General features: G+C 50.2%; 3 protein-coding genes across 5 annotated transcripts; all 3 read left to right on the top strand.

The window, feature by feature from the left end:
• Positions 1-1881: 1881 nt before the first annotated feature.
• LOC142302091 (basic phospholipase A2 homolog APC-K49-like) lies at positions 1882-32765 on the top strand. The gene is made up of 4 exons (XM_075343172.1): positions 1882-2056; positions 2202-2346; positions 12276-12382; positions 30717-32765. The coding sequence occupies exons 1-4, from the start codon at positions 2023-2025 to the stop codon at positions 30935-30937; spliced, it is 507 nt and encodes a 168-aa protein (XP_075199287.1). The 5' UTR covers positions 1882-2022; the 3' UTR covers positions 30938-32765.
• Positions 32766-51841: 19076 nt separating this feature from the next.
• LOC142304361 (uncharacterized) lies at positions 51842-57264 on the top strand. Its single transcript, XM_075346665.1, has 2 exons — positions 51842-51947; positions 52143-57264. The coding sequence occupies exon 2, from the start codon at positions 52347-52349 to the stop codon at positions 56808-56810; it is 4464 nt and encodes a 1487-aa protein (XP_075202780.1). The 5' UTR covers positions 51842-51947; positions 52143-52346; the 3' UTR covers positions 56811-57264.
• Positions 57265-73084: 15820 nt separating this feature from the next.
• On the top strand, positions 73085-130937 carry LOC142302089 (basic phospholipase A2 homolog APC-K49-like). Of its 3 annotated transcripts, XM_075343169.1 has the most exons (5): positions 73085-73135; positions 73304-73379; positions 73525-73669; positions 92690-92796; positions 130709-130937. In XM_075343169.1, the coding sequence occupies exons 2-5, from the start codon at positions 73346-73348 to the stop codon at positions 130924-130926; spliced, it is 504 nt and encodes a 167-aa protein (XP_075199284.1). In that variant the 5' UTR covers positions 73085-73135; positions 73304-73345; the 3' UTR covers positions 130927-130937. The 3 variants fall into 3 exon arrangements, with proteins under 3 accessions (XP_075199284.1, XP_075199285.1, XP_075199283.1); XM_075343170.1 differs by lacking the exon at positions 73304-73379 and having other exon boundaries at positions 73088-73135; XM_075343168.1 differs by lacking the exon at positions 73085-73135 and having other exon boundaries at positions 73213-73379.
• The last annotated feature ends 13242 nt before the right edge of the window (positions 130938-144179 follow it).

The following is a 144179-nucleotide window of genomic DNA, read 5'->3' as shown; positions in this document are numbered from 1 at the left end:
ATAGTGTGGTCCGTGGGACATCAGTGATGCCAGAAAAAAAACGGACATGTTTCTGTGTGGCAATCATGGATACGTCGCCGCATGTACGCCGCACGGAGGCACGGTCAGTGAAAAATCACTGATGTGTGTGCAGATCCATTGATTATAATGGGTCTCCATAGGTCAGTGATTCTGGTACGTATAAAAACTAGCACACACATACCAGAATCACTGACATCTGAAACAGGCCTAATATGTATGCCCCTCAAGTACTGTCTATGTCCCCAGCCCCTCCTGTGCTGAATATACTATAACCCCAGCCCCTCCTGTGCTGTATATACTGTAGCCCCCAGCCCCTCCTGTGCTGTATATACTGTAGCCCCCAGCCCCTACTGTGCTGTATATATACAGTGTGTAATAATATATATATATATATATATATATATATATATATATATATATATATATTAAATATATATATAAAAAAAACCCATCCTCCCTTGTGATACATACACAGCGGTGTCAGTGTGCACTGTGCGTGGCTAGGTCTGTTTAAGTGATGCCAAGTGATCACATGCCGAGGAGGAGCTGGACAGAGACAAGCGGGGCAGGTGAGTGCGGCTGCTGCCGGCTTCCCCATATTATTACCTCCAATATGTGTATATGTATGATGTATATATCTATGTATGTCAGTGCAGATGACTGTGTATAGATTTGTCTGTTTATATGTATTTTAGGGAATTTGTCTTCAAATATGTACCGTATATGTGCGTATGCCTGTGCCCACGATCAGGACTCACTGTGTCCTGGAGGCAGCGGGTCCTGACCTGCGGGGCTGCACGTCTCCTCCGCAGGAGAACGCAGGAGACCGCAGCTGCCTATGCCCACGATCAGGACTCGCTGTGTCCTGGAGGCATCGGGTCCTGACCTGCGGGGCTGCACGTCTCCTCTGCAGGAGACCACAGCTGCCTGTGCCCATAATCAGGACTCGCTGTGTCTTGGAGGCAGCGGGTCCTGACCTGCGGGGCTGCTTGTCTCCTCTACAGGAGAGCGCAGCTGCCTGTGCCCACAATCAGGGTTCAGCGCGCTGCGGTCTGCTGCTGTGTTCTCCCTACGGAGGACGCATGCAACTGCAGCAAACAATTGATATGCTGCAGTCTGGAAAGACGCTCTGCAGGTCAGTGTTTGCTGCAGAAAAAACAAGCACAGTGAGCACAGGATTTCTAGAAACCCTCCACTGTGCTTGTACTGTACAATGCAGCGTTTTAGACACAGCAAAAACACGCTACATCCAAAATGCTGCAAACACTGATCATGGGCATGCAGCCTTAAACAATGTGATCAGCAGTGCTGAAAAGGATTAGCTGTGGGCGTGACAGATTGCAAAATGGGTGTGGTTAGGGGGCGTGGCTTAAAATTGCCACGGCGCGCTAAGCGCGCCGCATACTTTGTCCCTCTTTCTCATCTTTAAATGTTGGGAGGTATGCATATCTAGGGTGGTGACGAAAGCCAGGGGCCAACAGTAGGTTCAGTGAAGAGTAACCATCTCTCCCTTCCTCAGACACAAGGTTTCACTTCCCTTCCACCGTTCGCTTGGTACTTCCCTGTACCTAACATGACATGTATCTGGAATTGCTGTAGAAGTTGAGTTTTATTTTGCTGCCACTTTGAGCAGATAAACATTTTGTTATATATAATTCTGCCAATGTTTGGTGGGTTTTATTTTCACACTGTGGTTATTATGGTAATGAAGATACTTCATATGAGCATGTGTATTGTGGGACCATCAGGATCAGCGATCTCCCCGTCAGCCACACCTGATCACATGTAAAGGTGAGAGTTAATATTTCCCTACACCATCACCCGATGATCATATGATGCTGTTAGTAGGTAATAAGGCCCCGGGCAACCAGGAGCAGATATCGCTCTACAGAGTGGTGGGAATATGCAGTGCAGGATCAGGAGGATATAAGCCCCTGGTGGTATCTGCTGCTCTTACAGATTGTCTTCTCCTGGATCTTCTCCATCGGTCTCCTGGGCACAATGATCACCCGTCTGCTGCTCCTCCTTAGTCTCGGTAAGTCCTGATATTATCCGGTAGAGACTGATCTCCAGGAAGATCCCTGATCCAGAAGAGGAAGATTCCCTGAAACACCCATCATTCCTGGTGACTGCACCGCTCAGCGTCACACAACAAGGTGATGGTGGGTTTTATCTTTCAGCCTCAGCATATGTCATCAGAATTGAGACTAAAAATTTCCAGATGATGATTCAAGAAACATTGGACAAAGAGATTGCAGATTCTCTTCCTTATGGCTGCTCCTGTACGACTCCTCCAAATGAGAAGATAGCAAATATAATAGACAGGTAAGTGAGTGTATAAGAAGTAAAAGTCACCTGCAGTCCTATGTAACACCACAGATCACACAGTGATATCTCTCTGAGTACAGATAATGTAGTAGATGTCACCTGCAGTCCTATGTAACACCACACATAACACAAGTTGTCTCTTCAGGGAGGAAGGAGACAAACTCTAGCGCCACGTATTGGAACTAGCAGTGCCTTTTCACATGACTTAAGCAGGCTTTTCACGCTGCGACATCGCTAGCCGATGCTAGCGATGTGCCACGGCCACCGTGACTAGGGCTCTGTACCTCTCTCTTGTGCTCAGTCCCATTCTCTGGCGACTACTCTCTTCTGGTCCACGATTACAGGTACCGGGTCCCGTCTCTATAGATGTTACTGGCCCTCAGCTTGGTGGTGCTGTCTGCTCGGTGTTACATCCAGACAGCTCTGTTCTGCCTCCCTGAAGGCCTGACAGTCTTCAGGGAGCTGCACACGTCTGCTCTGTCTCGTGTCTAAGCTTTTTCTGCCTGGCTAAAAGTGAAACTGTCTCTTTTCTATTCCTGACTGCTCACCCCCACCACTTTCCCAAGTTGCTATGGCAACCTGGGGCAGCTAGAAGCTGAATGAGTCCCTTACTGTGTTTGTAGAAACTTTGTTAACTCTTTCCTAGTGACTGCTTCTCCCTGCTGTATGGTGGTGTGTGTAAAACTTACCGGATTAACAGCTTCACCTGCCCAGGGAAGGATATAATGATATACCCTGTAGCGACCAGTCTCACGGGCGCTACACACCCCTCTGGTGTGTCTGGCAGTGATAGCACCCTCCCCTATCGTTATGCCGATCGTTATGCCAATATGTGAAGATCACTGATGTGTCTGGCACTGATAGCACCCGCCCCTATTGTTATGCCGATCATTATGCCAATATGTGAAGATCACTGCCGTAGCGAACATTATCGCTACGGCAGCGTCACACGTACTTACCTGGTTGGCGACGTCGCTGTGACCGGCGAACCACTTCCTTTCTAATGGGGCGGTTCGCTCGGCGTCACAGCGACGTCACTAAGCGGCCGCCCAATCAAAGCGGAGGGGCGGAGATGAGCGGGACGAACATCCCGCCCACCTCCTTCCTTCCTCATTACTGGCGTGTGGCAGGTAAGGAGAGGTTCCTCGTTCCTGCGGCGTCACACGTAGCGATGTGTGCTGCCGCAGGAACGAGGAACAACTTCGCCCAAGCGACAGCAGCGATAATTGGGAGAGGACCCCCATGTCAACGAGGAGTGATTTTGGATGTTTTTGCAACGATACAAAATCGCTCCTAGGAGTCACACGCAACGACATCGCTACAGCAGCCGGATGTGCGTCACAAAATACGTGACCCCAACGAGATCGCTGTAGCGATCTCGTAGCGTGTAAAGCCACCCTTAGGCTTTTTATGCCAGATCAGAGCCTCAGTTTGCAGACACGGTGTTTCAGGATGATTGCCGCTCGTCAGTGCAAAGTATGAGATCTAATCTGGCTGTATGAGAAGCTAAAGTGGGGTTTAAGGTGAGAACTTTTCTCCTTGCCATTCAGATTGGTTTGTCAGTCTCCACAAGGAGAAACGTTTTCCCTTTAGACCACAGATAACACAGTGATATCTCTGAGTACAGATAATGTAGTAGATGTCACCTGCAGTCCTATGTAACACCACAGATAACACAGTGATATCTCTCTGAGTACATATAATGTAGATGTCACCTGCAGTCTTAGGGTACCTTCACACTTTAGCGATGCAGCAGCGATCCGACCAGCGATCTGACCTGGTCAGGATCGCTGCTGCATTGCTACATGGTCGCGGGTGAGCTTCAAACAGGCAGATCTCACCAGCGACCAGTGACCAGCCCCCAGCCAGCAGCGACGTGCAAGCGACGCTGCGCTTGCACAGAGCCGGCGTCTGGAAGCTGCGGACACTGGTAACTAAGGTAAACATCGGGTATGGTTACCCGATGTTTACCTTAGTTACCAGCGCACACCGCTTAACTTAGCGTGTGCAGGGAGCAGGAGCCGGCACTGGCAGCGTGAGAGCGGCAGAGGCTCGTAACGAAGGTAAATATCGGGTAACCACCTTGGTTACCCGATGTTTACCTTGGTTACAGCTTACCGCAGGCTGTCAGACGCCGGCTCCTGCTCCCTGCACATTCAGGATTGTTGCTCTCTCGCTGTCACACACAGCAATGTGTGCTTATCAGCGGGAGAGCAACAATAAAAAAACGAACCAGGGCTGTGTGTAACGAGCAGCGATCTCACAGCAGGGGCCAGATCGCTGCTCAGTGTCACACACAGCGAGATCGCTAATGAGGTCACAAAAAACGTGACTCAGCAGCGATCTCAGTAGCGATCTCGCTGTGTGTGAAGTACCCCTTATGTAACACTACAGATTACACAGTGATATCTCTGAGTACAGATAATGTAGTAGATGTCATCTGCAGTCCTATGTAACACCACAGATAACAGTGATACCTCTCTGAGTACAGATAATGTAATAGATGTCACCTGCAGTCCTATGTAACACCACAGATTACACAGTGATATCTCTCTTTGCACAGATAATGTAGTAGATGTCATCTGCAGTCCTATGTAACACCACAGATAACACAGTGATACCTCTGAGTACAGATAATGTAGTAGATGTCACCTGCAGTCCTATGTAACTGTGGCGGCCTGGACAAACCAGGTCGTCACAGAACAACACCAACACACCCCAAACCCCGGTTAGGCACACCAAAGCCAAACACAAAATCCTTGTTGCCTTCCTCCAGGGGCTGATGTCCACACCAGGGGGTGGAGCCAGGCGGTTGGTCCCGCCCACCGAGGAGTTCACAGTCCTGGAGGCGGGAAAAGCAGTTGAGTTTAGTTTGAGGAGTGGAGAGTCAGAGTTTTGAAGTGAAAGTGAGAGGAGTGAAGTGGTGGAGGAGCAGACAGAAAGCGGTCCGGGTGTGTGGCCCGGACGGTACAGCAAGGTTGGCAGACGGTGGTGACCGTCTGCAGGAGAGGCCGATTCGAGTGAGCCGTAAGGACCGTGGACGGGCGGTGGCCTGGCGGTACCGGACCGGTGAACAAAGAGAAGCCAGCACCATCCGGCAGGGCTTACGGACCCCGACAAGTCTAGGAGTCGCCGTTGAATTTGTCAAATCCGTTAGCGAAGGGAACCTCCTGGGTTTCCCAGCAGCCAAGACCCGATAGAAGGCGACAGCTCAAACCGTGAAGGGAAACACAGTCACCGCCAAGGCTAAAGTTCCCAGGGCCAGAGCCTGCGGGCAAAAGGGGCTCCTTCAGCACCCATCTAAGCTGGGGAGCGGGTTACCGGTGGGAACCCATTGAAACCGTACACACTACACAGGTGCAGGGAAAGGCAGTCACCATCAACCTACCGGGAGCAGAAACCACCGCAGCCGTCAGTGGGCCCTGTCCATCCAGCCGTGTGTTTTACCAAGGACTGTGTCTTCGTGATTGGCTGAGTGGGCGCTGCCCCCGCGACCCTGCACCTCACCAGGCCCCGTAACCCGCCTGCCATCCATCCCTACCTCCCTCACCAGGCCCCGGGACAACCAACCCCCTACTCACGGAGGGGAGAACCAACATCCAAGCTGCTCCCTGTCATCGCTCCCAGGATCCCCGTCCAGAGCAGCGGTGGTGTCACCAATCTCACCACAACCGTGGGTGGCGTCACAGACAATATCCCTAAACCAAACCACCCCCTTTCACTCACGGGCGAGGAGCGCCGCTCGAGTCCCCGGGATCCGGCCCACCGCTCGAGCCACCACCGAGCAGCAGCAGCGGCCAGACCCGAGCAGTGGGTGAGCGCAGCGTCCCCTCCTCCGCCCGCGACATAACAGCACAGATAACACAGTGATACCTCTGAGTACAGATAATGTAGTTACTATGTGTCATGTATCAATGTCATGTATGTGAGACCTCCACACACGCATGGTGGCAGGGATTGCCATTTCGGGTGGAATAGTTGTGACGGGGTGTACATCAGAGCAAAGAGAGACAACAGGCCGAGGATGATCCAACAGGTTTACTAACAGGAATACAGGAACAGCACACGACAAGTCCAAATAAAACAGATTCAGGGGCACCTCCCGATAATCCAAAGTGCCAGATCACAACGTAATAGTCCTTTTCAGAGTCCCAGAAATCCCACACAATCCACTGGACGGCGAGGTCTGTCCGCAGATTCAGATCTCGCTCCCTTCCTCTTCAAAAACTCAACTCCCAACTGCATTTAGAAACAGGAGTGAATTGTTTGAGCTCGTGGGCCCGCCCCTCAAGGGTAGGGGTCTATGCAATGGTTGGGCCCACTAGAAGATTCTAGAAGGTTGGCTCCGAGATGTCTACAGGTTTGTGTAGTTGGCGTTATCCACTGCTTACGAAACAATGAGAAGTTCCCCTGGCTGTGTGGACAAGAGATAATTGCATTATGGGCCCAGAGACACAGGAGATGGGGGGAAGGTATGGTTACTTACATCCCAAGACATTTCAAAGTGTTCAGTAAGTACAACCAAAGGAAAGTGACATCACATCCTGACATAGTATTACAGCAAATACAGTGAGAAGGTAAAATACATCATGACAATTCCTTCCCCTCCCAACTTGTGTACGTACTAGGGACCTCTACAGGTCGCTGGTTAAGTACACGCAGGCATGGCTGACAGGACTCAAGGCTCCTCTTGCCTGGACAGTCCATCTGCATTTTGGTGTTGGCTGCCCCTTCTATATTGTATGGTAAAGTTATAGGGCTGCAGAGCCAGGCTCCATCGCAGTAAGCGTCCATTGTCCCCAGAGACTCTGTTCAGCCAGGTGAGGGGATTGTGATCAGTAACCACAGTGAATTCCCGTCCATACAGATACGGCCGTAGTTTCTTAAGGGCCCACACTACAGCCAGACATTCCTTCTCAACAGTTGCATAGGCCACTTCTCGGTCCAGCAGTTTCCGGCTGAGATAGGCGATGGGGTGCTCGTCCCCAGCTGCATTCACCTGGCTGAGGACAGCTCCCAGTCCATAAGCAGAGGCATCCGTTTGCACAATGAATCTCCTCTTGTAGTCTGGAGCAGCCAGGACAGGATCGCAGATCAAAGCATCCTTCAGCCGGTTAAAAGCCTCATCACAGGCTGGAGTCCAGATCACCAGCCGGGGCATTGTTTTCTTGGTCAGGTCGGTAAGAGGCTTGGCCACAGTACTGAAATGAGAAACAAATTTTCGGTAATAACTGGCAGTGCCCAGAAAAGCCATAACTTGTTTCTTAGTTTGGGGTACAGGCCAGTCTCTAATAGCCTGGATTTTGGCAGGCTCAGGTCGGAGCTTCCCTCCTCCCACTCTATGTCCTAGGTACTGGACTTCCCCCATCCCCAATTGGCATTTATCGGGTCGAATAGTTAGGCCGGCTGCAAGAATCAGGTCCAAAATAATGGCTACTTGATTCAGATGTTCCTCCCATGTGTGGCTGAAGACGGCGATATCATCCAAGTAGGCACAAGCAAAGTCATCACATCCCCGGAGGATCTGATCCACCATTCTCTGGAAGGTGGCCGGGGCATTTTTCATTCCAAAAGGCATGCTTAGAAATTCATACAGACCAAAGGGGGTTATAAAAGCGGACCGTTCTCTCCCTTCGTCCGTTAGAGGGATCTGCCAGTATCCCTTACTGAGATCCAAGGTAGTGACATATCGGGACCCAGCCAGTCGGTCTAGAAGTTCGTCAATACGAGGCTTTGGGTAAGGATCGCTGACGGTATGGTCGTTTAGTCGCCGATAGTCCACACAAAATCGAGTACTCCCATCCTTCTTGGGTACTAACACCACAGGGGAGGCCCAAGGGCTATGGGAGGCCTGGATTACCCCAAGCTGTAACATCTCCTCCAGTTCGTGCTGCATGGTGTTTCGAACTGATTCAGGTACCCGGTAAGGAGCCAGTTGTATGGGACGGATGCCCTGAGTGTCCACATGATGTTGGGTGACGGTGGTTCGACCTGGTTGGGATGAGAAAGCAGCCCGTCTCTGTTGAAGCACTTCCAGCATCTGGATTTTCTGTAAGGAGTCCAGGTAATCTCCCAGGGGAACCTGTTCCACAGTGGATGGGGCTCTCGCTGCTTCCACGAGATCAGGTAGAGAGTCCTCATCCTCTTGACCATCTTCTGAAGCCAACCGACAGCTTGCTATCATTGGAATGTTCCGGTCATGGTACTCCTTAATCATATTCACATGGACAGTCTTTTGCCTTAGCCCCTGATCATCTAAAGCAAGAAGGTAATTGGTATCATTCAGTTTTCTGAGAACCCGGAAGGGACCCTCCCATGTGGTCTGCAGTTTATTCTGCCGATGGGGAACAATCATTAAGACTTGTTGTCCTTCTACAAACTCCCGATAGCGTGCGTTACGATCATACCATGTCTTCTGTCTGGTTTGAGCCATACGCAAATGACTCTGTGCAAAACTAGCAAGTTGGGCCAAGGTTTCTCGCAGCTTTAGGACATAAGGGACAACAGGGGTTCCTGTATCTTCAACTTGCCCCTCCCAGTATTCCTTGAGCAGGGTTAAGGGTCCTCGGACCTTTCTTCCATAGAGTAGTTCAAAGGGGGAGAACCCAGTGGACTCCTGGGGAACTTCCCGATAGGCAAACAAGAGATGGGGTAGGTACTTCTCCCAGTCTGAATCTCGGTCCGTGAAGGCCCTCAGCATATTCTTCAGAGTGCCGTTGAATCGTTCACAAAGTCCATTTGTTTGGGGATGATACGGGGTCGTTCGGATCGCTCGTACTCCACAGGTGCGCCACAGACACTGGACCAACTCTGACATAAACTGGGAGCCTTGGTCCGACAAGATCTCACTGGGGAATCCTACTCTGGTAAAAATAATAACCAAGGCCTCGGCCACCTTGGCTGCAGAGATACTTGACAAGGCCACGGCTTCTGGATATCGGGTGGCGTAGTCCACAACAGTGAGAATGTACTGCTTTCCAGATTTACTTGGTTTAGCCAGAGGTCCAATGACATCAACAGCTACTCTTTGAAAGGGTTCTTCTATTATAGGGAGCGGTTGCAGGGGTGCCTTTGGGTGATCTCCGGGTCGCCCTCTACGCTGACATATGTCACAAGTTCGGCAGAAATGCGCCACTGCTTGGGAAATCCCCGGCCAATAAAAAGTTTGAGTCAATCGTCTCTCGGTGCGGGTTTTGCCTTGATGGCCAGCCGTAGGAATGTCATGAGCCAGGTGTAATAGGGGAATTCTGTACTTCTGAGGAACAATCAGCTGTTTGCTATAAGTCCAGGGCTTATCTAGGGAGTCGGCATTGGCAACCCGATACAGAAGTCCATTTTCTCTGATAATTCTTTCTCCGTTTTCCCCTAGCTGCCCTATTTCAGCCCGAGTTCTAAAACTAGCAAGGGTGGGGTCAGTCTCTACTTCTTGTCTAAACTGAACTTTATCCCAAGTAACATTCATATTATCCCCACAAGAAGAATCACTCACCGGCTGTAATGGCAGTTCTGGTGGCCTCAGTTCCATGGATGGGTTGTACACGTCCACATGGGCTGCTCTCTTGGCTTGACTTCTGGTTACCGCACCGACAAAGTGGCAATGAAGATTCCCCACATCATTTCCTAGAAGAACGTCTGCAGGGAGGCCGCTCATCACACCGACCACACATTGTTTTGCCCCAAAGCCATAATCCAGGGTCACACTCGCTCTTGGAATATATCTCTGGGTACCTCCTGCCAGTTCAATGGCAATTCCTGGTCCCTTTTGAATTGCTTGTGGTTGAATTACTCGGGGATCGGCTATGGTGAGGAAAGCCCCAGTGTCACGGAAGCCAACAACTTTTTGGCCATCCAGCACGACCTCCTGTAGATGTTTGTCCTGAAGATCAGAAGAACAGGTGGCTGGAGCTCGCACCCCATAGACTCCGGGTAGGGGAGCCAGGATATCTGAGTCACTTGGCAAGTCATCAGGCACAGAATCCAGCTCTTCTCCTGGTGAAGGTGTCTGTAGGTAATGAACAGGCAAAGGCGGTCTGTAGCTGTTCTGTCTACGAACACCTGGACATTGGAATTGCATGTGCCCAGGCTGCCCACATCCATAACATCTGCGCTCTGGGATTCTTCCTCCGCGTCGTATTCCCAAAGGTGGAGCATGAGTAATGCGAGGCACAGTCACACGAAGGTCCCCATGAGTTGACTGTCTAGGGTGATGGTGAACATTGGGGCCAGAAGGACCAGGGGCCACCAGCGTTGGGGGGTTGGTGTTTTTTTTCTCACTGGGTAGTAGTTTTTTCCACTGAGGCTTGATGGTGAGAGCCTCATCAGCTAGAGCTGCAGCTTCCTCCACAGTGGCTGGTCTCCTTTCACGCACCCATTCCCGGATCTCAGCGGGGCACTTGAAGTAAAACTGCTCTTTTAGGAGGACCTGGAGGACGGTCTCCAAGGTTAAGGCCTCCTCTGCCTCCAACCAACGATGCCACAGATGTTTGAGTTTGTGGGCATACATCTTGAAGGACACTTCCTCATCACATGCTAGAGTACGGAACTGAGTCCTGTAAGTGTCTGGCGTTACAGCATAATGTTCTAGAATAGTCTGTTTAATATCCGCGTACTCACAGTTCCACCGAGGGTCCATAGCTCTATAGGCTGCAGCAGCTCCACCCTCTAAGAGCCCAACCAGATGCCGGACGCGCTCCCTTTCTGGGACTTCCATTAATCGACACTGATGCTCAAAGTCCTGGAAGAAGCCCTCAATGTCACCAGCAGCCTCATTAAACTGCTTGAAGTCTTTGCGGGACACTCTGGGAAGTTCCCTCATGATGGGTGCTGGGGTTACAGTCTGTCTGGAACCTCTCGCGGCTTCCACAGCGAGCTGCTTATCCAGCAATGCCATCTCCTCCATCCTGCGCTCCTTCTCTTCAGCTCCACGCATGGCCTCCCTCTTATCTTCTATGGTGGCCTCATCTCCAAGCAGTGCCATCTTTTCCTTGTACCACACAACCCATTGACTTTTTTGGGTATTCACCTCCGGCTCCCGTCTTTGCTCCCCTTGCTGTGTAAATTGTTCCTCGGTGCCATCTTGCAGGCAAGCGTGTTCCAATGCCTCAATTAGTTGCTCCTTAGAGAGTCCTTTGTAGCCGACACCTAATTCACGGGCCTTTGTTTGTAGACTCGCCACAGTCCAGTTCCTGTATCCTGAGGTTCTGGTTTCAGACGTCGATTGGCTGTTGTCCTCCATTTCTTCTGCTCTGATCCCGCCGCTGCCACCAGTTTGTGACGGGGTGTACATCAGAGCAAAGAGAGACAACAGGCCGAGGATGATCCAACAGGTTTACTAACAGGAATACAGGAACAGCACACGACAAGTCCAAATAAAACAGATTCGGGGGCACCTCCCGATAATCCAAAGTGCCAGATCACAACGTAATAGTCCTTTTCAGAGTCCCAGAAATCCCACACAATCCACTGGACGGCGAGGTCTGTCCGCAGATTCAGATCTCGCTCCCTTCCTCTTCAAAAACTCAACTCCCAACTGCATTTAGAAACAGGAGTGAATTGTTTGAGCTCGTGGGCCCGCCCCTCAAGGGTAGGGGTCTATGCAATGGTTGGGCCCACTAGAAGATTCTAGAAGGTTGGCTCCGAGATGTCTACAGGTTTGTGTAGTTGGCGTTATCCACTGCTTACGAAACAATGAGAAGTTCCCCTGGCTGTGTGGACAAGAGATAATTGCATTATGGGCCCAGAGACACAGGAGATGGGGGGAAGGTATGGTTACTTACATCCCAAGACATTTCAAAGTGTTCAGTAAGTACAACCAAAGGAAAGTGACATCACATCCTGACATAGTATTACAGCAAATACAGTGAGAAGGTAAAATACATCATGACAATAGTTTCATCTCTGGTGACAGTTTCTCTCTTCCTCCTCAGGTGCTGTCGTGTTCATCGTTGCTGCCATCGAGCGCTCATATCTGGCCACTGTTATCATGATTCATCGCGTTACTCTTACAGCTACAGTAATGGCATCATCACTTGTAGTAAGTCCGGGGTCTCCTCGGGGGCGGGACGCTCAGGAGATTGTAAAGTGTAATAGGGGGAAGAGAGCTAAACATTTCAGGTTGTCGGTCCATCACACATGTAATGATAATGTCTGGCCACTAGGTGTCAGTAACACTCACTATTGGTCTGAATTTAGTAAATGTTGAAGAACAAAGTTTGAATAACCTTACATAAACCGTGATTATACGTATAACAGGAGAGCTGCGCAGTGAAAACGTAACTTTGCTGCGGGTTATGTAAAATACTTGTAATGCATCATTGCTGTGTCAGTGAGGCTGCGTGCCCACCAGCACTGTTTCCAGTGTTTTGCACGCAGCATATGTCAGCTGCGTATAAAATGCTGCGTTGTACAGTACAAGCACAGTGCATGGATTTCTAGAAATCCCGTACCCACTGTACTTGTTTTTTCCACAGCAAACACTGACCTGTGGTCCATCTTTCCAGACCGCAGCATGGCAATTGTTTGCTGCAGACCACAGCGCACCAAACCCTGATTCCCTGATTTTGGGCAAAGTCAGCAACGGTCTCTTGCGGAGGAGACGCGCAGTCCCTCAGGTCCTGATCATGGGCACATACCCTTAAGCTGATGTAAGGCCGGTTTCAGACGTCCGTGTTTCAGGTACGTGTGATATCTGTTTTTAGCACGGATGCCACACATACCCATGTTATTTGCTGTTACTCATACGGTCGTGTTTTCACATGGACCGTGTGACCTCTCATGACTCCGCACGCACACACGCAGACATGTCCGTTTTTTCTCCGGCAGCACGGGTGTCATACGGATTGCACACTGATGTGATCCGTGTGACATCAGTGTGACACACACCGGAGAAAACACAGGTCTGTGAAATGTGTGTAATGACTATATAATATATAATAAAGACTTGAAAATAGATCTCTCTGTGTGTAATGACTCTATATAATACATAGGAATAGATCCCTCTGTGTGTAATGACTCTATATAATACATAGGAATAGATCCCTCTGTGTGTAATGACTCTATATAGTATATAGGAATAGATCCCTCTGTGTGTAATGACTCTATATAATATATAGGAATAGATCCCTCTGTGTGTAATTGTACCGCCCTGGGGTCGGCTGCTGGCCGCCGAGCCGCTCGGATCCGGGCTCGCTGGGTCGGTGGCTCGAGCACCTCCGGACCGGGGGCCACGTCGCTCTGTTAAGGGGGTTAGTCTTTGGGTGATCGGGTGGGTGCGCGGCCAGGGCCGCAATGGAGATTGTTCGTGACGCCACCCACGGGATGTGGTGATTATTGGCACCACCGCTGCTGGTGATGGTGGGGGCTCCCGGGTGCGGTGTTGCGGTGCAGCTAGGTGTTGACCCCTCCGTGGGTAGGGGGACGTATTTCCCGGGGCCCGCTGTGAGGGGAGAGGATGCAGGTGGGATGTCGTAGGGCACTGGTGTACTCACTTAGAGGAAGACACACTGGAGTCAATGGTAAACCAAAAATGGGATGATGGTCGGTGCCCGCAGCCGGCTGCGTTGTTCCCCCTACTCGGATTGATGATGTCAGTCTTTCTCCTGCACCTCTTTTGACTGTTTGACTACTATGCCTGAACAACGGTAGTCCGCTCCCCGACTTGTAGCTGCCGGAGGAGCCCTTTTGCCCGCAGGCGCTGGCCCGTGGGATTGTGGTGCCTTGGCGGTGGCTTCCTATCCCCCTCAGTGGGCTGTTGCCGTCTATCGGGACTTGGGGTGGGAATGGACCTAGAGTCCAGACCACAATCAGTTAATTTGACTTGGTCCAGTTGGTTCTGGGCCTCGTACGGGGTCTGAGTATCCTTTCCTGTTGCTCCGGTTTCGGTTTGACTCCCCGATTCGGTATTGGCGGGCTCCAACCCTGGCCCGGTGCCTTGACGGTTCCGCCGGTTCTACTCCCGGCCTCCTACAGATGGCCACCACCACCTGTCTCCTGGCCACAGGTTCCCTAGGCTCCAACCTAGCCCCTGACAGATATACTCAAGCACTTCTACCGCCTCTCCTTTCCCTAACACTGCTCGAATCAACTCTGTTTGTTTTTTCCTGCCCCTGACCTTTCATCCTCTTCGGTGGGCGTGGCCAACTGCCTGACCACGCCCCCGGGTGTGGACGTCCGGCTCAGATGGGGGTGGATCAGGGTTTTGGGTGACTGATGGTTCCTTTTTAGGGGATGGGTGTAATGCAAGGGCCTATCTGTGACTCCCTGGCTAATCCAGGGCGTCACATTCCCCCTTGGTTTAACACAGACCGTCCGCGGGCTGCCGGGCCACCAACACCGGGTTTATTTTTATTTTTGCAAACTGTAAGATAGAAAAATCAGGTAAACTGGCAACATTTTACATCTATAATAACATATTTAAAACAAGCATTCTTTTTGTTCATCCCTTAACGGGAGGCAATCACTTAAACGTTACGGGAACATTTTAATACAACGGGAACAGGTCCATGTCCTTCCGTTTTCCCACCCAAATAACCTAGGAAACAGGCAGCACCCCTTTTCCCCAGTCCGGAAAAGGGAACTGGGTTAAGCCACCCAAGCAGGAACGGGTACGGTGCTCCGCACCCGGCAGTCACTCAGAGGCCCCACGTCCAGGGGACCCCTGACCCTGGAGGATCGCCACCGGTTGCGGTAGTGGCGGGCCTGGGCCATCAACTTCCCACAGACCCATCCTCCAAATCAGCGAACTGACGGTAGCGGGAAGGTGTCAAAGGGATTATTTACAAGCCCAAAAGTTTTTGGGTGGCCTGCAAATTCTCGGCCTTGTTCATGTATAACGGGCATAATGGGCGTAAACAAGTCCCAACGGGGACGGGCAGTTCTGTAGCTTTGAACACCACTACCTTAATCTTCTTCGTACTCAGCCTCCTCGATCACATCGGGGCTGTACAGGGGGGGAGGGGACTGGGGCCGCTCCGAAACAAGGCGACCTTCTCTCCTGCGGACATTCAGGGCAAACCAGCCCCTCTCCCCACAATGCCGGGTATAGTGCATCAGGTCACCGGGCAACAGGTCACGGTCCGGGTGACCATAAGGCAAGTGGAAATTTACATCCCTCCGAGAGAAGAAGACTTCGACCTCCAGGCCGGGCTCTTAGAGGAATCCCCATCCTTTGTCACGGTGGAACCGGCGGACCTGGCCCTGATACTTGGGGCCTCGCACCCGGTAGGTGGCACTCCGTAAGTTCTCTTTTTCCCAGATGGAACGGGCAAGGACCTCCGCTCTCTGTTTTTTCCGGGCTTCAATCTCCTGGCCCAGCTGGCATGGCCGCCGCTCCCAATACGGGGTGTCAGCATGTCCGCGGTCTCAACTGGTGGGGGTCTGGCCCAGCAGGTGCTCCCCAGTGGCGGCTACGACCGTCACTCTCTGAGGGGAGCCCCACTGTGTCGCGGCCAGCTCTGCTGCCTTGCAGCTGCCTCCCCGTGGGACCTCAGCCGAGGCCCGAGACCCAGGAGCGGCCTGCCTCTCCTTTGGGGCCTTCTTCCGGGTAGCGCCCTCCTCCCTCTTGGCCGGGCGGACTGCCGGGGCCGGAGCGGTGGGTGCGGTCCCTTCTGGGACAATTGGGTCCTTTTCGGGAATGGGTGCCGGTTCTTGTTGGTCCTTCTGGGGCAACCGGTTTGGTGCTTGCTGATCTTGGGGCCGTTCACAGCCGGCCTCCTCACCTTGCTCCTCACGGGCAGCTGGGACGGGCTTCGCCACCGGTGACGGGGATGGGGATCTGGGTGGAGAGGTAGCGGCGACCGCTACGGGCAGTGGAGCAGGCGGCATGGATGGCGGGAGCAGATCGGGTCCCTCAGCCGCAGCGGCCGATTCCTGGGGGACATAGTTGCGTGGGTCGCATTCCCGCTTCTCCAAAACCGCCATCCTTTCACGGGCCCACACGGCGGCAGCTATCCCCTCCATCTCCGCCGCCCAGTGCTCCATTAGAAAGCGCATCTGTGTTTGGAGGCGACAGCACATCTCTGCAGTCTGGGCTTCCACCCACGCCGCTGTTCTGGGTGCGGGGGTCGGGATCTCGTGCTGCTCGGATGGGGCAGACATGCTGCTGCACTTTCGGGGTCCAGGAACACAACGGGTGAGAGAGTCCTGGAGTCCCTGCTCTCTATCTCTTCGATTACATGAGGCAAGATCTGCGTCCGCCCCCCTTGGTTTCTTCCAAGCACTCTGCTCGTTTTCTTTTGCAGCGCCGCTCTGTTCCCAGGGGGCGGGGCCTCGCTTTGCGCTCTTTTTGGGGAAGAAGGTTGCTGAGGCGGGAAACTTCGTGCCCAAAGATGGCGACTTCTTTGATTTTTCAGAGGGACGCCACTGACGGTAACTTCAAGGCGCACTTCCACGGGTAAGTGGACTGGTTCAATCCTGTTCGTGACGCCAGAAGAGTCTATGTGTACCGCCCTGGGGGCTCGGCTGCTGGCCGCCGAGCTGCTTGGATCCAGGCTTGCTGGGTCGGTGGCTCGAGCACCTCTGGACCGGGGGCCACATCGCTCTGTTAAGGGGGTTAGTCTTTGGGTGATCGGGTGGGTGCGCGGCTAGGGCCGCAATGGAGATTGTTCGTGACACCACCCATGGGATGTGGTGATTATTGGCACCACCACTGCTGGTGATGATGGGGGCTCCCTGGTGCGGTGTTGCGGCGCAGCTAGGTGTTGACCCCTCCGTGGGTAGGGAGATGTGGGTCCCGGAGCCCGCTGTGAGGGGAGAGGATGCAGGTGGGATGCAGGGCCGGGCAGCGTAGCGCAGTGTGGTGTCGGAGGACACTGGTGTACTCACTTAGAGGAAGGCACACTGGAGTCAATGGTAAACCAAAAACGGGATGATGGTCGGTGCCCGCAGCCGGCTGCGTTGTTCCCCATACTCGGGTTGATGATGTCAGTCTTTCTCCTGCACCTCTTTTGACTGTTTGACTACTATGCCTGAACAACAGTAGTCCGCTCCCCGACTTGTAGCTGCCGGAGGAGCTCTTTTGCCCGCAGGCGCTGGCCCGTGGGATTGTGGTGCCTGGGCGGTGGCTTCCTATCCCCCTCGGTGGGCTGTTGCCGTCTATCGGGACTTGGGGTGGGAATGGACCTAGAGTCCAGACCGCAATCAGTTAATTTGACATGGTCCAGTTAGTTCTGGGCCTTTTACGGGGTCTGAGTACCCTTTCCTGGTGCTCCGGTTTCGGTTTGACTCCCCGATTCGGTACCGGTGAGCTCCAACCCTGGCCCGGTGCCTTGACGGTTCCGCCGGTTCTACTCCTGGCCTCCTACAGACGGCCACCACCACCTGTCTCCTGGCCACAGGGTCCGTAGGCTCCAACCTAGGCCCCTGACAGATGTACTCCAGCACTTCTACCGCCTCTCCTTTCCCTAACACTGCTCGAATCAACTCTGTTTGTTTTTCCCCGCCCCTGACCTTTCATCCTCTTCGGTGGGCGTGGCCAACCGCCTGACCACGCCCCCGTGTGTGGACGTCGGGCTCAGATGGGGGTGACTCAGGGTTTTGGGTGACTGATGGTTCCTTTTTAGGGGACGGGTGTAATGCAAGGGCCTATCTGTGACCCCCTGGCTAGTCCAGGGCGTCACATAATGACTCTATATAATATATAGAATTAGATCTGTGGCGCTCTGGACTAGCCAGGTCGTCACAGGTAAGACACCAACACACCCCACACCCCCAGACAGGTCCATTAGCCATACACAAACCCTTGTTGCCTCCCTCCAGGGGCTGATGTCCACACCAGGGGGGGGTGGAGCCAAGCGGTTGGCCCCACCCACCGAGGAGTTCACAGTCCTGGAGGCAGGAAAAGGAGAGAAAGTGAAGTTTCGGTAGTCAGTGTGAGAGGAAGCAAAGGAGTGACACTGCAGGTGTCCGGGTCAGAGCCCGGGCACTTCCAGCAAGGTTGGCAAATGGTGGTGGCCGTCTGCAGGAGAGGTGGACCGATGTGACACCGTAGGACCGGGGTTGGGCGGTGGCCCGCCGGTACTGAACCGTGCAAAGCCAGTACACACAGGCAGGGCCATCGGTCCCCGACTAGTCTTGGAGTCGCCAAAATTAGTCAAAAGCCGAGAGTGACAGGAACCCCAAGGGTCCCCTAACTACCAAAGTCCCGTTAGAAGGCAACCGTCCGCACCGAGAGGATAGACAGCTACCGCCTAAACTAGAGGCTAAAGATCCGAGGGCCAGCGCCTGCGGGAAAACGGGCTCCTTTGGCACCAACAAGCCAGGGAGCGGACCACAGCGTGGTCGAACAGTACACTAGGGTACAGGGAAAGACAGCCGCCATCACCTGTCCGGGGAGAGGAACACTGCAGCCGGCTGCGGGACCTGTCCATCCAGCCGTTTGGTTTACCGGAGACTTTGCCTGTCATTGCCTGAGTGAGTACACCTGCGCCATCCAGCACCGCGCCGCACTGTCCCTGCAACCCTGCACCTGACCCATCCTGCCTCCCCGTCACACCACCGGGCCCCGGGGCCATCAACCCCTACCCACGGGGGGGGGAAGTAACACCTCGGCTGCTCCCTACCAACGCTCCCAAGATCCCCGTCACCAGCAGCGGTGGTGCCCACCTTCACCACACACCGTGGGTGGCGTCACGGACTCCATTCCCCAAACCAAACTCCCCTTTTTAACTCATGGGCAAGGAGCGCCGCTCGAGTCCCCGGATCCGGCCCACCGCTCGAGCCACCGAGCAGCAGCAGCAGCGCCGGACCCGAGCATGAGGGAGCGCAGCGCCCCGCCGCCCACGACAGATCCCTTCTGTGTGTAATGACTATATAATATATAGGAATAGATCCCTCTGTGTGTAATGACTCTATATAATATATAGGAATAGATCCATCTGTGTGTAATGACTCTATATAATATATAGGAATAGATCCTGCGGTGTTTAATGACTATGTAATACATGCGTAGTTCTGGTTTCCAGGAAGGGAGATATGAATAAAAAGGTAGGGAAGCAAGAAAGTTCAAAAGTTAAATCAGCTCACCACTCCTGGAAAGTCTTTTTTACAAGCGGTGCATGGAAAGTACAGTCCGGCTAGCTGGCTCGATATGAGTTTATACCAAAAAAGGCAAAAAAGGGAGATATCCAGCACTCTTGGCAATAGGAATCCAAAATGGTAGATTAAAAATGTACCGCCCCGGTGCTCGGCGGAAGCCGAGTCTCTCGGATCCGGCTCGCCGGGTGTTGGTCCAAGCATCTCCGGCCCGGGGGGCCCTGTGGTCACTTTGATCCGAAAGGGAGGGCTGGCGCTTTAGGGGACATAGGTGTACGGCCGGAGCCTTGTTTGTAAGTTCGTGACCCCACCCACGGGTTGTGGTGAAGGTGGACACCACCGCTGCTGTTTTACGGGGCACCCGGGGGAGATATTGTGCAGCAAGTTGTTAACCCCTTCGTGGGTAGGGATGGTGGTCCCGGGACCCCTTGAGGAGAGCTGGGCGGTGCAGGACGACGTCCGGCCAAGGGCACTGTTGTACTCACGATTAGTAACACACACGAGTCTCTGGTAAACAAAGTTGATGGTGGTCGGTGCCCGCAGCCGGCTGCGGTCAGGTTCCCCACCCGGTTGGTGGTCTCTGCCTTTCTCCTGCACCGTGTTGTGTAATGTGGGCTGCCTGCACTTCACCGACAGGGAGTCCGCTCCCCGGCTTGGTGTATGTCGGGAGAGCCCTTTGCCCGCAGACGCTGGCCCATAGGATCTCCTGCCTGTGCGGTGGCTTTCTATCCCCCTCATTGGACTGTTGTCTTCAGTCGGGACTTGGGTGGGAGTGGGAAAGGACCTAAAGTCCTAGCCTCAATCAGTTATTTAACTCAGTCCAGTAGTTTCTGGACCTTGTTTCAGGGTCTGAGTACCGCCCTCTTGTGCTCCGGTTTCCAGTCGGTTCCCCGGGTCGGTACCGGCGGGCCACTACCCTGTCCCGGTCCACCACGGTTCCACCGAGCCGTCTTCCCGGCTCCTGCGGGCAGAGGCCTCCATATGCCTCCTAGCCAAAGGTGTCCGGGCTCCGACCCAGACACTTGTCAGACGTTTGCAGACCCGTGTCACAGGCCTGCCTCCTCCACTCCCCTCTCTACTCACTCCCTGTCTGACTTTCACTACTGTGTTTTCCTGCCTCAGGCCATCTGAACTCCTCGGTGGCTGTGGCCTACCGCCTGGCTCCGCCCCCTGGTATGTCCATCCAGCCCTGAGGGAGGTGACTAGGGTTTTAAGTTTGGCTGCTGACACCTTGTTAGGGGACTGGTGTTATGTGGGGGCACTACCTGTGACTACCTGGCTGGTCCAGGGCATCTCAAAAACATCAGGTTTATTCAGTAGTTTAAAATGAAAAATCCACAACCAAGCAGTAGACACAGTCTTCGCGTTTTGAGCATTCAGGCTCTTAATCATCTTAATCATGGTTAGTCATGATTAAGAGCCTGCCTGCTGGATATCTCTCTTTTGCCTTTTTTGGTATAACCTCAGCATAAATAAAGAAGAGTCAACTGAGACATAGTCTTGGATACATATTTGGAGTCTCCACATATCCAAAAATTACAGGCAGACTGCAGGACAGTGGCATCAAATGGCCCACAGTATCCAAAGTGTCTTAGCGCTGCAGTCAAGCAGACACGACACAGGGTCTGGCCCAGCATTTACAGATTTTAACCCCTTCACGACCTTGGACGGATCTATCCATCCAGGATCGTGTCCCGTTAAGCCCCGCCCCCTGCCGCGGGCAGGCGGCGTGGATCGGCACACATATCAGCTGTTTTCAACAGCTGACATGTGTGCCTACTAGCCGCGGGTGGAATCGCTTCCACCCGCGGCCATTAACCCCTTAAATCTTGCTGCCAAAGTCTGGCAGCAAGATTTAAATGCGCGCGGCCATGTTTGTTACTCACCACCGCCCCCACCGGAAGTCACGTGTGTTATCACGTGACTATCGGTGGTTGCCATCGTAGCACAGGGTCATGTGATGACGCCTGCTGCTACGATGTTTCACTTTCATTTTCCCTCGGCCGAGAGCAGAGGGAAAACCAAAGTGACTGAATCTGCTGATTACAGCGGTATAGCTGTGATCAGCAGATAGCGATCAGCAATCGGATTGCTGATCGCTATAGCCCCCTAGGGAGACTAGTAAAATAAAAAAAAAAAGTAAAAAAAAAAGTTTTAAAAAATAAAAAAAAAAACAAAAAACCTAAAAGTTCAAATCACCCCCCTTTCCCCCCATTGAAAATTAAAGGGTTAAAAAATAAATAAATATACACATATTTGGTATCGCCGCGTTCAGAAATGCCCGATCTATCAAAATATAAAATCAATTAATCTGATTGGTAAACGGCGTAGTCGCAAAAAAATTCCAAACGCCAAAATTACGTTTTTTGGTCGCCGCAAGTTTTACGCAAAATGCAATAACAGGCGATCAAAACGTAGCATCTGCGCAAAAATTGTACCATTATAAACGTCAGCTCGAGACGCAAAAAATAAGCCATCACTGAGCCATAGATCCTTAAAAATAAGAACGCTACGTGTTTCGGAAAATGGCGCAAAACGTGCGCCACTTTTATTGGACAAACTTGTGAATTTTTTTTAACCCCTTAGATACAAGTAAACCTATACATGTTTGGTGTCTACAAACTCGCACCGACCTGAGGCATCACATAGATACCTCAGTTTTACCATATAGTGAACACAGTGAATAAAATATCCCAAAAACTATTGTACGATCACACTTTTTTTGCAATTTTTCCGCACTTGGAACTTTTTTGCCGTTTTCCAGTACACTATATGGTAAAACTTATGGTTTCATTTAAAAGTACAACTCGTCCCGCAAAAAACAAGCCCTCATATGGCAAGATTGATGGAAAAATAAAAATGTTACGCCTCTCAGAAGAAGGGGAGCAAAAAACAAAAACGCAAAAACGGAAAGTGCCCGGGGGCTGAAGGGGTTAAATTAAGAGGTGGATGAGTTACAGGAGTAGGCCTGTTGCTCTGAGAACCCTGCCACTAAAGACAAGGTACAACTTATATAACCTAAAAGATTACCAGAGCTCAAAGCCACCGGTTGTGACGGGAGTGATGAGTAACTGAGCAGGGGCACCTAGACTGACCCTGAGACTGGGGAATTTGCGCTGTCCCTTATCCTAGAAGTACGCCCAATAGTGGCAACGTCTGGACCGTCAATATGCCCTAACTCCTGTCCGTACCCTGGTCTAACAAACCCCATCCCTGGAGTTGGCCGCTGTTACGGGGGGACCAGCGGATTAGGACCAGGGGGTATGTATCCCAATCGCCAGTCGGGGCCCACCATGCTCCAGATGGTAATGGAGCTGCTGGCACCCTATGGGTTAGGCTGAGACTATAGAGCTGGATGGCTCTGAGATAACTCAAGGAACCGGTCACGTGTGTAGGGACACGTCAGACCGGACGACAACCCAGTTAGCGTTTTGGTGGAACGGACGCTACTCCGACCACGTGTGTAGAGAACACGTCAGGCCGGATGGTAACCAGTTAGCGTTGACCGAGAAGACCGCTGCGACAAAGCCCTGTTGGCTACGTGTGTAAGACACGTCAGGCCGAGCGGTCCTCCGATTAGCATTTCTAGTCACCACTCGACTGGCCACGTGTGTGAAGGACACGTCAGACCAGGTAGTCACACCAGTAGCATTTGACTGGGAAGCCGAGGAGAGAAATAGGGTTCACACACCCAATCCAGCAACACCCTGTTAACTTCACAGGGGTTCTGGGATATGCTGTCCGTGTGCGTAGAGGGCACAACTGGACAGGTGGCGCAGCAGGTACGCTGTCCGTGTGCGTAGAGGGCACAACCAGACAAGTAACACAGCAGCCGCAGCCCAGTTAACACCAATGGACTGCTATAGCACAACTGGAATGGTAGCAAGGAAGCACGGCGCCTGACCCTCATGTGCTGAGCCACGAATCTTGGCGTGACAGGCATCGTTCGCCTAGCCCTACCTAACGCTTCCAACAAAGCTTATGTCACCATGAATTCTAAGTGAAGACTGCGCACCTCCATGTTGTCTCCAGCCCCTTTTATAACCTGGGTCCGCCCCAAACCCAGGGTGGAACCACCAAGGTCCAATTGCAGAGTGCCATGTCATCAGTGATGTCACCAGCGGCCTATCCGGAACCGCCACGTCATTGATGACCTCATGGCAGCCACGCCCCAAACACTTCACCAGTCATCGTCTGACGACCAATGGTGAGGTGCCAGATCATAGGGGCGGGCTTCTGCGAGCCAGTCCGGAGTTGCCACGTCATCAGGACACGTGACACCCTCTGCCCTATCAGGGCCTGCCACCTCACGGACATGCTCAGTGAGGTCCTTTCCGGACCTAGCCTCTGATGCACTAAGTGCCTGAGCATGTTCATCAGCCTGAACAACAGACTCAGAAATCAGCCTATCTGCCTGAGCATGCTCAGTAGGCATATCCCAGAACTTAGACACAGCACGAAGTCCAAGTACCTGTGCAAAGAGGCTGTTAGGATTAATTGTGGGAGCATGCTCAGTAGCCTGAACTGAGGACTTAGTCTCAGAAATGACACAATCAGGCTGAGCATGCTCACTAGGCAAAACACCGGGCTTAGACTCTGGCTGAGGTAAATCGGCACACGCAAGCACACTTAGATGTGGTGGAAGGAGCAGCCAACTGGACGACCCGAGGCACGGCCAAGAACGGCAGCCGGTGCCTGGGCGCAACAGGAACTGGCGCAGGCTGCTTGCGGCTATGGCGGCGCCGGTTCGTAACAGCCGGGATCAAATTAATAAACCCCACAAATAACGCAGACAGAGGAGAACCAAAACACAAAACACACTGCAAACAGACACAGGGGAGAGACAACATGTGCACAGGAAGAAATAAGATACAGGAAGGAAATAAAATGACAACCGGGATATTTCCACACCACACAATGTATCATACAACTGATCACCAGCAACTGGATCCCACGCTTAAGACCGGAATCACTGGAGCAACGCTGGAGCTATAAACGATAATGAGGAACCAGATTCAGCACCTTATAAAGGGTGGAGATGGCTGTGAGTGGTCATTAGCAATATGAGCTCTTATCAGCAGTTCACAAGCCAGCAAGAATTAACTCCTGCTGGATTAATAAGCAGAGAACAAGAAACAGCCGACGCCCAGCTCTGGCTGAACAACTAAGGGACGTTTCACATTGTCACGGGCGGCGGGGCGCTGCGCTCGCTAACGTTGGGGTCTGGCGTTGCTGCTGCTGCTCGGTGGCTCGAGCGGTGGGCCGGATCCAGGGACTCAAGCGGCGCTCCTCGCCCGTGAGTGAAAAGGGGGTGGTTTGTTTGGGGATTTAGTTCATGACACCACCCACAGGTCATGGTGATAATGGGCACCACCGCTGCTGGTGATGGGGATCCCGGGAGCGATGGTAGGGAGCAGCTGGGATGTTGTTTTCCCCCTCTGTGGGTAGGGGTTGGTGGTCCCGGGGCCCGGTGGTGTGGCGGGGAGGCAGGGTTGGTGAGGTGCAGGGTTCCAGGGACAGCGCGGCGCGGTGCTGCATGGCACTGGTGTACTCACTCAGCAACAGATGCACAAAGTCTCCGGTAAACCAAACGGCTGGATGGACGGGTCTCTCCCCGGACAGGTGATGGTGGCTGTCTTTCCCTGCACCTTTGTGTACTGTGTTGACTCCGATGGCTTCCCAGCGGTAGTCCGCTCCCTGGCGTTTAGGTGCCGGAGGAGCCCACTTTGCCCGCAGGCGCTGGCCCTTGGATCTCTAGCCTGTGACGGTGGCTGTATATCCTCACGGTGCGGACGGTTGCCTTCTGACGGGACTTGGGTAGTTAGGGGAGCCTTAGGGCTCCGGTCACTCTCGGATTTGACTGTTAACGGCGGCTCCAAGCCTAGTCGGGGTCCGATGGCCCTGCCTGTGTGTGATAGATTCACTTCGCTCCCCGGTTCGGTACCAGCGGGCCACCGCCCGACCCCGGTCCTACGGTTCCGCATTGATCCACCACTCCTGCAGACGGCTACCACCGTCTGCCAACCTTGCTGTCAGTGCCTGTGCTCCGACCCAGACATCAGCAGTCTCTCCACTTTACTCCTTTCACTTCAACCTCCAAAAACTATCCGACTACTGTTCCTGCCTCCAGGACTGTGAACTCCTCAGTGGGTGGGGCCAACCGCCTGGCTCCACCCCACCTGGTGTGGACATCAGCCCCTGGAGGGAGGCAACAAGGATTTCGTGTTTGACTAGTGTAACTGTCTGGGGGTGGGGGTGGGTGTGTGTGTGTGTTTTGTCTGTGGCTACCTGGCTAGTCCAGGGTGCCACATTCCCCCTTGGTAAAATGCAGAGCGTCCGCGGGCTGCCTGTCCATCACCGGTTTTATTTTTTTTTTCAAAACTGCAAAGGATAAATAACATGGGAAAAACGGTAAAACATGAAACATAAACATACTTTAGATCCTCTTAAATGTTACATCACACATAAACATTTTTAATAACGGACGGACGGATGTCTTCCGCTCTCCCACCCAAGCAACCTAGCCCTGATGCTGCCCCTAAGAAGTGGGCAGCACCCCTTTACCCCAGTCCAGGTTCAGGCTGCCCGAGTGGGAACGGGTACGGTAACTCGCACCCGACTGTCACTTCAAGGGACCCCACGTCCAAGGGGGACCCCTGAGCCCTGGAGGATCGCCACTGGTTGCGGTAGTGGCGGGCCTGGGCCATCACTTTCCTCCAGGCCCATCCTCCAAATCAGCCTCTCTGGAGGCGACAACGGTATCCATCCCACAACATTATTTACAGGCCCACAAATTGGTGGGTGGCCTGCAAGTTCTCGGCCATTTCCATGAGTAGTTCCTCATGTGGGTAAGGGGGGGTTAACTGTTTTAACAGGGACTACTCCAGTCCCAAAGGGGACAGCTTTCCTTTAAACAACGGACGGTAATCAGGTTAATTTTCGGGTTGATTCATTTTCATTCATTCACATCAGTAACGGTGCTAAAGGTCCCAACGGGGACAACAGGGTGCAACGGTGGACCGCTGCCTTACTCTTACTGCATACGGCTTGACTCTCCAGCAGGGGCAAGCGGTGGAGCCGCTTGATCCTGCCGGGGCATTCTCTCTGGGGCAGGCCGTTCGTTCGCCTGTACCATAGCCGTGATCTCTCGGATTCCCCGTTTCCAGCTCAGGGCCTGCTGCATGTGTGGCGCCCTGGACAAGCCAAGACGTCACAGGTACTGCAACGACACACCCCACACCCCGGTTAGGCACATCAGCCGCACACACAAATACTTGTTGCCTCCCTCCAGGGGCTGATGTCCACACCAGGTGGGGCGAAGCCAGGCGGTTGGCTCCTCCCACCGAGGAGTTCACAGTCCTGGAGGCGGGAAAAGGAAGACAGTTGAGTTCAGTTTGGAGCGTACAGAGTGAGAGTCAGGGAAGTGGTAGTGGAGGAACTGACTGGCCGTGTCCGGGTACGTGGCCCGGACACCTGACAGCAAGGTTGGCAGACGGTGGTGACCGTCTGCAGGAGAGGCCGATTGACGCACAGTCGTAAGGACCGGGGTCGGGCGGTGGCCCGCCGGTACCGAACTGGGGAGCGAAGAGAAGCCAGTACCATTCGGCAGGGCCTATGGACCCCGACCAGGCTTGGAGTCGCCGTTAAACCGGTCAAATCAGTCAGCGACGGGAACCTCCAGGGTTTCCCAGCAGTAAAGACCCGACTGAAGGCAACCGTCCAAACCGTGAGGGAGAGAAAGCTACCGCCAGAGCTAGAGCTCCCAGGGACAGAGCCTGCGGGCAAACAGGGGCTCCCTTAGCCAACCAACCGGTGGGGAGCGGGTTACCAGTGGGAAGCCATTGGGGCCGAGAACAGAACACCGGTGCAGGGAGAGACAGTTACCGCCAACCTACCGGGAGTGACCGTCGCAGCCGTCTGTGGGACTCGTCCATCCAGCCGTCTTTTTACCAGAGACTCCGTGTGTGTTACTGGCTGAGTGAGTACTACTGCGCTGCTCCGCGACCTGCACCCGGCCAGGCCCCGCAACCCACCTTCCGACCTCCACCACCGGGCCCCGGGACCACCAAACCCCCTACCCACGGAGGGGAGAGAAACATCTCAGCTGCTCCCTGCCACCGCTCCAGGGATCCCCGTACAGACCAGCGGTGGTGCCCCAACCTCACCACACACCGTGGGTGGCATCACAAACCGACATTGCAAACACCAACCACCCCTTTCACTCACGGGCGAGGAGCGCCGCTCGAGTCCCCGGATCCGGCCCAACGCTCGAGCCACCGAGCAGCAGCAGCAGTGCCGGACCCGAGCGTGGTGAGCGCAGTGCCCCGCCGCCCGCGACACATGGACTCGATCCGGACTTTGAGGCAGAACTGCACCAGCTTCCTTTCCAACCAGGTAGCCGTCCCGGGGCGACCATTGGGCTGGGGCTGCTTCAGCTTTGGCATCGGGCGCTGCTCCTGCGGCCCGTGCAGGATCGGCAGCCTCTCTCTTCACGTCGGGCCCTCTTCCGCGAACCGATCCCCCAGCTCCGGGGCCATGGTCTCTCCGACCTCAAGAGTCAGCGGTGGACTAGACGGAGGGGTAGCGGCAGCCGACGCGGGCAGCAGGGGAGGCGAAATAGAGGCCGGGGGCATACCGGGTCCCTCAGCCGCAGCGGCCGGTCCCTCCGGGACATAGGGGTGTGGGTCACCTACCCGCTCCTCAAGGGTAGCCTCCACCGCATACAACCGCGCGGTTGTAACCAACTCCTCCACCTCGGCCGTCCACCGATCCATCAGGCAGCGCAGTTCGTCTTGATTGCGCTGGCACAACAGCTCCGTCTGGGCTTCCAACCATGCCGAGGTTCCGGGCGTGGGCTGCCGGGCCTCGGGCTGTGCAGGCGGGGTGGACATAGCACTGCACCTTCGGGTTCCAGGAACAGGGTAAGCACGGAGTCCTGGCGTCCCCGTTTTTTTATTCCTGCGGCTACATCAGGCAGGACCCACCCGCCCCCCCTTGGTACTTTTTTAGCACTCCCTCTTCAGGGGGTGGGGCTTTTCTTTTCGTGCCTCCTCCGCTCGAAGAAGACGCTCGAGCGGGAAAATCTTCGTGCCGAAGATGGCAGAATTTAGAATTTTTTGGCCGGACGCCACCGGCGGGGACTGCAAGGCGCACTTCTACCGGTAGGTAGATCGGTAGGATCATGTTCGTGACGCCAAGTTGTCGCGGGCAGTGGGGCGCTGCGCTCGCTAACGCTCGGGTTCGGCGCTGCTGCTGCTCGGTGGCTCGAGAGGTGAGTCAGATCCGGGGACTCGAGTTGCACTCCTCGCCCGTGAGTGAAAAGGGGGTGGTTTGTTTGGGGATTTAGTTCGTGACGCCACCCACGGGTCGTGGTGATAATGGGCACCACTGCTGCTGGTGACGGGGATCCCAGGAGCGATGGTAGGGAGCAGCTGGGATGTTGTTTTCCCCCTCCGTGGGTAGGGGTTGGTGGTCCCTGGGCCCGGTGGTGTGACGGGGAGGCAGGGTTAGTGAGGTGCAGGGTTGCAGGGACAGCGCGGCGCGGTGCCGGATGGCACTGGTGTACTCACTCAGCAACAGATGCACAAAGTCTCCAGTAAACCAAATGGCTGGATGGACGGGTCCCGCAGCCGGCTGCAGTGTCTCTCCCCAGACAGGTGATGGTGGCTGTCTTTCCCTGCACCTTTGTGTACTGTGTTGACTTTGATGGCTTCCCAGCGGTAGTCTGCTCCCCGGCGTATAGGTGCCGGAGGAGCCCGCTTTACCCGCAGGCGCTGGCCCTTGGATCTCTAGCCTGTGGCGGTGGCTGTATATCCTCACGGTGCAGACGGTTGCCTACTGACGGCAAGTGGGTAGTTAAGGGACCCTTAGGGCTCCGGTCACTCTCGGATTTGACTGTTAACGGCGGCTCCAAGCCTAGTCGGGGTCCGATGGCCCTGCCTGTGTGTGCTAGCTTCACGTCGCTCCCCGGTTCGGTACCAGCGGGCCACCGCCCGACCCCGGTCCTACGGTTCCGCATTGATCCACCACTCCTGCAGACGGCCACCACCATCTGCTAACCTTGCTGTCAGTACCTGTGCTCCGACCCAGACACCAGCAGTCTCTCCACTTTACTACTCTCACTTCAACCTCCAAAAACTATCCGACTACTGTTCCTGCCTCCAGGACTGTGAACTCCTCAGTGGGTGGGGCCAACCGCCTGGCTCCACCCCACCTGGTGTGGACATCAGCCCCTGGGGGGAGGCAACAAGGATTTTGTGTCTGACTAATGTAACTGTCTGGGGGTGGAGGTGTGTGTGTGTGTTCTGTCTGTGGCTACCTGGCTAGTCCAGGGTGCCACAACATCAGCGTTTTTCTGCCGCACTCCCAGATCCGGCACAAGGGCATTACAGTACAATACAGTGCACTGGCAAGCTCCGGGCACATGCGGTCATGTGACAGCATGTGAGCGGGGCTTACCTCACTGTCTGTGCACTGTATTGTACTGTACTGCCCTTGTGCCGGATCTGGGAGTGCGGCAGAAAAACACAGATGTGAAACGGCCCTAAGAGACATCAGATTGCCTGGCAGAACAGAGTCCCATTCTGCCATGACACTTAGCGAGTGCAGAGCAGATCAACGTATGACAGTACCCCCATACGAGGTGCCTCTGGACCCTCAGGGCCCTTCTGACTCGGGTTTCTCAAGGTGGTGGTGATGATGTAAAGCCGTAACCAGGTGCTCCATATGACTATCTGATGCTGTTACCCAAGTCCTCTTCTCAGGACCATAACCCTGCAAATGCACCAGATACTGCAGTGAACAATGAACAAACCAAGAATCAATCACTCTAGATACCTCAAACAACAAGAAACTGTCCTCCAAAACCAGAGGTGGAGGCGTGGGAAGAGAGGCTCCTGAACTCACAAATCTCTTTAATGTTTTCTACCCGAAGATAGAATCAAAGTTATTCCTAATCAGTCACACCGAAACAATGAATATGGGGAGACATTTTAACCCTCAACTGGTGAGGTAGGGTTTGCCATACCCCAGGGAAATTTCCCTGGGGTGTGGCAAACCCCACTTCACCAGTTGAGGATTAAGCACAAAGTCCCCGATTCATGAAGATTGATATGAGGAGGTAAGAGGTGCACTGGAGTAAGATGCAGCGCTGTGCACCCGTCCTGGACCGGGGTCATTACTGTCTTACTTTCTGCCAGTTTTAATCTTTATTTATACAGCAGAAGTCACTGTACCTCGGCCGAGTTGTCTCCTATCAGTATTACGGCTGCTTTGTCTCATATCTCGGTCATGGATCCGTCATCGGTGATAAATGATCAATATTTCTGTTCTATCCACAGCACATAAACAGTACATGCCTGGCTGTGCCGCAGAAACCTGTGAGTGCGACCGGGAAACCGTGATGTGTCTGAGGAGAGAAGAGATTACTGAAGAAAATGCAAAATACATAAAAGACGAGTCGTGTGACAGCATGTATCTTACCTGCAATGAGACGAAATCGCATGCAAACTTGATGCTACTTGTCAAAAAGAAAAAGGGAAAGAAAAAGAATCCGAAATAAAAATGAACTCGTATCATTTTCTTATGAAGTTTACACTGTATTCACCAACATCTTAGACCACATTGAAAACCCAAAAGTTATTATCTCAGAAAATTATAATAATTGCCACAAAACACCTGCAAAGGCTTTCTAAGTGTTTACAAAGGTCCTTTAGTCTGGTTCAGTAGCCTATACAATCATGGGGAAGACTGCTGACTTGACAGATGTCCAGAAGGCAGTCATTGACACATTTCACAAAAGGGTAAGCCACAAAAGGTCATTGCTAAAGACGCTGGCTGCTCACAGAGTGCTGTATCCAAGCATATTAATGGAGAGTTGAGTGGAAGGAAAAAGTGTGGCAGAAAAAGGTGCACAAGCAACCGGGATAACCGCAGCCTTGATAGGATTGTTAAGAAAAGACCATTCCAAAATTTGGGGGAGATTCACAAGGAGTGGACACTGCTGGAGTCAGTGCTTCAAGAGCCACCACACACAGACGTATCCAAGACATGGCTACAAGTGTCGCATTCCTTGTGTCAGGCCTCTCATGACCAATAGACAACGCCAGAAGCGTCTTACCTGGGCCAAGGAGAAAGAACTGGACTGTGCTCAGTGTCCAAAGTGTTGTTTTCAGATTAAAGTAAATTTTGCATTTCATTTGGAAATCGCGGTCCCAGAGTCTGGAGGAAGAGTGGAGGCCACAATCCAAGCTGCTGAGGTTTAGTGTGAAGCCTCCACAATCAGTGATGGTTTGGAGAGCCATGCCATCTGCTGGTGTAGCTCCACTGTGTTTTATCAAGACCAAAGTCAGCGCAGGCGTCTATCAGGACATTTTACAGCACTTCATGCTTCCCTCTGCCGACAAGCTTTTTAGAGATGGAAATGTAATTTTCCACCAGGACTTGGCCCCTGTCCACACTGCCAAAAGTACCAATACCTGGCTTACTAACCACAGTATCACTCTGCTTGATTGGCAGCAAACTCACCTGACCTAAACCCCATAGAGAATCTATGAGAGACACCAGAGCCAACAATGCAGACAAGCTGAAGGCGTCTATCAGAGCAACCTGGGCTTCCACAACACCTCAGCAGTGCCACAGGCTTATTACCGCCATGCCACATTGCCGCCTTGATGCAGGAATTCATGCAAAAAGAACCGCGACCAAGTACTGAGGCATTTACTGTGCAGACTTTTCAGTAGACGCCAACATTTCTGAGTATAAAATAATTTTTTAAATTGGTCTTATATAATATTTTAATTTTCTGAGATAATGACTTTTGGGTTTTCATTGGCTGTAAGCCAAACTCATCAACATTACCAGAAATAAACACTGGAAATAGATCCCTCTGTGTGTAATGACTCTGTATAATATATAGGAATTGATCTCTCTGTGTGTAATTACTCTATATAATATATAGTAATAAATCCCTCTGTATGCAAAGACTCTATTTAATATATACGAATAGATACCTCTGTGTGTAATGACTCTATATAATAAATAGAAATATATACCTCTCTGTGTGTAATGACTCTATATAATAAATAGAAATATATACCTCTCTGTGTGTAATGACTCTATATAATAAATAGAAATAGATCGCTCTGTGTGTAATGACTCTATATAATATATAGGAATAGATCCCTCTGTGTGTAATGACTCTATATAATAAATAGAAATAGATCCCTCTGTGTGTAATGACTGTATATAATATATAGGAATAGATCTCTCTGTGTGTAATGACTCTACATAATATGAAGGAATAGATCCCTCTGTGTGTAATGACTCTATATAATGTATGCATTTCCCTTTTGTGTTGAATTACTGAAATAAATTAACTTTTGATGATATTCTAATTTAATAAGATGCACTTGTACATTACATTACTGATTCTGTACTGATCCTGAGTTACCTCCTGTATTATACTCCAGGGCTGCACTCACTATTCTGCTGGTGCAGTTACTGTGTACATACACTACATTACTGATCCTGAGTTACCTCCTGTATTATACTCTAGAGCTGCACTCACTATTTTGCTGGTGCAGTCACTGTGTACATACATTACATTACTGATCCTGCACTGATCCTTAGTGACATCCTGTATTATACTCCAGAGCTGCACTCACTATTCTGCTGGTGCAGTCAGTGTGCATATGTGACGCCCTGGTGCCGCCAGGTGGTCACAGAAGAACAATTCACCCGACATAACACCATCCCACCCTAGGTACCATCTGCCACAAAATCCTAGCCACCCCCCTCAGGGTAGGAAGGACACACCAGTGGGCAGGACCAGGCGGATTGGGAGCGCCCACCTAGGGGTCTTCAGGATCCAGGGGGTGGGAACCAGTCAGTTGAAGTGAGAGTTTTGAAGTGGAAGTTCAAGTTTAGCTCAAGTCCAAGTGACACTGCAAGTGAAGTATGTGCCTAGTGCAGAGTAGTCAGGGTAGTGGCCCGGGACTACTGGCTAGGTGGCAAGCAGTGGACCGTTTCCAAAGGCGACGGGAGTCCGGTCACGGGAAATCCAAAGTGGACCAGGACAGGGTTGGAGCCCGCCGGAACCGACAACGGAGATCCAGTCCGGAAACCGTGCACAGGCGGGGTACCTGGACCCTAGTTAGAAGACGGTTGCAAGCCCCTTCTCTAAATCACCAGGCCCGGAGCAAGGTTCCAGACATTGTTCCAAAGTGATAATGTGACGCCCTGGCCGGGCCGGGTAGTCACAAATAGGCCCCTGCACAACACCTTCCCACATCAGGTGACAGCAGCCGACATTTAAATCCTAGTCACCCCTCCACCTTAGGGCTAGATGGACACACCAGGGGGCGGAACCAGGCGGTTGGAAGACGCCCACCAAGGAGTCTAGACAGCCCGGGGCGGGAAAGCAAAGTAGATGCTGTTAGAGTTCAAGTTGGAGAGGAGTGTGGGCTGGAGCTTTGTGCAGCTCCAGCAGAGGCGAATACCCCAAATTGAACGGTGCCAGGGTAGGAGCCCTGGTGCCATTGGCTAGGAGGCAGATGGCGGTCTCCGTCTGCAGGAACCGGGAAGATGGCTCGGTGGAACCGAGGTGGACCGGGACAGGGTTGTAACCCGCCGGTACCGACCCGGGGAACCGACTCGGAAATGGGAGCACACAGGGGAGTACTCAGACCCTGAAGCCGGGACCAGAAGCAACTGGAACTGGTTAATTAACCGATCGAGGCCAGGACTATAGGTCCTGTCCCACCCAAAGTCCCTATTAGAAGACAACAGCCCACCGAGGGGGATAAAAGGCCACCGCCAAGGCTCAGAGATCCCACGGGCCAGCGTCTGTGGCAAGGGCTCCTTAGGCCACATCCAGCCGGGAGTGCACTCCTGAAGTTGCAAGCACAGGTAGTCCACCATTCTAAAAAGTGCCGGAGAAAGACAGAGAACCCCAGCTGGGTGGGGGACCAGAATGCAGCCGGCTGCAGACACCGACCACCATCACCTTGGTTTACCAGAGTGTCGCGGGCAGCGGGGCGCGCGCTCGCTAACGCTCGGGTCCGGTGCTTCTGCTGCTGCTGCTCGGTGGCTCGAGCGGTGGGCCGGATCCGGGGACTCGAGCGGCGCTCCTCGCCCGTGAGTGAAAAGGGGTGGTTTGGTTTGGGGATTTGAGTTCGTGACGCCACCCACGGGTCGTGGTGATATGGTGCACCACCGCTGCTGGTGACGGGGATCCCGGGAGCGATGGCAGGGAGCAGCTAAGGTGTTGGTTCCCCCTCCGCGGGTAGGGGTTGGTGATCCCGGGGCCCGGTGGTGTGATGCGGGGAGGCTGGATGGCTGGGGTTGCAGGATTGCAGGGGCAGCACGGCGCGGTGCCGGATGGCACTGTGGTACTTACTCAGATAGAAAGTCACAGAGTCTCTGGTAAACCAAACGGCTGGATGGACGGGTCCTGCAGCCGGCTGCAGTGTCTTTGCTCTCCCCGGACAGGTGATGGTGGCTGTCTTTCCCTGCACCTGTGTACTGTTGACTCCAATGGCTTCCCAACGGTAGTCTGCTCCCTGGCGTATAGGTGCCAGAGGAGCCCGTTTTGCCCGCAGGCGCTGGCCCTTGGATCTCTAGCCCTTGGCGGTGGCTGTGTTTCCTCACGGTGCAGACGGTTGCCTTCTGTCGGGACTTGGTAGTTAGGGGACCCTTAGGCTTCCGGTCACTGTCGGATTTGACCTTTGCCGGCGGCTCCAAGCCTGGTCGGGGTCCGATGGCCCTGCCTGTGTGCTGACTACAGTTCTGCTTCCACAGTTCGGTACCAGCGGGCCCACCGCCCGTCTCCGGTCCTACGGCTTGACGACTTCACTCACTCCTGCGGTCGGCCACCACCGTCTGCCAACCTTGCTGACAGTGTCTGGGCTCCTTCTCAGACACTAGCAGTGTCACTCCTCTGCCCACAGCTGGGCTCCTCACTCTACTCACTACCTCCAAGACTGAACTCTCCCTTCTAACTCACTGTGTTTTCCCGCCTCCAGGCCTGTGAACTCCTCAGTGGGTGGGGCCAACCGCCTGGCTCCACCCCACCTGGTGTGGACATCAGCCCCTGGAGGGAGGAACAAGGGCTTTGTGTCTGACTAGTGTAACTGTCTGGGGGAGGGGGTGTGAGTGTGTTCTGTCTGTGACTACCTGGTTAGTCCAGGGCGTCACAAGAGACTCGTGTGTTTCCTTAATAGTGAGTACACCAGCACCCTGCGGTCGCCCATCTCCCTGCACCAAACCCCAATGGGTTCCGGGGTCACCATCCCTGCCCACGGAGGGGTTAACAACTTTCTGCACAACATCTCCCCCGGGTGCCCCGTAACTGCAGTGGTGTCCAACCTCACCACACACCATAGGTGGCATCACAAACTTAATACGGCTCAGCCCGTACATATACGTCCTACATCCACCATCCCAACCCTTTTTCATTCGGAGTGTCCGCAGGACTCCCCGAGTCCGGAGACCATCGAGCCACCCACCGGAAGAGAGCCTTGTGTTGATCCGGTGATCCATTGCAAAACTTCCAGAAACCGCCATCTTGCCAACATTTTTGGGCGTGAAAATTCCCGCCCAGGGTCTCCTTCCCCGAGAAAAGGGCGCGAAAGCCGAAGCCCCACCCCCTGGGAACACGGCCGGAAAGCAAGGCCGGAAGTCGCAAAACGAAACTTACAGGCCTGAAAGAGGAGTGCCAGGAAAAGACCAAAGGGGGGGCGGGTGAAGATTCTGCGACATGTTACCGAACAGATACAGGGCAGGGACTCCAGGACCCTGCCACCCTCCTTATTCCTGGACCCCGAAAGAGCAACATGGCCGACCCATCTGGCAAGCCCGGAGTGCAGGAGCTTGTGCCCGGAACCGGGAACTGGTGACTAACCTCCGGGGAGCTTTGAGTCACTGCCGGGTGCGCCGCACCGTTCCCGTTCCCGCCCGGGTGACCTGGCACCGTTCCTGTTTCCGGACTAGGGAAAAGGGGTGCTGCCCGTTTCTTAGGGGCAGCATCAAGGCTAGGTTGTTTGGGTGGGGAAGGCGGAAGACCATGGACCCGTTTCCCGTTGTTAATAAAAATGTTTACAGTTATGCAACGTTTAAGCAAATGCCTCCCGTTACGGGAAGTCCTAAAGTAACCGTATTTTCCTTGTAAAAATGTTATTATACTTGTACTGTTTCTTTTTACCGTTACAGAAAAAGCAGAAAACAATAAACCGGAGATGGTCGGGCAGCCCGCGGACGGTCTGCATTTAACTAAGGGGAAATGTGACGCCCTGGATCCCAGGGGTCACAGGTAGTAAACACCTACACCAACATACACACCCCCATCCCCGGTGAGGACACACCAGTCACCCAGGTGGGAGACCTGATGCCTCCCTCAGGGCGAGTAGGGCACACCAGGTGGGCGGAGTCAGGCAGAAAGACCCGCCCATCCGAGGAGACTACTGTCCTGAGGCAGGAAGTTCAAAGTCAGTTGGAGTTTAGTGTTTGCAGTGAAAGGGAGTTCTAAGTAGAGAGTGAAAGGGAGAGGAGCAGTGCTGGCAGGGACCCGGGTAGGAGCCTGGGATCCCCGCAACGTCAGGCAGGCAGACGGTGGTGGCTGCCTGCAGGAGACCGGTAGCAACCGGCGAGACCGTAGGGACCGGGCAGGGTTGGAGCCCGCCGGCCCTGAACGTGAAGTCAACCGTTTACCGGAGCACCAGTAACCGTGTACTCAGACCCCGACCTAGCTCTGAAACTACACTACTACATGTGTGTATTCCCTGTATATTCTTTAGTGCCTAGTGGGGCTAACTAAGTGTCCCATTAATTTCCACCTAGGACCCAGATCAGGGTTAGCCGGAGTCAGGTATCCTGCTTGGCGTATAGGTGCAAAACCTATTTAGGGTGTGATGGAAGCCTAGGGCCAGCAGTAGGTTTGGTCACCATCTCCCCCTTCCCTAGACACAGGGATTACCTTCCCTTCCATTTCTCTGTTCGTTTTGTACTTCCCTGTACCTAGCGTGACATTATCACCAACCACACGAAAACAAAAAAAAAAAACAGACAAGCAAGTTTTTTTCTTTTTTTGTTTCGTTGTTGTGGGTTTTTTTTTCCATGCATCTTATCACTGTTCTGGCTGATCAGCTTCAGGATCTGTCCCTGGAGGTAGCAGACGTTCGGTCAACTGTTCAGTAGCAACATCGGTCATAGACTCCTGATTTTGGAGACTCTGTGGATAGGCAGGCCCACCCAAAGCCCAAGATTGCTCTCATAGACAGAATTGCATGGGGTAGAGACAAATTTTTGGTGTTGAAAGAGGCCTATAAGTTGTACTTTTAGGCTTTGGACTTAGGAGTACTTTGCACGCTGCGACATTGTTCGCCGATGATAGCGATGCCGAGCGCGATAGTCTCCGCCCCCGTCACACATGCGATATCTTGTGATAGCTGTCGTAGCGAACATTATCCCTACGGCAGCTTCACACGCACTTACCTGCCCTGCGACGTTGCTCTGGCCGGCGACCTGCCTCCTTCCTAAGGAGGCGGGTCGTGCAGCGTCACAGCAATGTCACATGGCAGGCGGCCAATAGAAATGGAGGGGCGGAGATGAGCGGGATGTAAACATCCTGCCCACCTTCTCTCTTCCGCATAGCCGGTGGAGGCAGGTAAGGAGATGTTCCTCGCTCCTGCGGCTTCACACACAGCGATGTGTGCTGCCGCAGGGACGAGGAACAACATCGTATCTCCTATTGGTGCGACATTATGGAAATGTCCGACACTACACAGATCACCGATTTTCGACGCTTTTGCGATCGTTTATTGGCGCATCAAGGCTTTACACGTTGCAACGTCGTCACCAGCGCCGGATGTGCGTCACTTTCGATTTGACCCCGTCGATATCGCAGTAGCGATGTTGCAACATGCAAAGTACCCCTTACTCCTACGGGAATGAGGACCAGCGGGTGGGGATTGTGATCTCACTGTTAAGGCTGCTTTACACGAGAAGATCTATCGTGCGATAGATCGTCGGGGTCACAGATTTTGTGACACACTTCCGGCATCGCATGCGATGTCGGGCAGTGTGACACCTCCGAGCGACGCAGTATCGCTCACAAATCGTGAGTCGTGTACTGCTCGCTAGGTTCCATAATATCGTTTATTTTAAATTGAACATCGTTCCCGGGGTAGCACACGTCGCTCCATGTGACACCCCGGGAACGATGAACAGCAGCTTACCTGTGTCACGCGGCCGCCGCCGGCTATGCGTAATGATGGAGGTGGGCGGGATGTTTACGTCCCACTCATCTCTGCCCCTCCGCTTCTATTGGCTGGCGGCTGTGTGATGTCGCTGTGACGCCGAACGTCCCTCCCACTCCAGGAAGTGGATGTTCTCCACCCACAACGACGTCGCACAGCAGGTTTTTCTTTGCCATATGACTCTGGTTGCCTCTGCTTGGTAGATGTATTTTTTGAGGCCTTAGGTCTCATCTGTGATGATCCTGACCGATTCTCCTTGGCTGAGTCCTTCAACAGGGGGATCTGTTAACGAGACTTAGGGCGGCTTTGCACGTTGCGATATCGCAGGTGCGATGTCGATGGGGTCAAATCGAAAGTGACGCACATCCGGCGTTCACAGTCGATATCGCAGTGTGCAAATCCTTTTTGATACAATTAACGAGCGCAAAAGCGTCGTTATTGTATCATCGGTGTAGGGTCCGACATTTCCATAATGTCGGTGCAGCGACAGGTACGATGTTCTTCCTCATTCCTGCGGCAGCATACATCGCTCTGTGTGAAGCCGCAGGAGCGAGGAACATCTCCTTACCTGCCTCCCTGCTGCAATGAGAAGGACGGAGGTGGGCAGGATGTTTACAGCCTGCTCATCTCCGCCACTCTGCTGCTATTGGCTGCCTGCCGTGTGACGTCGCTGTAATGCCGCACGACCCGCCCCCTTAGGAAGGAGGCGGGTCACCGGCCAGAGCAACGTCGCAGGACAGGTGAGTGCATGTGAAGCTGCCGTAGCGATAATGTTTGCTACGGCAGCTATCACAAGATATCGCACCTGCGACGGGAGCGGGGATTATCGCTGCAGCATCGGTAACACATTGTTACTGATGTCGCAACATGCAAAGCCGCCCTTATTTTTCAGACATTCGCAGATGGGCCACTGACACCAGATGGAATGACCCGGCTCTTAAAAGCCAATTTTTTCATGGAATATTAGAAGTGTTGAAGGATGCTTTGGCCATTTGGTTATACCCCTGAGATATTGGACGCTGCCACGCCCTAAGCTATACGTGTGGAAAGACACGTCTAAGATAGAATGATTATATCACTTTCCCCGGAGACCCTATCTTGGGGCAGCTGTGACGCCCTGGACCCCAGGGGTCACAGGTACTAACACCTACACCAACATACACACCCCCATCCCCGGTGAGGACACACCCGTCACCCCAGGTGGGAGACCTGATGCCTCCCTCAGGGCGAGTAGGGCACACCAGGTGGGCGGAGTCAGGCAGAAAGACCCGCCCAGCCGAGGAGACTATTGTCCTGAGGCAGGAAGTTCAAGAAGCAGTTTTAAGTAGAGAGTGAAAGTGAGAGGAGCAGTGCTGTCAGGGACAAGGGTAGGAGCCTGGGATCCCCGCAACGTCAGACAGGCAGACGGTGGTAGCCGCCTGCAGGAGACTGGTAGCAACAGGCAAGACCGTAGGGACCGGGCAGGGTTGGAGCCCGCCGGCCCTGAACGTTAAGTCAACCGTTTACCGGAGCACCAGTAATCGGGTACTCAGACCCCGACCTAGCTCTGATACTACTGAGTTTAGGCACATTAACTGATTGTAGTCTGGACCTTAAGGGTCCTTTTTCACCAAAGTCCCGAAAGAAGGCAACAGCCCACCGTTACCAGGTGAGCGTCACCGCCAAAGACCAGAGACCCGAAGGGCCAGCGCCTGCGGGCAACCGAGGGCTCCGTCCGGTCATTGAATCGGGGAGCGGGCTGCCACTGCCCAGGCAGGGGTAGCCAACACAGTCAACAGGTGCAGGGAAAGAGGGGCCACCATCACCCTCACAGGTGACACCGGCAGCTGTCTGCGGGACTCGAGCTTCACCGAACTTTGGTTTACCAGTGACTCTGAGTGTGAATAACTGTGAGTACACCAGTGCCATCCGGGCACAGCACCGCACCGCCGTCCCCTGCACCGCATCGATACCCACATCATCCTGTCCCCTCAGCGGGCCCCAGGACAACATCGCCCCTACCCACAGAGGGGTTAACATCTGAGCTGCGCCACAACACCGCCACCCGGGAGCCCCCACCATCACCATCAGCGGTGGTGCCAAAGATCACCACGACCCGTGGGTGGCGTCATGACAACCCCCGTTCAATCGCTCCCATCGCCTCTCCCTTAACAAAGCGACGTGGCCCCCGGTCTGGAGGCGCTCGAGCCACTGACCACCCGAGCCTGGACCCGAGTGGCTCGGCCAGCGGAGCAGCCGAGCCCCCAGGGCGGTACACATCGTCTCTTCTGGCGTCACGAACAGGATTCGGACAGTCCACTCACCTGTGGAAGTGCACCTTGGAAGTACCCGTTGGAGGTGTCCAGCCAAAAAATTTGAAGATCCGCCATCTTGGCGCGAAGGTTTACCGCTCGAGTCTTCTCTCCCGAACAGTAAGAGCATGAAGAGCGAAGCCCCGCCCCCAAAAGAGGAAGTGCGCAGAGAAAACTAAGGGGGGAGCAGGTGAAGGACGCTCCTGATGTGATCCCCAAGATAAAAAAGGCAGGGACTCCAGGACTCTGCATCCCTTCCTGGAACCCGACAGCAACACAGCATGGTCACTCCCGTCCAGAGTACCAAGATCCCGGAGCCCGCGCCTGGAACTGAGGCGTGGGTGAAGGCCCGGACCGAGGAGATGTGCTGCCACCTCCAGCACCAGGTAAGCTTCCTCGTGGAGCACTGGGCGGCGGAGATAGGGGAGATAGTGGCTGCCGTGCGGGCCCGTGAGAGGATGACGGCGTTGGCAGGGTGGGAAGGCAACCCACGTCCCTATGCCCTTGAGGGGTCGGCCGGTGAGGCTGAGGGGCTCGGTCTGCTGCTGCCCGCCATACCGTATCCTCCACTGCAGGGGTAGCCAACACAGTCAAGAGGTGCAGGGAAAGAGGGGCCACCATCACCCTCACAGGGGACACCGGCAGCCGTTTGCGGGACCCGAGCTTCACCGAACTTTGGTTTACCAGTGACTCTGAGTGTGAATAACTGTGAGTACACCAGTGCCATCCGGGCACAGCACCGCCGCCCCTTCACCGCAGCGATACCCACATCATCCTGTCCCCTCAGTGGGCCCCGGGACACACCGCCCCTACCCACGGAGGGGCTACCATCCAAGCTGCGCCACAACACCGCCACCCGGGAGCCCCCACCATCACCAGCAGCGGTGGTGCCAAAGATCACCACGACCCGTGGGTGGTGTCATGACAACCCCCGTTCAACCGCCCCCATTGCCTCTCCCTTAACAGAGCGATGTGGCCCCCAGTCCGGAGGCGCTCGAGTCACCGACCACCCGAGCCCGGACCCGAGCGGCTCGGCCAGCGGAGGCTGAAGGTGAATCATCACTTCGGAGTTTGGAGGAGCCCATGCAGCTTGAAGGAGCCACCATTTGGCATGTTTCTGCTGAGATTCACAAAAAAAAGTGGGTTTGGGTTTTTTGTGGTAAAAAAAAGGTAATTTTATTGCAATTTGATCCTCTGTTCCTAAACAAAAATGAACATCTGGGACATGGCTGACTCTTGGTGTTGTGGGGGTGGACAATAGGGGTGTGTGTCTTCAACATGTAATTCTCGGTTTCTTCTAACATCAGAGATGTTGCTAGAGAAAAAGACAGAGTATTTCTGTGTTTATGGACAGTGGAGCAGCAGTCGGCATGGTGGATGTGTGCTGCCCCGGAGGCATCTGATGTCACGGTGGTGGCTCCGAGCAGTGATGTGGCCATACCCAGCGCGAGCGACAGGCTTTTTGTAAAGAGGAGTAAAAATAATATTTAAAAATGGGAGGAAGAAAAATAAAATAAATAGACAGTCTGTGATTCCAGTTGGGATGTTTGGCTGTGGTATGCCCGAGCACTGCTAGTGGGTCCCAGGAGTTTGGGGGTGATGCGCAGTGTCAGAGGGTTGTCCTCTTACCCCCCCAAATAGGACTTGGTCCTGGGCAATGTGTTGAAGTAGGGATAGCACAGCAGGAAATCAATCAGCCAGAGACAGGACAAGGAACTTTTACCTTTTACTGAAGTGTGCAGCCCCCGTGGAAGCAGCCGGGCTGCTCGGATCTCGATGTGCGGTGGCTCGAGGCTGTCCGGACCCGGGGGTCCTGCAGAAACTCAAATGAAGGGGGTATTTACAGGGAGAATTATAGAGTTCGTGACACCACCCGTGGTTTGTGGTAATTAGGAGTACCACCGATGCAGTTGGGAGTACCCGGGGATGATGGAATGGGGCAGCCTGGTGCTGTGACCCTCCACGTGTAGGAGGGAGAATACCCCGGGGCTCGGTGATGGTGAGGGGGGAGTGCCGTTGGATGCAAAGGGGGTCACTTGCGTACTCACTCTTCTAGATACCGCTGCCGCTGAGGGGAGCTTAGTTCGGGTCCCATCCCCATTGGTGCTGCCTGGTGATCCGTGAACTGCCTCCTGGCACTAAGTTTACTTCTCTGTTGGTCCCGGTAGTATGGAACTGGCCGGGTCCTGCTCCCCACTATGGCTAAGTGTGGGAGTTTGCTCTCAAGATTCACACATGGTATTTTCTGGACCGTTTTGAGTGGAAAGTCCCATCCCCCTCGTTGCGCTAGTACCCTGATTCTGGAGCGGGTGGAGAGCGGATCTTGAAGGCTCCATTCTCGTTGGGTAAATTGTCAGGTTGCTTGAAGCTACTCCCTGACCTAGCGTCCACGTACCCCGTAGTGCCTTGGTCCCAACCCGGTGATGGTGCAAGGCCACCGGCTGTCCTCCTCGACAGTTCCGTGCCCCTTGTCACGATCCCCTGCGACCAGGGGTCCAGCTCCTCTAGGCGCAGACCATTGTCTGCCATCTAGATAGCTTCCTAGGAGCCCTGCTCCTGACCTTCTCTCTCTTAAACTTCTAACACACTTCTCTCTATTCCTGACACTCCTGACCTCCCCTATCCAACCCCCCAAGTGGGTGACCCTATTCCACTCAGGCCGTCCACTGGTGTGTCTGGTGGGTGTGGTGCAGAGTGTACCTAGGATTTGATTAGCTGATGTAGGCAACACCATATAGTTGGGGACCCATAACCAAGAAGAAGGTGGATACTGCACGGGAGGGCAGATTGTGCAATATCCTGTGATGACCTGATAGTCCAGGGGCATCACAGAAGCTTTGTATAACAGTCTGGAACATTTTTTTCAGCCTTCACAATGATGGTGGTTTTCTTGCTGCCCTGATGAGAGTTTGGCTTCTCTGATGTGTGGTGATAGTGTGCTCTTCCACTGCTTCGATTTCCCTACCTGAGGATAGGTATCTTGGTATCCTGGGATTTCCAAGACAACAATAATCCAGATTTGTAATCTCTTCTTGCGAGCAGGTGACTGGAATCCTGCAGGAAAACTCTCCACTTCTTCTAGAAGTTTCTAGACTCACACGTGCCAATGTGCTCCCAGGCAAATTTCACTGCTCCGTATCTCTAAGTTTTGTCACTGACATTGAAGGCACTGGTGACCTAGGGACTGATACCCTATATCAAGTTGAGCTGGCTCCTCAAGAGGTTTCTGAAAAGCACCTCAGGACAGAACCTCTCCTCAGTACGCTCTTCACTTCACCTCACACGACGACTAACTGCCACTAACTGAAACTTACCTCACAACTAAGCTCCTCCCCTTTCTCATTCTAGGGCTCATAACTCAAAAGTTGGTTTTCTCTCGAGTGACAACTCCAGTAAGGGAGTGTATGCAATTGTGTGTTTTGTAGTGAGCAGCAGAGATAACCATATTCTCACTAAGGATTACAATAGATGTCATAAGGATGGAAATATACATGGAATTGTGATCTGTGTTGACTAGGCACAGGGCGCCACACATGCTCAGTTTGTAGGGACTCATGGGCTTACCTGCAATATGTTGACTAAACCCATTTCCATCTATGCCATTGTGACGCCCTGGGCAAGCCAGGGGTCACAGGTCATTACACCACCACACCCTACATCCCAGTTAGGAACACCAAAGCTAAACTAAAATCCTTGTTGCCTTCCTCCAGAGGCTGATGTTCACACCAGGGGGTGGGCCAGGCGGTTGGCTCCGCCCACCGAGGAGGACACAGCTCTGGAGGCGGGAAGTACCAGGCAGTTAGAGCTCAGGGAGAGCTTGAGTAAACAGCTAAGATGAGTTAAGGAAGTGAAAGTGGAAGTAGAAGTGGAAGTGGTAAAGGAGGAGTAGGAGAAACTGAAGGAAGGTGAAAGGTGACAGAAAGGAAGCCTGAAGGAGTCCAGCTGTGTGCAGGACAGAGTCAGCAAGGTCAGCAACGGCGGTGACTGTCTGGAGGGGGACCGTTTGGAAGTTCCTGGAAGGACCGCGGACGGGTAGTGGCCCGGCGGTCTGGAGCAGTGTACCGAAGGACAGTCAGCACCAGGGCAGGGGCCTCTCGGACCCCGGCAAGGCTAGGAGTCGCCATAATTTGCCAAATCCGTCAGTGAAGGGGACGTAGATCCCCCAACAACCAAGTCCCAATTGAAGGCAACAGCCCAACCAGAGTAAGAGAGACACCGCCACCGCCAAGGCACCAGTTTCTCAGGGCCAGCGCCTGCGGGCAAAGAGTAGAGCTCCTCCGGTCCAGCTTGAAGCCGGGGAGCGGGTTACCGGTGGGAACCCATCGCTACCAACACAGAAACAAAGGTGCAAGGAAAAGGGACATCACCGTCACCTACTGGGAGAGCAAGTGCAGCCGTCCGTGGGAACCGTCTTTCCAGCCGTGTGGTTTACCGTAAAAACTGTGTCAACGTCTCAGGCTGAGTGAGTACCACAGTGCCGCAAGGCACAGCGCTGCCCCCGCGTCCCTGCGCCCACCAGGCCCTGCATCTCCTATCGCATCACCGGGTCCCGGGATCACCAACCCCTACCCACGGAGGGGCAACACAACACCTGGCTGCTCCGCATCACCATCCCCGGGATCCCCATATTGAGCAGAGGTGGTGAAATCACCACAACCGTGGGTGGCGTCACGGACAATAAACAATCCCCACACCCAACAAACCCCCTTTCACTCACAGGCGAGGAGTGCCGCTCGAGAACCCCCGGGATCCGGCCCACAGCTCGAGCCACCACTGAGCAGCAACCGCCAGACCCGAGCAGAAGGGGTGAGCGTAGTGTGCTGACACCCTCCTCCCCGCCCGCGACACCATCAACTCAGCACCATTTGCTCAAGGATAGCTGACACAGATTATACATGACATAAGACTGAAGGTAGGACACCTGCATTTTGAAGTAATTTCCTGTTATGTCCTGAAGGGCCTTCCCACTCGTATTGTACTGGGTCTACCCTGGTTGGTGAAACATAATCCTGTGGTGGATTGAAAATTAGGTGACATTGTAGAGTGGGGAAACTACTGTTTTGATAATTGCCATAATACTTTTCTCTGTGATCTCTACGGAGACCTTACCTGCATTTTTGTCTCTTTTTGGATGGTGTATTTTCGGAGAGGGGGTGTCAGGATTTGCCTCCCCATCATGTACATGACTGTCCAATTAATCTGCTTCCTGGAGAAAAACTTCCGAAGTCCAGACTGTACAATTTTTCTGGCCCAGAGAGACAACCCACGAATGATAACATTGCTGAGAGTCTAGAGAATGGATATATTAGACCCTCCTCTTTGCACATGGCGACAGGGTTCTTCTTTGTTAATAAAAAAAAGAGGGGTGTCTCTGCCCTTGTTTGGATTTTCGGGAATTGAATCAAATTACCGTCCGAGACCCTATCCCTTCCTCTGACTCCAGATCTATTCATCCAGATTGTGGTAGCTAAGCGATTCTCCAAGTTAGTCTTAAAGGGGGGCTTACAATCTGGTTAGAAACAGAGAAGGCGATGAATGGAAAACCGCTTTCAATACACCTGAGGGTCACTTTGAAAGTCTGGTCATGCCATTTGGCCTCACTAATGCCCCTGCCATTTTCCAGCATTTTGTGAATGACATTTTTCACAATTAGGTGGGCAGGTTTGTGGTAGTTTATTTTGATGATATATTGATCTACTCACCGGTTATGGAGACACATCAGGGTCACAGTAAACAAGTATTACAGATCTTAAGAGATAACGAACTGATTTCCACTCCACTTTGCTCTGCTGTGTGTGCTAATACCTGGTATGGCAATTCATGCACTCTACTTTTGCACTATATCTGACCTGTTCTTTCTTTGCTTCAATATCTTCGTGACATCCTCCAGCATCTCACTGTGATCTTTCCCCCCATGTTTTGCACCCCCCTTTTATGACCTTTGTTTATTTTGCCTATGTTAAGCTGCTTTTTTTTTTTTTTTTTTTTGATTGAGTGATCAAGGGGTTAGTCTTGCAACCCACCCCTTCACAGCTGAGTGCACTTGTATGTGTATATAGTGGGGCAACTAAAAGTCTGCAGAAGACTTTTCGTCTGCACCAATACAAGTCTGCACCATATAAGTATGATGCATTGAATTAGGCCAGAATTGGGCCGGAAGTGACCGGAAGGTAACTGTATACATAGTCACTGTAAACAATGTTTGTGTTTCTATTCACCTTCACCCCTATAATACTTCACTCTTTACTGCTCCCTCTAATCCCTAAAGCCAGTAATGAACTATTCATCTCTCCCTCCATCCTCCCCACCCATCTCACCTTCCCCTCAGATATTTTCCTCCACATTTCACCCAGTGTCTCCAGACACTCACGGCCACCTCATGGCCTCTCCTGCTCCCACTTACTAACACTCTCACTGCTTCTCCTCACTGCTGGGGATATCTCTCCTAATCCTGGCCCTCCTCACCACATCCCTATTGTCACTTCAAACCCTCTTCAACAACCTAATACAAATTTCCGCAACCTCGCAAACCTCATACCCATTCACCCAGCCCCCGCTCCTCCAGTCCCACTCACAGGAGCTCTATGGAACGCTCGCTCTGTCTGCAACAAACTATCCTACATTCATGATCTGTTCATCACTAATAAACTCTCATTCCTCGCCATCACAGAAACCTGGCTCACCCCCTCTGACACTGCCTCTCCTGCTGCACTTTCTTATGGCGGTCTCCAACTCTCTCACACTCCCCGCCCCACTAACAAGCATGGTGGAGGAGTTGGTTTGCTCCTGTCCGACCAATGCTCCTTTACACCAATTCCACTACCCCCCTCTGTCACGCTCCCATCTTTTGAGGTGCACTCCGTACGCATCTACGCCCTCTCCAACCTTCAGCTGGCTGTCATTTACCGCCCTCCAGGGCCAACCACTGCCTTTGTTGACCATTTCACCACCTGGCTACTACACTTCCTTTCCACCGACATCCCCACCATCATCATGGGTGATTTCAATATCCCCATTGACACTTCCCACTCATCTGTCTCCAAACTTCTAACACTCGCTTCCTCCTTCGGCCTCACCCAATGGTCTTCTGCAGCTACTCACAAAGATGGCCACACGCTGGACCTCATTTTCACTCGCCTCTGTTCCCTATCTATCCTCTCTAACTCACCTCTCCCCCTGTCTGACCACAACCTACTCACATTCTCTTCCCTCTCTTCTCCAAGTATGCAACCCCCCCTCCACAAATTTTCACACCCTCGCAGAAATATCAAACACATTGATTTACACGCCCTCTCTCAGTCCCTTCTCCCCCTCACAGACATTGCATTTCTACATGATGCAGATGCCGCTGCAACTTTATACAACACTACAATCTCTGCAGCTCTCGAATCAGCTGCCCCCCTCACACACACCAAAACCCGCACAATCAACAGGCAACCCTGGCACACAAGGCAGACTAAAGAACTAAGACGGGCTTCCAGAATTGCTGAGCGCAGATGGAAGAGGTCTCATTCCACTGAGCACTTCATTGCATATAAAGAGTCCCTCACCACTTTCACGTCCACACTCACTGCTGCAAAACAAACCTACTTCTCAACCCTCATATCTTCTTTCTCTCACAACCCTAAACAGCTATTCAACACTTTCAATTCTCTCCTCCGTCCTCCAGCTCCACCTCCCTCTCCTCTCAGCTGAAGACTTTGCCTCTTTCTTCAAGCAGAAGATTGACAACATCAGAGCAAGCTTTGGCCCACAATCCCCACAGCCCCTCATCATAGCTACTCATCCCTCTTCCTCCAAATCCAGCTTCTCCACCATGACAGAAAACAATCTCTCCACTCTACTCTCAAGATCACATCTAACCACCTGTGCACTGGACCCGCTCCCATCACACCTCATCCCCAACATCACTGCAGTCCTCATCCCAGCCCTAACCCATCTCTTCAACCTATCACTAGCAAGTGGTGTATTCCCTTCATGCTTTAAACATGCCTCTATTACACCCATCCTCAAAAAGCCCTCCCTTGACCCATCCTCTGTGTCAAACTATCGCCCCATATCCCTTCTCCCCTACGCCTCAAAACTACTGGAACAGCATGTCCATCTTGAATTGTCCTCATACCTCTCCTCCTGCTCCCTCTTTGACCGGCTTCAATCTGGCTTCCGACCACATCATTCTACCGAAACTGCCCTAACCAAAGTCACCAATGATCTACTAACCGACAAAGCCAAGCGACACTACTCTATCCTCCTCCTCCTGGACCTGTCCTCTGCCTTCGACACAGTAGACCATTCCCTCCTACTACAGATTCTCTCATCTCTGGGCATCACAGACTTGGCCCTATCTTGGATCTCCTCATACCTAACCGACCGAACTTTCAGCGTCTCCCATTCTCACACCACTTCCTCATCTCGCCCCCTATCTGTCGGTGTCCCTCAAGGCTCAGTTCTTGGACCCCTGCTGTTCTCCATCTACACCTTCGGCCTGGGACAGCTCATAGAGTCCCACGGCTTCCAGTATCATCTCTATGCCGATGACACACAGATCTACCTCTCTGGACCTGACATTACCTCTCTACTAACCAAAATACCACAATGTCTCTCTGCTATTTCATCCTTCTTCTCTGCACGATTCCTAAAACTTAACATGGACAAAACAGAGTTTATTGTCTTTCCTCCTCCTCACTCATCTCCTCCAACAAGCCTTTCCATCAAACTTGATGGTTGCTCACTCACCCCAGTCTCACAAGCTCGTTGCCTTGGAGTGACCCTCGACTCTGCTCTATCCTTCAAGCCACACATCCAAGCCCTCTTCAACTCATGCCGATTACAACTCAAAAATATCTCCCGGATTCGTGCTTTCCTTAACCAAGAATCTGCAAAAACATTAGTGCATGCCCTCATCATCTCCCGCCTCGACTACTGCAACCTCCTGCTCTCTGGCCTACCTTCCAACACTCTTGCACCCCTCCAATCTATCCTAAACTCTGCAGCCCGCTTAATCCACCTCTCCCCTCGCTACTCCCCAGCCTTGCCACTCTGCCAATCCCTTCACTGGCTTCCCATCGCCCAACGACTCCAGTTCAAAACATTAACCATGACATACAAAGCCATGCACAACCTGTCTCCTCCCTACATCTGTGACCTAGTCTCCCGGTACCTACCTGCACGCAACCTTAGATCCTCACAAGATCTCCTTCTCTGCTCCTCTCTTATCTCCTCTTCCCACAATCGTGTACAAGATTTCTCCCGTGCATCCCCCATACTCTGGAACGCTCTACCTCAGCACATCAGACTCTCCACTACCGTGGAAAGCTTCAAGAGGAACCTCAAGACCCACCTTTTCCAACAAGCCTACAACCTACAATAGCCCTCAGTCCAGTAGACCACTGCACAACCAGCTCTGTCCTCACCTATTGTACCATCACCCATTCCCTGTAGACTGTGAGCCCTCGCGGGCAGGGTCCTCTCTCCTCCTATACCAGTCTGTCTTGTACTGTTAATGATTGTTGTACGTATACCCTCTTTCACTTGTAAAGCGCCATGGAATAAATGGCGCTATAATAATAAATAATAATAATAATAATAATAACAAACTGTATGCCAAACTGGAGATGTTTGTTTCCACTATCCAAGAGGTGCAGTTTGGGGGCACCTGTTGTCAGCTGCGAGTTTTTAGAAGGATCCAGAGAAGGTCTGTGCTGTACTTGACTGGGATCGTCCAGAGAACCTGAAGGCATTCCAGCTCTTTCCCGGGTTTTCAAATTTTTACTGGAATTGTATTCAGAATTATTCCTTAATTGTAAAGCCCCTCACTGACATGACAAAAAAAGGGGTCGGATTTCTCTAAATGGTCGAACTCCACCCAGCAGGCTTTTTCCTCTTTAAAAATTTATTTTTCACAGCACCTATACTGATTCAGTCTGATGTTTCACAGCCTTTTATCGTTGATGCATCTGAGGTGGGGGTAGGGGCTGTGTTGTCACAGGGTCCATCTCCTGGTAAATGTGTGCTTTCTTTTCCAAGAAATTGTCTTTAATCAAAAGAAACTATGATGTTGGCAATAGACAACTTTTGGCAATTACGTTAACTTTGGAGGAATGCCGATATTGGCTGGATGGGCCAGTCTATCCCATTACAGTAATCACAGATGATAATAACCTATAATTCCTCTAGTCTGCCAAACGTCTCCATCCTAGGCAGGCTAGATGGTCTTTGTTTGTTACCAGGTTAAATTTTACTGTCACTTACCGTCCAAAGGTTAAGAACATCAAAGCATATGTTTTATTTAGGAGCTTCCCTGATGGTAGGGATCACGTGAATCCTGTATCCATTTTGCAGAAGGGGTGGTCGCCTTGGTCTTGTGACCAGACGAGAAGGGGAAGGTGTTGGATTCTCAGAGGGACTCCCTGGCCTTAATTCAGGGAGGTCATTAGTGCCACCTAATTTGTGTAGCAAAATAATTGGGAAACTTCACAATCTGTACTTACATGTCATCCGGGTAGTAAAGCAACCTCTGATCTCCTTTCTTCTCATTTTTGCTGGACACGGTTGCATCAGGATGTGGTTGACTATGTGTATGTTGAAATATTTGTGCACCTTCCAAGATAATGCATACTCATCTGTTGGAATCTCTCCTGCTATTGACTATCCCTAATAGACAATGGGCACATTTATCCATGGACCTAACTGTCATGCCTTCATAGAAATGCATATAATTATTTTATTATGCCAAGTAATAAGATTACATTTAGTAATTGACATTGATACTGTCCACTTGTCCAGTGATATCCAACATCGCCATCTGTTGACAATGTTGTCTTACTGCAGTTAGTTTAATGTTTCACTGGTTACTGTGCAATGAAAATTGTCCTACCAAGGCTTATGTAGTTACCCATCAGACCTTGCATAGGCTCTGCCCCTTCTTCTTCAGCAGCCATTTCAGTTACATGAACACACACATTCTGCATGCTGAATATCTCTCCAGATCTCTGCTCCTTATGTTTGCCTCTACATAGCACAGTCGGTGAGTTATGATCCCCTGGTTAGGGCTCATCAAAATTATAATGTAGTTGGTCTGTTCTGCAAGTATTATCCTGTCATTAGCTAATATGTATTCGCCATGTAATGCATTTACCCTGCATGTCCTGTATCAAATGGAATGCTATGTAACTCAGATATGTTGTATGTTGTACTTAGTATTTTCATTTATTTCTTGTAGTTTTACACTGATCTCATTAATAAAAGTTGTAAAGGACCCCAGCGTCCGAGTCAATGCATTGATGGGAAAGAGTTAAGCTGTCTGTCAACTCGTCTTCCAACGCACAGAATGAGGGTGCCAGAACAGTAAAACGACTGCTATTAACGGGGTTGAAGCATAGACGCCGACTTCTATCAGAGAGCAGTCAAGCCGCATACAGACACCATGTCAGATAGAGGATCTGAAGTTTATGTAACACGCTCCCATGTAAGCTCGTCAGCTTCAAGGAAGTCTGTGAGCAGCGCTGCAATTGCCACCGCCAGGGCGAAGGCGGAAGCCGCCAAAGTGAGAGCTGCCTTTGCTGAACAAGAGTTGAAATTAAAGACAGAAAAAGCACGTCTAGAAGCCGACCTTGCAAAACTTGCTGTAGACACAGATGCAGCAGCAGCAGAAGCTGAAGTACAGGCTTTAGAAGAAGCAGCACGCAGCGACAGTAAAAGTTTCAGGTTAAGGCTCGGACCCGAACTCAGTCATCGGGATATCTCACAACGCACTTCAGACTACGTACTAAAGCATACCGCATCAGACGACCATCTACATTCAGCTCCAAGAGAGAGACTTAATCCTGCCATTCAGCCATCAACCTTCATTCAACAAACATCCCATGTTAAGCATGAAGGTAATTCCGTCCACCTAACACCATCAGTGTCACCTGCACCCAAGTTTGTAGATTCCTATTACACAGCGAACCGTCCCAAAATGGAGGACCCCGATGGTGACTATCATGGCGACAACGTATTTGATGGCAACAATAACTCACTGGGACCTCATCATAGCAACATGTATCAGGACCACCCTCTCAGAAATCAAGAGCTACCAGATTTCCTCAAGTTCTTCGCACGCCGTGAGTTACTCACCAAAGGTCTTTTAAAGTTTAACGACCGTCCTGAAAGTTACAGAGCGTGGAGAGCTTCCTTCAGAAACGCCACGGCCGGCCTGGACATCTCTGCCAATGAAGAGATCGATCTCTTGGTCAAGTGGCTAGGAAACGAATCAGCAGAACATGCAAAACGCATCAGGGATATCAGCATCAACCACCCGAGCAAAGGTTTGTGCCTGTTATGGGAGAGACTTGATGAGTGCTATGGCTCTTCAGAGAGGATAGAAGAATCCCTCTTCAAAAGGTTGGAGGACTTTCCCAAGATCTCTAATAAGAGCTTTCACATGCTAAGAGAATTGAGCGACCTCTTGGTAGAACTCCAAGTCGCCAAGTTTGAAGGAGACCTGCCAGGCCTCGCGTCCCTAGATGCAGCCAGAGGTATTAAACCCATAGTGAATAAGTTGCCTTACAGTCTGCAAGAGAAATGGTTGAACCGGGGTTCAGATTACAAACAACGTCACAACGTGCCGTTTCCTCCATTCCATGTCTTCGTAGATTTTGTGCGCCAGCAAGCCAAGATCAGGAATGATCCCAGCTTTGACCTTTCCACCGCAGATCTCATCAACCCACGAACAGGTAAGCCTGCTCCAGTACGCAACCCTCGAGGCTCACCTATCACTGTACACAAAACTAATGTGTCTGCTACAGATTCATCACGCAAGACCCACAGTACAACAGAACCTGAAGGGTCACTAACAATTGACCCAGACAAAGAGTGCCCCCTACACAAAAGGCCTCACCCACTGCAACAGTGCAGGAGTTTTAGAGGAAAATCTCTTAAAGACCGTAGAATCTTCCTCAGAGAAAACAACATATGTTACAGATGTTGTGCATCCACATCTCACTTAGCTAGAGACTGCAATGCCAGTATCACTTGTTCGGAGTGTAACAGTCAAGAGCACAGCACAGCTCTACACCCAGAACCAGCCCCACAGAATTCCACGCACATCGACCGACTTACAGAGCACGGCGGGGAGGAGACAGACAGTACACCTCCTGAAGTGTCACCCCAGTGCACTCAAGTTTGTGGAGAAGGTCTCACTAACAAATCCTGCTCAAAGATCTGTCTGGTTACAGTTTACCCTATGGGCTACAGAGAAAAAGCGGTTAAACTCTATGCTATACTCGACGACCAGAGTAATAGATCACTCGCCAGCTCAGCTTTCTTTGACATCTTTGGAATCAAGGGACTTAGCTGCTCCTACTCACTGAAAACATGTACAGGAGTGAGTGAAGAATCTGGCAGGAGGGCAACAGGTTATCAAATCGAATCCCTAGATGGGAAGACATCCTTACCCCTTCCTACATTAATCGAGTGCAATGCCATCCCGAACAATAGAGAAGAGATACCCACTCCAGAAGCGGCACTACACCATCCCCATTTGAGAAACATAGCGCATCTCATTCCTGCACTTAATTCTCAAGCCAAGTTGGTCCTTTTGCTGGGGAGAGACATCATCAGAGTTCACAAGGTGAGGAAACAGATAAACGGTCCTCATAACTCGCCCTACGCTCAGAAGCTAGATCTAGGATGGGTAGTTATAGGGGACGTCTGCCTCGGGAATGCTCACAAGCCGAACAACGTCCAATCTCTCTACACGAACACATTGGAGAGTGGCCGTCCATCCTTTTTCCTACCCTGCCCCAACAAATTCCTAGTGAAGGAGAATCTCACCAATTCAGCACACTTAAATGGTGGGAAAGACAGATACGCCATGGATGAATTGTGCGACGGAGACAAAGATCATCTAGGGTGCGCTGTCTTTCAAAAGACCAAAGAAGATTATAAACTAGCCCATTCCATTGAAGATGAGACCTTCCTGGAGATAATGGATCAAGGATTTCACAAGGATGAAAACGACAGCTGGGTGGCTCCACTACCATTCAAGCCACAAAGACCCCGTCTTCCTAACAACAAAGAGATGGCACTAAAGCGCCTTACCTACTTAAAGCCAAGTTTCTCAAAGAAGCCAGAAATGGAGGTACATTTCTTTGCTTTCATGGACAAAATATTCAAAATACCAACCGACCAAAATCCTGCAGACCATGCGACCAGAGCGGTATCGGCACCACGCCTCAAAGACACTAACTGGCTAGTCAGACCTGCATTTCTGTATCAACCAGTACCCACTGCTCACGAGACACATACACATGAACTCTTCGAACCAGAATCAGATGTAGAGCTACGGCCTCAAGTTTCCACACTTAGCACAACGATCACCAACAGGCACCTTGATTCTCGCCGCTTCCTCAGATTCTCTACCTGTAGATCGGCCTACAGAGCCTTGACTTGCCTGATCCATGTCATTAGATCCTTTAAAAACAGACAGTCGAGACCAGCTCCATGCAAAGGCTGGCATCGTTGTCATAAAGCTTACACAGTAGAAGAGCTCACGCAAGCCAAACACGCAATCATCTGTTGTGTACAGCATGAAGCTTATACCCAGACTCTAGAGTCCCTCCGGAACCACAGAAGTGTCCCAAAAGATAGTCCCCTTAAAAAACTGGACCCGTTTGTGGATACTCAAGGACTGCTGAGAGTCGGGGGACGAATTTCAAATGCAAAGCTTGAAAATGACGAGTGTACTCCAATCATTGTTCCTCATGGCCATGTTGCTTTCCTGCTGGTTGAGCATTATCACGCACAGGTTAGACATCAAGGGCGCTTGATAACTGAAGGAGCCCTACGGGAAGCGGGTTTCTGGATAACAGGAGTTAAGCGACTTGTGAGTAGAGTCATCTTCAAATGTATCATCTGCAGGAAACTCCGTGGTTCTTGTCAATCCCAAAAAATGGCAGACCTACCAGCAGACCGTTTGAGTACCGAACCTCCTTTTACTAACGTGGGCCTCGATGTGTTTGGTCCCTGGTCAGTTGTCACACGTCAGACTAGGGGAGGACATGCAAACAGCAAGCGCTGGGCCGTCTTGTTCACATGTTTGAGTATTAGAGCCGTACACATAGAAGTCATTGAGACAATGGACACATCCAGCTTCATAAATGCCTTCAGACGATTCATTTCTCTCAGAGGACATGTAAAGCATATACGCTCTGACAGAGGATCTAACTTTGTAGGAGCATGTGGTGAACTAAAGATTCCCTCAAATCTGGACATTAACCAAGTAGAAAGACGTCTTTCAGAACTAGGTTGTACGTGGACCTTTAACCCACCGCACTCATCTCATATGGGAGGTGTGTGGGAGCGCATGATCGGCATCGCTCGCAGAATCCTCGATTCCATCTTTCTGCAACTTGGTCCTTCGAAGCTCACTCATGAGACTCTAACAACCTTCATGGCCGAGGTAGTAGCTATAATGAACGCCAGACCACTGGTTCCCATATCCAATGACCCTGATGACCTATCTCTGCTCACCCCTTCAACTCTCCTCACCCAGAAGTTTAATGGGAGTATGCCGACTTCTGGAGAGTTTACTACAAAAGACTTGTACAAATCTCAATGGAAAAGAGTTCAAATGTTAGCAGACCTTTTCTGGACTAAGTGGAGAAAACAATATCTCTCTACATTACAGACAAGAGACAAATGGCAAGATAGTAGACCCAACATGAAACCTGGGAATGTCGTCCTAGTGAAGAACACTCAGTCTAAAAGGAACGAGTGGCCTCTAGGATTGGTAACCAAGGTCTTCCCAAGTCAAGACGGACAGGTCAGGAAAGTGGAAATCAAGATTCCCAAGCAAAGTGGAAAGCTGTTTCTTAGACCTGTATCTGAACTTATTCTATTGCTCTAGTTTAAGTTTGTGGCATTCCCCCGGATGCCAGACGGGGAGTGTCATGCCTTCATAGAAATGCATATAATTATTTTATTATGCCAAGTAATAAGATTACATTTAGTAATTGACATTGATACTGTCCACTTGTCCAGTGATATCCAACAGCGCCATCTGTTGACAATGTTGTCTTACTGCAGTTAGTTTAATGTTTCACTGGTTACTGTGCAATGAAAATTGTCCTACCAAGGCTTATGTAGTTACCCATCAGACCTTGCATAGGCTCTGCCCCTTCTTCTTCAGCAGCCATTTCAGTTACATGAACACACACATTCTGCATGCTGAATATCTCTCCAGATCTCTGCTCCTTATGTTTGCCTCTACATAGCACAGTCGGTGAGTTATGATCCCCTGGTTAGGGCTCATCAAAATTATAATGTAGTTGGTCTGTTCTGCAAGTATTATCCTGTCATTAGCTAATATGTATTCGCCATGTAATGCATTTACCCTGCATGTCCTGTATCAAATGGAATGCTATGTAACTCAGATATGTTGTATGTTGTACTTAGTATTTTCATTTATTTCTTGTAGTTTTACACTGATCTCATTAATAAAAGTTGTAAAGGACCCCCAGCGTCCGAGTCAATGCATTGATGGGAAAGAGTTAAGCTGTCTGTCAACTCGTCTTCCAACGCACAGATTGAGGGTGCCAGAACACTAACTTCATCTTCGGGAAAAACTGTGGTTTTGGTGCTTGTGGATAGATTCAATAAGATGACGCTCTTTTTTTCATTGCTGGTACTTCCAAATGCCAAGGCTTTTGCTCACTTGTTTATCTATGAGGTTCGTGAAGCTTTAGAGAGTTCCTTCTGATGTGGTCTCAGATTGGGGAACCCAGTTTTTTTCCAAATTTTGCAAAGCTTTTTGTGCTCAACTTGGGGTGCAGTTGTCTTTCTCTTCTGCCTTCCATCTTCAGTAAAATGGACAGACCAAGTTCATACATCAAAATTTGTAAACTTACCTTAGGTTCTTTGTCTCCGAGAACCAGGAGGATTGGGCATCTTATTTACTGTTATCTGAATTTGCTTTATATAATCATCACTAGGAGTCTACTGGTAAGTCCTCATTCTTCAGTGCATATGGTTTTCATCCGCAATTTGGTACCTTTAGGAGTGCTTTGGGAGTTCCTGAGGAGGAGCATTTTGCCTCATCACTCTCTTCTGCATGGAAGGGGTTCAGAGTAATTTGAAGTTCATGGGAGACAGATATGTGCCGCCCCTGTGTCAGCAGCCGAGCTGCTCGGATCCTGATTCTCGGTGGCTCGAGGGTCTCCAGACCTGGGGGTCGTTTCGCCACTCAAATGAGGGGGGGTATTTAGAGGGGATGTATTAGAGTTCGTGACGCCACCCGTGATTAGTGGTAATTAGAAGTACAACTGCTGCAGTTGGGAGTACCCCGGGATGATGGAATAGGGCAGCCAAGTGTTGTGACCCTCCACAGGTAGGGGGGATACCCCGGGGCTTGATGATGGTAAGGGAGTGCCGTTGGATGCAAAGGGGTCACTTGCGTACTCACTCAGTCCATTAAGCTGACACCGATAACCGGATAAACCAAAGTCTCGGATACCGCTGCCGCTGAGGGGAGCTTAGTTCGGGTCCCGTTCCCAATAGTGCTGCCTGGTGATCCGTGACCTGCCTCCTGGCACTGAGTTTTACTTCTTTGGTGGTCCCGGTAGTGTGAAACTTGCCGGGTCCAGCTTCCCACTATGGCTAAGTGTGGGAGCTTGCTTTCAGGGTTCACGCTTGGGATTTTTTGGAACGTTTTGAGTGGAAAGTCCCATCCCCCTCATTGTGCTAGTACCCCGATTCTGGAACGTATGGAAATGGATCTTGAAGGCTGCGTTCTCCTCGGGTAAATTGTCAGGTTGCCTGAAGCTACTCCCCGACCTAAGGTCCAAGTGCCTTGGTCCCAGCCCAGTGAAGGTGCAAGGCCGCCGGCTGTCCTCCTCGACAGTACCAGGCCCCTTGCCACGATCCCCTGCGATGGGGGGTGCAGCTCCTCTAGGCCCAGACCACCGTCTGCCACCTAGATTACTCCTCAGGAGCACTGCTCCTGACCTTTTCTCACTTATACTTCTCAAGCTCAACTCTCTCTTTCTGACACTCCTGACCTCTCCATTCCAACCCCCCAGGTGGGCAACTCTATTCCACTCAAGCCGTCCACTGGTGTGTATGGGGCATGGTGTATCTAGGATTTGATTAGCTGATGTAGGCAACACCATATAATTATGAACCCTAAACCAAGAAGGAGGTGGATACTGCACGGGAGAGCAGATTGTGCAATACCCTGTGATGACCTGATAGTCCAGGGGCGTCACAGATACAAACGTATGCCTGACAAAAAAACGCTTGCCAGGTCTGGACCTAAGTGTGACTGACTATGTGTGGTTGTGTACCAGGAATATTAAGATGAAAATTTCTTCCCGTAAGCTGGGGCCTAGGTTTATTGGTCCCTATAAAGTAATCACCGTTATTAATCCAGTAGCATTTCCTCTGGAGTTACCTCAGGCTCCTAGGATCCGGAACGTGTTCCACAGGTCACTGCTCAAAAGGTAAGTAATACCTTTGGAGCATACGTCCGGAATCTATTTAGGGTGGTGAGGAAAGCCAGGGGCCAACAGTAGGTTCAGTCAAGAATCACCATAATCCCCTTCCTCAGACACAAGGTTTCACTTCCCTTCCACCATTCGCTTGGTACTTCCTTGTACTTAGCACAACATGTATCTGGAATTGCTTTAGAAGTTGAGTTTTATTTTGCTGCCATTTTGAGCAGATAAACATTTTGTTATATATATAATTGCTGCCAATGTTTGGTGGGTTTTATTTTCACACTGTGGTTATTATGGTAATGAAGATACTTCATATGAGCATGTGTATTGTGGGACAATGTTAAAACTATATCCCTTAAATACATTTTTTTTCAAATATGTGATAAGGCGCATGAAAGACAAACTTAAAAAATGTAAAAATAAATAGATGTATTTTATATTGAGTAAAATGGTTTCCAAAAAAATTCAGTTACAGTTCAGTTACAGAAAAGAAAAAGTAGTATTCTTTGTTCACTTACGTGAAGAGTACAATATTAGTCAAATCAGTAGAAGTCTTCATTCATCTTTCCTTCGTTTATGAATGGTTAGGCAAGCATGATATACTGTAGGCCTGACAGCATGTGTTGCTTCATCTTGGATGGGTGGATGGATTATGGCTCAGCTGGCGACATATGTAGACTGACTCCCGGAACAAGAACCCCCTCCCACCATGTGTCATGTTATATATGCAGCTGTCCAAATCCATATAGGGAGATTCTTCTGAATGCATGATGTAAAGGCTGCTTAACACCAGACAATCTATCGTGCGATAGATCGTCGGGGTCACGGTGTTTGTGACGCACATCCGGCATCGCTGGCGATGCTGGCCTGTGTGACCCCTCCTAGCGACGCAGTATCGCTCAAAAATCATGAGTCGTGTACTGGTCGCTAGGTTCCATAATATTGTTTAATTTAATTGTTCATCATTTCCGTGGTAGCACACGCCGCTCCGTGTGACACCACGGGAACGATGAACATCGCTTACCTGCGACCCGCGGCTCCCGCCGGCTATGCAGAAAGAAGGAGGTGGGCGGGATGTTTACATCCCGCTCATCTCCGCCCCTCCGCTTTCATTGGCCGGCGGCCATGTGACGTCGCTGTGATGCCGAACGTCCCTCCCACTCCAGGAAGTGGACGTTCTCCGCCCACAGCGTGGTCGCACGAGAGGTAAGTATGTGTGATGGGGGTTACTGACTTTGTGCGCCACGGGCAGCGATTTGCCCGTGACGCAAAAAGGACGGGGGCGGGTACAATCGATTGTGGAATCTCACAATCGGTCGTACCGTGTAAAGCAGCCTTAAGTCTCTGGAAGCTTCCAAATAGTTATATATATATATTCATTTATTCATTCATTCAATGTCAGCATCTATCTATATTCAATACAGATACCTTAATATTAATTTAAGTACTCTTATCAATAAATTCTGCCATATATACAGTATAGACCAAAAGTTTGGACACACCTTCTCATCTCTAGAACAACTGTTAAGAGGAGACTTTGTGCAGCAGGCCTTCATGGTAAAATAGCTGCTAGGAAACCACTGCTAAGGACAGGCAACAAGCAGAAGAGACTTGTTTGGGCTAAAGAACACAAGGAATGGACATTAGACCAGTAGAAATCTGTGCTTTGGTCTGATGAGTCAAAATTTGAGATCCTTGGATCCAACCACCGTGTCTTTGTAGAAAAGGTGAACGGATGGACTCTACATGGCTGGTTCCCACCGTGAAGCATGGAGGAGGAGGTGTGATGGTGTGGGGGTGCTTTTCTGGTGACACTGTTGGGGATTTATTCCAAATTGAATGCATACTGAACCAGCATGGCTACCAGAGCATCTTTCAGCGGCATGCTATTCCATCCGGTTTGCGTTTAGTTGGACCATCATTTATTTTTCAACAGGAAAATGACCCCAAACACACCTCCAGGCTGTGTAAGGGCTATTTGACTAAGAAGGAGAGTGATGGGGTGCTACACCAGATGACCTGGCCTCCACAGTCACCAGACCTGAACCCAATCAAGATGGTTTGGGGGTGAGCTGGACCGCAGAGTGAAAGCAAAAGGGCCAACAAGTGCTAAGCATCTCTGGGAACTCCTTCAAGACTGTTGGAAAACCATTTCCGGTGGCTACCTCTTGAAGCTCATCAAGAGAATGCCAAGAGTGTGCAAAGTAGTAATGAAAGCAAAAGGTGGCTACTTTGAAGAACCTAAAATATAAGACATATTTTCAGTTGTTTCACACTTTAAGTATTTCATTCCACATGTTTTCTTTCATAGTTTTGATGCCTTCAATGTGAATCTACAATTTTCAGAGTCCTGAAAATAAAGAAAACTCTTTGAATGAGAAGGTGTGTCCAAACATTTGGTCTGTACTGTAGATCTATTATCTGGATGTATTATATTATAAATTATTTAATAAATGTAAACTTTTTACAATTCCCCCTGCGGAGGGAAAATCTACATAAAACCCTCCAAATAAATTAATACATCATAAAGATAACCTTCCTTGGTGATAGTGGATTAATGTCAATAATAATGATGAAAATAATAATCAATTTGCATTATTCATGTTGTATGTTTAGCAATATAATAATGTGGATTCATGTTATGGTAGGCCGTGACTGATAATCATATAAAATACATAATTATACTTTCCTAAAACTAAGATGATTTTCAGCAACTAGATTCACCAATTGGTGATTCTACAAGGACAAATGCTCACAATTTAATCAGTTGACAGCACCAGTGAGGAATAATTCTAAAACGTAACTTTTAATCTTAGTTATTAAAATGATGAAATATAATAAAATGCATACAAGTTTGGATCACCCTGTGGGTAGCCAAGGCCCGTATTTTCACATTAAATCGGGATACCATTGGACAACTACCATACAGGGACAATAAAAGTGTGTTAAGATAATAAGGCTTCGCACTGCACAGCAATGAAGGGAAAAACGGACAGTGGTCCTACTATTACCGTGTATTGTGTATACATACAGTTTTAAATCCCCTAGTTACTGGCAACAACCAAAAATAGCCTTATAACCTTATTCAGTAGTTAAACACACAGATAAATAAGCAAACAATGGAAGGATCTCACCCATTTAGATGATCTTCCTAAATTTTGCACAGCATATCGATACTGGAGGGGTCACAGCGGGGCTTGGAATCCGGGCTTGGTGTAACTTGCCCTATGCCCCCTTGACTCCCGTCCTTACAAGGACGGTCCACATCTGAACCCAAGTCCTTGTGTACACCCACCCCACATGCCTCCCGACGCGTTTCGTCACAAGATGGTGACTCCTCAGGGGACCAGGGCATGAAAGAGAAATATGGAGGGCCAAAAAGTGGTGTGGCACCTGCAAGGTCCATACACCAAATGCTGCAAACCGTATGCCCCATAGGTAATGACTTATAAACACATAGTTAGGGCCCACATTGCCAATCCAAACGGCCTCCAAACTTGTATGTATTTTATTATATTTCATCATTTTAATAACTAAGATTAAAAGTTACGTTTTAGAATTATTCCTCACTGGTGCTGTCAACTTTCCTAAAACTAAAAAGATGCAAAACAGATCTGGTCATCGTCTGATGTCCTCTGGGATGATGTCTTGTTATATCCGATATAATCTGGCATAAACACAGTCTTATGAAATAGATCCTTTCATAAAAGATGAATGGTTATCGATTTGATACAGTCCAATATTGCATTATCATTGTTAGATCCATAAACTCTATTCTTTATTGTAAAGTCCATATATTTACTGAAAGTTCATAATTTAATGTTGGTAAAACACAGTTCATAAATGTAGAAGAATAGCATAGGCCTTTGATATCTGTGCAGTGAAATTTACATTAGTCACCTTTATCCTCTGCGCTGCCTGTTGTCATTCCTGGAACAGGTGATGAGACGTTCTTGGTCAGCATGATAGGGGTTAACACTTTCTTGCTCTCCTTGGTACACTAAATATGTAATTAAGACCAAACCTTTTTCTTTTAATATCCTAATATATGATGTTCTGAAAAAATTAATATATCAAGACTAAATTAAGGTAAAATTGCTGTTGTAATCTTCAAGACCATATTACAAATATTACTTCCATATTTGAAAAGAAAATATTTACCAATCTGTATATCAGTAAAATAAGTAACACAAGACTATATAAAAGTAAAGACATTGGAAATACTTTTGTAAAATGAGAGTCTTCGGAGTAAACCTTTCATATGGGTCCTGACACAGCTATACTAAAGAAATACGTATATGAATAAGATATATTTTGTATAAATTCCCCCATTATTTATACTTATGTACTCTAAACTCATTGTATTCTAAATAATATATATATAGTTAAAAAGGTTTTCCTTTTTTTTTTCTTTTAAAACTTCAAAGACTTCTCTGGATAGAATTTCAGTCAACAGCTGTTCAGTCAATTACACTGCCTGACATGTATATACAGGACTATCCACATACAAGACATTGACAAACACATATCCCTTTTGATTTTCAATTTTTCTATGCACATTTCAAAGATAATTAATTTGAAGTACTTCTTGAAATAAACGAATTACATTTATCACATATACTCATGAGTAACACAGTAACATAAATACTGTACATTTGGCCATATGACAGGACAGTCACTTATTATTAGTTCAGTATTCAAGTGTCACATGCTTTTGTTAAGTACAAAAAAAATCACCATTCCAACAAGGCAAGCTGTGTAAGTATTTTCAAACACTCAGGTTACACACATTAGTTACATCTCAAATAGCACTAAGAAAGATATATATATATCTATATATATAGATATATATATATATATATATCGATATATATATATATCTATATATCTATATCTCTCTCTCTCTCTTTCTATATATATATATATGTATACACAGATAATATAATGTAAATGTTACCTGTTTGAGGATAAGAATAAATTTATAAATAAAGAATTTAATACTTCATCAATCTGCTTTACTGAGAAATTCTGAGGAAAATAAAAGAATAAAATTATTATCATATTTATGATTTTAATGGGGAGGGTGCAGCTCTGCTGGGGCAGAAAGTGGCTAGAAGGTTGGAGGAGTGTTTAAACTAGGAATGGGGGGCGAGGGTATTCACTTTATAGAAGGGGAATGTAGTGCAGATAGTGACCAGGGCACAAGTAATGAAATTGGGGGTGGTACGGGGGGAAGGGTTAGGACAGTTAATACAGTAAGCAGGAATAGAGGTACAGAGTCATACGTAACGTGCATGTACACTAATGCCCGAAGCCTCACAAATAAGGTGGAGGAATTAGAATTAATATTGTTGGAAGAAAATTATGATATAGTGGGGATATCAGAGACATGGCTGGATGAGAGCTATGACTGGGCTGTTAATTTACAGGGTTATAGCCTATTCAGGAATGACCGTACAAATAAGCGAGGGGGAGGTGTGTGTCTATATGTAAAATCATCCTTAAAACCCATCCTGCGTGACAACATATGTGAGGGTACTGAGAATGTAGAGTCCCTATGGGTGGAGATAAGGGGGGGAGAATGAATAATAAAATACTGATAGGGGTGTGTTATAAGACGCCGAATAATATGGAAGAGGTAGAGAATCTCCTCAAAGCAAATTGATAAAGCAACGAGTCTCGGAGAGGTAATTATTATGGGGGACTTTAACTATCCTGATATAAATTGGGGAACAGAAACTTGCAGTTCCAGCAAAGGAAATAGATTTTTGATAACAATGAAAGATAATTACCTTTCACAAATGGTACAGGACCCCACAAGAGGGGGAGCACTACTAGACCTTGTACTAACCAATAGGCCAGACTGCATATCAAATATACAAGTTGGGGGTTACTTGGGGAATAGTGATCACAAAATAATAAGTTTTCATGTATTCTTTAGTAAGATGTATAGTAGAGGGGCTACAAGGACACTGAACTTCAGGAAAGCAAATTTTAAACAGTTGAGAGATGATCTTAGTGCAATAAACTGGGATGATGTACTAATAAAGTAATAAAAGTACACAAAGCAAATGGGAGACTTATGAGCATCCTGAATAGGGCTTGTGCAGAAAATATACCCTATGGGAACAAACATGCTAGAAATAGGAGGAAACCCCTATGGCTAAATAGAGCTGTAAGGGAAGCAATAAAAGAAAAACAGAAAGCCTTAAAAGAATTAAAGAGGGTAGGTAGTGATGAGGCATTATATAATTATAGAAAATTAAATAAAATATGTAAAAAGCAAATTAAGTTAGCTAAGTTTGAGACAGAGAGACTCATTGCGAGAGAAAGTAAAAATAATCCTAAAATATTCTTTAACTACATAAACAGTAAAAAACTGAAAAGCGATAGTGTTGGCCCCCTTAAAAATAGTCTTGGTGAAATGGTGGAAGGGGATGAGGGTAAAGCCAACCTGCTGAATGACTTTTTTTCTACGGTTTTTATACAAGAAAATGCCATGGCAGATGACATGACCAGTGATACCATAAATTCACCCTTGAATATTACCTGCTTAACCCAGCAGGAAGTACGCCGCCACCTCGAAATCACTAAGGTTGACAAATCTCCGGGCCCGGATGGCATACACCCCAGAGTACTACAGGAATTGAGTTCTGTGATAGATAGACCATTATTTTTAATCTTCTCAGATTCCTTAATAACAGGGTCGGTACCGCAGGACTGGCGCATAGCAAATGTGGTGCCAATATTCAAAAAGGGGACAAAAACTGAGCCGGGAAATTATAGGCTGGTAAGTTTAACCTCTACGGTTGGTAAAATCCTTGAGGGTTTCTTGAGAGATGCTATACTGGAGTATCTCAAGAAAAATAACCTTATGACAGAGTATCAACATGGGTTTATGAGGGATCGATCCTGTCAAACTAATTTGATCAGCTTCTATGAAGAGGTAAGTTCAAGCCTGGACCAGGGAAATGCAGTGGATGTTGTGTATATGGACTTTTCAAAAGCTTTTGATACGGTGCCACACAAAAGGTTGGTACATAAAATGAGAATAATGGGGATAGGGGAAAATATGTGTAACTGGGTTAAAAACTGGCTCAGTGATAGGAAACAAAGGGTGGTTATTAATGGTACGTACTCGGACTGGGTCTCAGTTCATAGTGGGGTACCACAGGGGTCAGTATTGGGCCCGCTTCTTTTCAACATATTTATAAATTACCTTGTTGGAGGCATGCGGAGTAGAATTTCAATATTTGCAGATGATACTAAACTCTGCAGGGTAATCAATACAGAGGAGGATAATTTTATATTACAGGGAGATTTATGTAAATTGGAGGATTGGGCTGAGAAGTGGCAATTGAAGTTTAATGTAGATAAATGTAAGGTCATGCACTTGGGTAGAGGAAATAACATTTATGATTATGTACTTAATTGTAGAACACTGGGTAAAACAGACACAGAAAAAGACTTGGGTGTATGGGTGGATGGTAAACTTCACTTTAGTGGACAGTGTCAGGCAGCGGCTGCCAGGGCTAATAAAATAATGGGATGTATTAAAAGAGGTATAAGTGTTCATGAAAAAAATATAGTTCTACCTATGAACAAGTCACTAGTGCGACCGCACTTAGAATACTGTGTACAATTCTGGTCACCGATATATAAGAAGGACATAGCTGAACTGGAGAGGGTGCAGAGAAGAGCCACCAAGATTATTAGAGGAATGGGTGGGCTGCAATACAAAGACAGGTTATTAAACTTGGGGTTATTTAGTTTGGAAAAATGAAGGCTTAGGGGGGATCTAAACACAATGTATAAATATATGAGGGGACAGTACAGAGACCTTTCCAAAGATCTTTTTACACCTAGGCCTGCGACTGGAACACGGGGGCATCCGCTACGTCTTGAGGAAAGAAGGTTTAATCATAATCACAGATGAGGATTCTTTACTGTACGAGCAGTGAGACTATGGAACTCTCTGCCGCATGAGGTTGTAATGAGTGATTCACTACTAACATTTAAGCAGAGCCTGGATGCCTTTCTTGAAAAATTTAATATTACCAGTTATGTATATTAGATTTTATGACAGGGTATTGATCCAGGGAACTAGTCTGATTGCCGGATGTGGACGAAGGAAGGAAATTTTTTCCCCATTGGAACTTGTTTGCCACATTGGGTTTTTTTTGCCTTCCTCTGGATCAACATGTTAGGCTACGGGTTGAACTAGATGGACTTAGAGTCTCCCTTCAACCTTAAAGACTATGATACTATGATTAAAAATGAAACACTTAAAATAAGTTATACTTATTCCTTATTATTAAGTTTTTAATATTATTATTCATATACAGAGATCAAATTATTAATTTATAAAATTTAACTATAATTTCCTAAACTAAATGAAAATATAACTTTGATTTTACTATCACTAATTTTAAGTATACAATATACTATATAGATAAATCTATAGAAAATATGTAATACACAGATACACTGTATATGAATAATTATGAATGTCAAAATATAATCACCATATTTTGTTAATTCAGAAATCCCCTTCTACCAAACTGAAGACCAACCTCATTTTTTCTTCAAAGATCCGATCTAATAAATCCATTTTTAAATTGTTGGGATTTTTGAAAATATTTTGTAACTCAACTGTTTCCTTTAAATGAGAAAGAATGAATCTCTCAGGAGGACCCACACGCTGTCTCTGGGTGTCAAGTTCCCTGGAAGACATTTTTCTCATTAGTGACAAGGGGAGAAGATTTGCACAAGACATCTCATATGGTTTGTAGCTAACGTGCAATTTCCTACGAATTTCATATATTTTGTCACAGGAATATTTGGATCTGGGAGACAATGTTGGTTTTTCATAGAATTTCTCCTTTTTTAATTTTACTTTTATGGCATTAATTAATTTTTGTTTTGATTGAATTTGGTGATTTCTAACAAAATTGATAAATTTCGTCCATTCGAATAGGGACCTTTTCTGTAATGCAATTGTGCAGGTATTATAATCCAGAAATTTATATTTCCTTACGAACGTGTAAATCAAGTAATTTAATCTGACATTTTGAATGACCGCCCTATATAAACATTAAAAAATGGACATAAATAAGAACGTACCCTCATTCTGTTTAATTTGTAATTCCTTCAACATCTCATAATTTGGACTATGTTCATTTCTTTCACAAAAGATAAGATTTTTCATTCTATTGATATCATTATCATTTGGACACTAAAATGTCTCATTGTCAAGACTTTTTTAATGCCAGCTGTCTGAAAAATTGTTGTGGTATCCACATATGGAATATCTGAGTTTTCTCACTATTGGCTAAATTGAACTTTTCAACAAAACTTTCAAATATTTCTGAATTTCTGCACACATGTATCTTGGGAACATATGCAGGAATTAATTTGCATAAGTCCAAAAGATTCTTTCTGAGTTTAATTTCTATTTTCGCCTGTTCTATTTTTAGAAACTAATCGTCGCAATGCTCTCTGACTCCTCTTTGCACGTCTCCTTCTCTGACTCCTCCCCCTTCTGGCTCCTCTATGTAATTTCCTTCTTCTCTAACATCCTTTCCTGCTTCATTTCCGGTGTCCTGAAGGTCACTTTCAATAGACAGGACATGTCTGTGGCCATCTTGAGAATGATTTTCATTAGAAACATTACAGAAAGTATTGCTTTATGACATTTCAGGTTTTCCATTTCCAAAATCTTTAAATTTCTCTAACACTAACTTGTGAAATTCGTGGACCAAATGACAGACATTCCTGATTTTCTTTTTCTCTTGATTAAAAGACACCGTAGATTCTACACGGGAATTCTCAAGTTCACACTCCCCATAAAGGCTTACCCAGAGCTCCTCTACATTAGAGATATCTGAGTATGTGAACTGTAATTTACTTTGTTTAGAAAAAGAAGAGATAAAATCCATTTTCTTACCTGGAATGACCCAACCGGGAATGGATGATCCTCTGAGACTTGATTCACCTCGTTCAGCACGTCCAATACTTTATGGACTGACTTATCCTGTTCCTTCAAGGACACGTCAAAGGATGATCTTCTGTGGCTTCACGAACTCTTCAAACTTCATATAAAAAAACACTCATGCGACTTGAAGCCTTATCTCTATTTTTAGGTTTTGCGTGATTTTTAGAAATTGTCGATTCCTGATACTTTGCAAGAGGTATTAGCATTACTTCTGTATCTGTCCCCCCTTGTGCAAAGTGAAGGAATCAGTACAAAAAATGAAAAAAAAAAATCAAGAATGGCTGGCTCACCAAATGTTAAAAATATATCCCTTAAATATATTTTTCTTCAAATACGTGATAAGGCGCATGAAAGGCAAACTTCAAAAATGTAAAAATAAATAGATGTATTTTATATTGAGTAAAATGGTTTCCAAAAAAATTCAGTTATAGTTCAGTTACAGAAAAGAAAAAATAGTATTCTTTGTTCGCTTACATGAAGAGTACAATAATAGTCAAATCAGTAGAAGTCTTCATTCATCTTTCCTTCATTGCTGAATGGTTAGGCAAGCATGATATACTGTAGGCCTGACAGCATGTGTTGCTTCATCTTGGATGGGTGGATGGATTATGGCTCAGCTGGTGACATGTGTAGACTGACTCCCGGAACAAGAGCTTCCCCTCCCACCATGTGTCATGTTATATATGCAGCTGTGCCAAAACCATATAGGGAGATTCTTCTGAATGCATGATGTAAGTCTCTAGAAGGTTCCAAATAGTGTATATATATACTATATATATATACTGTATATATATATATATATATATATATATTTATTCAATGACAGCATCTATCTATATTCAATACAGATACCTTAATATTAATTTAAGTACTGTTATCAATAAATTCTGCCATATGTAGATCTATTATCTGGGTCTATTATATTATAAATCTAATATATAAAGCTGAATGTGTGTATGTGTGTGTGTGTGTATGTATGTCCGGGATTGGCATCCACACCGTCGCAGATACAGCCACAATATTTTGCACACTCACACTTCTGGACCCCGAGAGCGTCATAGGCTATGTCTCGAGGCGAAATTTTAACCCCGCTCTTTACAGTTATTCAACAAAAAACCTGCCTCCATTAAAACGAATGGAGCTGGGAGCCACAGTGCAGCCAGAACTTCAGAAGAATGCGCAGCCACGCTGTTACGGGGGGCTGTCTGATAAAAAAAACCTAAAGGAATATCAGACAGTCAGGGTCCACCATGCAAAGACTCTGCTGCAGACTATGGCAGAGTGCAATACCTCTGTTAAACTCACAGAGGAATATAATTAGTAAATAAGGCAATTCCTCCTTTACTTGGAGGGTGTGTGGAATGATCTCTGTTAATGATCACAGAGACAAAAGCAGTGAGTGTGAAATGGCACCTACCTAGGTCCGTTCCTCTAGTGTTGCCAGGAGACGGACAGCAGCGTAAGCCGCACAAAGCTCCTACCTGCGTTCGCTCCACTAGTGTGCGAGGACACGAACCACTAGATATGGCAGCTGCCTAGGTCCACTCTTCTAGTGGTGCAAAAGAGACGGACAGCAGCGTAAGCCGCACAAAGCTCCTACCTGCGTTCGCTCCACTAGTGTGCGAGGACACGAACCACTAGATATGGCACCTGCCTAGGTCCGCTCTTCTAGTGGTGCAAAAGAGACGGACAGCAGCATAAGCCGCACAAAGCTCCTACCTCTGTTCGCTCCCCTAGTGTGCGAGGATACGAACAACTGCCAGACGCAGTATAAGGAACGTTACCCTAGCGGCAACGTCCACCTACGAGTAGAATCACAAGGCCCAGCCGGACCATGTGCCTCAGGCACCTGCCTATGTCCACTCCACTAAGAGGTAAGGATACGGACTCCAGCCGAAGCTGTAAGGTATAAGAACGCTACCCTGCCGGTAGCGCTCACCTAACATAGACAGAGAGATGCCTAGAGGGACGTGCACAGGGCGTCTACCCTCATGCATGAACCAAGAGGACTTAGCGCCGGACGGCGTGCATCAGGGTCTTATATAGACTCTGTGCCTCATCCAAGATGGAGGACACCAGAGCCAATCCGCTGCCAGAATGACAGCAATGACGTCACGCTGGCCTATCACCGAGCAAAGCGTCACAAGCACATGACCAGCGACCAATCGGCATAGAAGGTGTCAGAGACATGTGACCACGTGTCACAAGCACATGACCAGCGGCCAATCAGCTTAGAAGGTGTCAGAGACATGTGACCTCGTGTCAGCGATGACGTCACCCGCACATGTGCAATGGCTCCAAGATAGGACTTAGTCTCCAGCGCTCGCACATGTGCAGTAGCAAGAAATCCGAAGATAGTCTCCAGAGCCACAGCAACCGTAACACACGCCCTTATATGGAATGTTGGCGTGTCACAATGCAGCCAGGGAAAGAGACAGACACAGACAGGGAAAGAGGCAGACAGACACAAAGAGACAGACACAAACACAAAGAGACAGACAAAGAGACAGACACAGACAAAGAGACAGACACAGACAAAGAGACAGACACAGACAAATAGACAGACACAGACAAATAGACAGACACAGACAAAGAGACACACTGACAGGGAAAGAGACAGACTGACAGGGAAAGAGAGGGAAAGAGACAGACAGGGAAAGAGAGGGAAAGAGACAGACAGGGAAAAAGTGACAGACAGGGAAAGTGATTGAGACAGACGGAGAAAGAGACAGACAGACAAAGAGATAGAGAGTCAGAAAGATATATACAGAGGGGGAGACAGACAGAGAATGGGAGAGAAACAGAGAGACAGTTACTATCCCGGGCAGCGCCGGGTGCTATGTTGGGAGGCGAAATTTTAACCCCGCGCGTTCCAATTTACCAATCAATTTTGCCCCTATCTACATAATGGGGAAAAAGTGAAACGAAAAGTGTTGGGGGTAAATTGACAGCTGCCAGATGTGAACAAGGGGGACTTAAAGAATGAGGCGATGGCGCCAAAGAGTATATACCGTACAGTTGCTAAGGTGATGCCCCGACATGGGATACTCACCACACTCGGGGATATGAACACACACACAAAATGCGCCACACACTACCACGTGCTTGAACACATATACCACCCTCAGCACACATACACCAACCTCACCACATAATCGCCCTAAACACACACAAGTCTGGTGTTATCCTTCAAAAATAAAAATCTGATTAATAAGAAGCCAAACTACAAGAACAACAAATGTACCACATAGGAAATACGGCAGCTGTCAGTCACATGACCTGTCTATATGTGTATGTGTGAGCTAATATATACTGTCAGGGGGAGGGCTTTCTGTTGCCTGGAGATTTATCAGGCTGCCAATAGCAACCAATCACAGCTTAGCTTCTATTTTGCTACAGTTAATTAATCTGAGCTCTGATTGGTTAATATAGGCAGCAAAGGACATTCTCAGTATGTGTGAGGTCATAGGATGTTAAATCTGGGTGGAATATCTGGTGATGAAATCTATGTTGTGAAATGCTTCTATTAGCTTAGTTTTTGCCTTTTAATAATTACATTTCTATCTATTTGTTTTGTGGTTTTTGTGTGCAGAATACATTTTTGTTAATACATTCTATTTTGTGAACAGCAGTTATTAACCCGGGCGAAGCCGGTAGTACAGCTAGTTATTTAATAAATGTGAACTTTTTACAGACAATCAGGATCAGCCATCTCCCCTCAGCCACACATGATCCCATGTAAAGGTAAGAGTTAATGTTTCCCTACACCATCACCCGATGATCATATGATGCTGTTAGTAGGTAATAAGGCCCCGGGCAACCAGGAGCAGATATCGCTCTACAGAGTGGTGGGAATATGCAGTGCAGGATCAGGAGGATATAAGCCCCTGGTGGCATCTGCTGTTCTTACAGATTGTCTTCTCCTGGATCTTCCCCATCGGTCTCCTGGGCACAATGATCACCCGTGTGCTGCTCCTCCTTAGTCTCGGTAAGTCCTGATATTATCCGGTAGAGCCTGATCTCCCGGAAGGTCCCTGATCCAGAAGAGGAAGATTCCCTGAACCATCCGTCACTCCTGGTGAATGCACCGCTCAGCGTCCCACAACAAGGTGATGGTGGGTTTTATCTTTCAGCCTCAGCATATGTCATCATACTCCAGAGGAAAACTTTCCAGATGATGATTCAGGAAACATTAAACAAAGAGATTAGAAATTCTCTTCCTTATGGCTGCTCGTGTACGACTCCTAGAAATGAGAAGATAGCAAATAGAATAGACAGGTAAGTGAGTGTATAAGAAGTAAAAGTCTCCTGCAGTCCTATGTAACACCACAGATCACACAGTGATATCTCTCTGAGCACAGATAATGTAGTAGATGTCACCTGCAGTCCTATATAAAAAAAGAAAAGTTAATTAATTTCAGTAATTCAATGCAAAAAGTGAAACACATATTATATAGAGTCATTACACACAAAGGGATCTATTCCTGTATATTATATAGAGTCATTACACACAAAGGGATCTATTCCTGTATATTATATAGAGTCATTACACACAAAGGGATCTATTCCTATATATTATATAGAGTCATTACACACAGAGGGATCTATTCCTATATATTATATAGAGTCATTACACACAAAGGGATCTATTCCTGTATATTATATAGAGTCATTACACACAGAGGGATCTATTCCTATATATTATATAGAGTCATTACACACAGAGGGATCTATTCCTATATATTATATAGAGTCATTACACACAAAGGGATCTATTCCTATATATTATATAGAGTCATTACACACAGAGGGATCTATTCCTATATATTATATAGAGTCATTACACACAAAGGGATCTATTCCTGTATATTATATAGAGTCATTACACACAAAGGGATCTATTCCTATATATTATATAGAGTCATTACACACAGAGGGATCTATTCCTATATATTATATAGAGTCATTACACACAAAGGGATCTATTCCTATATATTATATAGAGTCATTATACACAGAGGGATCTATTCCTATATATTATATAGAGTCATTACACACAAAGGGATCTATTCCTGTATATTATATAGAGTCATTACACACAAAGGGATCTATTCCTATATATTATATAGAGTCATTACACACAAAGGGATCTATTCCTATATATTATATAGAGTCATTACACACAGAGGGATCTATTCCTATATATTATATAGAGTCATTACACACAAAGGGATCTATTCCTGTATATTATATAGAGTCATTACACACAGAGGGATCTATTCCTATATATTATATAGAGTCATTACACACAAAGGGATCTATTCCTGTATATTATATAGAGTCATTACACACAAAGGGATCTATTCCTATATATTATATAGAGTCATTACACACAGAGGGATCTATTCCTATATATTATATAGAGTCATTACACACAGAGGGATCTATTCCTGTATATTATATAGAGTCATTACACACAAAGGGATCTATTCCTATATATTATATAGAGTCATTACACACAGAGGGATCTATTCCTATATATTATATAGAATCATTACACACAGAGGGATCTATTCCTTTATATTATATAGAGTCATTACACACAGAGAGATCTATTCCTATATATTATATAGAGTCATTACACACAGAGGGATCTATTCCTATATATTATATAGAGTCATTACACACAGAGGGATCTATTCCTTTATATTATATAGAGTCATTACACACAGAGGAATCTATTCCTATATATTATATAGTCATTACACACAGAGGGATCTATTCCTATATATTATATAGAGTCATTACACACAGAGGGATCTATTCCTATATGTTATATAGAGTCATTATAAACAAAGGGATCTATTCCTATATATTATATATAGTCATTACACACAGAGGCATCAACTCCTATATATTATGTAGAGCCATTAGACACAGAGGGATCTATTCCTATATATTATATAGAGTCATTAGACACAGAGGGATCTATTCCTATATATTATAGAGTCATTACACACAGAGGGATCTATTCCTATATATTATATAATGTAATTACACACAGAGGGATCTATTCATATATATTATATAGAGTCATTACACACAGAGGGATATATATATATGACCAACTGAAAAAATGATGTTACATTCAGAAATGTTGGCGCCTACTGAAAAGTCTGTACAGTAAATGCCTCAATACTTGGTCGCGGCTCCTTTTGCATGAATTCCTGCATCAATGCGGCAATGTGGCATGGAAGCGATCAGCCTGTGGCACTGCTGAGAAGCATTTGTAGGACCAAACAATTACATAGTAGTAATAGCTAGGTAACCCAGCAAAATTAACACGCCTAAAATATAACTTTTAATATGGTATGCATAAAAAGGACTAACAACACTTAAGGTGCAAAATGCACATAAAAATTGTCACTACCTGTGATGTCCTGTAATTGTGTTGGTAGGAATATTCTCTCACAGGAGGACAATATTAAAAGACAGCAGCAAACAGACCCTAATCCCAATGAGCTGGATAGGGAATGAAAGAGGAACAATCTCACCAGTCTTCTGGTTACTTATGGACGAACGTTCCTCCCCAATGATCAGATGATGGAGCTAGCCAAAGGCTAAAAGCGATCCCCTGGTTCCACCAGGTATTCAAAGGATCCACTTATAATCAGCTCCGGTAAACATATGGAAGGGATTTCTCTCTCTCAACGCGTTTCATCATACATCCTCAGGAGAGTGGAGTAACAAATCCACATAGAGTATTCCGTGTCATACATAGAACCGGCATATCCGCCAAAAGGTCCATACACAGATCCAAACTTGTTAAGTGTCCTTCATAGGACCGGCAAATCAGCCACTGTATAAATTAAAGAATCATACCATCATTACCAATGACAAAGTTGCCCTGTGTCCCATAGTCCCGCCACAGTCAGTTTAAACTTACCGGGGTCCCGACACCTGGCATAAACACATGCTGCGCCGCCATGACCGACGCCAGCACTCTTTTTAAATAGCAGAGCATTGCCGCTCTGGCGTGTGACATCACATCCACGTCACGGGTGACCGCCCACTTCCTGTCGGGCGCCCCGTATTGAGACGCAAACTTAGCATTGCGGATGGAGTCTTGGAACGCAGGCCTACTGCGCATGCGCAGAGGGTTCCATTACAATATACCTAATGGGAGCAATGGGTTTTACGAGCCTGCGCTCACTTCAACTAGAATGTTGTAAACCGCAAACATTCATCAATAATGCTGCATTGAGGCAAAGATGCCCCGTATGCAGCAATCCAGATTAGATAAAGCTGTAAGTTTCTGGTACCGGAACAGTATCAAACATTCGTGGCTAATGAAGCAAGTAGGGGAGAAGGGGGAGGGGGGTTGGGGGAGATCAATATCAGAAAGGACAATCTGGTCAGAAGAGCGGAGAGACCTGGGCCCAAAGGATGGAAAGTAAAGTACCACCACCGTAACTGTTAATAACCCTACATTAATTCTGAAACTACCTATCATGTGGGGGTCGGCACCCTAAAAGAACGGTGGATGGTGCCCCCACTCGGCCGTCGTATGATCCTTCTACATAACACCCTGTCACTAAGTTACACAAAGGGTGCAAAGGATAGAATCTCATTTAGGCCCAGAGGTCTCACCGTCCTGAGCCAGAAAATCCATCTGGTTTCCTGTTTTAGGATCAGGTTGTCCCAGTCGCCTCCTCTTATAGGTTGTTGTATTAAATCAATGCCTTGGAAAAAGATGACGCTGGGGTCGCCATTGTGATTTTCATTGATATGTCGTGCCAAAGGAGTATCAATGTTCTTTCTTATGTCTCTTAGGTGTTCACCTACTCTACGTCTGAACTCCCTTTTTGTCTTGCCCACATATTCTTTCAGACAAACACAGGTGGCTTTATAGATAACCCCTTTTGATCTGCAATTGATGAAGTGTTTGATAGTGTAGTCTCTTCCAGTCACACTGGATTGGAATTTCTTCCCTGTTTTAATAGAACCACATGCTACACAACCACTGCATCTATAGCAACCTTTTATGTTGTTTTGCAGCCAAGAAGTTTTTTTAGGGGCAAAATGGCTATGGACCAACCTGTCTCCTAAGGAACGTGCCTTTTTGAAGGTAATTGTAGGGGAAGATGTCACCAGTGGGGCAATATCATCATCCATCTGTAGGACTGACCAGTGTCTGTTGAGGATGCTACGGAGGTCCTCAGCACCATTATTGTAAGTAGTTATGAAGCGTACTCTATCCTCCCTTGAATTGTTTTGTGGACCGGGATTGAGAAGAGTCGTCCTGTTTCTCCCATTTGCTTCATGGAAGGCCTGGTCAATGACCTTCTTGGGGTATCCTCTCTGTTTGAGTCTACTATTGAGATCTGCCGACTGTTTCAAAAAAAGGGGGGTATCAGAGCAGTTCCTTTTAAGTCTCAGGAACTGGCCTTTTGGTATCCCCTTCTTCTGACTCAGAGGATGGCCACTTTCCCATCTTAATAATGAGTTGGTTGCTGTAGGTTTTCGATGGGTACTGGTTTTAATGATACCACCCTCACCCTTTTCAATCAAAACATCTAGGAAAGGGAGTCTTTCATTATTCCATTCAAAGGTGAAGTTCAGGCCAAGTGTATTAATATTGAGGGCCTCTACCATCACTGCCAGTTCTGACTCATTCCCTTTCCACAGCATAAACACGTCGTCTATATATCGACACCAAAGGATTATCTTGTCTGTGGGGATGGATGAGTCTTCTCCAAACACCATAGTCTCCTCCCACCAGCCCAGGGTTAAGTTTGCGTACGACGGGGCACTAGGACTCCCCATCGCAGTACCCCTGAGCTGGTGGAAGAAGGCCCCCCCAAAAGTAAAGGTGTTACACTTCAAGCCAAAATCCAGTAGTTCCAAAACGAAAAGGTTGTGACCATCAAACTGTCTGCCTCTACTTTTAAGATAGTAGTCCGTTGCCCTCAGACCATCCTCATGTTTGATAGAGGAGTACAAGGACTCGACGTCAATACTGACAAGCAGAGTATCATCTTCTATCATTACTCCCTCCAATTTATTGAGAAGATCAGTGGTGTCTCTCAGATATGATCCCAGAGACAAGACAAACGGCCTCAGCACTCTGTCAACATATATTCCCACATTTTGGGTAATACTCCCAATCCCCGACACGATGGGTCTGCCACGTAGGGGTTCAAGCCCCTTATGTATTTTTGGAAGGCAATAAAAAGTAGGAATGGTCGGAAATGTAGGTAGTAGAAACTCAAATTCAGATTTGTCTATGAGGTTATTAGAAAGTGCCCTATCAAGGATCCCTTGTAGTTGATTTGAGTAAATACGGGTCGGGTTACCAGTCAATTTTTCATAGTTGTCTGTCTCATTAAGGATGTTCAAGCATAAACTCTTATATTTGCATACATCCATTATCACGACGTTACCGCCTTTATCAGATTCTTTGATAACAATGTCATCATCATTTTCCAGTTCCATCAGACAATCCATCTCAGATTTTGTCAGATTGAATTTCCTTCTGTGTTTACTCACAATGGATTCTAGGTCCCTGGTTACTAGGTTACAAAAGATATCAATGGAATTGACTTCGTTGGTGATAGGTGGCATTTTTTTACTCCTCAGTTTTAGGTCCGTAAATGGGCCTTTTCCCTCAAGATTAGGGTCGGAGTCTGCCAGATTAAATAGAAATCTCACATCCTCCAGCATATCCTCAGGTATCCCCATTTCTTTACATATTTTTTTTATTCTCAAGAGAAAAGTGCTTTTTCCATCTTAACTTTCTCACAAATAGGTTCAAATCCTTGACTGCCTCAAAAAGGTTGAAGTCAGTGGTAGGTACGAAAGAAAGTCCTTTGCTAAGGACTGCCATTTTTGGTGCAGACAAGGTTTTTTTAGATAAATTAATTATCTGATTTGTTCTGTTTGGAGATTCAGGTTTTGATTTGTCGGGGTCTTTTTGCTCCGCAAGTAGTGGCCCTGGTCTAAAAAATGCCCTGAATTATGACCACCTCTATTCTGATATCTCCCTCTGCCCCTATTTTTGTTTTTACGATTACGACCACCACCCTCTGTATCTGAGGCCTCAGTGTCTGTAGAAGTCCCTTCTGTATCGCTTACTTTATTAAATCTGTTAATAGGAAAAAAGTAGGCTTTATTGTCTCGGAAATCCTGTTTATCTCTAATATAGAATTTATGCTTTTTTTCTTTTAGATGGTATTGGTGTTTTTCAATAGTATTCTGCAGGGCCGTCTCTTTGGCCACAAATTCACTCTCACCCACAAATTTCCTTGTGGTTTCGGTTTGTTCTTTTAGTTGGATATCTAGATTAGCTAAATTCTTTTTTTCTTCCTCTAATAGCAATAACATCAATTTTAGGGAACATTCAGTAACTTCTTTTTGCCATTTAGTAGTAAGTTCAGGATTTTTATACCGAAAATTAGGGGTTAGAGAAATTCTGAGGTTGCGAGGTACGATTTTTTCTTTTAAGTAGCACTCAAGAGATTGAATCTCCCACCAGGAAGTAATTCTATTTTTGTAAACCTTAGTAAGTTCTCTGAAAGCACCATTCATAGATGGCGTGTATTTCTTCTGCACAAATGACCCTTCAGAAAAGACCTCCCTTGCTTCTGAGGCCCATATACTTGTATCTAGTCCAGTAGCCAAGAAACCAGCCATATCTATAATACCAACAAATATAGCAACTGGATAGGGATATACCGTAGGTGAAAGTAGTAATAGCTAGGTAACCCAGCAAAATTAACACGCCTAAAATATAACTTTTAATATGGTATGCATAAAAAGGACTAACAACACTTAAGGTGCAAAATGCACATAAAAATTGTCACTACCTGTGATGTCCTGTAATTGTGTTGGTAGGAATATTCTCTCACAGGAGGACAATATTAAAAGACAGCAGCAAACAGACCCTAATCCCAATGAGCTGGATAGGGAATGAAAGAGGAACAATCTCACCAGTCTTCTGGTTACTTATGGACGAACGTTCCTCCCCAATGATCAGATGATGGAGCTAGCCAAAGGCTAAAAGCGATCCCCTGGTTCCACCAGGTATTCAAAGGATCCACTTATAATCAGCTCCGGTAAACATATGGAAGGGATTTCTCTCTCTCAACGCGTTTCATCATACATCCTCAGGAGAGTGGAGTAACAAATCCACATAGAGTATTCCGTGTCATACATAGAACCGGCATATCCGCCAAAAGGTCCATACACAGATCCAAACTTGTTAAGTGTCCTTCATAGGACCGGCAAATCAGCCACTGTATAAATTAAAGAATCATACCATCATTACCAATGACAAAGTTGCCCTGTGTCCCATAGTCCCGCCACAGTCAGTTTAAACTTACCGGGGTCCCGACACCTGGCATAAACACATGCTGCGCCGCCATGACCGACGCCAGCACTCTTTTTAAATAGCAGAGCATTGCCGCTCTGGCGTGTGACATCACATCCGCGTCACGGGTGACCGCCCACTTCCTGTCGGGCGCCCCGTATTGAGACGCAAACTTAGCATTGCGGATGGAGTCTTGGAACGCAGGCCTACTGCGCATGCGCAGAGGGTTCCATTACAATATACCTAATGGGAGCAATGGGTTTTACGAGCCTGCGCTCACTTCAACTAGAATGTTGTAAACCGCAAACATTCATCAATAATGCTGCATTGAGGCAAAGATGCCCCGTATGCAGCAATCCAGATTAGATAAAGCTGTAAGTTTCTGGTACCGGAACAGTATCAAACATTCGTGGCTAATGAAGCAAGTAGGGGAGAAGGGGGAGGGGGGTTAGGGGAGATCAATATCAGAAAGGACAATCTGGTCAGAAGAGCGGAGAGACCTGGGCCCAAAGGATGGAAAGTAAAGTACCACCACCGTAACTGTTAATAACCCTACATTAATTCTGAAACTACCTATCATGTGGGGGTCGGCACCCTAAAAGAACGGTGGATGGTGCCCCCACTCGGCCGTCGTATGATCCTTCTACATAACACCCTGTCACTAAGTTACACAAAGGGTGCAAAGGATAGAATCTCATTTAGGCCCAGAGGTCTCACCGTCCTGAGCCAGAAAATCCATCTGGTTTCCTGTTTTAGGATCAGGTTGTCCCAGTCGCCTCCTCTTATAGGTTGTTGTATTAAATCAATGCCTTGGAAAAAGATGACGCTGGGGTCGCCATTGTGATTTTCATTGATATGTCGTGCCAAAGGAGTATCAATGTTCTTTCTTATGTCTCTTAGGTGTTCACCTACTCTACGTCTGAACTCCCTTTTTGTCTTGCCCACATATTCTTTCAGACAAACACAGGTGGCTTTATAGATAACCCCTTTTGATCTGCAATTGATGAAGTGTTTGATAGTGTAGTCTCTTCCAGTCACACTGGATTGGAATTTCTTCCCTGTTTTAATAGAACCACATGCTACACAACCTTTGGCACGACATATCAATGAAAATCACAATGGCGACCCCAGCGTCATCTTTTTCCAAGGCATTGATTTAATACAACAACCTATAAGAGGAGGCGACTGGGACAACCTGATCCTAAAACAGGAAACCAGATGGATTTTCTGGCTCAGGACGGTGAGACCTCTGGGCCTAAATGAGATTCTATCCTTTGCACCCTTTGTGTAACTTAGTGACAGGGTGTTATGTAGAAGGATCATACGACGGCCGAGTGGGGGCACCATCCACCGTTCTTTTAGGGTGCCGACCCCCACATGATAGGTAGTTTCAGAATTAATGTAGGGTTATTAACAGTTACGGTGGTGGTACTTTACTTTCCATCCTTTGGGCCCAGGTCTCTCCGCTCTTCTGACCAGATTGTCCTTTCTGATATTGATCTCCCCCAACCCCCCTCCCCCTTCTCCCCTACTTGCTTCATTAGCCACGAATGTTTGATACTGTTCCGGTACCAGAAACTTACAGCTTTATCTAATCTGGATTGCTGCATACGGGGCATCTTTGCCTCAATGCAGCATTATTGATGAATGTTTGCGGCTTACAACATTCTAGTTGAAGTGAGCGCAGGCTCGTAAAACCCATTGCTCCCATTAGGTATATTGTAATGGAACCCTCTGCGCATGCGCAGTAGGCCTGCGTTCCAAGACTCCATCCGCAATGCTAAGTTTGCGTCTCAATACGGGGCGCCCGACAGGAAGTGGGCGGTCACCCGTGACGCGGATGTGATGTCACACGCCAGAGCGGCAATGCTCTGCTATTTAAAAAGAGTGCTGGCGTCGGTCATGGCGGCGCAGCATGTGTTTATGCCAGGTGTCGGGACCCCGGTAAGTTTAAACTGACTGTGGCGGGACTATGGGACACAGGGCAACTTTGTCATTGGTAATGATGGTATGATTCTTTAATTTATACAGTGGCTGATTTGCCGGTCCTATGAAGGACACTTAACAAGTTTGGATCTGTGTATGGACCTTTTGGCGGATATGCCGGTTCTATGTATGACACGGAATACTCTATGTGGATTTGTTACTCCACTCTCCTGAGGATGTATGATGAAACGCGTTGAGAGAGAGAAATCCCTTCCATATGTTTACCGGAGCTGATTATAAGTGGATCCTTTGAATACCTGGTGGAACCAGGGGATCGCTTTTAGCCTTTGGCTAGCTCCATCATCTGATCATTGGGGAGGAACGTTCGTCCATAAGTAACCAGAAGACTGGTGAGATTGTTCCTCTTTCATTCCCTATCCAGCTCATTGGGATTAGGGTCTGTTTGCTGCTGTCTTTTAATATTGTCCTCCTGTGAGAGAATATTCCTACCAACACAATTACAGGACATCACAGGTAGTGACAATTTTTATGTGCATTTTGCACCTTAAGTGTTGTTAGTCCTTTTTATGCATACCATATTAAAAGTTATATTTTAGGCGTGTTAATTTTGCTGGGTTACCTAGCTATTACTACTTTCACCTACGGTATATCCCTATCCAGTTGCTATATTTGTTGGTAATATAGATATGGCTGGTTTCTTGGCTACTGGACTAGATACAAGTATATGGGCCTCAGAAGCAAGGGAGGTCTTTTCTGAAGGGTCATTTGTGCAGAAGAAATACACGCCATCTATGAATGGTGCTTTCAGAGAACTTACTAAGGTTTACAAAAATAGAATTACTTCCTGGTGGGAGATTCAATCTCTTGAGTGCTACTTAAAAGAAAAAATCGTACCTCGCAACCTCAGAATTTCTCTAACCCCTAATTTTCGGTATAAAAATCCTGAACTTACTACTAAATGGCAAAAAGAAGTTACTGAATGTTCCCTAAAATTGATGTTATTGCTATTAGAGGAAAAAAAAAAGAATTTAGCTAATCTAGATATCCAACTAAAAGAACAAACCGAAACCACAAGGAAATTTGTGGGTGAGAGTGAATTTGTGGCCAAAGAGACGGCCCTGCAGAATACTATTGAAAAACACCAATACCATCTAAAAGAAAAAAAGCATAAATTCTATATTAGAGATAAACAGGATTTCCGAGACAATAAAGCCTACTTTTTTCCTATTAACAGATTTAATAAAGTAAGCGATACAGAAGGGACTTCTACAGACACTGAGGCCTCAGATACAGAGGGTGGTGGTCGTAATCGTAAAAACAAAAATAGGGGCAGAGGGAGATATCAGAATAGAGGTGGTCATAATTCAGGGCATTTTTTAGACCAGGGCCACTACTTGCGGAGCAAAAAGACCCCGACAAATCAAAACCTGAATCTCCAAACAGAACAAATCAGATAATTAATTTATCTAAAAAAACCTTGTCTGCACCAAAAATGGCAGTCCTTAGCAAAGGACTTTCTTTCGTACCTACCACTGACTTCAACCTTTTTGAGGCAGTCAAGGATTTGAACCTATTTGTGAGAAAGTTAAGATGGAAAAAGCACTTTTCTCTTGAGAATAAAAAAATATGTAAAGAAATGGGGATACCTGAGGATATGCTGGAGGATGTGAGATTTCTATTTAATCTGGCAGACTCCGACCCTAATCTTGAGGGAAAAGGCCCATTTACGGACCTAAAACTGAGGAGTAAAAAAATGCCACCTATCACCAACGAAGTCAATTCCATTGATATCTTTTGTAACCTAGTAACCAGGGACCTAGAATCCATTGTGAGTAAACACAGAAGGAAATTCAATCTGACAAAATCTGAGATGGATTGTCTGATGGAACTGGAAAATGATGATGACATTGTTATCAAAGAATCTGATAAAGGCGGTAACGTCGTGATAATGGATGTATGCAAATATAAGAGTTTATGCTTGAACATCCTTAATGAGACAGACAACTATGAAAAATTGACTGGTAACCCGACCCATATTTACTCAAATCAACTACAAGGGATCCTTGATAGGGCACTTTCTAATAACCTCATAGACAAATCTGAATTTGAGTTTCTACTACCTACATTTCCGACCATTCCTACTTTTTATTGCCTTCCAAAAATACATAAGGGGCTTGAACCCCTACGTGGCAGACCCATCGTGTCGGGGATTGGGAGTATTACCCAAAATGTGGGAATATATGTTGACAGAGTGCTGAGGCCGTTTGTCTTGTCTCTGGGATCATATCTGAGAGACACCACTGATCTTCTCAATAAATTGGAGGGAGTAATGATAGAAGATGATACTCTGCTTGTCAGTATTGACGTCGAGTCCTTGTACTCCTCTATCAAACATGAGGATGGTCTGAGGGCAACGGACTACTATCTTAAAAGTAGAGGCAGACAGTTTGATGGTCACAACCTTTTCGTTTTGGAACTACTGGATTTTGGCTTGAAGTGTAACACCTTTACTTTTGGGGGGGCCTTCTTCCACCAGCTCAGGGGTACTGCGATGGGGAGTCCTAGTGCCCCGTCGTACGCAAACTTAACCCTGGGCTGGTGGGAGGAGACTATGGTGTTTGGAGAAGACTCATCCATCCCCACAGACAAGATAATCCTTTGGTGTCGATATATAGACGACGTGTTTATGCTGTGGAAAGGGAATGAGTCAGAACTGGCAGTGATGGTAGAGGCCCTCAATATTAATACACTTGGCCTGAACTTCACCTTTGAATGGAATAATGAAAGACTCCCTTTCCTAGATGTTTTGATTGAAAAGGGTGAGGGTGGTATCATTAAAACCAGTACCCATCGAAAACCTACAGCAACCAACTCATTATTAAGATGGGAAAGTGGCCATCCTCTGAGTCAGAAGAAGGGGATACCAAAAGGCCAGTTCCTGAGACTTAAAAGGAACTGCTCTGATACCCCCCTTTTTTTGAAACAGTCGGCAGATCTCAATAGTAGACTCAAACAGAGAGGATACCCCAAGAAGGTCATTGACCAGGCCTTCCATGAAGCAAATGGGAGAAACAGGACGACTCTTCTCAATCCCGGTCCACAAAACAATTCAAGGGAGGATAGAGTACGCTTCATAACTACTTACAATAATGGTGCTGAGGACCTCCGTAGCATCCTCAACAGACACTGGTCAGTCCTACAGATGGATGATGATATTGCCCCACTGGTGACATCTTCCCCTACAATTACCTTCAAAAAGGCACGTTCCTTAGGAGACAGGTTGGTCCATAGCCATTTTGCCCCTAAAAAAACTTCTTGGCTGCAAAACAACATAAAAGGTTGCTATAGATGCAGTGGTTGTGTAGCATGTGGTTCTATTAAAACAGGGAAGAAATTCCAATCCAGTGTGACTGGAAGAGACTACACTATCAAACACTTCATCAATTGCAGATCAAAAGGGGTTATCTATAAAGCCACCTGTGTTTGTCTGAAAGAATATGTGGGCAAGACAAAAAGGGAGTTCAGACGTAGAGTAGGTGAACACCTAAGAGACATAAGAAAGAACATTGATACTCCTTTGGCACGACATATCAATGAAAATCACAATGGCGACCCCAGCGTCATCTTTTTCCAAGGCATTGATTTAATACAACAACCTATAAGAGGAGGCGACTGGGACAACCTGATCCTAAAACAGGAAACCAGATGGATTTTCTGGCTCAGGACGGTGAGACCTCTGGGCCTAAATGAGATTCTATCCTTTGCACCCTTTGTGTAACTTAGTGACAGGGTGTTATGTAGAAGGATCATACGACGGCCGAGTGGGGGCACCATCCACCGTTCTTTTAGGGTGCCGACCCCCACATGATAGGTAGTTTCAGAATTAATGTAGGGTTATTAACAGTTACGGTGGTGGTACTTTACTTTCCATCCTTTGGGCCCAGGTCTCTCCGCTCTTCTGACCAGATTGTCCTTTCTGATATTGATCTCCCCCAACCCCCCTCCCCCTTCTCCCCTACTTGCTTCATTAGCCACGAATGTTTGATACTGTTCCGGTACCAGAAACTTACAGCTTTATCTAATCTGGATTGCTGCATACGGGGCATCTTTGCCTCAATGCAGCATTATTGATGAATGTTTGCGGTTTACAACATTCTAGTTGAAGTGAGCGCAGGCTCGTAAAACCCATTGCTCCCATTAGGTATATTGTAATGGAACCCTCTGCGCATGCGCAGTAGGCCTGCATTCCAAGACTCCATCCGCAATGCTAAGGTTGCGTCTCAATACGGGGCGCCCGACAGGAAGTGGGCGGTCACCCGTGACGCGGATGTGATGTCACACGCCAGAGCGGCAATGCTCTGCTATTTAAAAAGAGTGCTGGCGTCGGTCATGGCGGCGCAGCATGTGTTTATGCCAGGTGTCGGGACCCCGGTAAGTTTAAACTGACTGTGGCGGGACTATGGGACACAGGGCAACTTTGTCATTGGTAATGATGGTATGATTCTTTAATTTATACAGTGGCTGATTTGCCGGTCCTATGAAGGACACTTAACAAGTTTGGATCTGTGTATGGACCTTTTGGCGGATATGCCGGTTCTATGTATGACACGGAATACTCTATGTGGATTTGTTACTCCACTCTCCTGAGGATGTATGATGAAACGCGTTGAGGAGAGAAATCCCTTCCATATGTTTACCGGAGCTGATTATAAGTGGATCCTTTGAATACCTGGTGGAACCAGGGGATCGCTTTTAGCCTTTGGCTAGCTCCATCATCTGATCATTGGGGAGGAACGTTCGTCCATAAGTAACCAGAAGACTGGTGAGATTGTTCCTCTTTCATTCCCTATCCAGCTCATTGGGATTAGGGTCTGTTTGCTGCTGTCTTTTAATATTGTCCTCCTGTGAGAGAATATTCCTACCAACACAATTACAGGACATCACAGGTAGTGACAATTTTTATGTGCATTTTGCACCTTAAGTGTTGTTAGTCCTTTTTATGCATACCATATTAAAAGTTATATTTTAGGCGTGTTAATTTTGCTGGGTTACCTAGCTATTACTACTTTCACCTACGGTATATCCCTATCCAGTTGCTATATTTGTTCCAAACAATTACATGTCTCCTTTGCCTAAAGAAAAAAAAATCTATTATATAAAGCTGTGTGTAAGGGGTACTTTACACATTGCGACATCGCATCCGAAATATTGTCGGAGTCATGTCGTTAGTGACGCACATCCGGCACCGGTAACGACATCGCAACGTGTAAATCCTAGATGCGCCGATAAACGATCACAAAAGCGTCATAAATCGCTGATCTGTGTGGCGTCGGTCATTTTCATAATGTCGGGTCTACCGCAGGTACGATGTTGTTTGTCGCTCCTGCAGCACCACACATCGCTGTGTGTAAACCCTCAGGAGCGACAAACATCTCCTTACCTGCATCCCGACGGCAATGCGGAAGGGAGAAGGTGGGCGGGATGTTATGTCCCGCTCATCTCCGCCCCTCCGCTTCTATTGGCCGGCCGATTAGTGACGTTGCGGTGACGTCGCTGTGATGCTGAACGCACCTCCCTCTTGAAGGAGGGATAGTTCGTCAGTCACAGCAACGTCGTCGAGCAGGTATGTGCGTGTGAAGCTGCCTTAGTTAATTTTCGCTACGGCTGCAATCACCACATATTACATGTGCGACGGGGCGGGGGCTATCGCGCTCGGCATCGCTAGCCGATGCTAGCGATGTTGCAACGTGCAAAGTACCCCTAAGTGTGTGTGTGTGTGTGTGTATGTCCGGTAAAGGAATTTGCACCGTCACATTTACAATCTCAAAATTTTCCACAGACACCCCATGTGACTTAAGGAACGTCGTAGACTATGTTTTGACAGGAAAATTTAACCCCGCGCTTTACAGTTACTCTCCAATACACCTGTCTCCATTAAAGTCAATGTTGATTGGAGCTACAGATTATTAATAGCAGCTGTGATTGGTTGCTATAGGAACAAAATAAATTGTTAGTATAAGAAGCTTATGTGTGAGGTAATAAGATGTCGGTGGAAAGACGGATAGAGAGAGACAGAAAGAGACATAAGCACAGACAGAGTCTGACAGACAGGAAAGAGATAGAGAGACAGCCAAAGAGACAGACAGAGTCAGGCAGATAGGGAAAGAGATAGACAGAGGGGGGAAGAGATAGACAGAGGGGGAAAGAGATAGACAGAGGGGGAAAGAGATAGACAGAGGGGGAAAGAGATAGACAGAGGGGGAAAGAGATAGACAGAGGGGGAAAGAGATAGACAGAGGGGGAAAGAGATAGACAGAGGGGGAAAGAGATAGACAGAGGGGGAAAGAGATAGACAGAGGGGGAAAGAGATAGACAGAGGGGGAAAGAGATAGACAGAGGGGGAAAGAGATAGACAGAGGGGGAAAGAGATAGACAGAGGGGGAAAGAGATAGACAGAGGGGGAAAGAGATAGACAGAGGGGGAAAGAGATAGACAGAGGGGGAAAGAGATAGACAGAGGGGGAAAGAGATAGACAGAGGGGGAAAGAGATAGAAAGAGGGGGAAAGAGATAGACAGAGGGGGAAAGAGATAGACAGAGGGGGAAAGAGATAGACAGAGGGGGAAAGAGATAGACAGAGGGGGAAAGAGATAGACAGAGGGGGAAAGAGATAGACAGAGGGGGAAAGAGATAGACAGAGGGGGAAAGAGATAGACAGAGGGGGAAAGAGATAGACAGAGGGGGAAAGAGATAGACAGAGGGGGAAAGAGATAGACAGAGGGGGAAAGAGATAGACAGAGGGGGAAAGAGATAGACAGAGGGGGAAAGAGATAGACAGAGGGGGAAAAAGATAGACAGAGGGGGAAAAGAGACAGAGGAGGGAAAAGAGACAGAGGAGGGAAAAGAGACAGAGGAGGGAAAAGAGACAGAGGAGGGAAAAGAGACAGAGGAGGGAAAAGAGACAGAGGAGGGAAAAGAGACAGAGGAGGGAAAAGAGACAGAGGGAAAAGAGACAGGAAGGAAAAGAGACAGGAAGGAAAAGAGACAGGAAGGAAAAGAGACAGAGGGGGAAAAGAGACAGAGGGGGAAAAGGGACAGAGGGGGAAAAGAGACAGAGGGGAAAAGAGACAGAGGGGAAAAGAGAGAGACACAGAGATAGAGAGACAGAGAGACTGATACAAACTCCAACACTATTTCTTCCAAACACTGGATAACACTCGCAGATGAATCTAATATAATCAAAGACAAATTGTGAATCAAATAGTGAGCATTTACCCTCTAAAGGGGGCGTTACATGCAGCGATATCTCTAGCGTTATCGCTGGTGAAAGCACCCGCCCCTGTCATTTGTGCGTCACGGGCAAATCGCTGCTCGTGGCGAACAAAATTGTTAGGAGCCATCACACGGACTTAACTGCCTAGCCACATCGCTGTTGCCAGCGAACCGTGCGGCGTCACAGCGGCGTCACTAACCGGCCGCCCAATAGAAGCGTAGGGGCGGAGATGAGCAGCCGTAACATCCCGCCCACCTCCTTCCTGCCACATTGCCAGCGGCCGCAGGTAAGCTGTTGTTCGTCATTCCCGGGGTGACACACGTAGCGATGTGTGCTGCCTCAGGAACGACGAACAACCTGCGTGCTCAACAATCAATGATTTTTTGAAAATGAACGACGTGTCAACGATCAACGATAAGGTGAGTATTTTTGATCGTTAAAGACCGTTCGTTGGTGTCACACACAACAACGTCGCTAACTATGGCGGATGTGCGTCACGGAATCCGTGACCCCGGCAATATATCGTTAGATACGTCGTTGCGTGTAACGGGGCCTTTAGGCTCTGTGGTGGCAGAGAGAGACAGAGAGATAGACACACAGACAGGGAAAGAGACTGACACACAGACAGAAAGAGATAGACAGACAGACACAGACAGACTGGGAGAGAGACAAATAGACAGTTACTATCCCGGGCAACGCCAGGTACTACAGCTAGTAAAATATAAAGTTGTTAAAAGTGTAATAAAAAAATTCCCTAAAAATTAATCCCACTTTATTAGAATAAAATAAATAAATTAAAAACCTGGTATTTATTGCACAAACTACAAACTCTCACACCCCGATAAATGGAAAAATAAAAACATAAAAATAAAAACATTTTGGATCTCAGAAAATGGTGAAAAACTAAACATTCAGAATTCTTTTAGTCACGAAAAATAAAATAAAAATTCCTTAGTATTGTTTTCTTGTTTTCGCTCCCATTATCATCCTGACTTGGATGAACATGATATCAGGTCATTTTTATTTATTTGTGCAATGAATTCCATAGAAACAACTGTCCCCCTGCAAAAAAAAAACCAAAACAATGGTGTTATGTCCCTACTTTTCCTGATACAGACGTTCGTGGGTCACATACGTGTCCTATCAGTGAAATTCTTGGATACACACCCATTATAATCTATGTTGCACGACTGTGACAGAAAGGGGGGTGACTGTAAGGGAGCCCCTCCTCTGGCCCTCAGATTAAGTATACTATAGGCTTTCCCTCAACATAGAGGTACACTTGAAGGTAGCAAGTTCTGGGTCCCCAGCGTCTCCCTATTGCCTGTCCTTGACTCTGATGGTAAGACCTCCTCCATAACATACCACTAAGTGGGACAGACCAGGACAGAATTCAAAAACTCCACTGACAAATACAAATAGAGGTAACAACAAAACACATGCACAACTAAAACCATCAGCAGGGGACTACAAAAGGTGTACAGGGTGGGGTAAAAAAAGAAAGGAGAAAGTAACAAAACTGGGTACTTTCACACACCAAAGCAGCAAACAGCAGCAGCAGCAGCAACAGCCTTCTCACAGCTCTAGGCCTAGCTCCAGAATGAACTGAATAAACGGCACCAACTGTAGGGAGCAGAGGGTTTTCATCTAGACCAGAAGACATCATCAGGGAAAACACCTGCGAAGAGTTAATGAGCTTGCTGCTAGCAAGGGAAAGTTACATTAACTCTGTGACTGCCAAAAGAAAAAACACACGTTTAGGCTATGTGCCCACGCTGCGGATTTACCGCGGATTTTGCCGCGGATTTCCCGAAAATCTGCAGCAGCGGCACTTCCAAGCCATTTCAATGGCATTTTGGAAATGCTGTGTCCATGCTGCGGATTTTTCCGCTGCGGATTTACCGCGGATTTTGCCGCGGATTTGCCGCGGATTTGCCGCGGATTTCCCGAAAATCTGCAGCATGTCAATTGTTTGTTGCAGATTTGGTGCGGATTTTGAGTATAGAATGGGGAAAAAAAAAAAAATCCGCATCAAAATCCGCGGCAAATCCGCGGTAAATCCGCGGCAAATCCGCGGCAAATCCGCGGGTGCGGATTTGCCGCGAAAGTCGCGGATTTTCATGCAGAAAAATCCGCAGGTACATTCTACCGTGGACACATAGCCTTAGTGTGTAATGCCACAGATGACAAAAGGGACTCTAACCTTGAGCCTGTCACTAATCTCAAAAAAGATGACCATGACAGATTGTTCACACAGCTGTGTTTTTGCACACCAAGTAATTCACAAAAAAATGTGATATTTCCATTCTTATGCCGGCATCACATGTTACGATATATCGGGCGATATGTCGTCGGGGTCACGTCGTTAGTGACGCACATCCGGCATCGTGTGACATATCCTACCGTGTGACACCTCCGAACGACTGTGAACGAGCAAAAATACTCACCTTATCGTTGCTCATTACGTGTGACAGGGGGTTAACTTCTTTGTGCGCCACGGGCAACTAATTGCCCATGACGCACAAACGACGGGGGCGGGTACGATCGCTTGTGCGATCGCATGATAGATTGTCCCATGTGACGCCGGCCTTAGTCATGTATCAAAATCATCCATACAAGTGTATGTGAGAGTCCCGGGCATCGCACGCATGGCGGCAGTGATTGCTATTTCGAGTGGAATAGTTTTATGAAACTTTCTCTCTTCCTCCTCAGGTGCTGTAGTTTACGTAATTGCTGCCATAAAGCGATCAAGTCTGGCAACTGTAATGGTGATTCGATGCGTTACTCTTACAGCTACAGTAACGGGACCATTACGTGCGGTAGGTTTGGGGATCTCCTCGGGGGCGGGACGCTCAGGACATTGTGAGGAGCAGAATAGTTACAGCATAAAGATAAAAATTTTAATGTTCTGGTGAAGAATCAACAAGAAGTGGGACACAATTGTGAAGTTGAACAAAATTTATTGCTTATTTTAAACTTTTTTAAAACATAAATAACTGAAAATTGGGGTGTAGCGCCCTGGAAAACCAGGTAGTTGCACAGATAGGCCCCCGCACAACACCAATTCCACGAAGGATTAAATCAGCCAACGTAAAACCCTAGTCACCCCCCTCAGGGAAGAACAGACACACCAGTGGGCAGGACCAGGCGGTTAGGAAACGCCCACCTAGGGGTCTGGAGAGCCCAGGGTGGGAAAACAGTCATATAAGTTAAGGTTGAGTTCAAGTCTGGAGGTGTAGTCTGGAGGTGCCAGGGTTGGAGCCCTGACACCTAGGTGGCAGACGGTAGCCAGAACCTGCAGTAGATGGGAAGATGGAGCCGGGGATTAGAGATGAGCGAACCAGCCGTGGTTCGGCTCGAGTTCGGTTCGTCGAACGGAGGTCTCGTTCGAGTTCAGTTCGGCGAACCGAACTCGAACCAATAGGAAATAATGGGAGGCAATCACAAACACATAAAAACGCATTATAAATGTACACATGCAGTTAATAAACATTGCCATAACACTTACCGGTCCCCGTGATCCCTCCTGCACTCTGTCTCCTGCCGCTATTCCATCCGATGATCGCTGAATCCTCCCGGTAACCAGCACTGCCAGCAGTGATGCAGGACCTATCGTGACGTCAAAATAGCCATGTGACCAGTCACGTGGCTATTATCTCATTAGCTACAGACTGGTCACATGACTATGACGCGTCATGTAGGACCTGTCATTGCACTCTCCGGTACACGGTGCACATTTGTGTATCGCCGTGTACCGGCGACATGCTCTAGCACACGGTCGACTCCCCATTCCGTTAGGGACAGGCTGACACAGCCGGTCATTAACGGAGATCACCGTTGCCATAGCAATGCAGTTAGCGGTGACGTCACCGCTAACCGCGGCTCCGGGAATCACATGATCGGAGCCCTGTTGCTATGGTAACGCGTCTGTCAGCGTTACCGCTGTTACCGCTAGCAGCACTGATCTCTCACGGAGTGAAGGCTGCACGCTGCTTCCCGTGCAGCCTTCAAGGAGTGAAGGCAGCACGGGAAGCAGCGTCTTCCCCCATGCAGCAGTGATGTAGCAGAGCTGCATTTGTTGAATGAGAAAGACAGAAGACCATGGATCGTGGAGGGCTGACAGGGGGTAATAAAGATGGAGTCTTTAATGTGTCTGTGTATTTATTTCTATTAAAGTATTTTTTCTCTGTGTGGTGTTTTTTTGTAACCCTTTATTGGAGATTCTTAATGGCCGGGTCAAACGTGCCTGACATTAAGAATCTCTGGCTTAATACTGGCTAGTAAAACAAAGCCAGTATTAACTCATGATTACCCTACAAGCCACCCGGCTCCAGGGCTGTTGGAAGAGTTGGATACAGCGCCAGATGATGGCGCTTCTATGAGAGCGCCATTTTCTGGGGCGGCTGCGGACTGAAATTCGCAGCAGAGGCGCCCAGAAACCTCGGGCTAACCTGTGCTGCAGATTCCAATCCCCAGCTGCCTAGTTGTACCTGGCTGGACACAAAAATGGGGCGAAGCCCACGTCATTTGTTTTTTAATTATTTCATGAAATAAGTGAAATAATTAAAAAAAACGGGCTTCCCTATATTTTTGGTTCCCAGCCGGGTACAAATAGGCAACTGGGGGTTGGAGGCAGCCCGTGGCTGCCTGCTGTACCTGGCTAGCATACAAAAATATGGCGAAGCCCACGTAATTTTTTTGGTGGGCAAAAAACTTCTGCATACAGTCCTGGATGGAGTATGCTGAGCCTTGTAGTTCTGCAGCTGCTGTCTGGTCTTCTCCATACAGACAGACAGCAGCTGCAGAACTACAAGGCTCAGCATACTCCATCCAGGACTGTATGCAGAAGTTTTTTGCCCCCTGAAAAAATTATGTGGGCTTCGCCATATTGTTGTATGCTAGCCAGGTACAGCAGGCAAGTACGGCTGCCCCCAACCCCCAGTTGCCTATTTGTACCCGGCTGGGAACCAAAAATAAAGGGAAGCCCTTTTTTTATTATTTCATGAATTTCATGAAATAATTAGAAAACAAATGACGTAGGCTTTGCCCCATTTTTGTGTCCAGCCAGGTACAACTAGGCAGCTGGGGATTGGAATCCGCAGCACAGGTTGGCCTGAGCTTTCTGGGCCCCACTGCTGCGAATTGCAGTCTGCAGCCGCCTCAGAAAATGGCACTTTCATAGAAGCGCCATCTTCTGGCGCTGTATCCAACTCTTCCAGCACCTGCCTGCTATACCTGGCTAGCATACAAAAATATGGCGAAGCTCACGTCCTTTTTTTGTAGTTTTTTGGCAAAAAGAATCAAAAATGGTTCCCTGGATTTTCCATTGCCAGTGAAGGTAACACCAAGCAGTGGGGGTTAGCAGCCAGTAGCTGCTTGGATTACCCTTAGCTAGCAATACAAATAATGCAGCGGGAGCCCATATATATTTTTTTTAATTATTTATTTAAATAACTAAAAACAAAATGGGCTTCCCTGTATTTTGATTGCTGGACATCACAGTGCTGTAAAAATAAATCTTTAAAAAAAATGACGTAGCGCTCCGTGGTATTTTTGATTCTCAGCGCAGATAAAGCAGACAGCTACGGGTTGCCACCCACATCTGCCTGCCGTTACCTTGGTTGGCAATCAAAATACAGGGAAGCCCATTAATTTTTTCTATTTAAAAAATAGTTAAAAAAAAAATGACGTTGGGTCCCCCCATTTTTGATAGCCAGCTAGGGTAAAGCAGACGGCTGTAGCCTGAAAACCACAGCTGGCAGCTTTACCGTGGTTGGGGATCCAATGTGGAGGTCCCCCCAGGCTCTTTTTTTATAATTATTTTATAAATAATAATTACACAAAAAAAGTAGGGTCCCCCCCAAATTGGATCACCAGCCAAGGTAAAGCGGACAGCTGTGGTCTGGTATTCTCAGGGTGGGAAGGTCCATAGTTATTGGGCCTTCACAGCCTAAAAATAGCAGGCCGCAGGCACCCCAGACGTGGCGCATCCACTAGATGCGCCAATCCTGGCGCTTCACCCCAGCTCATCCCGTGCCCTGGTGCAGTGGCAAACGGGGTAATAAATCGGGTTGATACTAGCTGTAAAGTCACCTGAGATCAAGCCCAGCAGTTTGTGATGTCATGGCGTCTATTAGATACCCAACATCATAAACTGTCAGTACTAACAAGAAAAAAATCGACAAAAGAAATTTATTTGAAAAAACAGTCCCCAAAACATTTCCTCTTTCACCAATTTATTGTAAGAAAAAAAATAAAGGGGTCCCACGACGACTCTGGACCGTCTAGAATATGGGGGGGAGACACTCAGGGAACGTATCCCCCATTTTCTAGGAGTGCGGACCCTTCATGTGAGGAGTGTGGGTGCAATGAATCTGCACTCACTCTCCCCGGGTCCACAGCAGCAGAGTCCATGTCGTAATGGTTGCTACCAAAGCTGCAATGCCCTGCTCTGCTCATGAGGTAAGGGCATGCCTAATCAGGAGAACTATTCTACATTTCCAAATATTGGTATTTGCTGATATTATTGCTATTCCACCTACTATATATTGGGGATAGGATCTTGGAGATGGAATACCCCTTTAAGTCCAGTTATCCAGCTGAATGAATACTTAACAACAGAGCTCGCTATTTAGATGTGTTTTCTTGTGGCGTATAACGGACTCTCATGTTTGGTAGTCGTTCAGCAGGGCAACTATAAAAGCAAATCCCTCCATTTGGAAATGTAGTATATAGCTCTCCTGATCAATTATGTTCCTTACCTCATGAGCAGGGCATTGCAGTAATAATAATAATTTATTCATTTATATAGCGTTATTAATTCCCTATCTGTATGTCTTTGGAGTGTGGGAGGAAACCGGGGTACCCGGAGGAAACCCATGCAAACACGGGGAGAACATACAAACTCCTTGCAGATGGTGCCCATGGTGAGAATTTAACCCAGGACCTCAGCGCTGCAAGACTGCAGTGCTAACCACTGAGCCACCGTGCCGCCCATTTAGCTTACAGATGCATAACCACCACTCACTGTGTCTGAACACAGGAAGCTGAGCTGACAGCCGCTCTGTGCATGCGGCAGCGTCTATTGTGAAGGAAAGGGCCGTGGGGGGATCAACGCTGCACAGGTACCGTGGGACACCGAGGAACACCGGTGGTGTTATAGGGGGTGACCTGGCAGGGCCTGGGGAGGAGTTTGGTACATGGCACATGCGACAGAAATCAGAGGAGTAGGGTGAATGCGGCCGGCGCGCTGCTGTGCGCGTGGCCATCTTGGATTTCTGGGAGGGAATCAGAGGGGGCACTTTGGCGACACCAGGGGACCGGAGGGGACCGGGTAGGAGATTTATCATGTTTGTTCATGCCAGATGGGAGATAAATAATTTTTTACCGGCGCTGTCATTTACTGTAACGTGATCATCGGTGTACGGTGTATACCTGTGATCACGTGAGCGGGGACCGGAAAAACCATCCTGAATCATGATCTCCAGGGTCTCAGCTAGCCCTGAAACCCCGGAGATTTTCTGACGCTGGGGGGCGCTATTCACTTATTTCTGCCTGCTGTTTATAAACGGCAGATCAGAATACGGCTACATTAACACGACCGATCCATTTTTGCGGTCTGCAAAAAACAGTTCGTTTTTTTTTCACGGGTGCATCCGTGTGGCATCCGTTTCCGTTCCGTAGACGGTCCGTATGTCATCTGTTTGTCATCCGTGTGCCTTCCGTTTGTGTACTGCAAAAAAACTGAAGGAGGGAAAATACATAAATTTACCCAGGATCCATAGCTTCATCCTACATGAGGCGGTCACATGTTCACTCCAGTGCCATTTTCTACTGCTTTTCACAGCGTAGAGCGCTCTGGTGATTTTCTTGTGCTTGTGCACTTCATATCAGTCTTTTCTGTCATTATAATGGCAGAAAGACACATAATGTCCCACTCTCCTGCATTTTGTAATTTTGCACCCTTTGGTGCCTTTCATGTGGCACTAAGGGGTGCTTAGCTTTGTATTTAGCCAAAAAAATGGAAAAAAAAATGACGTAGGGTTCCCCCTATTTTTGTAACCAGCTAGGGTAAAGCAGACGGCTGCAGCCTGCAGACTACAGCTGGCAACCTCACCTTGGCTGGTAATCCAAAACTGAGGGCACCCCATGCTGTTATTTTAAATTAGATAAATAATTAAAAAAAAAACAACACGTAGGGGTCCCCCCAAAATTGGATCACCAGCCAAGGTAAAGCAGACAGCTGGGGTCTGATATTCTCAGACTAGGGAGGTCCATGGTTATTGGACTCTCCCCAGCCTAAAAATAGCAGACCGCAGCCGCCCCAGAAGTGGCGCATCCATTAGATGTGCCAATCCTGGTGCTTCGCCCCAGCTCATCCCGCGCCCTGGTGTGGTGGCAAACGGGGTAATATATGGGGCTAATACCAGATGTGTAATGTCTCCTGGCATCAAGCTTGGTGAGGTCAGGCGTCTATCAGATACCCGACATCACCAACCCAGTCAGTAATAAAAAAAAAAATAGACGACAAACACATTTTTATTTGAAAAAAACACTCCCCAATACATTCCCTCTTTAACCAATTTATTAGAAAGAAAAACAAATCCAGGTCTGGTGTAATCCAAGGGGTTGCCATGACGATCCACACTGTCCCAGTCAATGAAGAGCAGGATGTTCCCCATTGGCTGGGAGAGCAGTGCAGTGACCTGAGCTAACATCAATGGGTCAGCCCAGGTCACTGCAGGGGATGACAAGTGCTGCTGTCAGCGAGGTACATTACCTGCGCTGATCTCCTGCACTGCTGACAGCACCTGTCACTGAGTTCAATCATCTTCACAGCCAAGTATCTCGAGAGGCCCGTGACGTCACCGCTAGTCAGTCTCGGGTCGGAAGCGAGAGAAGGTGATGTGACAAGCGGCGGCCATGGAGGACAGTGACAGCGCTGAGGTCGGGACTTCATCACCGCAGGTAAGCCGAGCGGGACCATGTGTGCAGAGTGACAGGTGGGCGGAGCCTAGCGGGGTAATGTGTGCAGAGTGTCAGGTGGGTGGAGCCTAGCGGGACGATGTGTGCAGAGTGCCAGGTGGGCGGAGCCTAGCGGGACCATGTGTGCAGAGTGCCAGGTGGGCGGAGCCTAGCGGGACCATGTGTGCAGAGTGCCAGGTGGGCGGAGCCTAGCAGGACCATGTGTGCAGAGTGCCAGGTGGGCGGAGCCTAGCGGGACCATGTGTGCAGAGTGCCAGGTGGGCGGAGCCTAGCGGGACCATGTGTGCAGAGTGCCAGGTGGGCGGAGCCTAGCGGGACCATGTGTGCAGAGTGCCAGGTGGGCGGAGCCTAGCGGGACCATGTGTGCAGAGTGCTAGGTGGGCGGAGCCTAGCGGGACCATGTGTGCAGAGTGCCAGGTGGGCGGAGCCTAGCAGGGTAATGTGTGCAGAGTGACAGGTGGGCGGAGCCTAGCGGGGCAATGTGTGCAGAGTGCCAGGTGGGCGGAGCCTAGCGGGACCATGTGTGTAGAGTGACAGGTGGGCGGAGCCTAGCGGGACAATGTGTGCAGAGTGCCAGGTGGGCGGAGCCTAGCGGGACCATATGTGCAGAGTGACAGGTGGGCGGAGCCTAGCGGACCATGTGTGCAGAGTGACAGGTGGGCGGAGCCTAGCGGGACCATGTGTGCAGAGTGCCAGGTGGGCGGAGTCATGTGTGCTGGCGGCGGAGTGCGAAGTGGGTGGAGCCTAGCGGGGTCATTTGGCGCTGAGGACGTCAGTGTCGTGGACTGCTTGGCTGGGGACAGGTGAGTGTGTGTGTGTGTATGTGTGTGTGCACATGCCGCGTGCAGGAGGGGGCGGAGTGAGCTGAGCGGAGAAGTGTGGGCTTCCTGCACGTAACTAGGATAAACATCGGGTTACTAACCAAAGAGCTTTGCTTGGATACCCGATGTTTATCTTGGTTACCAGCTTCTGGCAGGCTGCCAGCGATGGCTCCTGCACACTGTAGCTGTAAAAAGCTCTGCTTTTTGCTGCTAGAACCGTTCTCGAACGTAACTAGAACTATCGAGCTTTAGCAAAAAGCTCGAGTTCTAGTTCGATCTAGAACAGCCCCCAAAATCACTCGAACCGCGAACTGGAGAACCGCGAACCGCGCTCAACTCTACCGGGGATCCTAGCTGGACCGGGACAGGGTTGGAGTCCGACGGTACCGACACCGGAGAACCAACCCGGAAACCGTGTGCACAGAAGGGGTAGTTGGACCCTGAAGCCAGGACCGGCACCGACGGCCTAGCTAATTAACCAATAGAGGGCAGGATTTTAGGTCCTGTCCCAACCTAAGTCCCGAAAAGTAGACAACCACCCACCGAGAGGGATAGGGCAACCGCCAGGGCCCGTAGATCCCAAGGGTCAGCGTCAGATGGGCACAGCTCCCAACCAAAGGACCGGGAGCGGACTCCCGTTTTTCACACCGGGAAGTCCTATCTACAACACACTGAGTGCAGAGGAGAGAGGCTTTGACTATCAACCCGGGTGTGGGATCAGATACATCCATCTGCGGCAGCCGGCCACCATCCCCTTGGTTTACCACAGGACACGTGTGCTTTATTTGATCGTGAGTAACATCCACAGCCTGGCCGGGTGCGCCGACCCGTGCAATCACCATCCTCCGCACAGAGACACTGGGCCCTGGGACATCCATCCCTACCCACGGAGGGGTTAACATCCAGCTGCCAGCCCAACATCCCCGGGAGCCCTGCAATGGCAGCGGTGTTGCTACATCTCACCACACACACTGTGGGTGGCGTCACAGACATCTTACAAACAATCCCTTAAAAATACGTCCCCTTTTATTCGGAGTATCCGCGCGACCCCCAGGTCCGGATGATCCCTCGAGCCGCACCATAGATCCAAATCCGAGCAGCACCGGCTGCTGGCATGGGGGTGGCACAGGGGCGGGCAATATTATTCATCCCCTTTACTTTCAGTGCAGCAAACTCACTCCGGAAGTTGATTGAGGGTCTCTGAATGATTTAATGTTGTCCTAAATGACTAGAGATGAGCGAACCGGCCGTGGTTCGGCTCGAGTTCGGTTCGTCGAACGGAGGTCTCGTTCGAGTTCGGCTCGTCGAACGTTCGACGAACCGAACTCGAACCGCATAGGAAACAATGGCAGGCATTCACAAACACATAAAAACACCTAGAAAACACCCTCAAAGGTGTCCAAAAGGTGACAAACAACTCACAACACAACACAAACACATGGGAAAGTGACAAGGACATATACTCATGCGAAAACAAAAGAGGACAAGGAAAAAGAGGAGGACACACAGATATATGAGTATATGCAAGGAAACGTCGATGCCATTATTGTGCAACTTGAGCCCTGCTCATTTTAAGCTTCCAATCTGGATAAATTGCCTGAGCTTGCCACGTACGCCTTGGGGATCTTGTCGTGTCCTGCAGCCAGCGTTCTCTCGGAACCTGTCTTCAGTGCTGCTGGGGGTCTGCTGGCAGATAAGCACACGTGTCTGTCCACTGACAATGTGGACATGGCTCTCAGAGGACTTTACTTCCCCTGGGTCAGCCAGGGGACGGGAAAGGCACGCGTATTTTTGAGAGTGCTTCATGCAAAGCATCTGTTTCATTTTGAAAAGGGGGATCAAGTGATGCCAGTCAAGTGGGGTGTGTGTGGCCCAATTAGTGGAAACGAGGGAGACTGTGGTTGGAGTCCCCTCGCTGTGTTTTACATGATTTTTGAAGGGCATGACATGCCTAAGAGGTTGAGTTTCATCATCTGCAACTTGTTGGCAACAGAAAGGCTGCCTTTACACCCTTTTGAGACCGAGGATTTTCGAGACCTTATGCCCATTGCAGTGCCCCAAGAGCCGATGGCCAGTCGTCAGTCCTTCTCCAAGAAAGGCGTGCCCGCGCTACCACAGCAGGTCGCACACAACCTCACCGATTCCATGAGAAACTCTGTGTGTGACAGGGTGCATTTCACCACAGATACTTGGACCAGTAAGCATGGACAGGGGAGTTACATGTTGCTGACTGGGCACTGGGTAACTATGGTGAGAGATGGAGAAGGGTTTGCTGTACAAGTCTTGCCGTCCCCACGACTTGTGTGTCAATCCTTCCTCTGTATGTACAAGATCCTCCACTGCTTCTGTGTCGCCCTGGGCAAGCCAGGGGACACCGGTCACAACACCACCACACCCCACACTCCAGGTAGGCACATCTGCTAACCAGAAATCCTTGTTGCCTTCCTCCAGGAGTCTGATGATGCACACCAGGGGGTGGGCCAGGCGGTTGGCTCCACCCACCGAGGAGCTCACAACTCTGGAGGCAGGAAGTATCAGGCAGACGAGCCCAGGGTGAGCCTGTGTCAACAGCAGAGTAGCCCAGGCAGGGCTTGTGTGAGCAGTCGAGCTCAGGGCGAGCTTGTGTAAACAAGATAGCCCCGGGCAGGGGAAGCGTGAAGTCCAGTGAAGGGCTAGAGTAAACAACCAAGAAGTGAAAGTGGAGGAAAGAAAAGGAGTAAAGGAGGAAAGCAAGAAGTGGTGACAGAGCAGAGAGAAGCCTGAGAGCCCAGCTTTGTGTAGGGCTAGAACAGCAAGGTCAGCGACGGCGGTGACTGTCCGGAGGGGGACCGTTTGGAAGTTCCTGGAAGGACCCCGTTGGCTGTGTGCCCGGTGGTCTGGAGCAGTGTTCCGAAGGACAGTCAGCACCAGGGCAGGGGCCTCTCGGACCCCGGCAAGGCTAGGAGTCGCCAAATTTGCCGAATCCGTCAGTGAAGGGGACGTAGATTCCCCCAACAACCAAGTCCCGATTGAAGGCAACAGTCCAACCTGTACAACAGAGGCACCGCCACCGCCAGGGCACCAGTCTCTGAGGGCCAGCGCCTGCGGGCAAAGTGTAGTGCTCCTCCGGCCCAGCTTGAAGCCGGGGAGCGGGTTACCGGTGGGGACCCATCGCAACCATCCGTACATACAGGTGCAAGGAAGAGGGACATCACCGTCACCTACCGGGAAAGCAAAGCAGCCGTCTGTGGGACCGTCCTACCAGCCGTTTGGTTTACCGTACAAACTGTGTCCACGTCTCAGGCTGAGTGAGTACCACAGTGCCGCAAGGCACAGCGCTGTCCCCGCGTCCCTGCGCCCACCAAGCCCTGCACCTCACAAGCCATCACCGGGCCCCGGGATCACTAACCCCTACCCACGGAGGGGCAACACAACACCTGGCTGCTCCGCATCACCATCCCTGGGACCCCCACACTGAGCAGCGGTGGTACAATTACCACAACCGTGGGTGGCGTTGTGAAGCCCCGCAGGTGTTGTATCGGTGCATACCTTCAGGGACTCCACGTAGCTGGATCTGGTCACAGGTAGGGAATCTTCAGTGTTTGATCGTGACGCCACTCTCAGTATTTGCGGTCAGAGGGGACCGCCACTGCAGGTTAGAGGACGCCTGGGGCTGATGGTGGGTGCAGTCGGGTGTAGTAGCCTCCTGAGAGTGAGGCAAGCCCCAGGGCCCTTTGTAAAGCTGTAGTACCACAAGTCGCAGAATGACCACACACAGGCAGAGTGTCTTTCAGGGTTTTTACTCACTTCAGGTGGCAGGGTGAGTAACCCGGGCGTAGCTGGGATAAACCAGGTGGGAACCAGGTATCCTTCCGGCTGACTGTATGAGGGTGACTACAAACTCGCCTTCCTTAGCCCTTGGTGGTTTGGGGTGACCCCGACTTTGAGTCCCTATGGGGGTCACCCAGGGAAGATGCTCCAAGCCTCTCTCCCCTTCTTGTTTTGCCGTGTGCTTGTTCCCCGGGCCAGGCCACTCCAGCCTCTTGCCTCCTGTGACCTATGGGCCCTACTTGCGGTTACGTGGCTGCGGCTTTTGGTTGTTGTGGTGTGGGCTGTAAGAGCCCCACACCGGCAGGTTTAGCAGGGAAAGGTGAATCTATCCTCGCTTCGGGATCTGCCGCCCGGTTGGGCCTGGTGCTCTCTAGAAGTCTCCTTACTTCCCACTCCGTGCACTCTCTAGCTGAAGCTGGCTTTCAGGCAGCACTCCTAGTTGACCGTTCTCCCCCGTCTGTAGTCACTGCGCGGGCGCTGTTAGACAGCATCAGCCCCACAGGTCTGCTCCTCACTGAGCCCTATGGAGTTCTGCTCTAACCGACTCACTGGTGGGTTTTTCCATCTCTGCTCTTTCTGCTGACATCTCCTCAGTCCGAGCTCCCAGCTCTAACTAACTCCTCCTATCTCTCTTTCCTTCCCCACTTGTGTCTGCCTACGCCACCTAGCAACCAGACTCTCCACCACACCCCTTGAGAGGAGATGGAGGCTCTCGCCCCCTCCACTATTCCAGTGAAGGCGTAGGCTCTGCCCCCTCCTGGGATCCCCAGGGGTCCTCTCTTAGGTACATGCGTGAGACCTGATCACTATGCGCCTGTGTTCCACACCCCGGTCAGCCTTCTGGATTACCTGTATTGTACTGTCCCCAGCATGGGTGCAGTACTCAGTGGTGCCTGACCAGGTCAGGGGCGCCACATTCCCCCTTAGTTATCACCAGCACGTCCTCGGGCTGCAAGACAACATTTTAAAATGCATAAAACATTAAAACATGTAAAACATTTTTAAAGCACCAGGTATCAGACATCACCACCCTCCACCCACAAGTCCGTTAACCCACCCAAAACCCTCTCAGGAGGCAGGTCACCGGTCCTGTTGGTAACCAGGTCTGGGCCATCCGTTTCCCCAGACCTTTCCTCCAATCTTCCTCTCCCGTTGGCCGCGACTTCAGCCACTTCTGGCAGGATGTAGAGGCGGCTTTCATGGGCTGGTGGTTTCAGGGTATACCTGGCCTGGTGGATCCGCGCCGTCAGCCTCTTCTGGCAGGATGCAGAGGCGGCCTCCACAGTTGGTGCTGACCAGGTACCCTCTTTGTGGTGGTGAGCCAAGGCCCCATAAACAGGCGTGCTCTCTGGTCGCAGGTGAGCCAAGGCCCTTTTCTACGGACGGGCCCCCCTGGTTGCAGACGAGCCAAGCCCCTAAACAGGCTGGCCCTGGTGGTGGTGCCACTGGTGTAACTATTTACACTGCGAGAGTTTGTGGCTATAGCAAGTTCATAGCCTTAAAGTTTATTTCTCACAATAGTTTTTGTGGGCACATGCTTAAACGTTGCAAAACAAAACTTTTCAAAACTTTAACTGGTCAAAACTTCTTACTTTACTTTACTTTTCTTTACTCCTCTTTTTCACTAGGGCGAGGGCACGTTGGGCACTGGCACCTGTGACTTTCTTGCTCTTTGTCTCTTTCTTCATCTGTAGGATCTTTATCTTTCCGTTCTTGGTCTTCATCTGTTTCTACATCTGGTTCTTTATCTCTATCTTGTCTTTCTTGTCTTTCTTGTCTTTCTTGTCTTTCTTGTTGCATGGGATGGCTGTAGGGTTTGTTGGGACATAGCGTTACGCCCAGAGCATACAATCCTCTTTCGCCTTGATGCAGGGTGAACTGAACGGAATCTCCCATCTTTAGATTTCTGCAAGGGTGTCCTCTTGGCAGATGAGCGTTCACATCTCTGCGGTTTACAAATATCCCTTCTTTTATTCCTGGTGCTACGATAAATCCATAGCCGCTTCTCAGATTAAAGTCTTCCACTACGCCATAACACAGGGGTCCTCTAGCCTGGCTTTTGGCCCTTCTCAGGGACCGTTTCTCCTGTAGGTCTCTGGCGGTGACTTCCTTCTGCTCTGGAGACTGTGGGGCTGGAGCACACTGTGTTCTGTGGCGCCGTGTCTTGCGGGCTGGGTCCATGCCTGTGGGCTCCCAGGTGAAGCTCTTAGGCAGCTCTTCTTCTGCAGAGGGGGTCAGGTCCTCCTCGTCCCAGCGGGAGTATGGCAGCATTTCCGGCTCTGAGTAGGAGTCTGCTGCGGCTGGCGTCGGAGTTAGCCCTTCTGCCTCCTGGCCTCCTCTCCCCCTTAGTTCTTCCTGGCACTCCTCTGATGGCAGGACTGGGGATGGACTTTCTCCTGCTGGCCCAGGCGGGGGACTCTCTGGTGTAGCTGCAGGGGTTACCTGAATCTCCTCAGGGGTGCATGGGGGGCGCAGGTACAGATCCACCAACCACTGGGGAAACTTGGCCTCCATGTCAGCCCTCATCTGCCAGTATTCTTCCTCCAGCGTGGGCTTCCTATCAGAGACCTCCGGGGACTGGGGAGCAGTGTCAGCTCTGGCCTTACAGGCCGGGGTAAATGCTGAGGTAGTCTTTCCTTGGCGGGCCGCGCCTGGCATGGCGGCGGCCTGGTCTTGGCGGGCCGCGCCTATCATGGCGGCGGCCTGGTCTTGGCGGGCCGCGCCTATCATGGCGGCGGCCTGGTCTGTGCGGGCCGGGCAGGGCATCGCTGCGGCGGCCGGGGCTTGGCGGGCCGAGCAGGGCATCGCTGCGGCGGCCTGGTCTTGGCGGGCCGCGCCTATCATGGCGGCGGCCTGGTCTGTGCGGGCCGGGCAGGGCATCGCTGCGGCGGCCTGGTCTTGGCGGGCCGCGCCTATCATGGCGGCGGCCTGGTCTGTGCGGGCCGGGCAGGGCATCGCTGCGGCGGCCTGGTCTTGGCGGGCCGCGCCTATCATGGCGGCGGCCTGGTCTGTGCGGGCCGGGCAGGGCATCGCTGCGGCGGCCTGGTCTTGGCGGGCCGAGCAGGGCATCGCTGCGGCGGCCGGGGCTTGGCGGGCCGCACCTGGCGTGGCTGCGGCCTGGTTCAGCGTCGCCGCGCCGGGCGCCTCTTCGGGGACCGCGGACGTGGCAGCAGGGGTCGGGGCACTTGCGCGGGCCGGGGCATCATTCGACTCACCCGTTGTTGGTAGCACTGGGGTCTGCGTCGTCACCGTCCCGCCTGACACCCGGCATGCAGCTCTCCCTTCATAGGCCCGAACCGCCGCGGTCAGCTCCTGCAGTTCCATCCGTTCCTCCCGAATCTGCTCCACGACCCGGGTCTCCAGCCGGTTGCAAAACTGGGCCAGCTCTCGGTACCACCAGGCAGCGGAGCCTGGTTCTGGATTCCTGCGGTCAGACGCCATTTCTTCTGCGCCGTCTTCTGCACGGTCTCCCAGCAGTGGACTCTTCGCTGCCTCCTGTAACAAGCTGTCCAGTTTCTGCTCTGCCTCTTTCAGCAGCTCCTCTCCCAGCAGCAGGCTTGTGGCTTCCTTTCTGTTCCGCCGTTTCTCGACGCTTCCACTCTCATAGCTGGCAAGGTCAGAACTCTCCAGGGGATCTCTGGGTAGCCACGCCCCTTCGTGGGCGGTAACTTCTTCCAGCGCGGGCTGCTGTTGTTTTTCAGCGCGCTTTTCATGGTGGCAATATGGCGGCGCTTCCAATTTTTCAAGCGGACCGCCCAGGCACATGGTCACCTGTCTGAACAGGTCTAGTCCTTATCCTGTTCGTGACGCCAGATGTGAAGCCCCGCAGGTGTTGTATCGGTGCATACCTTCAGGGACTCCACGTAGCTGGATCTGGTCACAGGTAGGGAATCTTCAGTGTTTGATCGTGACGCCACTCTCAGTATTTGCGGTCAGAGGGGACCGCCACTGCAGGTTAGAGGACGCCTGGGGCTGATGGTGGGTGCAGTCGGGTGTAGTAGCCTCCTGAGAGTGAGGCAAGCCCCAGGGCCCTTTGTAAAGCTGTAGTACCACAAGTCGCAGAATGACCACACACAGGCAGAGTGTCTTTCAGGGTTTTTACTCACTTCAGGTGGCAGGGTGAGTAACCCGGGCGTAGCTGGGATAAACCAGGTGGGAACCAGGTATCCTTCCGGCTGACTGTATGAGGGTGACTACAAACTCGCCTTCCTTAGCCCTTGGTGGTTTGGGGTGACCCCGACTTTGAGTCCCTATGGGGGTCACCCAGGGAAGATGCTCCAAGCCTCTCTCCCCTTCTTGTTTTGCCGTGTGCTTGTTCCCCGGGCCAGGCCACTCCAGCCTCTTGCCTCCTGTGACCTATGGGCCCTACTTGCGGTTACGTGGCTGCGGCTTTTGGTTGTTGTGGTGTGGGCTGTAAGAGCCCCACACCGGCAGGTTTAGCAGGGAAAGGTGAATCTATCCTCGCTTCGGGATCTGCCGCCCGGTTGGGCCTGGTGCTCTCTAGAAGTCTCCTTACTTCCCACTCCGTGCACTCTCTAGCTGAAGCTGGCTTTCAGGCAGCACTCCTAGTTGACCGTTCTCCCCCGTCTGTAGTCACTGCGCGGGCGCTGTTAGACAGCATCAGCCCCACAGGTCTGCTCCTCACTGAGCCCTATGGAGTTCTGCTCTAACCGACTCACTGGTGGGTTTTTCCATCTCTGCTCTTTCTGCTGACATCTCCTCAGTCCGAGCTCCCAGCTCTAACTAACTCCTCCTATCTCTCTTTCCTTCCCCACTTGTGTCTGCCTACGCCACCTAGCAACCAGACTCTCCACCACACCCCTTGAGAGGAGATGGAGGCTCTCGCCCCCTCCACTATTCCAGTGAAGGCGTAGGCTCTGCCCCCTCCTGGGATCCCCAGGGGTCCTCTCTTAGGTACATGCGTGAGACCTGATCACTATGCGCCTGTGTTCCACACCCCGGTCAGCCTTCTGGATTACCTGTATTGTACTGTCCCCAGCATGGGTGCAGTACTCAGTGGTGCCTGACCAGGTCAGGGGCGCCACAGCGTCACGAACTATAACAATCCCCACACCCAACAAACACCCCCCTTTCACTCACGGGCGAGGAGTGTCGCTCGAGAAACCCCGGGATCCGGCCTACAGCTCGAGCCACCAGGAGCAGCTGCCGGACCCGAGCAGAAGGGGTGAGCGCGGTGTGCTGACACCCTCCTCCCCGCCCGCGACAACTTGGCGTCACGAACAGGATCTTACCGCTCTGCCGTCTGGTAGAGGTGCGCCTTGTTACTGCCGGAGGTATCCGGCAGAAAAATTGCAGAAGCCGCCATCTTTGGCGCGAAAAGTTCCCGCTCGAGCGTCTTCTCGAGCAGTAGAGGCGCGAAGGCCAAGACCCCGCCCAGGGAGAGGAGGGGCCGGAAAGAGCTAAGGGGGACGCGATGGCGGCTGGCGGCATGTAGTCGCCGCTATAAAAGCAGGGACGCCAGGACCTTGCCAGAAAACCGTTCCTGGAAGCAAACAGAAAAGACACCATGTGGATGCCGTCCCGAAACACCGTGGCCCCCGCACCGAGAACCGCAGCGTGGGTGGAAATCCGGACCGCGCAGCTCCACCTAAGGCTGCAGGTCAAGATGCAGCTCCTCTTGGAGGAGTGGGAGACCGACATGGCAGACGTTATAGCCACCGTGCGGAGACGCGAGGAGGAAGCGGAGGAAGGGAGGGTGAGTGACCCACGCCCCTATGTCCCGGAGGGACCGGTCGCTGCGGCTGAGGGACCCGGTCCAAGCCCTCTCCCCCCGTTGCCTCCTTCGCCACCCGTCTCGGAGGCCGTGACCCCGCCACTAGGCCCGCTACCACCGCAACCGGTAGCGATACCCAGCCCGTCCGCCCCAGCGGACCGACCTGTAGCCGGAGCCCGTAACAAACCGGAGGCATTGCCTTGGAAGGCCCCGAAGATAGTGCCAGAGACAGTCCCCGAGCAGATTCCCGAGCCGGAGCAGATGACCCGCTCCGAGCCGAAGGCCCAACTGCGGAAAGCCCCTGTGCCCATCCCCCACACCTCGGCTGAGGTGGCGCCGGGTTGTTGCTGCAAGGCAGCGCCCAAGGCCATGACACCGCGGGATACGCTGCCCACCTTCCTGACAGTGGGTAACGTGCTGGATGTCCCGCGGGGCTCAACCCGTGCGCCGGAGCTGGCAGCAGCGCCATACTGGGACAGGGAGCCGACAAAGCTGGGCCTGGAGATCGCGGAGAGGGAGCGAAGGAAAGCCGAGCTGGTGGCCCGAGCCATTCGGGAAAAGGAGAACCTGCGGCAAGCGACCTTCCGTGTCCGGGGCCCGTTCTACGAGGGGCAGGTGCGGCGCTTTGATGTCCGCCGGGGCTACGGATTCATATACGAACCGGGCCTGGAGGCCGAGGTGTTTGTGGCCCGGCGGGACGTGAATGCCCATCTGCCCGAGGAGCATCCTGGCCGCAATCTTATACCGGGAGACATGGTGCGGTATACCCGGCACTGCGGAGAGAGGGGGTGGTTTGCCCTGGAGGTAAAGCTGAGGGGCAGCCCGGAGAGCAAGGTGAGCTCTGCATCCCCTCCCCCGGATGAAGCAGCAGCAGGACCGGAGTAGGGCAGCAGATGCCCGCAGCACCGTCCCCGTTGGGACCACCTGTTTGTTTGAAAAGTTTGAAAGTTTTGCCAATAATGAAAATGATCACACCGAAGAAGTAACCTGATTTGTTTGTTGATTTGAAACCGGCAGGAGCCGGCACCGTTGTCCCCGTGGGGACCGTTAAAGGTTAATGCATGGGAACTAGCCATGGACAAGCCCGTGAACTCTGCAGGGCAACCACAAACGTTAGTGGCTTGTAAATATGTTGGGTACCGTTACCGTTTCCGCAGTGCCGCCTCCGGAGAGGCAGGTTGGAGGGAGGGCCCTGAGCAGAGCAGGCCAGGGCCCAGCCACCAAAGGAACCGGTGGCTACCCTCTGGAGGGAAGGACAGATCCCGCTCGGGTACCGTGTGCTGGACTGTGGGTCAAGGGGTGCTGCCTGGGTTTTAGGGGCAGCATCAGGGCCAGGTTACTTGGGTGGGAGAGAGCGGAAACCGTGACCGTACACCGTTGAAACGTTAAAAGTAAATGTGCCTCCCGTCTTGGGAAGAGTTTATTAAAAATGTTATGCATGTTTGTTTAACCCTGTTATCCCCTTTTTACAGAAAAATAAAACCGGTGTAGGACGGCAGCCCGCGGACGGTCTGCATTTTGCTAAGGGGGAATGTGTCGCCCTGGGCAAGCCAGGGGACACCGGTCACAACACCACCACACCCCACACTTCAGGTAGGCACATCTGCTAACCAGAAATCCTTGTTGCCTTCCTCCAGGAGTCTGATGATGCACACCAGGGGGTGGGCCAGGCGGTTGGCTCCGCCCACCGAGGAGCTCACAACTCTGGAGGCAGGAAGTATCAGGCAGACGAGCCCAGGGTGAGCCTGTGTCAACAGCAGAGTAGCCCAGGCAGGGCTTGTGTGAGCAGTCGAGCTCAGGGCGAGCTTGTGTAAACAAGATAGCCCCGGGCAGGGGAAGAGTGAAGTCCAGTGAAGGGCTAGAGTAAACAACCAAGAAGTGAAAGTGGAGGAAAGAAAAGGAGTAAAGGAGGAAAGCAAGAAGTGGTGACAGAGCAGAGAGAAGCCTGAGAGCCCAGCTTTGTGTAGGGCTAGAACAGCAAGGTCAGCGACGGCGGTGACTGTCCGGAGGGGGACCGTTTGGAAGTTCCTGGAAGGACCCCGTTGGCTGTGTGCCCGGTGGTCTGGAGCAGTGTTTCGAAGGACAGTCAGCACCAGGGCAGGGGCCTCTCGGACCCCGGCAAGGCTAGGAGTCGCCAAATTTGCCGAATCCGTCAGTGAAGGGGACGTAGATTCCCCCAACAACCAAGTCCCGATTGAAGGCAACAGTCCAACCTGTACAACAGAGGCACCGCCACCGCCAGGGCACCAGTCTCTGAGGGCCAGCGCCTGCGGGCAAAGTGTAGTGCTCCTCCGGCCCAGCTTGAAGCCGGGGAGCGGGTTACCGGTGGGGACCCATCGCAACCATCCGTACATACAGGTGCAAGGAAGAGGGACATCACCGTCACCTACCGGGAAAGCAAAGCAGCCGTCTGTGGGACCGTCCTACCAGCCGTTTGGTTTACCGTACAAACTGTGTCCACGTCTCAGGCTGAGTGAGTACCACAGTGCCGCAAGGCACAGCGCTGTCCCCGCGTCCCTGCGCCCACCAAGCCCTGCACCTCACAAGCCATCACCGGGCCCCGGGATCACCAACCCCTACCCACGGAGGGGCAACACAACACCTGGCTGCTCCGCATCACCATCCCCGGGACCCCCACACTGAGCAGCGGTGGTACAATTACCACAACCGTGGGTGGCGTCACGAACTATAACAATCCCCACACCCAACAAACACCCCCCTTTCACTCACGGGCGAGGAGTGTCGCTCGAGAAACCCCGGGATCCGGCCTACAGCTCGAGCCACCAGGAGCAGCTGCCGGACCCGAGCAGAAGGGGTGAGCGCGGTGTGCTGACACCCTCCTCCCCGCCCGCGACACTTCTGCCTCCTCAACCTCGTGTGGGTCCTCCACCTCGGCCCAAACCCTGTGTGGTCAGGCCACCCTTCCTTGTAACTGCGCCCAAGGAATCCCACACACCTCCTTACTATGCTGGCAGCAGAGCTCAAGGCCATCAGGCGGTCAAATGTTTACTTTGAAATGTAGGGGAAATGTGAGACACCGCTGAGGAATTGTGGACGGTTAGCTCTGGAGAGTGAGACCGAGTTTCATCAATGGTTGTCTACACTCAACCAGCAGTCAGGGAAGGTCGGGTGCGACAATGATGCAAACCAGTCTGCGACCCTTCTTCAGGGCAATGTGACACGCGTGCCTTGTATGGCTCACGTGTTGAACCTGGTTGTCCAGCAATTTTTAAAACACTATCCCGGCCTACATGGCCTTCTGAAGAGGGCACGGTGTAACGCCTGCCTGGATCGACACACTCAGATGGGCTGTAAAGGATAGGCTAGAGGCAAGCCACTCACCAAGCTGGACACCCAGAACCCTGAAACCCTTTAACCCCTATACAGTGATTTGGAATAGCACAGGGCCCAAGTTGATCAATACCTGTGGAAGGCTGCAGTTCCAGAGAATAGTAGTCATGCAGGGTCAAAAACATTAATTGAGGAAGAGGAACAGAATGGGACGGCCAGGACTTAATCAGAAAACAAGCAGAGGTGAAATTCGGATCGGCCAACAAGGTACATAAACAGCAAGCAGGAAAAGCAGTCAGGTAACAAGCACACAAACTCATAAAACTGAACTGGGGGTAACAGTAACAAGAGGTTCATAGCTTTGTCTGGCAGTGGTCTGCAGACAGGAGGGGCCTAAAAAAGGGTGTGGTGTCTTCCCATTGGTTGTAGCTGAATGATGGTACTTCATCTGTGAGATACCCACCACCTACATTCAGCCTGTGGTTCTGTAGCTGTCAAGGTAACGCAACCCAGTGGGTGACCATAACCTGCGTCCACCTGCGCCGCAGGCATCGACTCCTTTCCCATCATGAGCACTATGCACGAAAGGAACACGTTGTCACCTGGCGACCAGAGTACAAATTGATTGAGTGGACTACGTTGGTGACTTAACAGCCGTGTGCGGCAATGATGCAAACCTGTCTGCGGCCCTTCGTCAGGGCAATGTGACACACTGTAAAAACATTAAAATTAATACATCTAGTTATCAAACATTTTATAGTAGGACATATATGTTCACAGTTCTGTTTATGTTGGAGGGCATAGTTTATTGATAAAGTTCTTATAAGGAATAAATATTAAAATATCCATATTGAATATAAATAAGCGCTGACATGGAAGGATATATATATAATTTGGAAGCTTCTAGAGATTACACCATGTGACATGCGTCCAGCAGTAATTTCCCTATATGGTTTGAACAGTTGTCATATAACACACGATGGAGGGGGCTATTGCTGCTCCTGCACGTTGTCAGCTGTCCCAGAATGCTTCCAGGCTGCAAGATGAACACATGCTGAGAAGCTACGGTATATCACCCCTGCCTTGCCATTCAGAATCCAAGGAGAGATGGATGAAGATTTTCTATTGATCAGTATGGACTAATTGAACTCTTTTCCGTAAGCTAATGAAGTATATTATTTTTCCTTTCTGTAACTGAACCCTGGCAACCATTTTAAATAGATAAAATACATTTATTTTTTACATTTTTGAAGTTCTTTCTTTCATGCGCTTTTACGTATTTGAAGAAAAATATATTTAAGAGTATATTTTTAACACACACGTGCCTTGTATGGCTCACGTGTTGAATCTGATTCTCCAGCAATTTTTAAAATACCATCCTGGCCTACATGGCCTTGTGCAGCGGGCACTTTCATCGTGCGCACACAGCAGCTCAACAACTTTCATCGCTCCGGAAGTCTTAGGGTCTGGCGGTTAAACGCCGGAAATGCGATGTTCCGACACGCAGGAATTGGAATCTGCACATGTTGCAGCGTGTGTGGCAGCACCGCAGAGCCCTGCTGAAATACGGTATGACGTATACCCTGGGATAACTTGATCCTGAGGTGGTGCAGATCACGCTGCTGGAGTGGTGTCAGATCAAGGACCTATGCACCGTTCTACACAGTTTACAAATGTCGACGAAGATGTTTAGCACTGGCAATGCCATTCTCAGCGTGACAATTCTGGTCATCTACATGATGGAGCACACTGTAATTATTATTCGGAGTCAGGTGTTGGTCCAAGAGGAAGGTGAGGAAGTACAGGAGGAGTCATATGCGGAAGGGATAATAAGATCTACGAGGTCCAGATGGTGAGCGGCACCTAGGCAGCAGTTATGGTGGGGGATAGGGATTAACAAGGGCGCATAGTATCAGCAAAAATTGTTGAGGAAGGTGTGGGAGCCCATGAAGAAATGGAGGACGAACTGGTGATGGGCATGGAAGACTCAGCAGATGAGTGAGAGCTTGCTCACATTTCGGTTGTGCGAGGTTGTGGGGAGAGGGCAGAGGAAGGAGGCACGATTCTCACCTCTCTGCCACCAACACACCAAGGACTTGGTCCTCCTGGATGCACAAGACACATGAGCGCCTTCTTGCTGCACTACCTACAACATGACCCTCAGATTGTACGAATTCAAAGTAATGCTAACTACTGGGTTGCCACACTGTTACATCCCCGGTACAAGACAAAATTTGGCGAAATAATTCCTGCCATAGAAATGGACGCACGTATACAGGAGTATCTGCAGAATGTGGTACGCAATCTTACATCTGCTTTTCCACTAAACACCAGTGCTGCACAGAGTGAATCTCAACGCTTTGTCATGGATAGGAGGAAATGGTCTTTTACTTGTCCACATCGGAGGGACCGAGGGCTGGCTGCTGTGCTGAGATGGCATTGAGTACGGTGTCCCTGCAGAGTTGCACTTTTGGTCATATACCAAATGAGTTGAAAAAGGACAAATGCTGGTGGAAAGGGGAACAGGTGTGTTGGAAAGGGGAAAAAAGTTTTGGTCCGTGGGTTTGGTGGTTAAGCAAAAGTAACATTTGCTGAAGAAACACCATCTGTTACGGTGGGACTGGCAGATTTGGATAAGGTGGTATATACTATGTTACCGCTATATAACGAAAATTAATAAGAAAAGAAAGAGAAAGGTATATATCCCCATCGCCAGTCGGTGTCCACCGGGCTCCCAGATGGAAAAGGAGAGGTTGGCAACTGCAAAGTTTGGTGGAGGATACAGAGCTGTGTGGCTATGAAACTAATAGTAGCCTGAACCGAGTTAGACGCCACTCGGATCTGGAGACTGGGAGCCCTGTTAGCGTCACAGGGTCCACACGCCCTCCCAGCCCAGGAACTCCCTGTTAACAACACAGGGGCCATTCAGTACGCTGACCGTGTGCATTGGGGCCACACCTGTGGACAGCAGGCGCATCAGCAGCAGCAGGCCTGTTAATGCCACTGGGCTGCACAAGCAGGACTTGTAGGACAGGAGCTGGTCTTAACCGTTCTGCGTTACCAACTGTGGTGGCGGCCTGCATCGACGCCCTATCCCTACCTACCTCTGGCCTAAAGCCGCAATGGATTCAACACATGGAGGTGTGCTCTTTCGGAGCATAATAGAAGACTGCGCACCTCCTTGTTGGCTCCAGCCCGTTTTATAACCTGGGTCCGCCCCAAACCAGGGTGGACCACAATGCACCTCCTGGAGACAAAAGCAGAGTGACACGTCATGAGTGGCATAACTAGCGTCCTATTTGGAACCGCAACTTCAATAATGACCTCATGGCTGCCACGACACAAACACCTCACCAGTCATCGTCTGACCATCAATAATGAGGTGACAAGTCATAGGGGCGGGCCTCTGCAAGCCATTTGGGAGTGGCCTGGACACATCGTCAGGACACCTGATGCCCTGTGGTCTATATGGGCCCCCCCACATCAGGGGCAGGGCCAAAGAGTTCATTACCGGACCTAGCCTCTGATGCAGTAAGTGCCTGAGCATGCTCAGTAGCATGAAATACAGTCTCTGAAAAAAGACTATCAGCTTTAGCATGGTGTCTAGGCACAAAATAGGACTTAGACCCGGCACGGAGTGCAAGTACCTGTGCAAAGAGGCTTTTCACACTAAGTGTGGGAGCATGCGCTGTATCCCGAAATGAAGACTTAGCCTCAGGAATGGCACAGTCAGGCTGAGCATACTCACTAGGCGAAACACTGTAGTTAGGCTGCAGCTGGGGTAAATCGGCACACGCATGCGCACTAGCTGCCTCTCCACACTTAGACGTGGAGGAGAAATTGCTCTTCGGGTGTGGACTTGGAGATGCTGTTTATGAACAGAAGGAAAAGCTAAAGGAAGCCTGACTTTCTATCCCTCCGAATTATCAAATGCAGCAATGAATTCCCTGAGTTTGCTATAAAATTTGCGTAGGAAAATGTGCATGAGGGTGTGATGCAGAGGTGCTAGAAATAGCTTGGCACCAGTGGGGCACTAATGAAATACAACATCCAGTTCTATGATGCCACTAAATGGCAGTATTTTTTGCTATTATTATAGCTTATTAAAAACAGAGCAGGAGGGTGTCATGCAGAGGTGCTAGAAATAGCTTGGCACCAGTGGGACAATAATGGAGTCCAACAGCCACTTTTAGGATGCCACTAAGTTTACTCAGTACTTGGTATTATAATGGCTTAGTAACAATGAGTTTGAGTGTGCAATGCAGGCAGACGTGCTGCAAATATCTTTGCACAAGTGGGACACTAATGGAAGTCCAACAGCCACGTTTAGGATGCCACTAAGTTCACTCAGTGTTTGCTAGTATAATGGCTTAGTAACAATGAGTTTGAGTGTGCAGAGGGCAGGAGGGTACAGTGCCAGGGTTGTGGGTCTGGGTAGAGGAATGGAAGCCTGCCTTTCTATCCCTCCTAATGGGGAAATGCAGTGAGGAAATCCCTGACCTTAGCTACACAGACGCTGTCATCTTGTGTAGCTGTTAAACTCTGTTTTCAGGACCTGTCACCTATGGCTCTGACCCTGCCGGTATTAGACCTTAAAAGGACTGATAGAAACTTCTATCCCTATGCTGTACAGCGCTGTGTATGGAGCGTACACAGCAGTATCGGAGACAGGAGCTGCGCCAGCGCTGACTGACACCAAGGACACAGAAGGCAGATAATGGCGTGCTGGAGGAAAATGTCCGTTTTTATAATGCAGGGACATGTGACATGGACATCCTATCACACATGCCGTTGCTTCTCTGGCTAAAAGTCCACTTAGCTGTGTGTGTGTCTGGGATTGGCTGACATGCTGGCCCGCCCCACTACACGCGCGCGCTTAGGGAAGGAAGACAAGGAAAAAAAAAAAAAATGGCGATCGCCATTATCCATACAGCAGTGATCTGAATGCGCTGTTCCCGCACACTATACGCTGAAATGTCATAATAGTGTGAGTCACAGAGTGACTTACACTATTACAGCGGAAAGCCAGCTAGTAATTAGCTGGTCTTTTTGCTGCTAGAACCGTTCTCGAACGTATCTAGAACTATCGAGCTTTAGCAAAAAGCTCGAGTTCTAGTTCTATCTAGAACTGCCCCCAAAATCACTCGAGCCGCGAACTGGAGAACCTCGAACCTCGAACCGCGCTCAGCTCTATAAATGACTGATGATGATAAACATAAGCCCCTGTGTGTAATCAAGTCTCAAGTAATCAAGTCTCTCTGCTCTGTGATAGTCTCAGTGTTCTGTTTACAGTAAAGCACAGATAGCATCATGAAGACCAAGGAACACAACAGGCAGGTCCGTGATACTGTTGTGGAGACGTTTTAAGCCGGATTTGGTTACAAAAAGATTTCCAAAACTAAAACATCCCAAGGAGCACTGTGCAAGCGATCATATTGAAATGGAAGGAGTATCATACCACTGCAAATCTACCAAGACCCGGCCGTCCATCCAAAATTTCATCTCAAACTGAGAAGATTGATCAGAAATGCAGCCATGAGGCCCATGATCACTCTGGATGATCTGCAGAGATCTACAGCTGAGGTGGGAGAGTCTGTCCATAGGACAACAATCAGTCGTACACTGCACAAATCTGACCTTTATGGAAGAGTGGCAAGAAGAAGCCATTTCTCAGAGATATCCATAAAAAGCATCATTTAAACTTTGCCACAAGCCACCTGGGAGACACCAAACATGTGGAAGAAGGTGCTCTGCTCAGATGAAACCAAAATCAAACTATTTTTAGCACAATGCCAAACGATATGTTTGGCATAAAAGCAACACAGCTCATCACCCTGAACACACCATCCCCACTGTCAAACATGGTGGTGGCAGCATCATGGTTTGGGCCTGCTTTTGTTCAGCAGGGACAGGGAAGATGGTTAAAATTGATGGGAAGATGGATGGAGCCAAATACAGGACCATTCTTGAAGAAAACCTGTTGGAGTCTGCAAAAGACCTGAGACTGGGACGGAGATTTGTCTTCCAACAAGACAATGACCCCAAACATAAAGCAAAATCTACAATGGAATGGGTCCCAAATAAACGTATCCAGGTGTTAGAATGGCCAAGTCACAGTCCAGACCTGAACCCAATCGAGAATCTGTGGAAAGAGCTGATAACTGCTGTTCACAAATGCTCTCCATCCAACCTCTCTCAGCTCCAGCTTTTTGCAAAGGAAAAATGGGCAAGAATTTCAGTCTCTCGATGTGCAAAACTGATAGCCACATACCACAAGAGACTGCAGCTGTAATCACAGCAAAAGGTGGCGCTACAAAGCATTAACTTAAAGGGGATGAATAATATTGCACGCCCCAATTTTCAGTTTATTATTTTTTATAAAAGTTTAAAATAAGCAATAAATATCGTTCAACTTCACAATTGTGTCCCACTTGTTGATTCTTCACCATAAATTTAAAATTTTTATCTTTATGTTTGAAGCCTGAAATGTGGGAAAAGACTGAAAAATTCAAAGGGGCCGAATACTTTGCAAGGCACTGTATAGAAATATATTTCTAAAGGTGTTATTGACATTAATTTCTCACCAGATGTTGGTAACAACTAGTGACGAGCGGACCTGGACTGTAAAAGTCCAGATGCACGCGGTTTCAAACATACCCAATCCAAACTAAAAATGAGGCTCTAGCGTGGCTGTAACTGCTCCCGCGGCCTCCCCTTCGCTTCATGGGCTGCACATTAGGCTCATGCGTACCCACTGCTTTCCCTGCCCACCGGCTTCTGATTAGATGCGCTCAGACGCGCCCCCAGCCTATGTGACATTGTGTGTGACGCTTCCAATCACAGTCGCTGAATGCGGGTCTATATCGTACAGTAAAATATTTGGTGTAGGGTGCCCCCATATCATGATACCAAGCACAGATAAAGCCTATGGCTAAAGGCTGCAGCCCCCAGCCATGTGCTTATCTTGGCTGTGTATCAAAATAGGAAGAATCACATGCGTTTTGTTTTTTTTAAATGATTTAAATAAATCATTTAAAAAACCAGTGTGCGGATGTTAACCGTTTACTCGATGTCGGGCCTGGTGATGTCGGGTCCGGGGATGTCATGGGTGTCCCTACCCGGCTTTGTGGCCCCGAGGTGTACAATAAATAAGGTGGGAATGATAATGGAGGCTTGTTTCGTGACACCACCTGCGGTACGCAGCTAGGGAATAGCCACCACTGTTGCCACAGTCCTCCGGGGTGGATGGTTGTAGTGTTGCAGACGGGGGCCGGGCCACTGCAGGGGCACTGCTCGGATCCGGGTTCATTACTGTGGCTCGAGTGATAGCCGGACCCGGGCTCGTACAGCCGTCCATTCTCACAACCGTAGGAAAGGGGGATATTTACAGGGGAGAGAGTGTTTGTCAGTGACGCCACCCGTGAGTTGCGGTGAGAGTGGGTAGCACCGGCGCTGCCTGATGATGGGACACCTGGGGCTGATGGAGCTGGGCAGCAAGATGGAATCCCCTCACGGGTAGTGGAGGTGTAGTCCCGGGGGCCCAGGTAAACGGGGATGGTGGTTGCAGAGAGGGACATGCAGGGCTAGACCGGGGATGGTTGGTGTACTCACAGTTCCAAGGAATTGCATACAAAGTCCAGTGGTAAATCAAATTGCCAGTGACCAGTCGCCTCCGGCGGGTGTTTTCGGGTCCCACACCCAGGTGTAGCAAACAGGGGTCCCTTTCTCCTGTGCTCAGTGTTTGTGTCTTCACTGGCACAACTCTGCCTGGAACGGGTAAGTCCACTCCCGGTACTCTGTATGTTGGGAGCTGTGGCCCACGAAATCTGACCCTTGGGATCTCTGTGGGTTCTGACGCACACCCTATCCCCCGCGTTGGGCTTCCGTTTCGCTCTCTGGGCTTCTGTAGAACAAGAGATGAAACCTTGTCCCCGGCTGGTCAATTGACAAGGGGCTTGAAACCTTCCTCGCCCTAGGGTCCAAGTACCCCGTCTGTGTACGGCCTCCGGACCGGATTCCCGCTGTCAGCACCAGCGGGCTACAACCCTGCCCCGGTCCACTTTAGGTCTCCCGCGACTGGATCTCCGTCGCCTGTGGTCCTGCTTGCCGTCTACCACCTAGTCCGGTAGTCCAGGGGCCCCAACCTCTGACTCAACTGCACTCCACACTCCTCTACTGTCAATTGTCCGTACTTGACTCCTCACTTAGACTGTTGTGTTCCCTCCCAGGACACCTCAAGACCCCTACGTGGGCGTTCCCATCTGCTTGGTCCCGCCCACTGGTGTGTCCCTATTGTCATGGGGGGTGACTAGGCTTTACTGGCTGGTGTTGTGCACCTGGGTGTGGGTTTTTGTGTTGGTGAGCCAAGGAGGGTGGAGATTTGTACCTGAGAGATTTGTACAACCTCTGTGACTACCTTGCTTTGCCAGGGCATCACAGTAGCAGCTAAGATAATTCTGCTCCCCACAGGTAGAGCGGGCCCCGGGGAGGATGAGGTGAGTAGTAACGGCAGGGCCGAAGCGCAGGGCACCGACAAGGACAGGCGAACACAGTCTCTGCGGGTTTAAGGTTTCTTTACTCACAGTCCTGGTTTACCCGGGAGCAGGGCCGCCATCAGGGCATTACTAGTATGACTCCTGTATGAGGCCCGGTGAAGAGACAGACCCCCCCCCCTCCCCCTTCATTCCTCTGCTCACTGGGTCCCATGGGCAGGGGCGGGGACATTGCACTGGCAGACATATCGTGGTGCAGCACCTGCAGTCGCACAGGGGCCCCAAGCGGGAGCAGGCCCCTAGAGCCTGAAAACGTGTTAACCCCTTAGCGACCTATGACGTACTGGTTATGTCATGCCTCCCTGGTACTTAAGGACCCATGACATACCCAGTACGTCATGGCGAGATCGTGGCCCCGGTGGCTGCAAATACCTTAGATTTGGGGAAGAGGGGCCCTCTGCCTGACCTCAGGAGGGATGGCGTCTCCTCCCCGGACCTAAGAAGGCTGTGATTGGCTGAGCGGCGTTCGTCAGCCAATCACAGCCACTGTAATGTTTCAACCACTGAACATGGTTGAAACATTGAAATCCAGTCATCATCAGTGCAGCTATAGCACCGATCATTGGCTGCAGCTGGGTGACCTCAGTTTCACCCGCCCCCCAGCTCTAATTGGAGAGATCGGCCTTGTGATCGATCTGCCCAATCACTGTGGATCTGGGGCCCCCCTTAGCCTCACTCCAGCGTCTGTGGAAGCCGATGGGAGCGATCGGTAAGTTATAGACGTTGTCTCCTTTCAGCCGCCGGCTGCAGAAGTCACTGCCCCCGATCCACTGCCACTGAACCCATCTGCTGCCTCCCCTCCATCTGCCACCGCTCTCTCCCATCAGCCGCTGCCCCCCTCCCTCATCTCCTGCCCCCTCTCCCATCTCTCACCTTCCTCCACCTGCTGTGAGACCCCCCACCTGCTGTGACCCCCCCACCTGCTGTGATCACCCCCCACTATCTATCTATCCATTCCTCTCTCTATCTCTCTATTCCTCTATCTATTAATCTGTCTATTTATCTCCTATATGTAGCACCCACGGGGCAGGGGTTAAATGTTACTCGTCGCCGGGTCGGTGATGTCGGGTGATGGCTGTAACAGGTGGCCCTGCCCGGCTTTGTGGCCCCAAGGTGTACAGTAAAAGGGGATTTGGATGATGGTGGGGAATGATGAGGATGATAGTCTTGTGACGCCACCTGTGGTACGTGGCCAGGGATTAGCCGCCGCTGCTACTGTCGCTGTCCTCCGGGGCGGATGGTGTTGCAGCAAGGGTGGTTCTGCTCCCCACAGGTGGAGTGAAGCCCCGGGGAGGATGATCAGGAGAGTAGGGGCCATTGGCGCCGAAACGCGGGGCAGCGGTAATCAAAAGGCTGAATCAGCTGCTGTGGTTCCAGCCGTGATGGGCCCCAGCCGATCCCCGATGCATTGGAGGTTAGAACCGATATGGTGGTCGATGGGCCCTTCCTTGTTGCGCCTTTAAAGATGGATCCCCGTGGCCTGAAGCTGCTTGGGGACCCCGGTTTGTGTAGTGTTAGCTCCTTATCCTGTGTGTAGGTGACGCGGGGCCGCTGTGGGGCTTGACTGTAATCACGACTCTGGACCCTATGTGGCACTGTGCTACGGGATCTCGTGGTGGTCAGGGGGACGTGCAATCCCCCGTCCTGCAGATTCTGGTGATACAACGTGAAATCTGTTCAACCCTAAGGCTCTGCACCCTGAACCGCACCGGTCCCGTTCCTGTTCTCTCCTGCTAGAGAACACTCTAACTGTTGTGTAAGCTCCTAACTCCCCCTGGTGGCTGCTCCTCCCCCGGTTCCCTGTCACTAGTGGGTGGCTGCCCCCCATGTTTGGTGACTACCTTAAGACCTGACCCTAGCCTGGTCCCAATGGGGAGGGCAACCTGGTTGTGTATATGAGTTTGTGTTGTGGAACTGGTTCCGACCGCCTCTGGATCCAAGATAAGTACTGCACCTTAAGTGAGGTGCAGTACCCTGTGGTGACTGAAGCCTCAGGGGCGCCACAAATCAATCTATCTAACTATGATTCTATCTATCTGCTGAAAGAGCCTTAAAGTGAATATGTCAGCAGGTTTTTGCTCCCCCATCTGAGAGCAGCATAATGTAGAGACAGATACCCTGATTCCAGCGATGTGTCACTTACTGGGCTGTTTGCTTTCATTGTGATAAAATGAATGTTTTCTCTGCTGCCTATCTAGCAATTATACAGACCTCATGAATATGCTGGACTACCTGCAGCATGACAAGTAGCCCTGTAATGATAATCTCCTGCTGATTTACCAGTGATGTTATCAAAACTATACTAAGCAGCCCAATAAGTGACAATCGCTGGAACCCTATGTTATGCTGCGCTCAGATTAGGTGTTAAAAACCTGGTGACAGATTCCCTTTGAAGGGGTTGTTAGGTCTAAATCCACAAGTCAATATTATTACAATTTGGTTTCAATTAGTTTAAAAACTTGTATGTGACACATTCCCTTAAAGAAAAAAAAATAGATATACCAAAAATAAATATATACCAAAGAAGTTAGATTTAAAAAGAAAAAAAAAAGTTAGAATAGAGTAGGACCCGGCCAAAAGAGTCTACCTTGTTGTGGAGGCAGGCTTAAAAAAATCTTTTGGCCAAAACAAAATCTGATGGCTGCGTATGTGATACGGTGTTCAATGTGAAGGGTTAATGTGTGATTGGGGAGGTTGTAGTGCAGAAGTGAAGTTTTCCAAGTGTGGCAGTGAGACTATGGAAGATTCGCGGGGTGGAGGCGGAGCTGGGGTGGAGCCTCAAGGGGGCCCCGAACGTTTGCCAGTATGGGGCCCTGAAATTCCTAGTGGCAGCCCTGCCCGGGAGATGCCGGTCACCGCCGTGATGGGCCCCAGTCGATCCCGAGCAATTCGAGGTCACTGCCGGTGTTCCCAATGTGAGTCCTTTCTGGTAGAGGTAACTCCAATCCCGATGTATGTGGAATATGGAACGAGCTGTGGGTATTTCCTGCACTCTCCGCAGACCATGCTCCAAGCTACGGGTCTTGCAGTGCTTCCAGAAGTGTGAAGATAGAGAGAATGTGCCTGGACCGAGGACCCGACTGTGCTCCTCACTCCAAGCTGTTGTACCGCCCCGGGGCTCGGCCGCAGCCGAGCCGCTTCGATCCGGGCTCGTCGGTGGGTGGCTCGAGCGCCTCCAGACCCGGGGGAATCACGTCGCTCTGAAGGGAGGCTGGAGCTACGTGAGGGGGGGTTTCGGTGGGGAGGTTCATGGCCGGAGCCGTGGTTTTTGGGTTTAAGTCCGTGATGCCACCCACGGGTCGTGGTGAGTGTGGACACCACCGCTGCCGTTGACTAGGCTCCCGGGGACGGTGTTGCACAGCCAGGTGTTGACCCCTCTGTGGGTAGGGGGTTGATGGTCCCGGGACCCGGTTGTTGGGGTTAGGATACGGGGGTGCTGGCGTGTTGGCGTGATGCGTGGAGGGGCGCGGTTTGGTGGTCCCCGCCTTTCTCCTGCACCTCGTTTGTAGATTTTGACTGCCTGCACTTCAGCGACGGGAGTCCGCTCCTCGACTTTGTGTGTGTCGGGAGAGCCCATTTGCCCGCAGACGCTGGCCCGTGGGATCTCTCTGCCTGAGCGGTGGCTTTCTATCCCCCTCGTTGAGCTGTTGTCTTCAGTCGGGACTTGGGTGGGAAAGAACCTAAGGTCCAGACCCCAATCAGTGAATTTGACTCGGTCCAATTGCTTCTGGGCCTCGTTCTGGGTCTGAGTACCCCTCCTGGTGCTCCGGTCCCTGACCCGGTCCCTTACGGTTCCACCAGCCGTCTTCTCGGCTCCTGCAGGTGGCAACCACCGTCTGCTTCCTGGCTACGACCCAGATCCCCGACAGACGTTTTCTCCTTCTAACACCTCTCCTTTCACCTCCTAGACTGCTCTTCTCTCCTCCCTAACTTCATATGCTTGCTTCTCCCGCCTCCGGCTATCCGAACTCCTCGGTGGGCGTGGCCAACCACCTGGCTCCGCCCCACATTCCCCCTTGGTTTAATGCAGACCGTTCGCGGGCTGCCCGACCACCACTGGTTTATTTTTGTTTGCTTTTCAACTGTAAAAGATAAACGGAAAAAACGTATACAAGTATAATAAACTTTTTATGTGGCGTCCTGGACAAGCCAGGTCGTCACAGAACTACACCAACACACCCCACACCCCGGTTAGGCACACCGAAGCCAAATACAAAATCCTTGTTGCCTTCCTCCAGGGGCTGATGTCCACACCAGGGGGTGGGCCAGGCGGTTGGTCCCGCCCACCGAGGAGTTCGCAGTCCTGGAGGCGGGAAGGGAGATGAATTTGGAGAGGGTTGGAGAGAGGAAGTTAAGTGGTAGAGGAGCAGTCTGAAGGCGGTCCGGGTGTGTGGCCCGGACGGAACAGCAAGGTTGGCAGACGGTGGTGACCGTCTACAGGAGAGGCTAATTGGAGCAAACCGTATGGACCGTGGACGGGCGGTGGCCCGGCGGTACCAGATCGGAGAGTAAAAAGAAGCCAGCACCATCCGGCAGGGCTTACGGACCCCGACAAGGCTAGGAGTCGCCGTTAAATTTGTCAAATCCGTTAGTGAAGGGAACCTCCGGGGTTTCCCAGCAGTCAAGACCCGATTGAAGGCAACCGTAAATCATAGAGGGAAACACTGTCACCGCCAAGGCTACAGTTCCCAGGGCCAGAGCCTGCGGGCAAAAGGGGCTCCCTCAGCCTCCATCCAAGCTGGGGAGCGGGTTACCGGTGGGAAGGCATTGGAACCGTAACACAACACAGGTGAAGGGAAAGGCAGTCACCATCAACCTGCCGGGAGAAGAAACACCGCAGCCGTCTGTGGGACCCGTCCATCCAGCCGTTTGTTTTACCGGAGACTTTGCATTCGTCATTGGCTGAGTGAGTACCACCGTGCCGTGCGGCACAGCGCTGCCCCCGTGACCCTGCACCTCACCAGGCCCCGTAACCCGCCTGCCATCCCTAAACCCCTCACCGGGCCCCGAGACAACCAAACCCCCTACCCACGGAGGGGAGAACCAACATCCAAGCTGCTCCCTGTCATCGCTCCTGGGATCCCTGTCCAGAGCAGCGGTGGTGTCACCAATCTCACCACAACCGTGGGTGGCGTCACGGACAATATCCCTAAACCCAAACCACCCCCTTTCGCTCACGGGCGAGGAACACCGCTCGAGTCCCCGGGATCCGGCCCACCGCTCGAGCCACCACCGAGCAGCAGCAGCAGCAGTAGCCAGACCCGAGCAGTGGGTGAGCGCAGCGTCCCCTCCTCCGCCCGCGACATTTACATTCAAGTAAGCTGGTTAAATCATCCCTTATGGGAGGCACATTCTTAAACGTTGCACATATACAAAAACATTTTTATTAATTGCAAACGGGACAGGGTCCTTCCGCTTGCCCACCCAAGCAAACCTAAACCTTGATGCTGCCTCTAAAACTAGGTCAGCACCCCTTTTCCCCAGTCCAGGAGTGGGTCAAGGTCCGGGTATTGCCCACACGGGCCGGGTAAAAAGTTCCTTACCCGGCAGTCTCTCAGAGGCCCCATGTCCTTGACCCGGAGGGTAGTCACCGGTTGCCATGGTGACAGGGCCTCGGCCTCCTCTGCCACAGGCCCCTCCTCCAACCAGCCTGGCCGGAGACTGTTGGACCTGAAGGGTGGTCCGGGAATTATTTACAAACCCAAAAGTTATTGGGTGGCCTGCAAGTTCTCGGCCTTGTCTATTGTAAAACGGGGCAAACGGGATTCAACAGGGTCCCAACGGGGGCCAACAAACGGGGTAGCTGGAACCGCTACCTTTTACTCCTCTTCTTCATACTCCTCGACCACAACCTTGGAGCTGTACGGCGGGGGAGGGGACTGGGGGCGCCTATGGACGCAATGGCTCTCCCTCCTCTTGACACTGAGGGCGAACCAGCCCCTCTCCCCGCAATGCCAGATGTAGGTGACTAGGTCTCCGGGCACCAGATCACGATCCGGATGGCCCATCGGGAGGTGGGAGTTGACGTCCCGACGGGAAACAAAGATCTCGGCCTCCAGGACCGGTTCGAAGATGAACCCCCATCCATGCTGGGGGTCAAACCGGCTGACTTGGCCTTCGTAGATCGTGCCCCGCACCCGATAGGTGGCACTCCGCAAGTTCTCCTTTTCCCGGATGGTACGGGCTAGCAATTCAGCTCTTCGCTTCTCCCAGGCCGCTATTTCTCGGCCCAGTTGGTTCGGCCGCCGCTCCCAATACGGAGCGTCTGCCTGCTCTAGGTCTCTCTGTGCGGGGGTCTGGCCCAGCCGGTGCTCCCCGGTGTCGGCAACGACCGACACCCTCTATGGGGAACCCTGCTGTGTCGCGGCCGGCTCTGCTGCTTGGCAGCGGCAACCCTGCGGGACCTCAGCCGAGGCCTGAGAGCTGGGAACGACCAGCCTCACCTGCTGGGCCTTCTTCCAGGCCGCGCCCACCTCCTCCTTGGCCGGGCAGACTGCCGGGGCCGGGATCTCCTTGGGTGCGGTCAATTCCGGGACTGGCGGGTCCACACCGGGAATGGTTCTTCCAGGGACTGCTGTTCCATGGGAGCGGTATCGGTGCAGGCCGAACGTGCGGCCGTCCGCGTGCTGCTTCCACAGGTGGATCCTCGCGGGCGTCTGGTACGGGTTCCGCCCCCGATGTCGGGGGTGGTGGACTGGGTGAAGAGGCAGCGGCAACCGCTACGGACGATGAGGGAGGCAGCATGGAGGGCAGGAGCAGACCGGGTCCCTCAGCCGCAGTGGCTGGTCCCTCCGGGACACAGGGGCGTGGGTTGCCTACCCGTTTCTCCAAAACTGCCGCCACTTCGCGTGCCCACACGGCGGCGGCTATCCCCTCCATCTCGGCCGCCCATCGCTCCATGAGGAAACGCACCCACGCCGCTGTTCCGGGCACGGGCTCCAGGATCTCTGACTTGCCGGGCGAGGCGGACATGTTGTTGCCTTGGGGTCCAGGAACCAAACGGGTAGCAGAGTCCTGGAGTCCCTGCCCTTTATCCACTCGGTCACATGGCACGGGATCTTCACCCACCCCCCCCTTTGTCTTTTCACGGCATTCGGCGCTCTCTCTGTACAGTTTCACTTTTTAGCCGCGCACTTTCCTGCACCGCTCTGTTCCAAGGGGGCGGGGCTTCACCCTCCCGCTCTTTCTGCAGGGAAGAAAACTCTGGCAGGAATCTTCGCGCCAAAAGATGGCGGATTCTGCAATTTTTCAACGGGTCACCGCTGACTTCTACTTCAAGGCGCACTTCCACCGGTAAGTGGATGGGTTCAATCCTGTTCGTGACGCCAGAAGAGTCGATGTGTACCGCCCCAGGGCTCGGCCGCAGCCGAGCCGCTCGAATCCAGGCTCGTCGGTAGGTGGCTCGAGCGCCTCCGGACCTGGAGGGTCACTTTGCTCTGAAGGGAGGCTGGCGCTACGTGAGGGGGGTTTCGGTGGGGAGGTTCACGGCCAGAGCCATAGTTTTTGGGTTTAAGTCCCTGACGCCACCCATGGGTCGTGGTGAGTGTGAACACCACCGCTGCCGTTGACTAGGCTTCCGGGGACGCTGTTGTGCAGCCAGGTGTTGACCCCTCTGTGGATATTGGGTTGATGGTCCCAGGGCCCGGTTGTTGGGATTAGGATGCGGGGGTGCGGGCGTATTGGCGTGATGCGGGGCGGTGCGTTGCCCGAGGGCACTGTTGTACTCACTATGACAGATACACCGGAGTCTCTGGTAAACCAATAAGATGGTGGTCGGTGCCCGCAGCCGGCTGCGTCTGGTCCCCCACCCGGTTTGGTGGTCACCGCCTTTCTCCTGCATCTCGTTTGTAGATTTTGACTGCCTGCACTTCAGCGACGGGAGTCCGCTCCCCGGCTTTGTGTGTGTTGGGAGAGCCCGTTTGCCCGCAGACGCTGGCCCGTGGGATCTCTCTGCCTGAGCGGTGGCTTTCTATCCCCCTCGTTGGGCTGTTGTCTTCAGTCGGGACTTGGGTGGGAAAGAACCTAAGGTCCAGACCCCAATCAGTGAATTTGACTCGGTCCAATGGCTTCTGGGCCTCGTTCTGGGTCTGAGTACCCCTCCTAGTGCTCTGGTTTCCAGTTGGTTCCCTGGTTCGGTATCGGCGGGCCACTACCCTGTCCCGGTCCCTTCCGATTCCACCAGCCGTCTTCCCGGCTCCTGCAGGCGGCAACCACCGTCTGCCTCCTGGCCACAGGGTATCCGGGCTACGACCCAGATCCCCGACAGACGTTTTCTCCTTCTAACACCTCTCCTTTCACCTCCTAGACTGCTCTCCTCTCCTCCCTAACTTCATCTGCTTGCTTCTCCCGCCTCCGGCTATCCGAACTCCTCGGTGGGCGTGGCCAACCGCCTGGCTCCGCCCCCGGGTGTGAACGTCAAAACCTGAGAGTGGTGACTCAGGGTTTTAGGTTGGCTGCTGTTACCTTTTTAGGGGACTGGTGTTTGTGCAAGGGCCTGTCTGTGACTACCTGGCTAGTCCAGGGCGTCACACTGTGCCCGGGGCTCACTCCCTATGTGTGACGATGCTTCTTCCCTTTTCCCCATGAGGTACCCACCCCCCAGGTGGTTGTCCTAGTGAGCTGGAAAGTCCCATGCTTTGTGATGGCCACCCCCCTATCTACCCCAGGCCAACCCCTGGTGGGATAGCATCTAACTGTTTGTGGTTTGTGAATGTGAGAATCAGCAGCGATTAACCTCTCCTTACCCGGGATGAGTACTACATCTTAAAGGAGATGCATTACCCTTTGGCGACTGAAGCCTCAGGGGTGCCACAGACCCATGATGTGACACTATCTTCCTGCGGGCGTGCCCTACACTCCACCCTAACTGCTGGAGTAACCAAACACAGACTGCTGAACACAGAGAGTAGGTGGGGAAAGCAGTGAATATTCATATAATTTAAGCAGGCCCGGAAGAGAATCTGACTGCAATGGTTTCCCTGGTAAATTACAGCCATACCAATACTTGACATGGCTGTGGTGGGGACAGGAGTGGGTTTTCTGCAAACCGAACAGTTACCAAACAAAACTGAACATTGTCAACTTTTGACAAGTGTTCGGAACTCAGCAAGCTTTTATATCCATGGGTCCGCTCATCCCTACACTTCATACATTGTAATAATCAGCTGTAATAATGATAAATAAGGTTTTCAACCTCAGAATAGAATCAAAGTTATTCCTAATAACTCACATCGAGACAAGGAACATGGGGAAAAGCACAGAGCCTCTGATTTATCAAGACTGATATTTTGAGGAGCACTGGAGTACGATGCTCCGAATCCTCTATGAGACGTCGTGCCCCGTAGTCAGCGCTGGTCACCCGTCCTGGACCGAATCATTTCTTCTTACTTTCTGCCACTCTTAATCTTGATTTTCTCCTCAGATGTCTCTGTATCTCGGCCGTGTTGTCTCCTGTCAGTATTACGGCTGCTTTGTCTCATATCTCGGTCACGGACCCGTCATCGGTGATAAATGATAGATGTTTCTGTTCTATCCGCAGTAAATAAAAAGTTTGTGACCGACTGTGCCGCAAAAAGCTGCGAGTGCGACCGGAAAACCGCGATGTGTCTGATGAGTGAAGAGTTTCCTGAAGAATATGCGAAATACATAAAAGACGAGTCGTGTGTTTTGAGAAGCCAAGCACGTTGTTTTGCATATCACCGTTTACTGAAGAGCGCGTTCCACACTTATAATGTTTCGTCAGAGGATTTCCCTTGAATAAAATAAATGCACAGTAAATATAAAACCTTGTGTGGTTTCATCATGAAGTTTACATGTGACGCCCTGGACCAGCCAGGTAGTCACAGATAACGCCCCGCACAACACTAGTCCCCTAACAAGGTGTCAGCAGCCAAACCATTAAAACCCTAGTCACCTCTCTCAGTGCTGGAAGGACACACCAGGGGGCGGAGCCAGGCGGTTGGCACGCCCACCGTGGAGTTCAGAGAGCCTGAGGCAGGAAAAAGTAAACAGTTTGAGTTTAGGAGTCGAGATTGAGAGTGGAGTGGAGGAGGTCAGGCCTGTGTGACAGGCCTGTAGCAGACTGATAGGTGCCAGTGTTGGAGCCCGGGCACCTTTGGCTAGGATGTATACGGAGGCCTCTGCCTGCAGGAGCCGGGAAGACGGCTCGGTGGAACCGTGGTGGACCAGGACAGGGTAGTGGCCCGCCGGTACCGACCCAAGGAACCAACTGGAAACCGGAGCACAAAGGGGGGTACTCAGACCCTGAAGCTAGGTTCAGAAGCTACTGGGGGCTAGCTAATTAACTGATTACGGCCCGGACTATAGGTCCTTTCCTAACCAAAGTCCCGACTGAAGACAACAGCCCAACGAGGGGGATAGAAAGCCACCGCCACGGCAGAGAGATCCCACGGGCCAGCGTCTGCGGGCAAAGGCCTCTTCCGACATCTACAAGCCGGGGAGCGGACTCCTGTATTGCAAGTTCAGGGAGTCCATCATCACAAACAGGTGCAGGAGAAAGGCAGAGACCACCAACCGGGTGGGGGAACCCCACTGCAGCCGGCTGTGAGCACCAACCACCATCACCTTGGTTTACCAGAGACTCGTGTGTGTTTCTAATCGTGAGTACACCAGTGCCCTCCGACCGCCCATCTCCCTGCACCGCCAAACAACAACCCCCCAACGGGTCCCGGGGCCACCATCCCTACCCACGGAGGGGTTAACAACTTGCTGCGTAACATCTCCCCCGGGTGCCCCGTAAACAGCAGCGGTGGTGTCCACCTTCACCACATCGCGTGGGTGGCGTCACGAACTTAACCACGGCTCCGGCCGTACACCTACGGCCCCTAAACCGCCAGCCTCTTTCAAATCGAAGTGATCCCAGGGCCCCCGGGTCTGGAGACGCTCGAGCCACCCACCAGCGAGCCCAGATCCGAGCGGGCGGTACATACACATTATTCACAGTCTTAAGATTTATGATTTTTTCTGGAAAACAACCAAGATGGCTGCCATAACAGTGCCATATGGGTTCAGTCACTGTGTACATATGGTACATTACATTACTTATCCTGTACTGATCCTGAGTTACCTCCTGTATTATACTCCAGAGCTGCACTCACTATTCTGCTGGTGCGGTCCCTGTGTACATACATTACATTACTTATCCTGTACTGATCCTGAGTTACCTCCTGTATTATACTCCAGAGCTGCACTCACTATTCTGCTGGTGCAGTCCCTGTGTACATACATTACATTACTTATCCTGTACTGATCCTGAGTTACCTCCTGTATTATACTCCAGAGCTGCACTCACTATTCTGCTGGTGCAGTCACTGTGTACATACATTATGTGACGCCCTGGACCCCCAGGGGTCACAGTACACTAACATCACACACACACCCTCCCCTGGGTAGGTGACACCAGTCAATCAAAATCCTTGTTGCTACCCTCCAGGCTTGATGTCCACACCAGGTGGGGCGGAGCCAGGTGGTTGGCCCCACCCACCGAGGAGTTTACAGGCCTGGAGGCGGGAAAAGTAGACAGTTGAGAGTGGACAGTAGTTAGTGGTGGACAGTGGAAGTGAGAGGAGTGAAGACTGTTGATGTCTGGGTTGGAGCACGTTCAGCAACGTTGGCAGATGGTGGTGGCCGTCTGCAGGAGTTGGTGTAGGTCAGCGGAACCGTAGGACCGGGGTCGGGCGGTGGCCCGCTGGTACCGAACCGGGGAGCAGATTGAAGTCAAGCACCAAGGCAGGGTGCTCAGACCCCGACCAGGCTAGGAGCCGCCGAAAAGGTCAAATTCTCTGATTGCGGTCTGGACCTCAGGGGTTCATTCCCACCTAAGTCCCGTCAGAAGGCAACCGCCCAACCCGTCCGGATAAGCGCCACCGCTAAGGGCCAGAGATCCAAGGGCCAGTGCCTGTCGCGGGCAGGGAGGAGGGTGTCAGCACACTACGCTCACCCCTTCTGCTCGGGTCCGGCGGCTGCTGCTCAGTGGTGGCTCGAGCGGTGGGCCGGATCCCGGGGGTTTCTCGAGCGGCACTCCTCGCCCGTGAGTGAAAGGGGGTTGTTGGGTGTGGGGATTGTTTATTGTCTGTGACGCCACCCACGGTTGTGGTGATTTCACCACTGCTGCTCAATACGGGGATCCCGGGGATGGTGATGCGGAGCAGCCAGGTGTTGTGTTGCCCCTCCGTGGGTAGGGGTTGGTGATCCCGGGGCCCGGTGATGGCTTGGGAGGTGCAGGGCCTGGTGGGCGCAGGGACGCGGAGGCAGCGCTGTGCCTTGCGGCACTGTGGTACTCACTCAGCCTGAGACGTTGACACAGTTTTTACGGTAAACCAAACGGCTGGTAAGACGGTCCCACGGACGGCTGCAATTGCTCTCCCAGTAGGTGACGGTGATGTCCCTTTTCCTTGCACCTTTGTGTACTTGTTGGTTGCGATGGGTCCCCACCGGTAACCCGCTCCCCGGCTTCAAGCTGGACCGGAGGAGCTCTACTCTTTGCCCGCAGGCGCTGGCCCTGAGAAACTGGTGCCTTGGCGGTGGCGGCGTCTCTCTTACACTGGCTGGGCTGTTGCCTTCAATCGGGACTTGGTTGTTGGGGGATCTACGTCCCCTTCACTGACGGATTTGGCAAATTCTGGCGACTCCAAGCCTTGCCGGGGTCCGAGAGGCCCCTGCCCTGGTGCTGACTGTCCTTCGGAACACTGCTCCAGACCGCCGGGCACACAGCCTCCGGGGTCCTTCCAGGAACTTCCAAACGGTCCCCCTCCAGACAGTCACCGCCGTTGCTGACCTTGCTGACCTGTCCTGCACACAGCTGGACTACTTCAGGCTTTAGCACACTCTTTCTGTTCTGTCACCACTCTTGCTTTCCACCTTTACTACTTTTCTTCCTTCACTTTCACTTAGCTGTTTACTCAAGCTCTCCCTGAGCTCTAACTCCTTCATGTCCCTCACTGGACTGCCTTGTTCTTCAAACTCCACACTCTATCTGCCTGGTTTCTCCCGCCTCCAGAGCTGTGAACTCCTCGGTGGGCGGAGCCAACCGCCTGGCCCACCCCCTGGTGTGAATCATCAGCCTCTGGAGGAAGGCAACAAGGATTTTTGGTTAGCTTTGGTGTTCCTAACTGGGATGTAGGGTGTGGTGGTGTGTGACCTGTGTCCCCTGGCTTGCCCAGGGCGACACATGCCTGCGGGCAAACGGGCTCTCCCGACACGTACATGCCAGGAAGCGGACTACCCTTGGGAAGCCATAGGAGTCAAACACACTTACACAGGTGCAGGAAAACGACAGCCACCATTAACCCGTCCGGGGAGAGTGAGAACACCGCAGCCGGCTGTGGGCCCATCCATCCAGCCGTTTGGTTTACCAGAGACTCTGTCCTTCTGTGTCTGAGTGAGTACAATAGTGCCATCCGGCACCGCGCTGCACCGCGACGTTGCACCCGCGCCCACGCTGCCTCCCCGCCTTGGCACCTGCACCTATACCTCCTCCCTACACTCCCCAACCGGGGCCCCGGGACCAACAGCCCCTACCCACGGAGGGGTCAACACCTCAGCTGCTCTCCGCCATCGCTCCCGGGATCCCCCGTCACCAGCAGCGGTGGTGCCCACCATCACCACAACCCTTGGGTGGCGTCACGACCGACATTCCCAAATACCCACCACAAACCTCCCCTTTTCACTCGTGGGTGAGGAGGCACTGCTCGAGCCCCGGGTCCGGCCCCGTGCTCGAGCCACCGAGGAGCAGAAGCACCGGACCCGAGCGCCAGCGATTCCCAGGCGAGCGGCGTTCCCACCCCTCCGCCCGCGACAATTACATTACTGATCCTGAGTTACCTCCTGTATTATACTCCAGAGCTGCACTCACTATTCTGTTGGTGCAGTCACTGTGTACATACATTACATTACTGATCCTGAGTTACCTCCTGTATTATACTCCAGAGCTGCACTCACTATTCTGTTGGTGCAGTCACTGTGTACATACATTACATTACTGATCCTGAGTTACCTCCTGTATTATATTCCAGAGCTGCACTCACTATTCTGTTGGTGGAGTCACTGTGAACATACATTACATTACTGATCCTGTACTGATCCTGAGTTACCTCCTGTATTATACTGTATGTACATTGTCTGATGTGTCTATAGTGCATTCTCCATAATATAGCTATATTTTATAGTGAATGCTTGAGTGCTGTTGCTGCTGAAAAACGTGGATCAGCATGTAGCAGAGCTGAAGTAGTTCAGTGGTCGGCGCCATCTAGCGGCCGAGAATGTATTTTATAATTATGTTTATGTTATAGTAATGTAAAGTATAATCTGTTATGTGTGATCAATGTATTAACCGTGTATGTAGAGTATAATAATGTTAAGTAGAAATGTTAGCTAGATAGGTATTAGAGTAAGAGAAGGTTTTAGTATATGTAATATATAGGAATGTAGCGGTCAGAAAAGGGGGTACTCGGTCCCGGGCGGTAACAAATGGGAATGTCACTCTGGTGGCCGTTGCCCGGTCCCGTGCTCTGGGCCCCTTTTGTTAATGGGGGGTATTTACAGGGGGGATAAGAGTTTTTGTCATGTGACGCCACCTGCGGGTTGCGGTTAAGAATGGAGAACCGCCGCTGCTCAATGTGGGTACTCCCAGGACTGGTGGTAGTGGCAGCTGCGATGGTAGGCCCTCCGCAGGTAGGGCTGTACCTGGGAGATGTAACGGGGGCAATAACAGAGACCAGTCTGTAGCTTGTATTAAACAGTCCTTACTCGCTGTGGACCCTCGGGTGCTGGTTCCGGTCCCAAGTATTGCCAGTGTGACGCCCTGGCTTATCAGGTCGTCACAGGGTATTGTGCAATCTGCCCTTCTGTGCAATATCCATCTCCTCCTTGGTTATGGGTCCCCAGCTAACAGTGTTGCCAACAGCAGACAATCAAAGTTCTAGGTACACTCAGCACTACACCCTCCAGACACACCAGTGGACGGCCTGAGTATATAATAGGGTCGCCCACTTGGGGGGTTGGTTAAGGGGAGGTCAGGAGAGTCAGTAAGAAGAAGGGAGAAATAGTTTGGAGGTAAAGGAGAGAGGAGGTCAGGAGCAGGGCTCCTTGGAAGCAACTAGGTGGCAGACGGTGGTCTGGGCCTAGTAGGAGCTGGACCCCCAGTCGCAGAGGATCATGGCCAGGTGCACGGAACTGTCGAGGAGGACAGTCGGCGGCCTTGCACCATCACCGGGCTGGGACCAGGGCACGACGGGGTACGTGGACCCAGGGTCAGGGAGTAGTTTCAGGCAACCTGACAATTGACCCGACGAGAACGGAGCCTTCAAGATCCGTTCTCTACCCGCTCCAAAATCGGGGTACTAGTGCAACGAGGGGGATAGGACTTTCCACAATACGGTCCAGAAAATCCCAAGCGTGAACCCTGAGAGCAAGCTCCCACAGTTAGCCATACTGGGGAGCTGGACCCTGCTAGTTCCACACTACCGGGACCAACAGAGAAGTAACTTAGTGCAAGGAGGCAGGTCACGGATCACCAGGCAACACCATCTGGGATGGGACCCAAACTAGCTCCCTTCAGCGGCAGCGGTGTCCAGAACTTTGGTTTATCCAGTTGTCGGTGTCAGCTTTATGGACTGAGTGAGTACGAAAGTGGCCCCTGCGCTCCCCACGTCACCCCCACAATGCCATCACCGAGTCCCGGGGCATCCCCCCTACCTATGGAAGGTCCTAACACCTGGCTGCCCCATTCCATCGCCCCGGGTACTCCCAACTGCAGCGGTGGTACTTCCCAAATTAACACAAACCACAAGTGGCGTCACAAACTCTAACATATCCCCTGTAAAAAAAAAACCTTCGTTTGAGGAGCCGCACGACCCCCGGGTCTGGAGACCCCTCGAGCCACCGCGGATCCGGATCTGAGCAGCCCGGCTGCTGACGTGGGGGCGGCACACCCATGCCAGTTGGTGACCTGGGTGCTCCATCCCTGGCACTCTCAGTGTAGTTGAGACCCCCGAAGCCTGGAACTTTGGGGGTCCCCCAGCTGTGAGAAAGTGGTCTGTCTGTTCGGTTGGCAGTCCATACCCTGCGGGGAGGTAAGTGTCGGAACCCCGATTTTAGTTTACTGCTGATGCCCCCCCCCCCGCGGTATATTAACATTTGGGGCTGAAAGAGGTTATTTAAATGAGGTGTTGGATGGTATGGTGAGACATTATTTCTGGCACCATCCATGAGAAGATCTCAATTGTGAGGTCACCTGTGGTGACGCCACTGGTCACGATACCCGGACTCCCATTGTGCGGCCGGATAATATAGAACATCTCCTGATGAACCCCCAGATACCCTGAGGGAGAAACGTGTTAGGATGGGATAAGTATTGTTATTATTATTTGCAATGTGCAGTGATAGAGGCACTGTGGGCTATGATGTTATGTGCATGCAGTATCATCAATGGGATTTATGACTTACTGGTATTGGAATATTTTTTCTCTTAATAAGAGTCATATATATTATGTGTATGAATTTTTCCAATGGCCATAGTACACATCCAAAAATCTGCATGATATTGTTGATTGATATTCATTGACTTCAGAACGCAGTATTATGACGTATACATGACTTGCACATTGCACTAACACGAATTGTGGTGATTGTGGTAGTTTATTGTGGATTTTAGGGTCAGTGAGGGACAGCCACCGAGGAGCGGGGGCACCAATTATTAGGGTGTTAACACTCCGCTGATAGGTAGGGGGAAGCCTGAGAGGGAGAGCATTAGCCTACCCCTGCCTAATTATATATAATATCATCCCGGAATATCCGTAATTGGCGCACTTGTCCCTACCTCACCATTTATCAACCTTTTAGTGGCTATTCTGTGTTACTGTATTGACAGTTTTTAGTGAGTTGACTGAATAAAGCTATATATATTTTTAATAGGGAATTTTTTCATGGTTTGTTAGTTGGTCCCTTTTAGCATGAAACTAAACGGTTCCCGCTCACCAGTATGGCTAACGGAGTGAGCTTGCTCTCAAGGTTCACGCTTGGGATTTTCTGGACTATGCAGTAGGAAAATCCTATCCCCCTCGTTGCGCTAGTGTGGCGCCCTGGACAAGCCAGGTCGTCACAGAACTACACCAACACACCCCACACCCCGGTTAGGCACACCGAAGTCAAACACAAAAATAATTGTTGCCTTCCTCCAGGGGCTGATGTCCACACCAGGGGGTGGGCCAGGCGGTTGGTCCCGCCCACCGAGGAGTTCACAGTCCTGGAGGCGGGAAAACTGAGTCAGCGGTGTGTGCTGCAGCTCCGGTCACCTCCATGCAGCAGAGCTGGAAGCGACGCTGGAGCATCCTGGATTACGCCGGACATGGAGGGCTTTTTCGGGCTTATTAAAGTGGTGAACCAGGGTATATGTTTGTGTTTTTTATTTCTAATAAAGGATTTTTTCGGGTGTGTGTGTTTATTTACTGTCATTTACAGATTAATCATGGAAGGCATCTCGGGGAGACGCCTGACATGATTAATCTAGGACTTATTGGCAGCTATGGGCTGCCAATAACTCCTTATTACCCCGATTTGCCAACGCACCAGGGCAAATCGGGAAGAGCCGGGTACAGTCCCAGAACTGTCGCATATAATGTATGCGGCAATTCTGGGCGGCTGCTGACTGATATTGTTAGGCTGGGGAGCTCCCCATAACGTGGAGCTCCCCATCCTGAGAATACCAGCCTTCAGCCGTATGGCTTTATCTAGCTGGTTTTAAAATTGGGGGGGACCGCACGCCGTTTTTTTTAATTATTTAATTATTTATTTCACTGCACAGTATAGACACGCCCACCGGCTGCTGTGATTGGGTGCAGTGAGACACCTGTCACTCAGCGTGGGGGCGTGTCTCACTGCAACCAATCATAGTCGCCGGTGGGCGGGGAAAGCAGGGAATACGAGATTGTTTAATGAGCGGCCGGCTTTTTCAAAATAGTAAAAGCCGCCGGAGCAGTGAGAAAGCCGTGCAGCGCCGCGCCGGTGATCGGGGATCGGTGAGTATGAGAGAGGGGGTAAGAGGGATAGCCTGACATGGACAGAGAGAGAGAGGGACAGAGATAGTGACAGACTGACAGAGATTAGTGAATGACAGACATGGTGAGGCGCTTCAGAACGCAGCTTTTCAGCTGCGCTCTGAAGCGGACCTTTTTTAAGCTGCGGTGCAGAGCGCACACCTGCGCACATAGCCTCAGACATCAAAATTGTATGAGGGATGTCACACGTTTCAATTGACTAGGTTCATACAACAAAACGTCCAATGTATGAGGAATAAACGACGTGTATGCGATCACCGTATTTTCGTTCAATCTTGATTGCACGTAGGTGTCACACGCAAATACGTCACGAACGATGCAGGATGTGCGTCACTTACAACCTGACCCCGATGACTGATTGAAAAATTTATTGAAGCGTGTAAGGCTATTTTCACACTTGCGTTCAGCGCATTCCGTCACTATGGAGAATAGCGCAGTCCGTTAACGGACTGCGCTATTCTCCATAGAGTTATATGGACGACGCACTGTAACGCAAGTGTCTGCGTTGCATCCGCTGGACGTCACAGCGTCGTTATTTTGACGCTGCGTCGGGCGGATGGAACGCTGCATGTAGCGTTTTTCTGCGCTTGGCGGAGTGTCAAAAAAACGGAACCTGTAGGAATCCGTTAGGCGTCCATTGTTTTTATAATAGACGCCTATGGTGGCGGATTCCGTTAGAATGCGTCATTTGACGGATTCCGTTACCGCATTCGTCTTTACACACCTGCGCATGCTCAGATGTGTAAAGTCAAGGAAAAAACCTATAACGGATTGCGTTATTTTGTACGATTCGTAGCATTGCGTTGTGCCACTATATGCAACGCATCCGTTGCATGCGTCACACAACGCAATGCTACGGATCTCGTCCAACGCAAGTGTCAAACTAGCCTAAAGCAGGCATAAGTCTCCCATTCTTTTGGTAGATCTTGCACAATCTGCTTCATCAGTCCAAACAATGTGGAGCGGTGGCAGGTGAACTTTAGTGGAATAAACATTCCTCAGCTATGTTCTTGAGTCAAGATTACAAAGATGTTCTCGTTGGCCAACAATTTTGGCTCAAGTGATGAGTCATATCCGGCTGTCACATTCACACAAAAAAGCATGGGGACTTTGTGTATCCTTCCTGCTATTCAGAGAGCAAAGAAAAAACTTTCAGATGACCACATAGTGACCATCCTTGATCCTCAGAGTTAAGTTTCTTGAGAACAAAGTCTAAATCTAAAAAAATCCGTCTTTACTGCCCATAAAAAGCAATCACTGTGCAGCTTTCAGTTCATATACTGCTGAGGTAAATTGAAAGCTGTGCTCTGATTGGTTGCTGTGGACACCACCACACTCAAACTCTGTCTAAAAGAAAATCTGCCTTTGCTCCTCATAGCAACCAATCACAGTGCATCTTTCAGTTCTTATACTGCTGAGGTAAAATGAAAGCTGTGCTATGATTGGTAGCTATGGACACCACCACACTAATGAACTGTTAACTGAAAAAAAAATCTGTCATTACTGCCCATAACAACCAATCACAGTGCAGCTTTCATTTGTTATACTTCTGAGGTAAAATGAAAGCTGTGTTATGATTGGATGCTATGGACACCAACACTCTCTGGGTTAAGAAAATCTTCTTTGTCCACAGCAGCCAATCGCAGCACAGCCACCATTAATTTCTAACCAATCTCATGACACCAAAATCATCCACTAAGACAGGGGTCGGGAACATATGGCTCGTGAGCCGGATGTGGCTCTTTTGATGGCTGCATCTGGCTCGCAGACAAATATTTAATAGAAAAATACCGGGGGGAAAAATGGGGGTGCATCTTCCAAACCGCATATGGCTTATCGGGGTGGCAGTGGTGGTGCAGGGTCGGCAATACTGCAGGCTCGTGGGGTGTCGCGGCGGCAAGCCGGCGGACTGTGGGCTGCTTTAAATCTCCAGCAGTTGACAAGATCTGTCGCGGGCGGAGGGGTTGGGAACGCTGCTCGCCTGGGAGAATCGCTGGCGCTCAGGTCCGGTGCTTCTGCTCCTCGGTGGCTCGAGCACGGGGCCGGACCCAGGGCTCGAGCAGCGCCTCCTCGCCCACGAGTGAAAAGGGGAGGTTTGTGGTGGGATGTCGGTCGTGACCCCACCCACGGGGTTGTGGTGATAGTGGGCACCACCGCTGCTGGTGACGGGGAATCCCGGGAGCGATGGCGGAGAGCAGCTAGGGTGTTGACCCCTCCGTGGGTAGGGGCTGTTGGTCCCGGGGCCCCAGTTGGGGAGTAGGGAAGAGGTATAGGTGCAGGTGCCGATGCGGGGAAGCAGCGTGGGCGCAGGTGCAACGTTGCAGTGCAGCGCGGTGCCGGATGGCACTGTTGTACTCACTCAGGTAGAAAAGGACAGAGTCTCTGGTAAACCAAACGGCTGGATGGACGGGGCCCACAGTCGGCTGCGGTGTCTTCACTTTCCCCGGATGGGTTGATGGTGGCTGTCGTTCCCTGCACCTATGTGTGTGTGTTTGACTCCTATGGCTTCCCACGGGTAGTCCGCTCCCCAGCGTGTACATGTCTGGAGAGCCCGTTTTGCCCGCAGGCGCTGGCCCTTGGATCTCTGGCCCTTTGGCGGTGGCTCTTATCCGGACGGTTGGGCTGTTGCCCTCTGACGGGACTTGGTTGGGAATGAACCCCTGAGGTCCAGACCGCAATCAGAGAATTTGACAGTTACGGCGGGTTCCGAGCCTAGTCGGGGTCTGAGTACCCTGCCTTGGTGCTTGGCTTAAATGTGCTCCCCGGTTCGGTACCGGCGGGCCACTGCCCGACCCCGGTCCTACGGTTCCGCTGACCTCCACCAACTCCTGCAGACGGCCACCACCGTCTGCCGACCTTGCTGATAGTGCCTGGACTCCAACCCAGACACTCACAGTTCTTGCTCCTCTCACTTCCACCTCTCAACTTCAACTCCAAAACTTAACTTAACTGACTACTTTTCCCGCCTCCAGGCCTGTGAACTCCTCGGTGGGTGGGGCCAGCCGCCTGGCCCCACCCCACCTGGTATGGACATCAGACCCTGGAGGGAGGCAACAAGAGTTTTGTTTGACTGGTGTTCCTGGCCAAGGGAGGGGGTTGTGTGTATGTGGTGTTATACTGTGACCCCTGGGGTCCAGGGCATCACAGATCGACTTCAAGAAAATGGCTGCGGAGGCGGCACGTGCGCAGATAGGTCTCCGCAGCCATTTTCTTGAAGTCCATTATGTTGATCTGTGCACGCGCCGCGGCTATTTTCTGGAAGTGGATCTCGTCAACTGCGGGCGATTCAAAGCAGCACGGCAGCAGATCAATGGCGCCCACCGCTGTGACATCCACGAGTCTGCAGTAGTATCACCCACCCTATGCATACTGACCCTCTTAAGCCACAACTCTCCCTCCTCTGTGCCCGCAACAGCGCCTACCCTGCCTCCTGAGAACTTCTAAGCCGCTCCACCACCGCCGCTCCCCCCTGGTGAGTATGGCTCTCATGGAATTACATTTTAAAATATGTAGCATTCATAGCTCTCTCAGCCAAAAAGGTTCCTGACCCTTGGGTCAAAGTTTGGTGTAAGGAAAAGCCTATGGAGTCAGTGTTTGTGGAAAAAACTGTGCATGATAGAACTTTTTCGATATTTTCAGAGATCGAAAGTATATAAGGATCACCTCTTACTTTTCAAACAATTTGACCCTTTGCAGCCCTGTGTTATTATTGCTATCACATTATTTATGTGGCGCCCCTGACCTGGTCAGGCACCACTGAGTACTGCACCCATGCTGGGGACAGTACAACACAGGTAATCCAGAAGGCTGACCGAGGTGTGACTACACAGGCGCATAGTGATCAGGTCTCACACATGTACCTTTGAGAGGACCCCTGGGGATCCCAGGAGGGGGAAAAGCCTTCACCTCCACTGGAATAGTGGAGGGGGCCAAAAGCCTCCATCTCCACTCAAGGGGTGTGGTGGAGAGCCTGGTTGCTAGGTGGCGTAGGCAGGCACAAGAGGGAGAAGGAGGAGAACAGTCTGAAGCAGAGTGGGGAGGAGTGAGGAGCATGGAAGTGGAGCTCTGACAGGAGCAGCAGTGCAGGACCCTCAAGTGAGCCGGTTCAGTGTGCAGTTGAGGGGGAGCAGACGTCAGGAGCAGACGTCAGGAGCAGACCCCTGGGGCTGTTGCAGTCTGACAGCGTCCGCGCAGTGGCTACCGACGGGGGAGAACGGTCACCTAGTAGTGCTACCCGAAATCCATCTTCAGCTAAAGAGAGAGCAACGGAGTGGGAAGTAAGGAGACTGCTAGGGAGTTACCAGGCCCAAACGGGTAGTAGGTCCCAGTGCAGGGATAGATCCATCTTTCCTTGCCAAACCTGCTTGAGGGGGCACTTCACACCCCCAAGAACACACTACAGAGTCCGCAGCCACGTAGCCACAGTTAGGGCCCATAGTTCACAGGAGGCAAGCAGCCGGAGTGTCCTGGTCCAGGCTACAAGCAAACGGGCCAAAACGAAGGGGAGAGAGGCGTCAGCAACTTCCCTGGGTGACCCCCATAGGGACTAAAAGTCGGGGTTACCCCAAAACGCAAAGGGCTAAGGAAGGCGAGTCGGTAGTCACCCTCATCAGTCAGCCTGAAGGACACCTGGTTCCAGCCTGGTTCATCCCAGCTACGCCCGGGTTACTCACTCTGCCACCTTCCGTGAGTAAAACCCCTGAAAGACATTTCGCTTGTGTGGAGTTATTCTGCGCCTTGTGGTTCTACACACCTACACAGGGCCCTGGGGCTTGCCTCACTCTCAGGAGGCTATTACAACCGACTGCACCCACCATCAGCCCCAGGCATCCCTTAATCTGCAGTGGCGGTCCCCACTGACCGCAATTCTGAGAGTGGCGTCACGACAAATAGAAGATTTCCTACCGGTGACAGGATCCAGCTGCGTGGAGTCCC

Source organism: Anomaloglossus baeobatrachus, chromosome 4, assembly GCF_048569485.1.
Source record: "Anomaloglossus baeobatrachus isolate aAnoBae1 chromosome 4, aAnoBae1.hap1, whole genome shotgun sequence".
Lineage (NCBI taxonomy): Eukaryota > Metazoa > Chordata > Amphibia > Anura > Aromobatidae > Anomaloglossus > Anomaloglossus baeobatrachus.
This window is presented reverse-complemented; position numbering and strand designations above follow the sequence as displayed.

What these genes read in the sequence shown, in the direction of transcription:
- LOC142302091 (XM_075343172.1), top strand. Translation starts at nt 2,023, where the DNA reads ATGATCACCCGTCTGCTGCTCCTCCTTAGTCTCG. An exon ending in GCTGCTCCTCCTTAGTCTCG is followed by an intron (nt 2,057 to 2,201) that starts GTAAGTCCTGAT and finishes TTTATCTTTCAG; the next exon opens with CCTCAGCATATGTCATCAGA. An exon ending in TAATGGCATCATCACTTGTA is followed by an intron (nt 12,383 to 30,716) that starts GTAAGTCCGGGG and finishes TTCTATCCACAG; the next exon opens with CACATAAACAGTACATGCCT.
- LOC142304361 (XM_075346665.1), top strand. Translation starts at nt 52,347, where the DNA reads ATGTCAGATAGAGGATCTGAAGTTTATGTAACACGCTCCCATGTAAGC.
- LOC142302089 (XM_075343169.1), top strand. Translation starts at nt 73,346, where the DNA reads ATGATCACCCGTGTGCTGCTCCTCCTTAGTCTCG. An exon ending in ATAGCAAATAGAATAGACAG is followed by an intron (nt 73,670 to 92,689) that starts GTAAGTGAGTGT and finishes CTTCCTCCTCAG; the next exon opens with GTGCTGTAGTTTACGTAATT. An exon ending in TAACGGGACCATTACGTGCG is followed by an intron (nt 92,797 to 130,708) that starts GTAGGTTTGGGG and finishes TTCTATCCGCAG; the next exon opens with TAAATAAAAAGTTTGTGACC.